Raw genomic sequence first — 134,021 nt, 5'->3', positions numbered from 1 at the left:
CATACATATGTTTTGAAAAAACGGGAAGCTTATGCTAAAGGAAGAGAACACTAATTTTCGTTGACTGTAGAGATGCAAAGAGCACTTAAAATAGCTTCGATTGAATGAGTACATCAAAAGAATTCTCATAAAAATTATTTATAGCAAAACTTATACAATTTTACTGATTTTTCAATACATAATTCCAAGTTAACATTATTATTTTTTAACTAATATTAATCTGACTAACTATTGAGTCAGAGACTTTTTTATAATTCATTTATTCATGCAAGTGTTTTATTTTTGTGATTTAATCAGCAATTTTAATAGATGTGGTGGTTATTTTTAATATGTTCCGTATCCTAAGACTCAGATATAAATTTCAAGTCGCATATCTCGTTAACAGTATTCAATTGTCCTTTGAATTCGATTTTTACTCTACAAATCGTATAATTTTGGAAAAATATTAGTATCATATAAAATACGAAAAAATTTCACTTTCAATGTCTATATACAAAAAGCATTGAAATTTTGGACATTTTTACGGGCTTTAGTCATTCATTATACAACGAGAAAAAAAATGAAGTGTAGAGAGAATTTATATGGAATACAAGATGAAAAAGTTTCCAGCGGTTGCGAGTTAGAATTGAGCAGCCACAAATATAGTTCTAGAAGGCACAGGAATTATAATGAGTTGTAGGTTGATAACGGAATGAAGTACGCGGTAAAATTTATATCTATGCTGGACTGTGTAAATAAAAATACATACCAGTAATACAAAAATAATTTTAAAAAATATGACCTGCAAAAATGATTTTATCTATGAAATAGTATGAAGTTGAAGTTTTAAGTTCATGTCAATAGTTATATAATGGCAAAGTATGCCATCTAGTGCTTTTTCATAAAACCATTTACAGAAAGATTAGTGACATCTAGCGTTGAATAGAAGTATTACTTTGTTTAAGTTTTGGATACTAGAGTGCGCTTTTTGGTCTGGTTTGGACTCTCAATCGCCTGTATCGAAGTTCCACCTTCGGTTTACTATAACTAATGCTTGTATAAAAAAGGTATAATTTTATATAATAAATAATAATTTGTAGTATCAAGATGTCCATTGGATAATTAAAAAAAATTTAGATATATATGAAAAATGTATAGTAACTAGTTTTAACTTTTAATTTAATGTACTTTTTTTAAATGTTGTTTATGTTTATATTAATGAAGTCATTAATTTACTGTGATAGGAAATTTTCGATATCCTTTTGTGGTTCCTATATTCTTTTTTTACAATATCCATTCCATTTTCTTGTTATACACATAAATAAGTTACTCTATAATATACCGTATTTCATGAGAAGTAAGTCTAAAATTAATCATATTTTATTTAATAGTCAAACTAAACTTTTCTTAATAATTTGAGACCTTAAAAGCATATAAATAAAACACAATATGAGTAATTAGCTGAAAAGTATATACGTATTCCAAAAGTCATAAAAATACATACCATTAGAGTCTCAAATAAATGTAATATTAATATCAAGTTATTATAGGCTTTATTGTGTCTTCCATAAGATCTAAAATGATTGATTAGCGTAAAAGTAATTTGTGCTTCATCTATCATTGGAAACAAGCGTCATTATGGACAAGGTGTAGTTATCATAACATTTACGTCATTACAGAAGGTAATACGCCTATTAGAGTTAAGGGCGACGGAATATGGAATCAATTTGAGATTGGAACATGTTTGAATTATTTTTTCAGTACAGCTTATAATGACGTACTTGTATGTTGCCATTGTTATAATAATTTTATAATAGATTAACTTTATTTAATATAAAAAATAAATTAACCTTAGAATGTGTCATCTTTAAATACAACAAAGTTAATGAAACTGTTCCAATTATCTTTCGGACGGTAAAGAGGCAGCCTTAATCTAAACTAGCGGCGGTCTCAATACCGTTCAGTAAACTTTACGCGGTCTGTCTCAATTACATTGAACTAGTGCTTGATCTTAGTCGATATTTATTGAATAAATGTTATATCTGTTCTTGTTACAATTATTATCTTTTGTTACATACATTTTACTTGAATTTAACGAAAATATATGTGTAACTATTTTAATATTTTCGTACAAAACTTTTCGCGAATGTGATTTTTATATTAAAAAATAATAAAAAGTGTATGAAATTTTGTACATAAATAGTACGTAAGTGCACAAAATATTATTTAGATAAAAAGATTCTTTTTTTTCGTCACATTAAAATAAAATTACGTTACGATCAAGGTCTGGCTTTATTATACTCAATCTTATATTTGTATTCATTTTAACGATATCCATCGACAAAGCATTTTCACCTCTAGCACCGCAAGAATGAGATGCCCTAAACTTAAATCCGTTTCCCGCCATCGCACAATCTGTTCCACAATTTGGACCAATCAGAGGGCCGGAGGGCGTTTTGGACTCGTGAACGCGGAACGCGATTGGTAGAAATTATTAAAACGCGTCGGTACAAAAAAATAAAGCTTAACAATTGAGTGCTTTTCCATTCCTGTTAAATTGATGAAAAAGGACTTACATCGCGATGAGATGAAATAATAATAAAAAAATATGATTTATTATAGACGTTGTTTAATTTTTTAACTTATTGGACATTAATGACTTTTGATATTGTTTTAAAAAATTTCTCGTTTATTTCAAATTGTCCAAACGAAAATAACAACTGACAGCTGACGTCACTTTGACTTTAACAAGTTTTTGCCCAAATATAATTTTAAGTGATTTCCTTCGTGAAGTTTAATTGTAGTGTATATACTTCAAATATTTTAAATAGAATTTGTCATTGCAATTGATATAAAAGAATGAATGGATATAGCATACGGATGATGAATTTTTCTTCTTTGAAACATTTGTTTACTTTGTGGTTATTTTTTGTTTTATAGATTGTTAGTGATTTTTTTAAATAAATATAAAATTATCATCTATCCGTAAAGCCTATCTATAAGTTATAAATAGGGACATCAATTTTATGAAGGTTGTTAAATTATGTAAAGATTATCTTACAGAAATTTCAATTCAAATCAGTTACAAGGAAACAAACGTGAGAGTGAGGACGAAATGAGCGTATTCAGTTGCGATAACAGTTTAATTTCAGATTGACTTACGCTTCCGTGTCGGAATTAGATACGAAATGAAAGGTAAAATTGAAATTATCTTATAATTATGAAAGCTATGTCAAATTGTAATTTTTATTTTAATATATAAATGTAGTTGTGTATATAATATAATAGTACCTAATAGAAAATAGATTGAAATTTTTGCGTAAAGAAATAAAACTTCATTTTTACAGAAATATTTTTATTAATCTAAATACATAAATTTTGTAAGTCTTCACAATACGTTCCATTAGGTACATAATTATTAAATTATTATAATTGTGAATGTAAAATAAATAAAATAAACTAGTATTCGAATTTCGAATGTTGCCCTGTTTTCGAATTTGAATAATTTTGATCTAGATACACCTTTATTACTGGTTTACAGCGTCACACTTCTTACTGAACGTTAGGTATTATTTTTTCTTAATCTTCGTACGCGGTACGTGATAGTATCAAAAGGTTTAATAAAAAAAAACTCACAACGCTCCGTATGTGACGTTCCAAACTCGTAGTAAGGCACAGATATTGCTTTTAAAGGTTCAAACACAGTGACGATATCAGAAGTCAGGACTCTATTTGATAATAAATTCACGTTCAAGATAACTTCACTAGTTTCTGTGAGACACAAAGCGACGGATTGTCCGACAAACGAATTTATATATTTATCTACATATTTGCTTACTTTTATATATTATTATAAAAAAAAAGAAAATAATTCAAATAAAGAACAGGTAATATATTTAAAACGAACTAATATATAATGATATCAAAATAAATACAGAAAAAAATTATCAAAACAATAAGAAAGAAAGACAAATAAGTTATTTAGATATGTACGAAATCAAAATATTTATACGAATAATAAATAATTTAATTTAAACCTCATTTGAGTGTATCATCAGCTTTACATCTCACGGGGACGTGACGTGGGCGACACCGATACGATATCATGACGACTTTATATCGACCACACGATTTATTCATTACGATAGCGATGCTCCAATAGTTCCAATTGTAACTCGCGAATGTTGATACATAAATAATGCTTATACGATCCTGGTACTGGCGTTTTTTGTTATTTTATTTATCGAATGTGCTGTTTTAGGTTCATTTCATATTTTTATATGAAAATTACATTTAAAATTTCTATACGATACGATATGATAATTCATTTGTTAGTCAAAACGATGGCTTAACTGGTGACGCGATTGGCACTTCACATTCTGGAATACGCAGATTTGATGGAATTGTCATTTTAAATAATATATTAAAAATAGTATTAGTCAAAGTTAATTTAAACTAACTTTGTATCAACTATTCAATACGCTAGCAATGTTGTGTCTCAATAAAACGCGGTCCACACGACAGTAAATTGAAGCGCGTCAGTTACTTGATAAGTGAACAAGTAACTGTCTGATACGGTGTGGTGTAGAACCTGTTTAATTATAGGCTTCGAATAGTTAAAGTGAATGAGGTTTTATGTTACATGGCGTTATATTAGAATTTAGGAGGAATGTTATCTAAACAGACATGCAACGTTTTAGTTGCGTGACTAATATTAAAAAACGGAAAAGTGAGTATGCATGTTCGTTACACTTTGACCCGGAAACTACTGAACGAATTTAAATGAAACATTGTATTTGTATAGCTCATATTATTAACAAAGGATATAATTCCTCGCTATATTATCTACACGTGTTTCCGAAAGAAATACATCATACCATGCCTACCACAAGTGTTTTTATCACACTACATACGGAGCGTTTTAAGTTTTTCAATCATAAATATTCGTACATGGGAGTATATAGTAAGTTTATTTTTTCGTTTCACATTGAAAAAATCTACATCAATACTATAATGTGACTAAAATTGTAAATAAAAACTATTAACGCTCTGTGTGTAGTATTTGCAAACTTGGAGTTAGCATACAATATTCTGATATGTAAATAATGTATTTTATACAAAAGGAGATTTAAAAACATATTGTATGATCATATTTAGTTTTAATTATCACTTAATTATTTCGAAATATTTTTTGATTTTTAACCGACTTTAATACAATTTTCTTATATTCGGAGCTATGATCGAAGTTATACATTATACATGTATAATTCTCTGGTCTGGTCGAAAATACTGTTACAATTTAAAAAGAAAAAAATATGGCCTTTGAATTATATACGAGTGTTCATTGTATTTTCTTATTTTCGACCTAATATATAATATAATGTTTTGTGATATTACACTGGAGTCGGTGATGAAGAGAAGTTAATCGTGATGAATATATGGAGTAAAATATAATTTGTTAATTCTTCGATACGCTTTACCAGACTATTGATAGATACTATCAAACTTTCCTCGTTTGTGAGGAATTAGTTCTGGTCGTCAGCTTAGTGTTTGAAAAAACGGGTAGGTCCTCTTAATTAGAGCAGTAAGAGAAAGAATTATAAGAAATCCTGACCGAGCCAAAGATTTTCTCTCGGAAGAAAACCGCAGCTTCAAGAACACTGCCGTGTATTTTAATTTTTATTTAGGACTGGCCTCCAACAATAAGCCGACTAAATATTTCTTAAATTATAATTTAAAAAGAAATAACTTGGTCAAATAAAACAACTACGTCATAGGTACGGCTAAGACAAATCACAGAAAAATGTTATTTATGAATGAGAAAAATCTTAACTAATGAACTGTCATAATTTAGTTTGGAAGCTCTAAAAAAGGTTCATTAGGTAACAGAGTACAGCTTGGGTATAATCCGATTTCGGTAATGGTTTGATGGTGTTAGCTGTGATGAAGTGAGTGAACGATATATTTGTGAAAAGGTATAAAAACATTGGCAAGAGTTTATCAATAATCTATGTGAGACGTTCAAAAACCAATAAGCAATAATCAGCGTGCACTCCTGCATCTCGATTCACCCGATCTGGTTAGATGAGCACATTCAGGACTTCATCAGAGCTGAACACTGATTTTATTCTGGTCCTGATCTTTATCAATTGGATTCTGGTCTTGGTCCAAGGCTTGCTCTAAACTACATGATAATTTGGATTCCCAAAACAATCCATACGATTGACACAGAAGAATTTTCCCATAGAAATAGTTCGTGTGGTATAGACAACACTTCTCAATGTGTAACGGACTGTATTGCAATTGGAACAACTACGATTAGCTTCATATATTTTAATGGTTTTATGTTACCATATTAAACTACCGCACCTTAATATTATTTTCCCTTATTTATATTTATGGCAACACTATGCATCTATTTTTTTATCAGTCACGTAATGTTTATAACTGTTTTGAAATAGGACCTAAATATATTTTATATTAATTCTAAAACCGCAACAATATTTAAAAAAACAACATATTCGGATCGACTTCAAAAAAGTTAAAATTTTAAGGTCTTACGTAAGTTAGTCATTAACAGAATTGAATATGAATAAAATATTTTTTTCCATTAATATATAACAATCGGTGCTTCGGAATTACTAGTCAGTAATAAAGACCTTAGCATCAAGTGCGACCTTATTTACAAGGAACCTACTTTACATATCCCAGTATAAGTCACAATTGACATTGGTGGAAACGCAATGACTCATAGACGTAATATTTGTAATTATAAAAAGATTTCAAATAATAGTTAGGAACTAATTGTGTCCAAGCAAAGCGTTTACTTTGTAGTAGTTATATGTTATAACATTATATGCAACATTTATATATTATGATCTGGTTAAACGAACAAGACTCATTAATACCCGCTCTTATCCTGTTTAAGGTTAAATATCAACGACATTTCAGACGCAGCCGGGTAAGTATTTCAAAATATACGTTATTTTACATATATATCATATTAATATCTGATCTCATTATTGTTCGATTATTCTTATAGATATATAAATGTCAATTTATGTATCTATCAAGTTATAATTCAGATAAGTGCGATTATGCTAATATGAAATTTTTTGAATACGAATAAAGATAACCGATCTATTCATAGGTGTTATTGAAAATTATTATCTTTTTTCACATACATATATTTTTAATTAAGTGCAATAAATAATATAATAAGAGCCATGTTAATGGTGTCGGATATTAGAATTTATTTTAAATTAATAGTATTAAATATTTTTTTTTTTTTTATTAAAATATTAGGTAAATCCAAATATAGGTGTTAATATATAGATAAAAATAATAATATAAGTCACAGTATATTCCAAATCGAAAATTTATGTGATATTTATTGCCCATTGAGCTGGATTAAACTTTTATTGATGTGTGAATATGGGAGATATTTAAATATGTTTTAAATCTATTTTATATATCGATTTTGTTACATAATAATGTGAACTTGAAAACTCACGATAACCGAAGGACAACGCCATCTATCGTCTGTGTAACATTACTAACAACTAACAATTATTATCGCGATAGAAGTAGGTATACGTCTTTTATATATATATAATACCCTATATGCTATTATAATACAAGAACTATATTACTTTAAATTAATATTAAAATCCACTGTGAAATATTAATGTAATACAGTAACAAACGTCAATACTATAGTGTAGGTACCAAAAAGTTTTTATAATATGCAAAACTTTCCCGTTGGCATCGTGTTTTAGATTTTAACATTATATTAAATAGCTTTTAACATTCCAAACCTTATCTAAATGTCCGAGAGACATTTATATTTAGTGGTATACGTGTCCAATGTTTACCTTCTTGTTGTTTATCTCGTTATGTGTTGTCTGATGTCTGGGGTTCCGTGAAATATTTGTTTTATACTATAATATAATAATATGGAATAATATAGAATATAGATAGTTAATTGATTAACATTTATATTGAGGATTATATATTTAAATATTTTATATCGTATCATGTTTTTTAGATTTTATTATTATATATTCTATATATTGATTGAAATAGGTTTTTATTTAATTTTATATTTATGTATTAAGAAATTATTATTTAATCCACACGTGTTTCCACTTTAATAAGTAATTTATTTTGTTACATGAATTACCTGAAATAGACCATTAAAAAAAATTACACGTATTTAATCTATGGTACATCGATTGTATATTTATAAAGGAAGTTCCAGTATAAAAAATTATTTAAGAACTACCCTCAGATTGTAATGTATCGTAAAGCACTTTTCATATAGAGAAAATTATAAAAGTAATTAAAGAATACAATACAATTAATACCTAGTCAAGTTTTAACGGTATAATATTTTTAACTATATTTTATTTGCAAATAATCGTTTAAGTATAAGTATTTAAACTCGGCCTTTACATAAACTGTTTAAATAATAAGCATACAGTAGCCTTACAATATGAACAGACACACATATTTATGTTAGCGGAAAAAAAATTATACGGAACCATTATTTTATATCAACGACAAAGCAATCAAAAACGTCCTAAGTGATTTGTGCATACAGTTCGAGTATTGAATGCCTTAAAAACCTTTCAAGTTCGACTGCGAGATAACAGTTGTATAAAAATGTAATTAATTGGTGCTATTAAAATTTGCTTTTTATGCTTACAAATGCTAGTCTATATATGAATTAAATTGATATACATATTAATATTCGATTTATGGCTATCGTTATTAGAACTTGTTTTTTTTTTTTTTTATAGATGTTATAATATTTTTAACGTGGTGAAATTTACACTCCAAAATGACGACACGTAGTTATACGGGAAAAAAGATGAATTATATAAAAATGTATATATTTTTGTAATTTATTTACACTTTTAACAGCAGAAAATCTGAAAAAATATTTTTTTTACTACTTTTATATTTTATTATGCTTACTATCATTTGCATCGGAACACTACAAATGGATCGTTTAAATTTTTTTTTTTTTTTTATAAACTCACAGTGATACTTTACGTGCGAAGATTTATGTGGCCAGTAATGTTTTAGTTTAAATTGGAGTGTGAATACTGAAAAGTACAATAAACTAAGGTAACACGTAGTGACGAAAACAAAGCCCGTTTGTAAAAACAAAACTGTCACTTACAATTTGAAACACACAAAAAATGGTTTACACTAGTGAAAGGACAATTAAAGACAAAGTAATGTTTTCATCGAGAACTTCTATTGACTGGAGTTCCATCATGGGCTGGTCAACGAGTATGAGAGAGATATAGATGTATGGCTTCAGGAGAATGAGTGAGTGAGGGCGATTGGTATTTATTTTCTATAAAGAAAAAAAGAATATGTGGTTATTATTTATACAACCTATATAATTTGTCTCTAAAGCTTACGGCTCACATAATTATAATAATAGTTGAATTGAGATTTATAATAGGAACATTGTATTTAAGAAAATAACAGAATTCTTTGATAGCTTTTCAAAGTTTTTCATATTATCTTTGTAATGAGTATTGCTAACTGGAATCAGCGACCAAAGTCCCAAAACATTAGAGCAGAATAAACTCAAATTAGAATAAAATTCTGTAAGAATTCTCATGTATATTAAAATGCAAGTGATGATGATGAACCCAAACTGTTGTCACCATTGATTAAATAGCTTGATATTTACGCGACACATGCAAAATGGCTTTTAACTCCACTTGATAGTGATATTAAAGCAATATAATATTCATAAATTAATCCCTGTTCGTGTCTTCTTAGTATTGAAAGAGTAATATTTTTTTTTTATTGCCGATAAAAATTAAAAGCAAGAAATGCATTACCTCTATTCATAGATAATAAAGAGAAGGTATATTCTTTGTCACTTCGTCATATGATGAATAAGGAAATAGTATGGCTGGTTCAGTATGCTTAGCACAAGTTTCCATTATCATACTACACACGTAGCGTTTTCTGTTTCTATATACTATAAAACTATAATGTTAAATGATTTATAAATGAACATTTTCAATGCCATATAGGGTTAGAATTCAAGACTTGGTGTGAGCATGCGTAACTATTCAGTATTGATATAATTATACGAGTAATTATTACATTACTTATAAAACATTGTATAGTCCTTAATTATCAAAAATATTCGAATATACTTCTAAAGGTAAATCTATATATAAGTATATATGTATTCAATATTATTTTGGTAATAATTTTCCCCTAATATATATTACTTATATGAGTATTTCTCGAATACAGAACTAGTTTACCCGTGTCATAATTCAGATGTTTTATTATTATGTGTACATAATATGACACAGGTAAAACCATTGTCTTGAATATCACTTTTAGTAAATCTATTATACTATAGAAACGGTCTTGATACTTGTTCGGTCTTGATATAATATTTAATATTAAATATTCATGTGAGTTACGAAATTGATTATTGAAATTCGATCTTAAATTTTCGTAAGGACGTACACGTATAATAATTTTAGTAAAAAAAATTTAATTGTTTTCGTATATTGTTGAAGATTTTTAGATTACGATTTTACATTATTATTCCAACAGTCGTAATTTTATTTTAACCGATTTTGTACTGTTTATATATATATAAATATATTTGAATTATAATATTATACATATATTGATGTTAGTACTAAGTATCAAGATCGTATATCGCAGTATAACTACGTGGTCCGCTTGCAAACAGCGTTATTGCTCTTTACGATGTGGGGTGGATTCGTCTATGAGATTACAATACGGTGTAATAGTCGTTCATTGTACACGATTGAGTTATTAATATTACAATAGTAATTCACGGATTTACTGAAATGTGCTCTAGAAATATAGATGGTTTTAAATACTCACACAAACATATATATTTACATTGATGCCTGTAGTATGGTATAGATTTTTACATTTATAATATGATATAATATATTATTGTATGTTTTAAATCACTACAAATTAAAGGACGCATTTAATACGTTTTATTATATGTATATTACAATAAATATATATTTATAATAGCAAAAGCGACCACAGTATCAAATGTGTATGGTCAAAGTAAAGTTACAAAGACATGTTTATTGGTGAATATCTGTGAGAACATTTCTATTCCGTTCAGTATTCGCTCCGAGTGTTGCAGCATGAATGTTTGATGCCGCCGTGATTGACTCTGTATTGATGGTTACACAGATTTTATGATGACCTTACAGCTCACTACTGAGAGATACTTTTGTATTGAAAAAAATATTTTAGATCATAAATTTTGACTGAATTGTTATTTACGAGTTTATTTTATTATTCTTCTAGTTTCTTAGGCTTTGAACGATTAAATAATGATCGTTGGGTCGACTTTTTGTAGTATGATTTTAAATTAAATTAGTATACTCCGTGAAAGTTAAAACTAGAAAAAAACAAGATTGTTATTAAATAAAATAAACAGGAAAAAAATAAAAATGTAATTAAAGCGTACAATTTTTGTTTAATCACTTGTAAACTTTTTTTGCATCGCCATACATTTTTTGTCTATCTATTGCATGTCGCATTACAGTCTGACGTGGCATAGGAAAAGTAAGAGGTGCTAGCATAAAGCATTTATATTCTCACTGCATCATTAAGCGCTGAGATATGCTGTTAATGATTTTTGTGAGTAATATGAATAAAAACATTTTAAAAGCTTTTAAAATTTTGTATCATCTAAATAAAGGTATTTTATATTGTTAATTGCTATAATTTAATAATCATGTTAAAATTACAATGTATTTTATTACTATAGTATATAGTTTCCATTTATTCTCATTTCCATTTACTAAGTTAAAACTTTAATTCTATTCTAAAGTCCTTAATAAAACAATTAACAAATGACTGATTATCTTGTTTATTTCGGTGTCACAAAATCTCGGCATCTATTTATAAACGCAAGCACTTCAAGCTTGTTATTTAAACAGAATATACTTTTTGTTTTCGTTACATTGTAAATTTTATAATATCTAATGTCATTTGTTTTACAAAAATCAACTGAATGCATATGACCCATCACTGGCTAGAAGTGGAGACATGAAAAATGACACAATAAACACGCTAATGTGAAACAGCACTTATCGGGGGCACAATTACATCGTAACACTGACGCGTGCCGCGGAATTTGTTGATAAAATTAACTTCAAATAGCCACTGACCGAAATTCGTTAAAAATTTACGACCGCGATAAAATAATTTATATGTATATGATATGTGAAAAATATTTCAGAATATTATTTTTGGACTGAAACACGTCTTATCCGGATTATTTTAAGCGTAACCCGTCAATAGTAAGCACGAGACGGGTATAATTAAATTATACATTTTTGAAATACTTTTCCCTTATAGATTTATTTACAATACATACCTATGTATGCATATAATGCACTTAAATGTGAACTTTTTCCCAATGAGTAACTTAAATTTTATAAACGCACATTATAAGATAAAATATTATGATAACAATACTATACTATTACGCTATGATAAGCACAACATACAACTTATAATTTCTCTTCTATATCTCCAATATATATATTAAAAAAAAGAAACAAACGAACCCACGGTACAAAGCTAGTGTAAAATATGAATATACAAAACGAGCGAATATTTTAATAATTTGTCTATCGAGTAATTCAATTATCCGCTGAGTAATTAGTTTTAATTAAACTCACCAATGACGTGTTCAGCATTTAAATGATTACGCCACGTTCTCATTATTGATGCGTTCAAATTTAATTTATGAATATCGTTTATTAATCTGCCAATATGTTGTGTTTCAAAACTATTATTGTGACCTGTAGAAGTGTACTTGAGTTTTATTTAGACTTTATTGGTATAACTACAGTTGAACACTATATTTTGAAAGTTTATCGCTTCGGGATTTTGTATGTGAAGTTATTTGAATGACTTTTGTAGTTACATCGTGCATATAAAGAGCACCTTCATATAATATTATAAATTAAAAAAAAATCAGTATAACACAAAAAGGACGATTTTAAAGATGCTACGATGTGATTTTATGTTATGTATTTTGAAATCTACTTTTGTATAAAATACATTGAAAATTCTCTAAATCTTGCATGCGTACTCTAAGTTAACATAGTCACAATACTTAGTGTTAACAGTTACTTCATTTATAAGCATAGATTATTAGTAAACGTGAAACGCGTCGTATGTAGTGTCAATGCTAACTTATGTAAGGCATACAGGTAGTTGTTTTACCAAATTTAAATGAATGATATAAAATAATTTATACTACATATAGATAACATAAAAAAATATAATTATAAAATATAGAAACACATCTTATAGTGTTAATTGAAAAAAAAAATGTATATGCTATAAATACTTTTTTTTTAAATAAATTCCGAGTAACAAAATAATATTAAAACATTTGAAATAATTTAATTAAAATTTGTATAATATAAAGAAAATGAATATATCATTAACACGACATGAAGTCACTAACAGTAGACAATCAGGATTCATTTACTTTGCCACATGAACTGTATGTTTGTACGTTTCATCTGTCATATCAACAGAACATATTAAATATCTTCTATAGAAAACGTATAGTTTTTCATAATAATATACATTGCATATAGAAAAACGGGAGTTATTTCATTATATCGTAACTAGATAACGCAACAAGACCACATCCCCCATTTTAATTTGTCAAACGGCTCTGTGATAAACGCTCGCTCGTTCGTGTGCTAACTCAATTAACTCCCTCGACATCAAACTTGTTTTATTAAAATTGTTAATGCTGAAATATAAGTTGTCTATAGAAATTGCTGTATATAAGTAGATTTATACTTGTATAAATATAAATGTATATTTATAATGTTATCAAAGTATGAATTATACATTATTTCAAAGCTTCGAGTAATAGTTTGTAAATATAAGTATAATTTTTGAATTTAAAATAAATTTAATAAAACTATAGTTTAAGTATGTTATATAATATGGTTTTTTGTATTAACACTAGGATTGAATCAAATAAAAAAATATATCTTATAATTTATAGTAGCAAAAATATATAAACATCTTAGTTAAATTATTTCCAGAGGCCTTCCGAGTGATAATAATTAACTTGCGAGTATAATAGCTAAATTCATTAAGTAGTAACAATAAGTACTGCTAAAATAAAGTCTTATCTATAAAGCTGTATGGACCATTATCTGGCCCGCAAACAATTAACTTATTGCTCGGGTTATTGAAAGATAATGAAACAGAAGTGACAAATGATTTGAAAATTTTCAACATAATTTTTTAACAAAACCGACAGAGTTCTTGGATTTTTTATAGCACCTGTATTTTATTTTAAAAATATGCAAGCCTTAAAATGCTACTGAAATAGTCTTATTTTTATACAGTCACAATTTTTATATCATTATTATTTTTTTCTAAGTCATGACTTGTACAATATATTACTTATTACTATACATTTTTTTTTTTTTGTATACAAATAGCTACAATACAGAAAATTTCATAGTGTCGTATCTGTTAAATAATATAGGATCATAAAAGCAATTGGCCCCCGCTCTATTGAGTTTTAACGCGCTTTTGTGGGTTAAGAAACAGCCCCAATATATTATGACCCCCACAATCTCGTAATAATCTTTGATAATACAGAACTGTGGGAGGTATTGGTATGGTGGTTGTTATAAAATTTATTTGCTCCTGATCGAATTATTGAACCAGCCCTGTGATAGGAATCTATTATAATTAATGTAAGCGTATTGCTTTTATTTATATTACATTTTTGTTTATATTTAACATCAATGATATAATATTTTAGTATGAATAGAACTACTTATAACAATGAAGGCTTAAAGAAAAATAACAAAAAAATATACCAAGTTTAACATTTCATTGGCTTACGTTATTTCGTTAAAAAACATAGAAGATTACTTTGAAGTATTATATTATAAGGTAATTGAAGATAGAGAGATCTGATTATATCAATGAATTCCTTAAACAAAACACAACCTTTCACCCGCGACTATGTTCTGTTGTTTTATATCTGTAAAATAAAATTGTATACAAATAAAACTGAGAATATTTTAATTGAAATATATTCACAAATTTTATTCCTATTATTTTTACTCTACATATGTTATAATGACAATAAATCAATTAAATAATATGAATTAATGTCTGTATGTTTGTATTGTGTTTATTTAATATTCAAAAACATAATAGCGAGGGCCAGTCAGTTGTTTGTTGTTAGCAAATGAAACACACGACTTTTGGCTTCAGTGATTTAAAAACACCATAAGGTTTGATAGAGAATATATATTGAAAGCTTTAAGTAACTAATTAAATATTATATCATATATGATAAATTAATATATATTTAAATTAATTAAAAAATTATATACTTCATTATTTCTATCTCGAACCAGTCTCTTTCTACGCTAAATTTAAACAAAAAAAATATATATATTATAATAAAAGAAAATAATAGAAAATTACATTTGAATTATAAAATAATCTAATAATCATATTATTAATAAATAAATAATATATTTCACAACAATCGCGTTATTCTCCATCCCTAAACCAACAATACAAAGGCTATCTCCCCAAGCATTCATCTCTTAATACAATTCGCATGTGATCTGATGCTGAGGGCGTGCAATTTCATTATTTATCTATTTGTCGTCTAACCCTCCAGTTATAATTACTTGATATATTGCACTTTGATTATTTTAACTTAAATATTTATATTAATGGACTTTGTTACTCAAACGATGAAAATAGTAAATTTTTTCGTCTTACTGTCTGAGTTTTATTATTTCTGGCTTAAAACAAATCATCTTTTATTATAGTATACATAATTTACGACTAATGTCATACAATATTATTAACATTTTTTTTATTGATTAGTTTCCAATACTCTTATATTATATGTTACAGTCAAAATTTATTCTCGAAACATAAAAAAAATTACGATATTTTTATTTTACAACAAAACTTTAGAAGTCACATTTTTTTAAATATTATTATTAAGAATAATGTTGATGAAGAAATTTTTCGATTTACTTTGTTTAATTAAAACAAAAAACACTTTCTGTAAATATACGAACTTTTAATTTTATAAGATCATAATGAAATATATAACGTACGCTTTATCTATGAAAGAACGACAAACATACAATGAATTCAGTTCTAGAATTACAAAAATAATTATTGGAAATGTAATACAAAGTATTACGAATATGCCAAGCCATCCGAGAAAGTGTTGATAAGCAACAACACAGCACTAACAGTATCAGGAATAAACTAACATTTGGCAAATGAAAGCTGTTCTGTTTTTTTTTCCTTCTGATTTCTGTACTTAAATGGTTCGGGCGATTGTCAAAGCCATAGTTCCATGGCATGGCGAGTCAATGTTCCGTGAGAACAATATCAACCCCATAAGTTATGTCTATTTTAAACAAGATGTTATCCATACAAACGAAGGACAAGTGGAAAATTCCCTGCAACGCAGATTATGGGAATCACGCCTTGTGTTCCATTCGAAAAGGCTTTAATTAGCTCTCAAGTATAATCGACATTGTATCCTATTGTCTATTACATAGAGTTTAATTTCCCTTTTCAAGGAAATGTTTCACTACAAACATGATATAAAAGAAAAAGAGCATAAGTATTCAGATAAATATTAATTATTTTCTACTCTATATCCATATAATTATGGCTTATTTCGGTGTGTATTAAAGAATCAATATCCAGTTAGTGTAATCTCCGGGGGTTAGTCGCGTAGCTTCATGGGGTTGGGATGTTTATGAGGCACTTGTTCCAAGGGAATTACAAAAAATGCTGTTATTGTATAGAGTGCCCATGGGTTATAATGCGAAAATTGGCGTGCGGATCCCGATTCAATTGTATAATCGCTTTTGTTAAATACATTGACTTCCATTTGAATGTGTCAGTGTTTTAAACATCTGTTTTATATTTTGATAGTTTCACGATAAAATTCTTTATATTCATAGCAATTGGTTTATTAGCTTTTATATAGAAAATATTATAGTCTGTAAACGGATTCTCATATAAAGATATACTTTTTTTATATAAATTATGAAACTTTCAATGAAAATTAAATTGATTTTTAAATAAAATACATATGTATATTAAATAGACTGTGTATTGTCAGACTTTCTCATAATTACGTGACGAGTTAGTGGAGCTTATAATTTATCTCTAGAGTATAAAATTATTAAGGGGTCCATAATACCAGTCAACTTGACCCCTCTAGCTTCCAACAATATGGATTATTCAAACGAAAATATTAACGCTATACAAATCAAGGGTCTCTGTTGTTTTGTTGGGCGTTTGTTACTTTAATGTTAATTCACACGAATATCAGATATAGAGATCTGAGATATAATTTGTATCAAAATCTATTGTAATAACAATATAATTGGTGTGAGATATTTAGGAACAGAACAAATATTTTAATACCATAGATTTATAATACAGCAACTAGATTAGTTAATACTAGAACTTAGTTTAGTAACAATTAGTACGTATTCTATCAAAGAACAGACTCCAATAAAGACATAAACATTCCACCCACATAATTTTGTATGGAAATTTCTAGAATGATAGTAGAATAGTTGGGGAAAATGATTTATTTCTAAAAGACGCAGTCAAAGCCGCAAGTGACGACATTAAATATTTCACCAGAAGACGTTAAGGGTCAGCTTCTGTCATCCGTCAAAGTCAATTTTAACTTAAAAATTTTGCTCTTTTCATATTTTTTTTTTCATCCCAAACGGGGCACATAAAAGCATTATCCAGTAGGGGCGTTGAAAATAATAGGGAGGGAATTTTTAACGTCGAACAATTGACAATTAAATATTAAAGCTTCCCTATTTGATCGTACTGTAGGAATTTAGGTTCGTTAAGGGCTGGCTGGGTAGCCTGGGTATTGAACGCTGGGCTTGTACTCACGCTGTATAACTCTAGAATGAGTTCAAGGTAATAAAACACTGACGATTAAAAGAAATTTTATTAATGTGTATAATAGCTTTTACGAAGATTTCTACAAGAAAAATGGTTAACCGACAAGTGAATTGATCAATGACATTACCATGACTGCATCGTCGAATTAAACAGAGACTAGGTATTCAGTTTCGGACTCATACAAGTTCAAAAATAATAGTATTAAGTTAAATTATAATACAGGTAAATGCCATTGTATTGTACAGAACATCTTAAATTTCTATCAGTAACGTATATTTTAATTATCGCTATTAATATAAGTTTGAAATCGCCAATTCTCGTCGAGCAAGCGTGGTGATTAATGCTATAACCTTTTTCATGTAAGAAGAGGCTCTTCCTCATCAGTGGGCTTCGATAGGCTGATGATGATGATTCAAGTAAACTGTAAGAAAAACTTCTATAGAAAAATAAAAATCTACCTCCATTTTGATTTACGACACGAGAACCTTTCAGAAGTGGTACCAATACTTGTTATTCCTGGTTATATATATAAATATATTATATATGTGTAATCTAAAAAAAACTTAATTAATTTCTAATATGTCAATGCTATATAGTATTAAAAAAGTCATAAAACTATTAACGTTACTGAGCAATAATTTAAATACTTCATACTAAAATCTTACTCAAAATCAAACGACAGAGTTTGAATTTGGAATATCCTTCCACAAAGCAACGACTTATAAAACTAACCATCGATTTTCGTATAAAAGATGTCAGAATTCTGACATAAATAAATCAAAACCTATACATTTTTAGTCATCTTTTATTTTATTATGATATAAGTTTAAATATTTATATTAATAAAAACCTAATATGATATAAATATTACTATAATGATAATAATATATTTATAACAGCACACCGTATTAAACATGGGTTAAGTGCTATATGCTGTGGTCTCTAATGAGTCACTTCAACGCCGAACGTAGGATATACGTAGGACTATAAATGTGTCAGAATGGATATATTTAATTTATTAAAAAGTATTTACAACTGATTTAAATTAAATAAATTATATTAATTTTATTAGTGAAGTCTAATTATTGAATTGTAATCTTGGATTGATTAAGGTTCTTTGATTATATTTCATCTTAATTACATATAAACATATAATTAATGTTCTTGTATATGGATGAAATGAAAAAAAAATATCAGCCAATTTTAATGACAAATTTATCATGACAACAATTCTAAGTGATATAATTTCGTTATAATATAATATGTTTTATGAACCACATAATATATAATGCCAATTCTATATGTTACAAAGTGCATGTATACCTCAAATTACTTGGCAACACGGGATTATATTTGATATGGCGCTAATCAGTCTCACTTACCTACCAGCTAATTGCTTTCCACACCTCTGTTATATTTAAAGGTCTACGTTCTGAAATTTACATCACACTGTTTAAAACGGATGCTGTTGTATTAATTTGTTATATATTATTTAATTATCACTAATTAACTATAACATGTGATTTTTTTAAGGTTTTTTTTTTCATTTTTTGTCAGTACGGAAATAAAGAAATTAAATTACTTACTTTCTAGTAATAAATTAATCACGTCATGTACCATTTTTCGTTTTTTTTTTTTTTTTAATTTATTGACGTAAATATTTTATAATAATATCAATGATAACAATTTGATAGACCATAAAGAAAAAACATTTTTTTAGTCTTCCTTTGTTTTTCAGTCGTGGTTTAGAAGTAATGATAAAATTTTTGACAGTATCATAATAAAAATTTTTGTCTGTGGTTTGGTCGAATCATTCGTTTTTCATGACGCGTACTTTTTTATGCTCAAGATTTTAGAGACAGGTTTTTATTTTTAATTTAGCAATAGTACATAATATTTTAATACAAACATGAGTGGAAAACAATCTATTCATAATTGAAATAGTGTGATAATTTTACATTCTTATGTATTTTTTTACGATTTACGGATTTAACCTTCACTGGATAAAGGTGTAAAGTTTAAGTTGTTTTTAATCTAGAGACTTTCAGCTTATATTCTACAATAAATGAATATTTATTTAGCGTTGTTCAAGATGAACATTTTAAATAATCACGGACAATCAACAATAATGTAACCTTATTTGAATTTAAATATTTCAATCGCATTAGAGTTGAAAGAGCAATTTTATTACATATACAATTAGTCATTAAAATAGATTAAAACGATTCTATCTACTCTTTATATATATATATATTTTTAAATAATTCCATCAACGGAAAGAAAATCATTTTTTTTGTGACTGTCACATAATTATGACAGGTATTTGTTATTAAGATTATACCGCCAAATTAAAATGACACATCGCGTGTGTCACGCATTTATTATGTTAACAATAAGTTGCTCGCATTCCTGTCACGAATGGGTTTCAAAGTGATCTTGTCAACTTGTTATAAATTATAGTCAGTTATCAGTGGAATGACCAATCAATAAAGCGACGCGATAGCTCGTTTACAAAAGCGGCTCAAACACGACAATATTGACCCGCAGGTTACAATCCCGATCGTGTAAGTTAGTGTATTCAGTATATTAAACTGCATATAAAGAAATATACAACATACTATTAAATAGCATTTTTGTTATATAATGAACAAATACATATAATTTACTTATATAGCGTCTGTAGGACATATTTTGTGGCATACAAACTTCTTTTACCAATTTTATCTGTCCTGACTGTACCCAGACTGGATTCAAATCACACCAATTATTTAAGACAACTTCGATTCCACGTTTGACAGTTGAAGACGAAATGACACGCGATTTTATAAAATAAAAACTACTTTGACTAGTTCTGATTTGGTAATTATTATTGTCTATTACAATACATTATAATTTACTCGGAATTTACTCGGCTTGTGAGATTTTACTCAGTATAAGGAAAAGTGCTTAATGTTATATACATATGCATATTATATATCTGATATACATAAAGACTTAATTATAAGGAATACTTCTAAAGAATAATAACTTCTAATATTATTTTCTATTTGATAACCGGATATAGTAACTCTATATTTTATCTATAAATATTTAGAACATAGATTTATTAAATTTTATTTTCATTTCATAAATTACCTGGATTTTAAAGAGTTCTAACCTCGATTATTAGGTAGATATAATCAGTTTTTTACCTAAACATGAGTAAATGGTTTTTCATATTGGAACTTTAATGTATAATTAGTCGTAATTAAATTAATGAATTTACATTCAATATTATCATATATATATATATAGTTGGATTTAAAATCATGTTTAATAGACACATTAGCCTTTTTTTATAAATAATAGACATACTATTTGGTAAAAAGAAAACGTAAGATTTGTAAAAATTGTAACTAAATATAACATCTTTAAAATGTATAGAAACATTCTTCGATATGTAGCGAGATTTATCTACGATTGTCCATTACTTTAAAACTATCAGTCTTTTGTATCAATTGGAACTCATCTTAAGGATACAAATAAGTTTTTATAAAATATTCCTCTATAAGTTTTACTTAGATAAAAGAATTTAAACCACAAACACGTTATGAACAATTCGAGAATATTCCACCCATGTTTCGAACTCCTTCAAATCTCCAGTCGCCAGTTATAAAACGATCTCGACGTTTAATGGATTCCATTTTTTTTCTAAATCCATTTCCATTTCCAGATCCTAATAACACGTAAACAGTCACGTAGTATTGTAATGTATGCAATTATGAACTTGCACCGCGTATTAAAACTATATTACCTTGTGATTGTTACAAATTGTCGCTAAACCCACCGTTTTGGGCGGAAATAACATTTTTTCTACCTCAAATCGATTCTGTTAAATGTTTTAAGACGATTGCTTTTTTTTTTTTTTTTTTGGTAATATAATTTGTGGTTTTGGATACTGTAATATCGGCTTGGAGAATTTTGTTTTAATCATACTTTACGTACGTATTTGTGACGTCATTTTATTCCTTTTAAATCATATATATCGGATTTTATTACAAATTCATTATTTTAAAGAGAGGACGCCAGCCTCGCTGACGTCACTAATGTCACTTGTTTCAGTACGTTCCAGATATTTTAAAATGAAACTTCAATTCTTCTAAATGTTCTTGTATTCCTCGAAGGTTCTTCATAATCACATTCTTTATGCTCCGCACTCGCTGAACTCTGCAGTCCGCCGTCGTGCGTCCAGACGTCATATTTATACCAGAATTCAAACATAGTTCTATTCTCTTTGATCTCGTTTTACTTTTAACAATAGTAACGACGACCAATAAGTTGTTATAATAATTGATCACAGCTTTGAGTTATTTTCATGTTGCATCTGTTATTGAAGCTGCTTGCGCCGATATATATATTTATTTTATATGAAAAAAATAAAATAGATCTTTAAGATCCACATTAAAGTTTCAGTTTCAAAGTGTATAAAATGCTTTTAATTCCATTATTGAAGATAGTTAAGTTGTGTCCAAAGATGAAAACGGTATCTTTAGTAGACTAGTATTATCATCAGAAAAATGGAATTAACATCCCATTCAGCGGAATTTCGATAACTTTCCTTTTCAATTTAATTGGTCTTACAAATATAAACGTAGTTTTGTTTCAATAATGTTATCTATAATGGAAGTTTACAGACCCGTATTTAAATGAAGGTATCTATTCAATCATTAGCGGATTTTTTGATATATTTAAAAGCTTCACTGAACAAACAAACACTTTACCCAACACGTACTAGTTATTATTAAAATATGTTGTTTCGTAAAATTCAAGTAATTTCATATTAAATGTCGCTATATATATAATAAGAATACATCAAAATCTCTTCGAATGTTTATCGTCAAAATGTCTTCACAAACAAAACTCAAATATTATTGAAATTTCAAATCGTGATCATTCTTATGAATCGTTGACTTTGATCAAAAATCATTTGAAAAAAGTTTTTCAATTTCACGACACTTCACAAAGTTGATTGCTAGACTTATCTTTATTTTTTCCTAAATATGTGTTTCCTTTCCATATTTGAAGCAGTAATCCTAATGAAATTAACATATATATATATATATATATATATGTGTGTGTGTGTGTGTGTGTGTGTTAAGATTGTTTGTGTGTGCTGCACCGATTCAGCTGAAATTTTGACACGATATACAACACGCTTCAATGATTGTTACTCCTAAATGCTTCATTAACCAGCCAAAACTCTGCATCAGCGCACGAATCGCAGTTAAAAAATTCATGAACAACATAGTGGAAGAGACTATTTTAACTGGGTCTTTCAAAGGTGGAGATGTCCTCATTCCTCGAATTCCCATGGTCCCGAGCGCTACACCGTTTCAATTTAAAAGATTGCAATTTCCAATTCGATCGGCGTTCGCAGTCACACTTATAAAGCTCCAGGTCAATCTTAAGAAACGTGCGGCCTAGATTTGGATGTGGATAGCTTTTCACATGGACTATTGTATGTCGCGTGTACAAGTGTTGGAAAACCAGATAGCCTCTATATCTACACAAACAATGGGAAAACAAAAAATATTGTATACCCATAAGTATTGAAAAATTTAACTTCAATAAAACATACGCTGTCTTTTGTTGTTCACGGTTATGCATGGCAGGGCACAGATGGTATATACACATTATTCGAAAAATCATACGTAAGACAATTTTACTGCACAAACCAGTATAAGTGAAACAAATTAGTATTAATCTTGTTTCTTAAAGCGTACTAATCTCAGAACGTACTTTGAAGGCAGCCCTAGTAGGTTCGTTTCAAATCTGATCAGGTAGAGAGCGGAGCTTGGACGGACGGAAAAGAATATGAAAATATTATAAATGTTAAATAAAAATTGCTTTTCGTATCCGACTATATATATGTAGGTGGTTCAATGTAATGCGTACTCGGGAAAATATTATTATACTTACTTATTGTGTTATCAACTTCGTCTTGATCTTGTTGAAAATAATATATTTTTTATATTATATAAAAATATTATATTTATATATTATATAAGTATAAACAATATTTTTTAAATAAAAGCAGCTTGTGTTATTGAATCTGCTTTCTGCCAGTTCAAGTGTTCTCAAAATCGGCCCAGACGTTTTACAGGCTAGCCGTAACGCACAGACTGACAACGAGATAAAAAGTGTAAAATATATATATCGGTACCTACATCCAAAGGAAATGAATTAAAAAGAGATTATTTGAGTGGAACAAACAAACAAACAAACAAACAAACCAATTTTATATATTTGTATACATAAATTCAAACCAGTTTGATTAAAATGTAACAAATCCTAAAGTATAAATGTAAGGTAATGAATAAAAACATCATTTTATTTTGTGACTCCGTATAATTCATGTTAAATTTCGGTTCACTCTGAAAACTTGATTACAATTTACAAGATACATACCTCGGATCTTCTTTTCTACTTCATTTATTATATAATTTATTATTTACACAAAAAAAAAAAATAACTAAATCAAAACAAGCGAGGGCTAACGATATATTTATCTACACTACGTTAAGACTACGACGTAATTATTACTATTAAAGCGGCTTTAGAGCTTTTTATGAATCAATAAAATTTTAAGTACAAGAAATTTTAAACTATTAAATATGATTTTTCAGAGTTTTTTTTAAAATATTTTTACATATATATATAACACAAATCAAACATTACAAAATCACATATTTTTTATCTATGCCAGTTATTTTTCTATAAAAATAAAATGTCAAAAGTTGATGACCTTTCACATTGACAGTTGCACATCTGTCCGTTATTTTAATTTGGTCGAAACAGAAACGCTAACGTCAGTGTGAAGAGCTTTAACTGGTAAGGAATATAAATTCTTACTCATTAAGGAATTGATTGATTGAATACAGATACAATAATTTTCAGTTATTTTTTTTTTATATCAAAAACTCCTTCAACTTTCATCCGACGGCTCATGATATGTCATGAAGTATTTAATGTACAAAATGTATAAATGAATGGATCTGAAGCCTACAAATAGCGTTAAGTACAAATTACAAAATTCCTATTGATATTTATATTATATAATACTGGTGTAATTTATTTACAGCCATAACATTAATATTAAAGAATTATTAAGTACAGAAGTTTGGTAGAAATAAATACGGTGCGGTAGAAAAGCATTTAATATGTTTCATTTCTAGACTAGATCATGCAATAATCAGATTTCTGTTTTACTATCATTAGATTTTTTAAGGATTTATTTATTATTTTAATATAAAATAAGTATATTTACAATGTTATTTTTTTTTTTTTGATATACATTTATATATTGAGCATACATTCGTTTCAATAATTGTTCAACATATCGGTGAGGCGACGGGGGGCGGTTGGGGCGCGGGGGGAGCGGGGCCGTTCATGAAGGTAGCCTGGTTACCTGCCCAGGGCTGAAGATTTTGTAGAGCGCTTAAAGCGGTGTTACTCTGCTGTTGCGTATTTGGGTTTTGGTAATGCAGCGCCGACAGCGGCGCACCGGGCGGCGGTTCTGGCATATAGCCCTTGCTTAGAGCTTCTGCTTGAAGGGATAACATCAGTCGATTAGCGGCTTGTCGCTCAGCTTCCCTCTCTTCAGCTGTCTGACGCCTGTAACAAATAAATACATTATAATAAACAACCTCACAAGCTTCAGATTGAGTTAGAATGACTACCTATATATTTTGTATCTGTGTTATTGTATAGCATCTGTAGCTGCGAGCAAATGTCAGAAAATTACCGCGAAAGTTTGCAAATTAAAACAATTGTATTCTATTTTAAATGTCTAAATTAGATATTGTGATTAGTTAAAGTAACGATCAAATAATACAATTACAGTAACAGACATCGAATTATATCGGTCATTGGTTAAAACAAATTGTTATACATTTGTAGTTTTGAGACAATTACGTAGGAATACATTTCGACCAATCAGTGTTAATAATAGATTGCGTCCATTAGTGTAGACAAATCAATGACCGCGTAACGAGAACGAAACATAGAAGCTGATTGGCGTAATTAAATAAACAACTATTGTTGTTTTTAATTTGTAACAGCTTATTATGATTTACGTTAACTACTGTCAAAAATAAGTCGCATATTTTTTTAAGTCATAGGCTATTAACAAAATAACTTTGTTATACCCTAAATAGACTATTAATATTTGGTTAAATAAATCTTTGCTATCATATTTAATAAAAATATATATTTTCAAGAGGTTAAGTTCACATTTAAAACTAAAGGTGAAAGAAATTCAAAACATAAATAACCTTATTGGTTGTCACTACGTTCATGTTGTCTTCGATCGTTATTTCGATCATTAGAAGAAATATTTAAAAAAAAAATTCAATTCGTTCAATAAATAAAAAAAATATTTTAAATGCAAATTTCCCATACTCATATATAATTCTACATAGAGGTTTTATTGTATCTCGCATGAGGCAGAATAGAAATAGCCCAAGCACTAGCCACTGCATTACACAGAAATGTACTATAATAATTATTTAAATGTGTAAAACAAAAATGCATACATAACGTTAAACTATTCAAACTTTAAACGACTGTATCCACTCCGACGTTTGAATAATGCATGAGTTTTAGAAATGTTCGAAATTCAAATTGATTTACGTCAATTATACGTATCTAACGACGACAGATGAATTAGTCGGCGACTAGCGACTTGATGGTTCTGCTATTTAACTTACATTATATATCTATCTCATTCTATATGGTTGTTTTGCATACGAGTGAAAGAGAAGGAGATGACATTATAATATGACATTAGACTTTTTAATGTACACTATAACGCTTTGTTAAATTCATCTAATTGTAAGTCGTCTATTATTCTATAACATTTAGAGGTCAGTCCTCTTAAACAAAATTTTTAATAAATATAAGACTTTATAAATATACGAAAATATTTTAAAATTTCCCCGAAGCTCTCTATCATAGATAACCTTCATGGCGCATATTTTAACAGGGATGAATGTTATGATACCAGTTTGAACTGGAGTCAAGCGGGCGCTGGCGGCATAAACTGTCAAGTTGAGCTTTTAGCAAAATGGCGACTGCATTATTTATTACAAAGAGGTTTCACTTTAAATATAAAAATATGTAAATCCTTGGCTTTCTAATTTTAAAAGCGTTGTATATAAAGTGTTTATTATTTACAGCCAATAAGTCAGCTTCATAGATTAAACTAGTATTCGTAAATTAAATTGACATTCAAATTTGAATTATAAATGTAATTCATAGTTCAAGAATGTATTATTACATAAATTGTAATCCAAATAAAGACTTAATGACAAAGGATTCTCAGCCTTGAATTATTCCATAATGACTGAATACCGCAAAACCGTAATTGCTTCAAACTTGGATCCATTTTGCAACTAATCGCGTTTGTAATTTGGAATCGTGATAAAATCTCCGATTAGCCTAGCTCGGATAGACAAAGGACTTTGATATACATATTCAAATTGTTTTATTTGTGTTCATAGATTATAGTAATGTATAATATATTGGCATTTTTTATTTTCCTATTGAGTCATGTAGCCATTTTAAAAAATCAAACTTATAATATTTTTACAGAAAATTAAATATTTTTTATATTTATTTAAAAATGAAAAAAATATGTCATTACAGCGAGTGGCATATTTTTTAAGTGTAAAAGTGAAAGTAAGTGTTAGCCTTTTAAAAGGGGGTGAATGCTTTTTACTTTGAGAATTCGTATGAAATATTAAATAATGAAAATCCTTCAACGGTGCGCTTACCTTAAGTTTACATCGTTAAAACTAAATACGGACCGTTAATAGTTTATCACTGATGGTTATAATGACACTGCCATAGTATATTGACATAATTTTCATTTAATATCTAGATTCCGTTAGCTATGGTCCCATACAGCCAACTGATGTTAAAATTCAATTTAAAAAAAACATATTTGAAAGAAGGCCTTATTTAATATTGGCTGTTTGTAAAGATTTTAAAAAGCGTTTTTTTTTTAATTTATTAACTTTTAGAAACGTTATTATAAATGGTTAAGTTTTTGCTTCGCGAGTTATGCTATAGCTGTTGTTTAGAAATTCGTATGAAGTTGAGTTTTGATTAGCTTACATAATTTAATGGATTTCAAGATAATCTCATCTAAATGCGGAAGAAGATTATAATATGTTCTAGAATTTAATTTAAATGAAATATATTTGAAGTTTATTTAGTGAAAAAAATAAATAAAATGAATATAATGTTAACAGTGCTAAGACCAGCGGAAACAGACGAACGCACACACGCTTCACGGATTATATATTTGTTTTCAAAAAACCTCTTCAAACCAAGCAGCATCAGAACCAACTGCTAATAATTTACGTTCCTGGCTTTGTTTATTATAAATAGTTGCTATTAAATAGCTCAGTAACATGTTATTTTCAAGTGATGCCTTATCGTACCAAGCGCCTACATTAGTAATTTCGTAAAGGCACACACATAAAACCTTGATCATGCTAATTAAGATAGTAACTTACTGAGTGGTCCAAGCAATTTATTAAAATAAACATAACCCTTATTACATACACATAAGGTTCACAATGTCGTTTTAATTCGATGTTGATTTAATATGCAATTTTTAATGCAAAGCATATTGTATTCTATTCCAATGCTATAAGGTGTAGGATCGCATGATTTGGGTTATTTGTATTATAAATAAAGCTTTTAGGCTTGCAAAGATATCGTATTGTGAACTAAGGAGACTCAATTAAAATGAAAAGGCTTTATCGTAATCAAAATTATAAAGGCTTTTGCGGCTGATTAAGGTGTTCAATTTTAATAGTCATTAAGACTAGCCCACATTATACAAATAACGCAATTAATATTTGTTTATATGCAATTTTCTTATAAAAATAATTAAAAAAAAGAGTAAATAAATTAATATTTTTTTAAACATATAAATATGTATGATATATATATATATCATTTCCAACCATACAAATATTAAGGCACCCTTCGTTTACTTAATTTTATTACTCGTCTTGCATCTGTTTTTCATCTAAATATTAAGCTCTGCCCGCTGCTTTACTCGCTGAAATTGCAATCTTTTCAATACATTAACATTACTTGTATTAACAATTGTCATATATATTGAATAACTAAGTTCAGAAGTTACGCTTCATTGACTGACGAACATAAAATATATTAAGGCTTCATAAGATTTGACAGCGTAGTAAATAATAGTATAAATATACCATTTTCTAAAGCATTTGGCGTTGATTAAAGTTAAGTTCAACAGAAACTTTGGTCTTTTGGTATTTTTTATTAAATCTTAAAGACAGTCGTGTTAGTTTAAAAAAATATAACACAAGGATGTCTTTACGGATTTAGCAGAAATTTGGTGAAGAGCTTCTTAAAACCAGGAATCGGATATAACATACATTTCATCTCGCTCGATCGATAAAAATACTTAATAAAATCCAAAATCTGCTCATTTACTGCCACAAAGACGGAACAGTGTTCAAGTCAGCTATACAATACTAAAGTTCGGACGAAATCGGGAGCAAAAACTAGTCTTTTATATAAAAAGACCGCAACAACCAAATCTAATCCAGCACGGTCTATCCTAACATTAAACCGAAAAGGCATGCTCGTGGGGTGTAATTAAAATGGGCGGCGCAACTTATAAATGATTCAACAATGCTAATTGTATTATAGCAGTCGACGATTACATTGTGGGATGCAAGTTTTAATATATTTATATATAACATATATACGGAAAATTAAATAAAATATGTCATCGTTTATTTACGTATTACGTAATTTAATATAAATTGAAACAATTATTTTTGTTGTTGTTAATGTACTGTTAACTGAATATCATAATAATGATATATACAAAGAAGTTTATAATTTCAGTAAAACCCTTTCCCTCTTATAATGTAATTAGATAACACCGACGTGGAAATTTATCGATACTTCCCATCCCTATAATTAGATAAGTGCGGTGCAATTAAACTTCCGTTAAATAAGCCAAACGTTGGAATTAGTAATTTCTGCCTGATTATTTCAAAACTTCCCAACGAACAGTTTACTTCTGGATGAGTCATTGAGATTGATTGCCTGTTTTATGACACAGTTAATAATGTTACCAGTTTAGTTGTTTCGGTAATGCAATTAACTTTGTAAACTTCGATAAGTCATGGGATAATATTGTTCTTATTTAATAAAAATCTAATCTAAATATATTGCTTTTATCTGTAATTTTACTGTGTTAGTATTGTTGCAATGGAAATATTCTTCGAATGAAAATTTTAATTGCTATTGCCATTATAGTTCTAAGAATAATTTCTCAAACACATGAGCAATTAAATTGTATTATATGCAATGTGTAATAACAGGAAGCCTTGTAAAGACGACAAAACAATTAAAAAAATTATAATGTCATTACTGACATTGACAGATACGAACTGTAAATCGACGACTTAAATAGGAATGAAAGTTAATTAAGAAGTAATATTAATTAAATTTAAAGTATTTTTTATTAACGACTAGCAAAGATACATCTAGTTGTGTATATCTTTGAAACAACGTCCCAGTGGTTAGCTCGCTTAATTCAAACAAATTTATGGAAGCCAATTAAAACTGTCTTATTAATTTATAATCTGTTGTAATTTTTTATCATGATGAAAACATTTTTCCACAAGTATCCCTTGAATTATTGTGACAACGGAAATACTGAATGTTATTCTCATTTCCTTTTTTATTTTCACTTTAAAATGTGACGTTGGTTTTGTCTTATTGCTTTTCAAGATTTCAACATCACAGATTCTAATTTGATTTTCCACAAGAAGATTATAATTTTTTTTTATATTTAATCTCCAATCATAATAGTGTTTTCTTAAATATAATCATAATATAATATTATAATTATGAAGTATATAAGTAAAAATCGTTGTTATACAAAAAACTAGCTGGTATATATTATTAATTCTAACAAGGCGCTATAAAAATGTATGGGTGAATGTTACACTCACTTCCCCACTTCAACGTCAATCAGTAAAAGTATTTGTATCGTAATACCAGAGGCTACAAGTAACAATTATCCAAAAGACAACAGGAGTGATACAAAACTCACAAGCGATAATAAACTTTAACACCTTCTCATAGGATATAAAACAACTAAAGCTAATACAGATCTCACTAAAGAAATTCAAAGTCCAAATGAATTTCGACTCTATGTAAGTATACATAAAGATTAATTTAAAACAAACATCACATCCCCTAATTCGAGTTTAATATTCACTTACAAAGCAAAGAATTACAGTAAGAAATGAAGCAGGGATGTAGTAAATAAATAAACCGCCCTCGATTGGTTTGTACGTGACGGTTGGCATTCGATTTGCGAAGTCGTTTTACGTCTTATGTAGAGACAAACTGAGTGTAAATTGATTGTACAAGCTTACCCTCGAAGTTAGCTTTATATTTGAATAAACATTTAAGCTATGTAATATATAAATAGTTATGAATTGCGAACAATACGAAGGACTATACATAAGTAATTCATTTTTATATAATGATGTAATTTTCACTGACTTAAAAGTAAACAAAGGAGAATTATGTTTTTATGATGATAGTGATATATGAATGTCTTTTAAACGGACTTACTTGTTTTAAAATATTTTATTTTGTTATTTATATTATATAAATAATGGTCTTGTAATATGAGTAAAAATGTTTTAATTTTATTCTTTATCTTATTTAATTACGGACATACGATTTAAGATCACAATAAACAGATAAGTTTAGCTCGCAGATGCTTTTTTAATACTCTGCTATTATTCTAAGAGGGTTTAACAACCTATATAGTTTTTAACAAAAATTGTATTGAACTCATAACTTGATCTACTTCATTTCATATATTTCGATCTTAAATACCTATAAGTATTAAAATATGAATAAAACTAATATTTTAATACTGCAACCGTGATCCCGTCTGTGGGATTTGTCTCGTCTGCCCGTGATCCCGGTTGCTGCAAAGTAACCGAAACGTCGGGAGTATGTAGTTTTAACCAAAAATAAAGCACGCGTAGTATAATACGAAAAATGTTAGTTTCATTTAAATAAATACTCGCGAAAGTAATAGATCTCATTATGAAAATATAGTATCGTGTACAAAAATGTCTTTTAAAATTTATTTTAAATAAAATGTTAATCTTAATTGTAAATATAATGATACAATAACAAACCAGCATAAGGCTGAGTCTACATATTCACGTAGAAACATAAAATAAGCTGAAGAGCCAGTAAAAGAAACGAGCAATAAAACAGCGAACAATACGTGTAAAGCGTGGGTTCTATCTTGTTAATAATTGATGTACCAAACTGCCGAGTTGTGTTCCTCATACAATATTTATCTCCCCACCTTCCCTGTTACCGCCTATATATAAATAGAAATTTGACTTTGCCTTCATTTTTTTCTCCCTTCATTTGCATTATGGTTTAAAGATGTTCAACTTAAAGTGCGATTGTCATTTATTTTATATATACTAATATTATGGAGCTAAAGAGTTTGTTTGTTTGTGCACGCTTATCTCAGGAACTACTGAATGGAAATTAAATAATGGTTAAATTAATGGCAAATAAATTTAGGCTATACAATTTTTATGCCATTACGTTCAGATATTTAAGTATTGTTTTTCTTAAGTTATTCCATTAAAATATAAACATTATTTTTAATAGGAACGTGTTATTGTATAAAGTCCAATGTTGATTAATGAGTGTCGTTTAACGGAAAACGGTATCCCATAGATAAATTATTTGTATAAAATTTTAAAAAGTTTTATCACAAACGGTTGTTTTTACTACGTTTGTTTTGTTTTATGTGTGCATCATATATAAGAGTTTTATCGATGTTGGTACATTGCCGCACAAGAATCTTTTGAGTTAGCTTAAAAATAGGTAAAAATTTAAAAGGTTGATTGATTGAAATTTTATTTACACATCGATGGCGAAAAATTTTTGGACGTATCTATTTTAATTGCGACTTTGTAATTATAGATTTAATTTAGAGTCGAATCTCGACCAACATCTGGACATATATTCCGCCATATTGGATCCCGCATGACGTCATATATTAAATAATCGTAATTCAACGACCGATAGCTCTAAAACTGAGATACAAAATTCCAATCATATAACAATGTTTAATACCAACATTCTAAATAAACTAAACAAAAATATATATATATATTTAAATTTAAAAAATAATTACTATCAAAGACAATTAATATATCACATATACACAATAACAAACTATGTTAAAAAAATCCTAATAATCCGAACGTTATTATAATAAGGTAAAATATAAATCATAAAAAAAAAAACAAAAGAATCTTTTCAAACATAAACTTTACATGTATGCGATTTCTAATTTGTTTCCATGAATATTTATGTTCTGGTTCAACAGCCTGAAGGATCACTCAGCTGGCGTAATGGACATCACTATGTTAATGACAACCGACCCGTTTAGATAATATCATGAAATGGCGACAATTTATCTTCATTGACGTATCAAGAAATGATTTAAGATGTTTTTATATTGAATCTATTAAACGATCCCATTATATTAATACGTGAAGCCGAAATTTATATATTTTTAAGATAATTGCGATAATGGCGTGATTAACAAAATCAGTTTGGAATATGAGCGCGTATTTTTTTTTTGTTTATATGAGAAGTACATTGTAAATATATCGAATTATGAGATCTGAGACTTTCGCGAGTATTCATTTGTATAAAATTAAAATTTTCGTATTACCACGTGTCTTGTATTGGTTTAACTACACACTACCGACGTTTCGGTTACTTTGCAGCAACCGTGATCACGGTCTAGTTTATAAATAATAGAATGACGCGTAGCAATCCGAAAATATTAGTTTTATTTATATCAAATAAATTTAAATAAATACAACAGTCTACAAACACTTTAACATATATGTATATAGTATGTAAAAAAATTTCAATGTATGTCTTACAATTCACTATATACTAAATTGATTTGTATATGTATTTTTCGTTTTAGACACTGGTGAAAATATCAATGGAGTCTTCCAAAAAAAAAACTTTTATTCTATAATACAAACTCTTTGTTATTTAGAGTATTCAAAATTATAACAAAATGCTGACATTGGCACAATATTCAACTCCAATGTTAATTAAGGCATGGCATAAAAAAACTGTATTGTCATTAAATGTCAAACATAATGACATTTCTATTGTACTGTTATACTTGATACAATCATTTAATTAGACCGTTCAGATTCATGCACCTAGTTTTATATCGATTACATAAGTCAGTCATTGAAAATTTTCATTTATTGCTTAATATCTATTTATGTTCTTGTATGAATATAAAAAATGCATACCATGAGTGTTCCGCTAACTGCGATTGCAATCGAGCGTTAGATCAGACGCCTTAATACAAGTGCATCAACGATTTAGCGATGGGTATAGCGTTTTTATTAACTAAAACATAGTAATGATGTTTACATCGATTGTGAATAAAAAAAAGTAGTTGATTTAGAATTTCTATTCGATCAACGTAATTAATGAAGGTTTACGGAATCTTTCTACCTAATTACGTGGATTGAACTATTTCTAATTCGTATAAGGATAAAAGACTTGAAGCTCTGAGATATAAATCTCGATATATTCTTACTTAATATACCCTAACCCTTTTCGGAAAGAGGTTTTTAATATGATAGATTTTGTTTACCTTGAAGATCAAGTGTCGCAAGTATTAATAATAAAAATTTTAAACTAAAATATTATGTATATATATATACATATATATACTCACGACATAAAAAATATATGTTTATTTTTTTTGTCCTGTTAAGGTAAAATAGTATTACCTCTATCCTCTATGATTAGAATTTATATTGAATTAAATTCAAGCAAAGAAACCTCGTGATATTATATCAGACGTCAGCTAAAATTAACTCAAATATCATCAAGATTGGAAATAAAATTCAGAAAACAACTGAAAAATATTAATATAAAAGCCATAGATATAATTTAAATGATTAAACATTTATTTAAACATTTCAAGTATCATTGAAATTTGTTTATATTGACTATGTTAGAAATAGATTCGTATCTGAACAAGATACTGTTTATACATTCAGATTTTATGGAAATTAATGCGAGATACAAGTATAGATTAAATACTATTGACGTCTTTGTGATTCTTTATCGTAAACATCTTAAATTTCTTTATACGACTCAATTTTATTCTTTTTTTAGATTATAAGTTCGTTTATTGCCAGTTGTCGAATTTGTACCAAAAAGGTTTTATTAAAAACAGCTGATTACAGTTTTCATATAGCTTTGTATGTCACTTTGAACATTTACACCTTGACTTGACTTGACTCAAAACCTTAGTATAAAATAAGTTACAACCAGTGACACCATTATCAAATCTCATTATAATCATTATTAATAGTGGATTCTAATATTTTAAAAAACAATAACATTGTGCATTAATCAAAAAGTTTTATCTTTACTTTTAATAAGTAACAACAGAACAAGCAGCGATAAACCACCATTAACACGGCTGGTTAATATAAAAAGACTTCTGATATATAGCTGCGTTATCAGAAGCTTTCAAACCTTTTTTTATACACAGCCGACGGTTTTCACTTTCTATTCCAGCTGTGATTTTAATAATTCATATTATTTTATATAAATCCTTAGTCCGGTTTTGATAGTTCCTTTTTTTTGTCTATTCTGAATTTTATTTATTTATGGCCAGTACTTAGCATTTTAGTGTGAAATAAAGAGAAAAAATGTAACATAGAGCATAAATCAATAGATCGTGTTCTAATAACAACCACAGAGTATAAATGTATAGAGTGCGCTCAAACAAAAATATTCCATCGGACAATATATCACGTTAGTTTTTTGTTGGCAACGGTGGCATGGCGCCGTGCGTATCGCGTGTTATCGGCCCCGAACACAAACACCGCTTGTCCATTAGACGGTAATCGGTGATGCCACCACCATCGAGACTTGCATTGTCTCACAGGGTTACGGAATTTTGTATTGAAATTGCGTTCTATATTTAATTTTTTTCATTTGTTCACGTGTAAGCACCAAAAAGTTTGGTATGTTTAAAGTATTTATACTTAAAAGTTAAGTATATTGATATACAAAGTTAAGGTTTTTTATTTGGTTTAAGGGGGGGAGATTATAATTTTATATGTATTAACATTTCCACTACATTCTAAATATATATAATAATTAGGTGTCTATCAAAAGTGATCAAAGCAGATTATTAGATTTTATGTACGCTAACAATAATTAGTGTATTACATGGTTAACATTCCTGAACTTTTTTTTTTATAATAAGCAAATAGGTCACATATTTGTTTATCATTCATGTTGGTTTAAAATAAGTATTTTCGTGCTTAAAACAATCGTAACCGGATAATCTCCGTCTACTGATCTCTCATTCAGATAAACACGACATGTTAATAATTTAACCCAAGTATTCAAAATGAGGTGTTCAGGTTAAAAATATAATATATCACACTGATTGAATTTCTTAGATTAATTCAAATTATAGAACAATTATAGGTGTATAAGAACGTTATTAGAATCATAATACTTTGAGTGATTATAGTATATGTTTACTCAATCAAAAGTACCTACTGAAACGATTTTAATGTAATTTCCTTAATTTTACTAGCAGAAGCTGGATGTTATGGTCTTTTAGCTTCACGTTTTAAATATATTGACTATCAAAAAATGTTTAAATGCATTTGTGGATATTTTTAATGTTATTACAACAAATTATCGTCTAATATAGTTTTGCTGAGATTTTGATTTTGAATGTTAATGTAATTAATATTATTCGAAAAGGGCACATATCAGTTAGGGCTGGTGGCGTAATCTATATACTTATACCAAGTTCGTATCGTCGCATATGCAGCGTTAACAGTATCAAACTCATCTTCTCATATTAAAGTATTTCCTTACTTTAAGTGTGAAACATGAAACATTGAACATTTGGTATGTAGTGTGTTGAAACTTGTGCTAAGCATACAGAGATAATTTTTCATAATATATCATTCATAAATCTTTATATACAATATTTTAAAATGAAATACTATGAAACGATCAGCTGTTATGTAAGATATGAACCCGTTGTAAGGTTTGTCAGTTCAAAAAACTGCTAACCCTTCGTTATATTCCATTATATACAACTATGCGATGAATAAATTTTATAAAGATCTTTATTAAAACATTAATTACATATAATGTCCTGACATTTGATTATTGAAAATTTAATATATTAAAATTAATAATTAATTAATTAATAATTAATTAATTTAATCTGTTGCAAATTATTTATTTGTCCTCTTAATATTTGTGACTCGTATCATCTTATCTTATCTATTATCTATTATCTTAATGGATCTCTAGTTTAGGTAAAAATATCATTGTTTTTATTATTTTTAAATAAAAAATAATAATCGAGATATATAACAATGCTATGTGTCTATCACGTAAGTATTTTTTTTAATAATTTAAATTAAATGTAATTTTATATTTCTGTACAAATAAATTTGAATTTATTTAAAAACGATTTCATTTATCAAATGCAAAAAATGTATTCCTTAATATTTTATTATAATTGTTTTCAAACATAAATTGATTTTTATAATTGGCGAACTAAAAATATTTCCGTGTCAATATTACAATTTTAATTCAAGCGGAAGTCAATTTTATCTTATATATAAGAAAAATATAAATAGAATTTTTTTTTGAGATATGGAAAAAGATGTCACGTATATAGGATTCTTTCGCCGTTTTTGTTCTTTTCTAAATATTATAGCTCTGACTTATATACAAAACTAAGTACTGGTTGTAGTATTAGATTTTTAAGGTATAAAAGGCAACATGTTAATCATCAAGTTAAAGTTACTATTTACTAATGTTTGATGTTTAATTTAATGTTCTCTTCTAATTAGATCCAATCCCATCATCCACTACTTTGTAAAATGAGTATAAACTAAGCTGGCAATACAATAAAGGTAGGTATATATATATATATATATATACATTAACGTCTGCTTCTATGTCAAAATGTACATAATATTTATCTTCGTTTACATATATTTGGATCATATAAATGTATTTTGCACATATGAATCCAGAGTTCCTAATAATAGAAAACTAAAAATAAAAACTCTCTTTAAAAACCTTCAGTTGTCTAACCGACTTCAGAAAAGTGAGACGTCGTCAAGTCATCTGTATTTTATAGCATCACATACCTCCATTTCGTTCGTCGGTTCTGGAACCATGTTTTCACTTGGGCGTCCGTCATTTTCAAGGTTTTGGCTAGCGAGGCGCGTTCAGCTGATGCGAGGTATTTCTGTTTGTGGAATCTCTTCTCCAGTTCAGCTATCTGCATCCGAGTGAATGATGTTCGAGGTTTCTTTCTCTTAGGAGGTGTTCTGTTCTGATACGGGTGACCAATTCGTCTCGTTATAGGAAATGATGCTGGAAGGACATAAAAAACTATATATATATAATGTGAAAAATTTATTTGACTTTTATCAGTTTTAGATATTCTGATAAATTTTTAATATGCCTATATATATTTTTTTCTCACACCGCTTTCGTAAAATTCATATGAAATAACATCTGAAAACAATGGGATAGTGTGAAATTCGATTAAAATCATTCATTCATTTTTTATGTAAATTCTTATTGTAATTTTTAAATTCAGTAAAATAACATTAACATTAAGATCAAGATTTATCAGAAAATTCCATCAGCGCCATTACAGATATAACAATCGGTGTATATTAAATCTTATCTTTGTAATTGAAATCACGACATAATAGCTTTGAATAATCTTACAAAAGCTATGAATAAATAAAGTCATCATTAAAACGTAAATAACATGAACAACAATCAAATCCTTAATAAAACTGAAATTGTTATTGGCAGATAACCGCAAAAAATAACGTTTTTAAAATACGAGGTAATTGTCAGTTGGCCATATTGAAATTACAGCAAAGATGGCGGAATGATTACGCTTTTAAAATTTGAAATTCAATAAATTGAAATGGCCGAGTGTGATTGGCTCGTAATAGCTAGTGTTTTCTGTATCGATTTGCATTAAATGGCCCGTGAGATGAGATCATTATATTAAATATATTGCAACAACAATACATGCTGACAATCTGTGCCATATTATATTACTGTCTTTATAGCTATTAAATATATATAAATTAAATTTTGTTTTTCTATAACCATTACGTTATAATATTCAGTATTTTCATCACATAATAAGGAAGTTATGAAACATATTGTGTACCTATAACAAATTATGGTATAATTTAAACAAAAAAATGTAATACGTCAAATACGTATTCAATAATTGGTATATTTACATACAGCCATTAATGTATCATGCCAGTATTTTATTTGTTTTTTTTTTTTCAAATGAAACATTATTAAGTGGCGTGCTCTCATTGGTTGAACATCATGTAATGGTTGGTTCACGTGACCGCAAATTGTCCACCATTTGCGAGGGAAACTAAACGTACAAACGAATTATATGTACACATTTGTATGTATTATTCATTGTAGACATGATATCATTACTCAAACTGATATATATTTATATTGCTCGCTTCAAATTTAATTTATAAACTCTTTCTGAATTATACCGCCTACATAAAAACTTATATACATGTGAGTAGGGTCCCCTAACAAGATTGTGGCCCTAATCCACTTACGGCGTATGATTCATGCGTGTACATTACGTTTCAGAACGTTAAATATTGCTTACATTGTAATAGTAGATTATTTAATAAGTGACATTAATTATAAAAAAAATATAAACAACAATGGTAAATTAGAATCTGTGATAAATCTTAACCAATTATCAAATAAACCATTTCTTATGAAGGATTAGTTAAAATGTAGATGAGTTTATGAGAAAAATTAAGAAACAAATTAGCAATGAAAGGTTTAACCATCGCGAAGGGAGACCTTTATAATATTATCCCTAACCCAAATCCTTTACCCTCAAGTCAAAACGAATTTGAAATATCATTTAAATAAGCTTCATCCCCATCTTAATATCTTAAAAAGTTATAAAAAAATTATATTATAAAGCAATTTTTCTCCAGCACACAAGATTTTTGAACGCATATAAATGTTAAAAGAAAAATTTTCATCAGAAACTGTAATCAAATTTATTTACTACTATCACATTTTTATTCAATAGCTTTTTTACGAAAACAGATTAAATAAAAATAAAAACACAATATTTTAGTATGATAACAGATTATAAATAACGATATATAAAAAATATTCCAGCCTTCCCATATTTCAAAATTTTAACGTAAATTTCTCTCATATTTATCGTGAGGGGGAAGACGGATGCCTGACGTCTAATTGGGCGCGTCGCTTGGGATTACAGGAAGACATTCCATCATTCCAATAGTCTTATTTGTCCGCGCCTGAACACTCATATGATTTAACACCTGGCAACACTACCGGATTACGTTTTTATTACAACATATAAAACCTTTTTTGAGAACTAACGTATCATATTCCACGTACCTATTCCTAATTCAAAATGCGTCTCGAAATCGGCCCGATTGGTTATAAATATTGTAACGAACATCGAAAACGAAAATACGATGGCGCGACGCAACAATTTTCAATTACAACGGACAATGGTCGGTGGAAAAAATGACCGGACAAAAATCTCATACATATTACACGAAACAGAGATACCAATCCCCGCTAGTAACTGAGTTCCAATAAAAAATTCAGCGGTTGAAAGCGGGATGCAATCGGAGCTTAGCTTGCATTCAGAATGCATTCGGACAAAGGCGGGCTTTATGATCTACATTTAGTGCTACCATTTAGAATTGCGATGAAATTTAAGTTGAATTTTATTATACACTCAAATTTCTGTTTTAAAATCTATAAACTTTTCTATAAGAAGGATATTTTGTTTCTAATAAGGAAATAAGGAATTAAAGATGAAATGGTACTAGGCAGTGCTTTGCGTGACGAAAATATGCTGTCAAATAGAGTATGTCATAGAAACGTCAAATCTAAAAAAGATATTTGACATTCCAAACAACAGTTTAAAAATCCGAATTATAATGAATTTTTATGTAGATTCACATAAAAATTACGTCACTGCTTTATTTTTTGTTTCTCCCGTAATACAAGTGATATTCTGGAAGCCAAATTACTAAATGTGTTCTGTGAGATAATATTATCTGCACGCATGTTATTAAAATGGTCACCGGTCACACGAATTAACCTAAATGGATATCTCGTCTTATGAAAATTAAACTTAAACGTCGTCGTAATAAGACTTCTTTAATGTATGTAACAATTATTTAAATTATTCTTAAGTTTCAAGTTTCGATGTTGTCTGAATCGAGGTTGTGTAATATAATGATTTTACATTAAAATATAAAGCTGTGTTAGATTTAGAGAATTCTTGCTAGCTTCAAGATTTTTTTAAACGAAATAAAAATTGAATATTATAAACTATTTTAGGTACTTATTAATATTAATTTAATATATTTCGGTATAAAAAAAAAAATGTTTTCATTACCTACTCTTTGGGTCACAAGAATGGAAACGGTATTACTAAAATTTATTTTAGATTATAATTAAAATTTATTCTATTTTTTTTTTATTTTCTCCTTACCTACAATAATCTTACTTATCCTAGAATTATTTATAATAATACATTGCCCCATATATATACATATATTATATAATATCTAATTCAAATTGTAATATCTATAAAGCACATAAATCTATATATAGATATAGTTAATATTTTACGTTGGTATCCCACGTCTTCTCGTATATTTACACGTTTGAAATATGGCGGCTTTTATAACCTCTCACATTATGGATTGGTCGTAAAATATATCAGCATACACTTTATGGGGCATAACAGCATTGACATTGGAATTGAAATATCAGAAATATATTATTTCTAAGTAAAATTACTTATTAGAACTACCTATAGTACCTACCTAATATAAAGTATATCAGAATGTTTATGAACTAATACTTTATTGTAGTTAATGTCATATATATTTTTTATTAAATTTTGGTAATATTACAAGTCTATTTAACATCTTTTTTACCTTATAATAAAGTAAACAAAAGTCAAGTCGAAAGAATTTACGTATACATCCAAATTGAGCACAAAAAAGGTTGCATGGTACGTTACATAATCTCCTTGGTTGTTCACACGTGAAGCCGATATCATCGGATATATCCGCGCGTCAAATTTTCATAACAGCCTCCCGGGAAATGTGAGGAGAGGCATATTAAAGTCGTGTTTTAGTGTGCCGATGATTTTGCGGGATTGCCATCTTTATTTCACATATAGATACATATAATATATAACATACAAGTTATTTCAAATTATATGTACTATGTTTGTTTATGGTGAATCGAAATGTGTCTGTAAGTTAATAAATATAATGATTAAAGTTACGGACTTTGCTATTGGCTTGAATGAATTTTCGAGTCCATCATATAAACCCAGTAATGCATTTAAGTAATTCCTATTGATTAACATATATACCGATTTATTTATATATTTGTATTTCGATGTACAGATATAGATATGTATTTCAAAACGTTACCGTCGGAGTCGAGATTGTTGCTTTTTAAACATTGTACCCTACACATTAATATAACGAATACAATGTAATATAAAATTCTTCGTATATTTTAATAGAAACATAATAAGCGTTTCTTTCATTAGATTTTTTTTTTTATTAAGTTTATATATGAACGTAGGTTCAAACTGTTGTTCGTTTTCAAGTGGATTAAATAAAGCCCAGGGTTCACTGATGAGTATATGATATGATTAATTTAAATTGGTTTAATCTAATATATATTTTAAGGCAATAACATTTAATTTTGTAATAAAAATTATTCACTGAAGTGATATTTTTTTTATTTAAAATCTTAGATTGAATAATATTTTTTTTTTCAATATATAAATATGTATATGAAATGAATTGTTTTGTATTAGTATTAGTTAATAATAATATAATTTAAATAGGTCGAACACTTTAGATTTACTTAATAAAGTAAGTATTTACAAGTGTACCTATATCATATATATTATTCTTATGGCAACATTTACAATGCTTGATAAAAAAACGAATACTTCTTACTTCTTGAGCAATTATTAGGATTTGTTTTTCCGTACAATTAACGTTTCTATCTGCAAAGGCTGATTCGAAAGTTTGTTCGTGGTTACCGAATAATTTTCTTTGTAATGTTATAATTGACCATTATGCCGGAACCTGTGCCATATAGATCATTTTTTTTTAAATTAAATACCTTGAACGTTAGAAATGAATTTTACGAAAAAGGTTGTATAGGTTATTATAATATCATACTGTATGGATTGTCATCATTTTAGTGGAAAATAACTAAATTCTTATTTAATTTGTTTTTTTTTTTGCTCTTAAATATTTTATATATGCGGAAATATATAGATTTATTATAATTACCTTCCCAACAAAGATTATACAGATAAAAATATTAATATGAGACTCATTCGAAATAAAAAAAATTATCGAAGTTATCACTACATCTCAGCTATTAACGTAATTTGATACGTTACTATTAAACTTTTTATAAAACGACCAAAGATACAAGTTTTTTTTTAACAGATGCTGTCATTGATTGATACGGCAATAAAATGTTTATCTCTATAGATAATAATCTCTGGTACCAGGTTCTGGTTGCAGAATACGAAGATAAGTCATAAAAATAATATGCCTTAATTAATAATTTAAATCTATAGAACTTAATTTAATAAAAGAAAAAATCGTATATTTTTATAATCATTATACTAGTTTTTATAGGATATTTTAGTCTTCATCATTGTTTTACATTCGATATAAAAATATTCGCAAATTATTATAAATTATGTGTTATTTTGTTTTATTAAAAAATCTATTTAATAAATATTTACCTCGCACCGTAGTTACCAAAGCTGTAATATAACATCTATCTGTATGACAGTGCCCTTATTATTCCTACAGTAATATATTGTATTGGAAAAACTATTACTTTAATTAAAAATCTTAAAGGAAGTATCAATACCAATGCAAACTAGATATAAATAAATTAAAATATTCAAAAAACGAACGTCACTCGTTATGTTAAGATCGCTTACTAGATAAGAGATGTGAAAAAATTTAATTCTTTCAACTCAATCGTTATCTATAAAGAATAATTTACATTTTTATAAAAGCAATAAAATCCTTATATTGCTAAATTTCACACATTATTATTACATATATATTATATATGAGGAAATAGCTTTATTTACTGTGTTTAAGAATAATACCTCAGTTTTTATTACTGAAGATAGCGATTATATGAAAAAAGACATTTTATTGACCAGTATTATTATATATACCAGTATTTATTATACCAGTATAATTATATATATATATACATATATATAATTCTAGAGTTCGTGTGTATGTCATTGAACTCCATATCGGCTGGACCGAATTGAATGATTTTTTTTCATATGTTTAGATTCACAAATCAGCCCGAAAGGTTGCGCCGCAGTCTAGGTTATTTAAAATGTGTAAAATAAAAAATTCTCCAATATAGGCTGCTATGGGTGTTGTTTTAAAACATTATGCTCCAGCGGATCTTGTCTAATATATACGTTTGCAGCATTGGATTGTTACTTTTATAGTGTTATCAGGAAGTGGTCACGTCATCGGTTTATTCAATGTTCGTGAAATTGATCGTACCATCCACAATATTCTGAAATATTCAAGACTATTTATAAAAAACGTATAATAAACTACTTAATATTATTAATTTTTTTTTTAATATTATTGTATAATTGTATACAAGTAATTCTTTTGACGTTACTTATAACATTATAAACACCTCTTAACATTTATATAACATTACATCAATATTTATGACAGCATTTTTTTTTTTTTTGTAAACTCAAACGTGAGAACAATTTTAACACATATAAATTTTAAAAAATGTATAAAAGATTAGTTATATTTTTTTTTATGATTTCTGTATAGCTTGCGACTCTCTAAGAAGGTTGCATAACCAACAACTTTCTGCTTAAAAGCCACTAAGTGACAATAGAAACCACAATTCGACGGAAACGCAGCCATTTAGATACGCTCTGGATCATTTTTATAAAAATTATCGTTCACACTGCTCTCTAGAGCACAATAATGCGTAAAATTAATAATTTTTTATACAATTCAAATATCTCGTCCATACATATTGATTATTACGTAAAACAAAAAAAAAAAAAATCATCCCAAGACTGTCACTCAAAATGACAGAATTTATTTTTTATTTGCTCGTTCTTATTTGTATTCCGTTTCATATAAAACCTCTTATATTCACCGGAGCAGTTATTTAAATGAAGCAACGAAATTTAACACAAGCATTTAATTTGAATAACCATTAATTATTGTAATTTGTCTCATAATCTCAGTTTATTTTAGCGCTGAATATTCGAAGACCAAATTTATTCGAATATTAATATTTGTGAAATCAATAAAATATATATTTTTGAACCTAGAATATTAATTGACCTTTTTATTGACAGATATGTAAGCGGAAAAAATAAATGTATAAACCGAGTTTTATTTAATATTTTCACTATGTTACATAACGTATTTTTTATGAATATGGCATAATAGATATCCATTACTTATTCTTCTTATAATTAATAATTACATATTACAAAATTACATTACAGTCGAATTATTGGCGTTAAAAGATTAAGTCCATTCGCGTTCTGCCTCATCTCATCACTGTTTCGACTTACACATCTACCTACTGGGAATTCTGAGACCCAAACTATTTACCTACTCATTAGCTGTGACCTACATTCATCTTATTTTTGTAAGCAATAGTTCAAATATTTCAACCGTAACAAAGACATAATAACAACTTTAGTAAAAAATAAATAAATGAAATTTAACTGACAATGTCTAAAAAGACGGTTCTTAATTTTTCAGCCATTCGACAAGTTCATAGCATTATAATTCAATAATCGCGCTCCTATACTATGTTTTAATATCTTAATATATTATACAACGTACATATATACTATATTTGACACTATTAATTTAAAATTTTAGTTACAAAAATCAAATATATTGAATAAAAAAAACAGAATACAATAAACATGATTGCTCAATAAAAAATAATATCTGTCAAATTATTGGCGCTGAAATGACAAAGGTGTTTTTTTTTCATCACGACATCAGTATTTCCGACGCTTCTGTCTCAATTACAGAGTGGACTTCCTCAGTGCGGGGGGTCGCAAAAAATACACAATTTCACCCACACGGCCAATTTAACAGGTTTGATTTTTTTTTGCAACAAAAAATGTTGTTTGTGTACACTGAGTATTATATATTGTGAAAAGAGGTTTATATCAAAGGAGATCCTAATGACAACAGCGTTCATGTTATTTTCATAGCTCTGGGATTTTCATTACTTTCATTCGAATATTATTTATATAAAGTTAAGTATATTCTAAATAAAAAAAAATATTATTTATAATGTGCGGAATACGTATGTTATCATAAGTTAATAAATTATAACTCGTTTAATTGTAGATGTTAGGTAGCTAATTATTATTTATTTTATATTTTATGCAAACTTCAATTCATATATCAAACATATGATATTATAATAAAATAAAAATATCATAACAACTTTCGGAAGTCGATAACTACTAGTTTAAAGCAGGTTTTTTTATAAGATCAAATAAATTAGTCCCAAATAAGGCGACGAGCGGCGCGACAAATTACAGGCGCCTCCAATATCACCTCCACAAAGAATCCAAAAAAAAAAACCATAGACATTTCACCCGACACCGCTTCTTTACGATGATGACTACATAAAACGGACCTTATTTTTTCTTATTTATATTCCGTTCCGAGTGAGATAGGATTTACTTGGTACTTAAACAGATTTATCGTTTCGAGATTAATTTCAAACCTAAAATGGTATTCGGTAAAATATTTTATTGACTGTGTAATACATGAAAGTTGAAGTCAATCACATATCGGAATTCAGAGGTTTTGTATTAGGGCGAATTAAAATAATAAGTATGCATGAATAAAATATAATTAACTGACCGTTTAATCTGTCTTTCACAACTTGATGGGCGAAGGCTGCAGCAGCCGCTTGTCTCATCGGATCGAGGGCTACGCCCCACGCTCCCAAAGCCCCCAGAGCTCTATGTGCTGGCACCCTGACAACTCCCGGATTACCCGGGAATCCATAACCAGCCCCCAGATTTAAACCGGGCCGCAACAACAAACTCGAGTTAGGATATAATCCCGGGTTATGGCTGAAGTTCAACGCTAGACCGGCTTCCTTAGAATCGTCCTTCGCTCCTTCAGACTCCGTATCTTGGTCGCTTCTATCATCACTCTCTCCTGAATTCCTCTTATCAATATCCTCGAACTGTTTACCCAACAAACGTGATATGCTGAAAGGTAAATTTACCCTCTGCTGGGTATCAGTCAGATGGTCGGGGGGTGATTCTCTGTATCTCTCGTTGTAACTATGTATCGAATCTCTATCTGAAGCGATGCTTCTCTCGTATTGACCTGATAGTCTACTGTCAGAGTCAACATTTATCTCCTCCTGATCATCATCAGAATGCACAGACGACATCTTTATAATACACTCAAGTTCACATACAATACATGTTAAACACTAACTAATATGATAGGAACAAAAAACAAAATATATAAAACGAATATTATAAGTCGCGATATACGAAATGTTCCAATCACCGTCGACGTTATAGTTAGAACACAAACGGCTCAACTATGCCCGCTGAGTTCAACACTTACCGACAAAAGCTTAATGCGATTTCCAAACATAAAAACTCGTTTGGACTCAGTAACTTTAACAGAACGGTTGGCTCTACTCTGTCCCGCTCAGACGAATCCCCCCATATAATACAAGAACATACAAATTTTGACTTTGAAGTGCTCGAAATAGAGTCCATTATTCCAAATTAAATGGATTCAGTTATAACTTTATATGGCAACACACAAGGATGTGAACACTTGAAAGCGGAACGGCCAAAGCGAGACCTCAATATGCTCTCCATCATATAATAATGAGAGAGACAACAGAATTTCCATGAGAGGGCGTGTTCTTGAAACTCTTAGTCCATTTAAATCGAGTTACCTGACAAATGGTGTTTATATTAGGGGGGGTGATGTTAGGAAACTATTTTTGAATCTTTTAAGACAGTTAAATTATTTACGTGAGTCCGACCGAGCTCCCATAGACAATGCACTTTATAATAAAATAGATCCCAAGCATTATGGTCATAGATAAGTAGGAATAATGTATCGCTGAAGATAGCTTGTTTATTGTATTGCTTTGGACATTCGGAGTGCCAAAGGCTGTTATGGTATGATAAAGCGAATATGGAGTTGCTTTACCTTATAGATATTTGAATTTGGAATGAATTCGTGTTCCGAATTCAAATTAATTATTCGTTCTTCAAGATAAAAGGTCCTTTATAATGTCATTGAGGTTTAACGTATCTGACGTATGACGTATTGGTTTTCATCATATAGACTATTTATATTATTAATAACGGGTTATGCTGGATTTTGTTTTTATATAAAAAGAATATTGTCATGTTTATTATTGAAATATATAGTTATATAATGATTTCTTCGAGAAAGTGGTATAATATTTGTAGTTTTGGAGATAATTTGCATTATTAAACTTTGTTATAAACTTATTCCTTTAACGATGTAATAAAAATACAAACAGAAAAACAACAATATACAAAATGTTTAAAACCTTTTTTTAATAAGTAATTCATCACATTTTATACTTATACAATATACTATTTTGTATAACAAGAAAATAAATTTAATATATGCACCTACAATATCTACTAATATACAAACATTATATAAAGGTTTTATTTATTCTCATATATATAATTGTAAGAGCTCATTAACAGTTATTCGAACTTAAGAGGTGGAAACATTACTTGGTTACAGAAATGAGGTTAAATTACTGAAGATCGGCTCCAAATTACACGTCTTCATGTGGAATGAACGCGAGGCGATTTAAAAAAAAAACACAAATGTCAAACGTAGATGTTTATATGGTCATTTTTAATTGATTGACTGTGTATAAAATGAGCTACTTCGAATTTATTACATAAACTAAGCATATTTTTTATCATTAAAAAGTTTAAATGAAACTATTATTTTTCGGATATACTACGCGTGCTTTATTTTTGTGAAAAAAAAGAACTGCATACTCCCGACGTTTCGGTTACTTTTCAGCAACCGTGATCACTTAAAAAGTTGTCTTTATCTCTTTGTCATCACTATCTTTATAAATAATCTTTTCTATGTTTTTACTCAATATAAAAAATTTGATATGTAATAGCTCTAGCTATTTATGTTTAGCTTATGTGATGAAAGCAAAACGAAGTAATGAAAACGTGTATTAAGAATTTTGAACTTAATTAAGTGGTATCTGATATAAGATTATTATTTTGGAATTTTTATACCGAAGCTTGACTATAGTATTGAATTCGTATGTGTAAAGAATATAATATTTTTTATATAAACTGCATAGGGCTTGACTGCCGTTCAACCTTTTGGTGACTAAAAATAAAGCCGAAAATTTAAAAAAAAATCACTATAATAATATTAAGTGAGGGAGTAGGTTAAATCGCAAAATTTTCATCTATTCCGCAAAGAAATGCGTTTTTAACCAACATTTAAAGTAAGTTTTTTAATTCAGTTATCAATCTGTTTGATATTAGAGATTGCTTGGGAAACTATTTATTTAGGTTAAATAATGAAAGTTATTATGTCATTTAGAGGTCGTGGCGGCCTGGAGGTTACAGCCCGTCTCTTATACATGAGGGCGCGGGCTGTAACCTGGCATGGAAACCTGGCATGTACCAATGTCATCTTTTCTGAGTCATATGTACTTTCTAAGCGTATTTAGACACCAATGACGGACGGTGAAGGAAAACATCGTGAGAAAACCTGGTCTTATAGTTTCAAATTATAAGATTGAAATCGCCAAACCGTCTCGAGCAAGCGTGGGGATTAATGCTCTAACCTTCTCCATGTGAGAAGAGGCCTTTGCTCAGCAGTGGGCTCCGATAGGCTGATGATGATGATGATGATGTTATTTAAGTTAAATTTTAGTGTTTTTTATCTTTAACATTATCAGTCTGTGTACGAAAAAATGTAGGTAAGAAAGGTTATCAATCAATTTAATTATTTTTTTAACTATTACTATGCAAATGAAAGCTATATATAGGTATATATATATTTCTTTGGGATTTGTTGTGTATAAAAATCAATTCGATTAAATACTCCTTAATCTTGATCCTGACAAATATAGCCCGCGTTAGAGTACTCCGTATTTATTTATTTATTAATATATTATATGTAATTGAAACTAAATTTAAGAGATTCCAAACAAAAGAATAAAAAAAGACAAAGTTTATGTTTTGATATTAAAATATACTAAATCAAATCAACAGTTTTATTCCTGCAAGCCTTTGAATATAATCAGTCTATCAGTTGATTAGTATACCGATTTCAGTACATTCTGAAAATCATTTAACAAATACAACAAAATGTATTAGAAATTAAATAAAAGTTAAAAATTAAAGAAGTAGTTTAAAAGGTTTCAGTAATAAATCAATTATTTTTATTTTTGATACAAATTTCGGTTATTAGAATACTTTTATTCTTGTGCATATATAACAAATGCTTTGGTAAAAAAAAAAACTATGAAAGTTATGAGAATCAAATTCTCAGCGCCATCTATTATTCAATAGATGGTAACTGTATAAAGTATCAGATGCTGCCATCTATGAGCAAATAGCATAGACCACATCCAGATAAATTGTCGACGTGTATGATTTGTTCTACAAACACATTAATTCAAGTTAATAGTGAAAAAAACGCTTTTATTAAATTTTAAAGTATATTAACATTTTTAAAAAATGTTCTTTATTAAGTAAAGAATTATATAAATCGTGTATTTTGTTTTTAATGGAATTCTGTTATTATTTAATTTAGACGAGACGAAAAATAACATTAAAATTAATGGTAGACCAAGTGGTATGTTTCTATTAACATCAATAATGAAGTGAATTCAGGCGTGAAATACAATTTTTATTCGTCAACTCTTGCTGAGAATAAAAAGTATGAAGCAATCAATTGTTCTCATCGCGCTTTACTTTTGCACAGGAGAAGGTAGATAAAATATAAATTATCATTGATAGATAATTATCATACAATAAAAAATTTTCACAATCAGCTCAGATAAGAACATTAGGGAGGAACAAATTATTGAATGAAACACGAAGAATTTTAAGAGGAAATGAAGTAGATGACACGAGACCTTACATGGTGTGTTGCGTATTTTGCAAGATTATAACCGAAAGAATGCTTTAAAACTGTTCGCTACGTCGTTTTATTACTAACGTTCTTAGAATGAGTTCGGACGAACTAAACGCTTAGAGTGTTTGTGTATCGCTTATAAGCCTTGTATTAATATATGTATGGAGATATTTTTAAAGAAAACTTTGAAAGACGCTCTGTCATATATATATTTAAATGTAAATAGAAACACAATATTCTTGTAGATTAAAGGGTAAATACTTTATAGTTGATATATTTAAGGCATTTTCCTAATCTATTTGTAACTCATTCTCATTTATTTCAACTCCTTTGGTCAGTAACTTCTTTATTTAGTTGGTTCCTGTGATTCATACCTGACACGTACTAAGGAAATGATGGCTAATATTAACTGTAGGTCTACCTTCGACCTGCTGGAACAGCCGCTAAACAACTTATGATCTCCAATTGGTTATGTGGTGGTGTCATCATCAGCGCTCAGTACGTCCTCACATCAGCAGCTTGTATTGAGGATGTACAGCATTTTTACGTAATATCAGGAACACACAGGTAATGTGATACAAGGAAGTGAGATTTTGATTTGGTATGTTCCATATGTAATCATTCATTCGTTCATTCAATCAATCATTGGTCTTATTTTATAATTATTCTTATACGTATTCTATTTTTTCCTTTCGTCGTTTATTTAATTATCATAGAAATTATTTAATGTTTAGATGGATACCTTCAGACATGTCAAATGATTGTATTAAATATGGCGCGAAAAAAGCTGTATGGAAATGTGTACCAAAAGGTAATATTTACTACAGTGCTTCAAATACATCTGTCCGTATTCGAGAAATTTCTATAAATAGGCCAGTACTTTATTTAAAAATACGCCAAACGGAACTAACTTGTTATTTATACATACTTTTCATTTACAAAACATTTGTATTTTACATTTTATTAGCGAATTCATTTAAATGAAGTCATATCATATTTTGCAGATAAATTTAAAATCTGTAACACATTATTGGTATTTTCGTAATAATAATAACATTTTTTCTTGTATTAAAATCAGATTACGTGTTCGACGGTAAAGAGTTCGAGAACATTCGTTGGATGGTCAATGACGTGGCGGTCGTTAAGGTTGAAGAGGACTTTAATTTCAATAGACGGATACGTGGTTGTGATTTTATACCGAAATTAATAGCGTTCAATAACCAGTCCGAGGATCTAGAGTCGCCGGGGACGGTAGCGTCCATAGCTGGGTGGGGATCCGTCGAGAGGTTCGGGGATGTAAGGATATTTAACCATTAATATAGATAGTTATATTTTTTATGAAATCAATATGATTCAGTATCGAGTTTGAGAATTATCGACGTATATAAAGTGTATAGAATTATTCAATGGCCTTGAAATCGTTTGTATAAGAAAATATTATATATGAATATATATACTATTATATATTTTAACTATTTATTATAGAATTCGGCGATTAAATCTTAAGTAAGGATCATAATTAATATATATATATTTCTATATATATATATATATATATATATATATATATATATAGAAACTCATTTTTACCTCGACAATTCGATTAAGTATAAATTTAGCAACGGAGTTCTATGACCAAATAAGACGAAATAAATGTTTTAATTCTCTCGTTAATTATATTAATTGTATCATGAATCCGTAAGACTTTTGGAAGATCGACCATGAACTCGCCGGAGCTACTCGAAACTGACGTTGTATTGATATCGAAGCAAAAGTGTAAAGCGGGTTGGCCCGAGAGATACCATTACATCATAGATGGAAACATGGTCTGCGCCAAGGACGGGGCGGAGACAGACGCCATGAACACTAGGTGTAAGGTAGGCAGTATGTATACACGAAGTAGGGTCTTATGGGGTCTGAATAAAAGAAGTAGTTTTGTTCCGCTTAAGTTATTTGAATAAAATCCAAAGCGGAAAATATAGACGTAGATTCAAATCCAGCTCTTGTGTACCTATTTTTTATTCATAAACAAAAAGCTTTGGTCATTGCTTACTCAATAAACGACTATACGATGAAATTATTTACGTATGAAAATAGTTTCATTGTACTACCTATAGTTAATGTAAAAATTCCAGTGAACCAGTTTTGTACTAATTGTATGTAAGAAATAAATAAGTAATTTAAATTTGTATAGGAACACGAAATTAATTGCAAGGAACTGGTTTACTCTAAGGAGAGCGATCCAGACACAAGAAGATACGTCTTGAAGCCCGAGAATTTGAGAGTACATTCAGCCAAACACTTGGACACGAGACGATCTCAGATAATATCTGGTGGATTCTGTGAGGTGATGTAATATATATATAACCTTCTTAGGTTTGAGACTTTGTCTGAGGGATTCCGGTTAAAAACTTACACTCGTTTCTAGTGTTGTAAATATAAAAAAATTACCCAATTACCTGGTTATTTAGAGCATAAGTGATTATTAGACTAGAAAATAGAAGAATTATACTTAATTAATAAATAAAAAAATGTTGAAAAGAGCATAGAAATTTTTAAAGGGAATGAATGGAAACAGTCCGACTTAGCTTTCATGTTAACTGATATAGCTTTTAAAACATTATCTTTCAAAATATAGTATAGATTCCTTACACAGTCCATTTTTTCAGCTAAGTTTTTCAACTGATCCTAATACCAAATTAAAGTGATTAAACTAACGTCTCACTGAAATTGATTACGTCAAATATTTTAAAGCAATATAGCTACAAAAACTTACCAAAAATACGAAAACATTAGTATATACAGTGTTATCAATTAATTCATAGAAAAATAGTCCATCAAATACTTTATGAGAATCATACGTAAGATGTATTAGCTTAAAAATATTGGACTATATGTCTAATAAGTGTTCCGATTCTATTGGATATAGACTATAGTCCATGTACAGAAGTTGTTGAAGATATTATTGTATATTATAGAATGACCACGGAGGGCCTCTCGTTGTCGGTCACGGTAAGGGCTCTGTTGTGATTGGTGTCATATCAGCTTGTATGTCCGCTAACATCACACAGAAGTGTTACGGACCATTCCTCTACACCAGCGTGTTTAAAAACAGACACGTCATCAGCTGCGCCATTGATAAGGAGCAAGGGTGATTGATAACAAAGATTATCTTATTTAATTTAAGGTCAAAATTCTTTTTTGATTTTCGAATCATGACACAGAAATATTTTACATGTTATAAAAGGTACACAAAGACAGTAATTATATCTACAGTGAATTAATGATAAGAATTTAGTGCCTTGTATATGACCACATAACATACAAAAACTTCACTATTCGCACAAAGTATATCCCTGTGGAAAAAGTCTTATAGATTCTGATACAAAACAGCTAACTGGGTATCAGAATTCATCAGTTAAAAGAATATTTATAATATTGAAAATTTTTTTTGATACAGATTTCTATAAGATTCTATCAGTTATGAGAATTTATGAGACCGTTTCCTCAGGGATGTTACAGATGCACTTCATACGATGAGTTATAATACTGGAAGCCTTCATTTCCCTTTCAGTCAAGTGTTGTAATCACTAAGACAGTAACACAGCTGAAAAAAAAAACATAAGGTGTCCTTAGACAGAAAACACTATTAAAAATATTTTATAATATTTTACGATTTTTCACATAATTTCTAAAGAAAAATGATATGTTACATATTCAATTAAAAATTTGTTTAATTTTATATAAAGGTCGGGCTGCCGGAGATTGTTGAAATCATTGAAGACAACATTGTTAGAAACAAAGCTTAGCTGGAGAAGTCACCCCGATGGGTAAAAAATATAATGAGATTATTTTTTTAAATTATTTCGGAATATTCATAAGTGTTACTAATCTTTTCAGACCAGCGAAGGATGAGCTTCCATCTGTTCGTAGCAGTACCCAGAAACAAAAGAACATCAAACCATCAAAATCAAGATCGACAACGATTAAAACACAAGCAAGGACATTTCGTTGAAACAATGTATAAATAAAATAAATTTTTAAAAGTAGTAAAAAAAAAATCTTTTCATTTAAAATATACCAAAAATATATTTGAGTAATAACTATAAAATGTTGGATTCCCGCAAATCCAAGATCTTTACGATTTTTAAGATCTTTTCCGCATTAACAAATGTGTATCTTGAATTTTAAAATATAAACTTCTTCGAAACAAAACTACCCTCGAAAAATAATAACAACTGTCTGGATGAATAATAAAATATGACATACAAAATATTTTCTATGTAATGTGTACTGAGAAATATATAGAAACAAATATTTAAAATTAATTAATACTTTAAAATTAATTAATTAAACAAAATCACGATTTAAATATACACGTGCTATATAATGCAAAATAAATTACCGTTCACAAACCGTGACTTATAATTAAAAGTTACCTTTACAATATGACTCCGGTCTCTTTCAGTGCAAATAGTCATGAAGTTGCACAGTTATTGTACATTTTTTTATTCAATATGTATTTTGTTATATTCAGCCGTTGGTATGTATTGATCCAACCAACTTTCTAAGTCTGCGTTAGATAATTTTCTGGAAGAGAATTTCGTTGTATTGTAATACAATATGTAAATGTTTGTCAAAATAGTTTGTCCCTAAACCTAGCATTTACAGCAGTTTTTCCTGCACTCAATTTAAAATAACGTCTATAATTTATATAATGCCTTGCCCTAGTTTATTTCCAACGATTCTGTTTTATAGGTACTTCGTTCTCATTTACTTTATTCATTTTAATTCATCCCAGTGTTTTTTGTTGTAGTAGTTAATTCAATAGATGTAGTAACAACAATTCCTTTGGATGTCCAGAGAGTTTTACACAAAACTAATATTAGTGAAATAAGAGCTCATCTAAACGGATCTAGAAGAATCATATCAGGACTAGAAGCTCATAATAACAGACCATATATGGTATGACTTAAATTAATTTAACTCTACCAACAGGAAACTTTGATGCATAAATTTTAGTATAGTCCAAAAAGACTGCAACGCGATAAACCTCTGAAAATCATAATCATTCTAGGTTTATTTAAAACTACCGTCAAACAATCCCAAATACAAGAACTACCGTCACTGGTTATGTGGTGGCGTGATTATACATGACCAATACGTCCTAACATCCGCCGCTTGTATAGAAGACGCGAAACATTTCTATGTCGTTTCTGGCACATATAGGTAATTCAAATAATTTTATTGAGCCTGGTATGAGTAAGGAATCAAATATTAATTTATTTGTCAGGCACAACGATGAAGACGATCGTTTTAATAATATCTGTCTCAAAAATGGCGCCAAGAAGGCCATTTGGAAATGTATTCCAAGAAGTAAGTAAAAATCACGAAGATTAACAATAAAACACTTTATCGTCTTGAAAATTAACATGATAATACTTTAACGGTAATATATGGGTCCTAATTTGTCTAGGTAAGAAAAAATCATCTGTATAGTCCTTAAAATTAATCTCCGTCCAATTTAACTATGAGTAACAATATATGTTCTATATAAAAAATGTTGTCATGATACAGACTACGTGTTCGATGGCCACGAGAACGACAATATACGTTGGATGAACAATGACATAGCGATAGTTAAAGTTGAAGACGAGTTCGACTTTAACCGTCGTGTGAGAGGATGTGACTTCGTCCCTCGACCGATATGTTACAACAACCAAACCAGTCGCTACGAGGATCCAGGGAACGTGGCCTCAATCGCCGGATGGGGCAGCACTGATAAATACAATGATGTACATCTTTCATTTCCATATAAGTTTTTGTTTTTGCTTTGCGTTTTGTTCGCAAAAACTTTAAGTTTCTGTAATAATTAAAATATTCTACTTTTTTTTGGTTATAATGTTTACTCAGATAACTTGGACATGTAATTCCAGTGGGTAAACAAAGGAGGTTCGTCGACATCACAGGATTTATTAGAGGCAGATGTTGTTATCATCACTAAGAACAACTGCAAGCGTCAATGGGGTCCTCGATACCACAGTATCATAGATAATTATATGATCTGCTCTAGAGACACCATACCAGAGCTGAGCGAAGTCTGTAATGTAAGCCGTAATGCTAGTTTTTACTTCCATCAAAGAAAGAGACTTGTCCTAAAGTTAATGAAATGTACTTGATAAATGGTAATGGGTTCATCTCTACTAGACATATATGAACAATACAAAGTAATATTTATGAATTTAAACCATATTTAATATAGTTCACATTTAAGTCTGTTTACACAACTGTTAGCAATAAATTTTAATCTCACATTTTTGTACACGATAAGGAGAAATATGTTGAGTGTACAGATATAATGTACTCTATGGAAGAATCACGGAGAGTTAACCCGAGTGAGTTGAGACTTCACTCCGCCTTTCATAACGATTCGGGGAGACGACAGGAGGCCGGCAGTGGAGGATTTTGTGAGGTAAGGGACATATTATCTGAATATTATTAGCAAATACCTAAGCACATGTAAATTAATATTATATTTTTGGTACGGTATGAAATTATAAAATTTAGTAGAGGAATAAAAATAAATCTAATAAAAAAGTATGAAGTTGAAGTTCTTAATAAGTTTAAATGCTAATGTGACAAAAATTTTTATTTTTCTTCCTTTCACTCTATTAAATTAATTAAAACTACATAACCATCATAAACAGAACGACCACGGCGGCCCATTAATTTATGGGCAGGGTTCTAGCGCAATAGTCATAGGTATCATATCGGCTTGCCTCGTTAAAGAACGCACCAACAAATGCTATGGACCTTATCTGTACACGAGCGTCTACAAGAACCGCATGCTCATCAACTGTGCCATCTACAAGGATATCGCGTACGTATTTTGAATTTTTTGACAATCCCTTAAGATTTCTTTGAAATACTCTGTTTTTGCTTTTTATTAAAGTCTGCTTGTATAATGTTTTTGTATTTATTTCAGAGGCGATTGCACAAAACTATTTAGAGCTAGCGACACCCACATCGAAGAGCACATAAGTTGGGCTGATCATCCTGATGGGTAGTTACTTATTTATATTATGTGTCAGCCAAACTTATAGATATTTAAATATTCATATTCATTTACATATTTCCAGCCCAGCCAAAAACGAAATATCAAAAATGAGGCGAACGGAAGAAGAGAAAATCAAAAATAATACGTTGAGGTCGAATAGAACAGAACACAAACCGCCGTTAGACAAAGTTATCAAGCACGGCGGTGTCGTGTTAAGAGCGTTTGACGATCGTGAAGACTTCAATGAAAGTATGGATAATACTAATTCCACTAGAAGTGGCTGAAATACATTTTTTTAATTTAATGTTTTTATTTTCATTTAAAAAAAAACGACCAAATAGTCATATTACACCTTATATAATAATAGATTTTAATTTAATTTTTAAAACCCACAACGAATTTATTGTTATTTAACGATTATACTTTTACTCGTGAAGTATTTAAACGAGTAATCTTACGCTTAATGTAGACATCATTGAGGAAAAGACTGATCCTCTTTCACTGCTTGAGCAAAAACTAAAAATAATACCGCGAGAAGGTTGGCCTTAAAATACAAAAACTGATTTGAAATCGGTCGATTGGTTTGAGAGCTATTGTCCTACAGACTACACATACAGAGACATCGACATAAACCGCCCTTTTCTTTACGTCGCGCCGTGGTTAAAAATAACCGTATAATAAAAGTGTTGACGAAATAATTTTGAAAAGCAAACTTTTCTTGTTTGTTAACTATTATAAAACATGAAACTTTAGAAGAAAATTTATAATGCTCAAAAAACAGTTTACATTTTTGTACATATATAATTTATATTTACAATAATAAGCCCTGGGTTACTAGAAAACGCATTAACTGAAGTAAGTTTCTTCCGAAACTGTGTTGCTATAGCTACAAATACTTTTTAGGGCAGGCTATTTTATTTGGAGCAATAATCTACTTTCAGCTTTATACTTTATTGGAACTATTCATCACGAACGGCCATATTGTCTGAATCGGAATTATCACATGCTTGGAATATTATTAAAACTGATTGAATCAAAAAACAATTTATTTCCTTCAATTCTATTTTAAATCTGGGAACATTCAGTATATTTTTTAATAGAAAACGCCAGGAAAGAGAATTTAATCATGCTCGTGTAAACATATTTTTGTAACAGAGTATATCATCTCGTAACGATTCAATCAGTGATTGTAAAAACGTGCCGGATGAGAAAATAATTGAAATTCATTCATAAAATTCATTCGTACGTAATTTTTTTTTTAATTATCATTATTATTGAGAAGTCAAATAGTAAACAAATGCCAACCAAAAAGCGTATAATTAAAATTTCTTTCTTTACCACGTTGTCCGCGTCATAAAAGGTGTCATAGAAATGAAGCTATTTTACTTCACAGTTTTTAAAATTTTATCAGTCCTCGGTAAGATATTTTATAATTTGATAAATAAAAGATGCACTAATTACTAATATTCCTTACGTCATTTTTGGCAATGTAATATGTTAGTGTACTTTTTATTGGCAAACATTTCAAGCCGGAATAACTACTGATAACACTAAAAGTATCATATTTTATTCATGTTGAAGACTCAACAAACCAACGAACTTTAAACCTTTAAAAAATCTGAAAATATAACTTTGATTGACATATAAATTTAAAATGTTCTATGAAATATCTGTGTGCTGCAGTAAGCTATGGGGAAACTAGATTGAAACTTCATAATTTTCCTAGTTCTAGATACAGATGCAGTCGAAATCGCAACTCACATACCACGAGTTGTTGAAAATTTACTCAAAGACAATGAAACTCGGAGAATTATCAACGGAGACGAAGTCACAGACGGTAGACCGTACATGGTAATAGAAGATATTTTTATTATTAACTTAGAGCATATCGCTTTGTTCACAAATCTGTGATGTATGTGATTTGAACTAAAACGAGAAATATTGTGCCGTAATACCTATACATTACACTAGAATTTAGTATTATAAGCTTGGCTGGCCAATGACTGGCCAATTAAAAAATCAAGTCAAACGTCCTTCTAAGTTAAAAGTCCTTCTCATCAGGTATATCTAAAATTACCACGGAATAGCAAGAAAACACAAAATTATAGATCTTGGTTGTGTGGAGGTGTGATTATTCATGAAGAGTACATCTTAACATCAGCCGCGTGCATTGAAGATGCTGAACATTTTTATGTTGTATCTGGAACGTATAAGTGAGTCCGGATAAGTTATAAGTGTTAAAAATTGCCCATCATATAATATTTAATAAAGAATTAACTATTATGTTGTTTGACGTTTCAGATATTCAGATGAAGATGACAGATATAATAATCCCTGCATCAAAAACGGTGCAAAGAAAGCGATTTGGAAATGCGTCCCGAAAAGTACGTTCGTTTCATATCAGAATTGTCATTAGAATATTTTTACATGAATAGGGTTTTTTTAGATTATGTCTTCGATGGTCACGAAAACGACAATATTAGGTGGATGAACAATGACATCGCTGTTGTCAAAATCGAAGATGGATTCGATTTCAGCCGACGGGTCAGGGGATGTGACTTTGTACCCAAACCTATCTGTTATAATAATCAGAGTCAAACGTTAGAAAATCCTGGTACTGTAGTGTCTATCGCCGGATGGGGAACCACATCGAGATATAACGATGTAAGTTAAAGTATAGACATAAATAAATAAAAAAAAGTCATATCGACACTTCAAGTAAAGTAATGAATTCATTTTATTCGCTATTACTTTATGCTTATGTGACTTTTAATAACAGTGGGTAAATAGAAGGAAGGACAATCAGCAGAATCTTTTAGAAACTCACGTTGAAATAATACCTAAGAACAGATGCAAACGAAGATGGGGAGCCAGATATCATAATATCATTGAGAATTACATGATCTGTACCAAAGACATAGGACAGACGATGTCTGAAATTTGTAATGTATGACATTGTGACCTTAAGTTTTAAAAATAATTTTAAGCAAGGATTTATAATATATATATATATTTTTTTAAGGAAAAGTACGTAGACTGTCAAGACATAAGCTACTCCGACGAAGATGACGCAAGGCGAGACACAAGAATCCAGAAAAAAGACAAAGTTCCTACAAATCTTTCGATGCACTCAGCATATCATAATGATAGCAGACGATTTACATCGCAAGCTGATGGTGGATTCTGTGAGGTAAAATGCTCAGATTTGATGAACGTTACCTGATACCAAAAAATATTTTTGTCATTTCCATCTCATTATATCCATATTTCATGCTTTGTCAACAGAACGACCATGGTGGCCCATTGGTTTATGGTACAGGGGTGAACTCTGTGGTTATCGGAATAATTTCGGCATGCCTCGTGAAAGAGAGAACAAATAAATGCTATGGTCCATTCCTTTACACAAGCATTTATAAAAACAGACAATTTATTTCATGTGCTATATACAAGGATGTTGAGTTAGTTAAATGAATTAATTCTTTAAAGATAATTGTTTGGTTAAAAATTTTGAAATATTATCAAAATATATTATTATTTCAGACCAAAATGTAGGCGCCAGTTTAGATCTGGTGTGACTCACGTCGAGAAAGTACTAACATGGAAAAATCATCCTGACGGGTAAACCTTGCACTAAACTTACAAAAAATATTGATTTAATAAATAATGTTTTCGATTTGTTTTTGTTTAGACCAGCCAAGAATGAGCTCGGACCTGGTCCAGTGAAAGCACAAAAAATAGTTCAGAGAGCGAACGAGAATCCTGAGGGGGACAAGGTCTTCGCTGGTAGTGGGTTCATATTACGACCAGAAAATGACGGGAAACCAGCTTCAGTAGTGAACGCTACCCTCACAGCTTGATCACTTATCGTTCCTAATAAAAATACATATTCAATGAATCACATTCTCTTATTTTCCTAAACATTATAAATCAAATATTAAAAAATGGTTAAAATATTCAAGAATGTAATATAAAATTATTTAGATATCAGTATTATAAAAAAATATTTTCAATTTTAGCTGCATAATAGAACCTATGAAATTCAACTTTTCTCTCTTTAAAATTTTACTTAAAACATGTAATAATTTTTATTAATAATTACATAATCTTTATTTGTATTGTCAAAAAAATTACTTATTTTTTATATGAATTTAATATGAAATAAAGGCATATTTGATAATAAGATTGTTTAAAGTAAATTCCAATTACATTTAGATTTCGATATCGGATACATTAATTGTGATTGTACTAAGAATTAATAAATTAAATCAAGCAAAATTGAAATCAGTGAGGCGAATCTAGTAATAAATTGACCAAATTATTTGTGTTCTTTATTTAAAAAATTAACGAAGCCAGTCTTTCCAGATCGGTTTGAAACAATCAAAATGACGACCATAAAGATTATGCTCGTCTCAATTTTAATAGTTATAGGTAAATACTGTTTACAATATTTTAAAAATATCTCCATGTAAATTATTAATAACATTATTTTCTAAACAGATATAGCTTTAGCAAATCCAACAACTTTGAAAACAAATGTGTCGGATAAAGTTGAAAGTAGTAACATCACGAACGAACTAAAAGAAGAAATTCCTGATGAAGGCTGGGAATATGAAAACTCAACTTATGTCGATACTAGAAGAATATTATACAGTAAAAGGGTTGTTGCTGGGAAAAGACCTTATATGGTAAGAGTTAAATAAAAGATAATATAGATGTTGTATAAAAGAATGACGATAACAGATTTAAATATAAATCTATACAAATAAAGAATAAAAAGATAACAAGTCTGCACAAATAATGGAATTCTAGAACCAAATAGAAAACCATCTATATGGTCAGAACACTTCCATACATTACCAAAATACTTAAATATAATGTTATACATTTATAATATTAGCTAGCAGTTCATTAAAGACACGAACATCGGATTTTTGTTATAAACTTTCCTATAATTGAGCTAACATTACAGAAAAATTGATCCAATACTTCAATCCAAATCCAATAGATAAAGCAAAATCAAAAATTCATCGATACATTACATACATACAGTACATTTGAATTTAGACGTAATGAGTATAAAACATCAACCAGGTCTATCTTCAACTAACGAAAGAATCAGCGAAAGCTCATAAATATCGCGGCTGGTTATGTGGTGGGGTCATATTACATCAGTACTATGTGCTAACATCGGCGGCGTGTGTTGAAGATGCTGACCATTTCTATATTGTCTCTGGAACAACTAAATACGTTGACAGCTTTGATTATAAAAATGACGATTGCGTTTGCAAACACAGACGGAAAGTTGTGTGGAAATGTATTCCTAAAAGTAAGTGTCTTAGATTTATATTTTATGAAATTATTTCTATACCTAATTTGCAGTTTTTATTTTTGGACCATATCTTAATAGTATATATATATTTTACTTTAATCATTAAGATTTAATAATGATAGGTTTTTTAATATACACAAAACTTGTATTAATGCAGACCTAGTAAAATTCAAGATTTTTCTCGTAGCTTAGATGTAAAACCGAAATAAGATTTGGTTTTTTACGTTTGTTTATTACTAACCCTCTTTCAGATTATAAATTTGATTTCCAAGATAGCATAAAATGGTCATCCAACGATATTGCGATCGTAAAAGTAGATAGGCCATTTAAGCTCGGAATCACAGAGAAGGATTGCGAGTTTGCCACTGATCTTGTTTGTTATAATAATATAAGTAGGGAACTTGAAAAGGCTGGAACTAAAGGCTATATTGCTGGCTGGGGAAGCGGCAACAACTTTAGGGAGGTAATTTAAAAACATTTTATATATGCATATTTTAAAACAGAGATTTGTATTGTCTAAGGTTGTTAACGTAATTTTTGTTAGGGTGTGTATCGTCGTCAAAACGGCCACATACCAACAAATTCGAAATACCTTCAAGAGGCTAAAGTTTGCGTCATGGACAATGAGCAGTGCGCTAAAAAGTGGGCGCAGCGTTTTAGGAGCATCATCACACAATACATGATCTGCACCAAGGATGTGATGAAACGTCTCAGCGAGATTTGCGATGTTAGTATTATATGACGTTTTATCAGACATTTTATGCTTAAAGTTAGATAACAGGAATAGATATTGATTTTCTAATAAGAAATTGCCTTATAAAGTAAAATACTATTCTAAAACCTATTGGTTACGGGTTATTAGTTCGATCTCTATTTTATAGTATGTAACATTTTTTCTTTAAATGATTATTGCGAGAGGGTTTAAGATCCAAAAAACTCGTTTGCAGAAAAAATACGCGAATTGTACCGACGTAGAGTCAAGACGCATAGGCATAGATGACGATTTGAACGATGATCAAACAAACTACCGTCTAGACCTTGGACGCCACCTCCGAGATCCCGATGACTATACAGCAAGGCGTACTACCAAACAGGGAGGGTTTTGTGAGGTGATATGAATGATGAATTTCAATTATTCTATGTATACTACGATTATATAATGTTCTTTGTCCACACTAGAACGACCATGGAGGTCCTCTAGTAGTGAAATATCAAGGAAAAGAAAGAGTCATCGGTGTGATATCAGCCTGCAAGATAGATCCAAAAACCCACAGCTGCCACGGACCCTTCCTGTACACCAGCGTCTTCATGAACAGACAGTTTATATCTTGTGCTATCAACAAGGATGTGGAGTAAGTCGTTAAGTTGATATATTTTTACTTTTTCTTGATTTTTCTTTTCTTATATTTGATACTTCGAAAAAGATCAAATATTACGATTGGAGTTATACTTACCAAATTAATTTTATTGCATTCGTCTTCAGAGAGGAAAGAAATAAAAAAATTAAATATTGTATAAAGAGCAATCTCATTTCTTTTTGCTTTCAAGTTAAGTTCTAGCTAGTTCTTGTCATTGTATAATATATATTCATTACGTAGTTTCTTAAACATGTGAAAACTTTGCAGAGAAAATTGCCGAAGAGTGTTCCGTACTGGTATAACACACGAAGAATGGTCTGTCAATTGGGATGACAAAGCCGAGTAATAGTTTATTCAATAATTTTAATAAATCCCATATCTTGATGCGAACTAAAAACCTTTGTCAAATATTCACAGCGACGATGAGATTCAGGATAGAGCAAGGTCAGATTAATATTTTTTATTGTAATTTGCTATTTTACTTACATTAATAACGAATGATTTCATTTTAGCGAAGAGAAACGAAGCAAGCCTGATAATAATAGGTATGATCTATAGAAAAAGATAGAAATATATTATAAGGAAGATAACACAATAATTTTCAATTTAACTTATGTTACAGTGATGAAGAAAATGCCGAAGTTTTAAGGTAAGTTAATTTTAATATAAAATTTTAAACATAGACCACATTATACTGTTCTCCTACAGCAAAAAAGACAAAGGGGAGAAAAAAGGTTCTGATTCCTCATCGAGTAGTGAGAGTAAAGAAGATGTAGCAAAATCAAGTACGAAAAAAACCGAAAAGGCACATAAGAAAAAACATACCAAGCATTCGAAGTCAAAAAGAAATACGAGGGAGTCGAAACGGGAGGGAGTTTTAAGGGGACACGAGGAAGTTTTCTATGAGTCCAGCAGAGATGATAACGTCAACGAACCTGATGAATGAAGTGTAATAAAAAATATCTGATAAGAATTAACTCATGTTTTATTTTCATTTAATATATTAACTTTGTTATTCATAATTAACAACAGTGTTTTGAAAATTAGATAGTAAACTTACTTAATTTCCACTGCTAATAAACATTTTTTTTAAAATTAAAATATATATTTAAAAACTCCTAGTGCAAGTGCCTATTGGCTAAAACATAAAAAAAAATGTTTTGTTTTCCAAACTACTGCCGTAAATAAAGCCGTGAGGACTAAAACAATATTTAAGAAAAAATTTTTGCAAAAAATATTATGTCCTAGCCATCAATGGCTTCTATGATCACGTCTAATTTTAAACAAGCAATGAAAATCCTGTCAAATTGACATTCTCCGCTAGAATCCTTGAAGACATTCAAAGTAACTTGGTAACGGCCCTCGTTTTGTTTGTTTATCGGCAGGTCTTTAGCGTTTGCTATAAAATCTTTCACATGATAAGTGTCCTGAAAAAAAATATTAGAATGGACAACATAAATAGTTTTTAATATACCACTCGGCATTTAATACTAACGGTCTTCCGCAAATTCGGAAACTGTTCTGTACTTGACTTTTAGTTTCGACTTGTCTATGCCAGTTAGCCCTATTGGCTTTTACAGCGTCACGTGTGATGTAAATTGATACAAAATAGTTTACCCTATAATTGATACAAATACTCTAACACACTTTATATGGAAAGCCTCCAGTTTTTATTCCAAAATAATTATACGTAATATAACCAACGTAGCTAAAGATATGAATGAAAAAGTGAAAACAATCTAAGTTTAGTATCTTCTATCTTACAACGTAAATTTTAGTTAAGGTAATATACAAATATGTTATGCATGTAAGTATAGACACTATTAACATCGCCACAACATACGACACGTTTTCCACATCTCATTCCAAGGAAAAACTCTTCTCGGAAACTATAGGAATTTTATGTTTTTTATTATTATTGTAAATTGTCATTTTATCTATTCAGTTTTAAATATATTCTTAATCTATTAATTAAGAATTTATGTATGTTGTTTTTGGATGAAAGAGTAGGTACCTAACATCAATACTTATATTAATTAATCTGCCATGGAAACTTTTATATTTAAAGTATTATTTAGGTATAGCATAGGTATACCTAAATAATACTTTACATAGGTATAATAAGACTACCAAGTATGGTATTAATAAAACAAACATAATTTTCATTCAAAAAACTACTTACACGTAGTACAAATTAACAACTACCTTACTTATAACTTACCGGTTCGATGGGACATTCATCAGGAAAACCGAAAATTCCCAAATAATGGTAGTAAAAACTTTCCGAATCCTTCATCTCTTCGCATAAATCGCAAATCTCTTTCGTCAATACAATATCAAATCTGTCCCCAACTTCTTTTTCAACAACAAACTCCACCTATTAAAAGTATTGGCGGGAAGGTATTAAAAAGCTATAACAAATCTAACTGGTTCAATTATAGTTTGTAAAGATATACAAATTGTGAGATTAGTAATGAAATAATCATAACAAAATAAGTTTTGAAATAGAGGTACATAGAAAAAATAAAAAGAATGTGGGTACTTAGACATATTTTAGGTAGGTAGAAACCATTTATTTTATCAAAGCGTTTTCTTAAACTGATTATCACATACCTACAATCAAGTAATATATTAATATTTCTCTTGAAAGACAAGTTGCTGTCATATAAATACCTACCATAGTTTTCTCACTAATTTCTTTCATAAATGTAATATCTCCTGTCAGGATAGCCGTCGTTTCATTAAATCGTTTGATCTCCATTTCTGAAGTGTCAACGAACGACTGGCTATCTTCATCCGCGCAAACATATATAGCAGAATCGAAATTAAGCACGTATTCTTCTGATGCCTGAAATTAATTTATATTTTTCATTAACCGACTTATACCTCAATCAAATAAGCCAGTCTGGAAGCAGAAAAGTATTTATCAATCAACAACATTTAATACTTACCGCTAAATATTTCGCGCATATGAGAAAATATGTTGCAAAAGTAAACATGGTGGATTTTTTCAAATAAATCAAATTGTCAATCATTTTGAGCTTATAACTAGTATGAGATAGCATGTTAACTCTGATACCATCAGATCCGGCATATATTAGTGTAGATAATAATACAACAATTGTACAGTTGTTCGTAATAAACACGACTTGATTTATTACACTTTGTCACGCCATCATTGAACAATATGCATGACTGTGTGTTTGGAATACTTACATATTTCTTCAGATTCATTACTATAAAAGGATATAAATAAAGTTTTAAGGATTGTATTTGAATTACTTTGGACCATTCGTTTGATACATAAATACGGATATAGTAAAAAAATATAAATTTTAATCTTGAGGAGCGACTCTAGCAAACGACAATTTTTTTTGATTTATTTATTTTTATACACATTCGTGATGATAGATGCGACTAAGGTTATTTTAATCCACAATGACTGCATTCGAAATGATTTTTGACATTGCCATACTCAGAATATTTATAACAAAAGGGGTAAAATATTCACAATTGAAACGATGTGTGGGTAGGAAACGCGGGTGTTCTTGATAAATCTTGACAAAATATGTTCAACGGAGAAGTATTACTTTTCTATTGGATTTTAAAACCAGTGAAAATTGTTCCGATTCTTCAAAGTTTCAGATAATTCAGTAAATCGCAACAGATAAGGTTTGGTCGCTTAAGTGTTTTCTAGTTATGTTTCCTATAAACGTCTTTACACTTAAAGTAGTTATTGAAGATATATGAACTATGTATCTGTTGCTGACGTGTTGACTACTAATATATAAGTACCTATTGTCAAACAAATAAAAACGGAAGATATATGAACTATGTATCTGTTGCTGACGTGTTGACTACTAATATATAAGTACCTATTGTCAAACAAATAAAAACGGAAGATATATGAACTATGTATCTGTTGCTGACGTGTTGACTACTAATATATAAGTACCTATTGTCAAACAAATAAAAACGGAAGATATATGAACTATGTATCTGTTGCTGACGTGTTGACTACTAATATATAAGTACCTATTGTCAAACAAATAAAAACGGAAGATATATGAACTATGTATCTGTTGCTGACGTGTTGACTACTAATATATAAGTACCTATTGTCAAACAAATAAAAACGGAAGATATATGAACTATGTATCTGTTGCTGACGTGTTGACTACTAATATATAAGTACCTATTGTCAAACAAATAAAAACGGAAGATATATGAACTATGTATCTGTTGCTGACGTGTTGACTACTAATATATAAGTACCTATTGTCAAACAAATAAAAGCGGAAGATATATGAACTATGTATCTGTTGCTGACGTGTTGACTACTAATATATAAGTACCTATTGTCAAACAAATAAAAACGGAAGATATATGAACTATGTATCTGTTGCTGACGTGTTGACTACTAATATATAAGTATCGTCCAACAAAAAAAAACGTTGACATTGGCAAAACATTCCACGATTCGAGTGCGAATGAAGCCATAGCTTTAAAAAAAATACCCGCTATTCAGTCACATGCTTTAAACTCAAGGTTGTTTACTTGTTTACTTAATATCATGTCTTTCGAAAATATAGCGTCCCGACTTTTTTCCCTTTCACAGTAAAAAGTATTTTTAATGTCTATCGTTTTATTCTCTTCCTGGTAAATTTTTCTTTAATCGTGATGCCAAAACTTCAGCAGATAGTTTACACTTTAGATAGATCACATTTCTTAAATTTTTTTGATTACCTGCTAGTTTTGACTAGTCATTTTTGCTCATCTTAACAGTCTAATAAGATCTAAAATATATTTTAGATACTAAGTCACGTCATTGTTGTACGTCATCTCTGACTTTGTGGTTTATGGCTTTTAACTTTAAATTTAATTATAGTTATAAGTTCTAGCTGCTTATTTTACTTTTAACCACAAAATTTCAACACAAGGCTTTAAAACACAATCTGAAGGCCTTATCTGGAAACTATTTCGAAGATATCTCTAAATAACGTTTATTCATGTTCTACTTATATGTACGAAATGTTATTACGAATACCAATTCAACTTTTGCTTAAAGGACTTTTGAACTTATAAAAAGTAGCGTAAGTCGTAGTAAAACCCCCTTAAATGAAAAAACATTAACATTTCAACAACAAAAATGATTTTGACAAGTACGGAAACCCTTAAAAAGATTTATTAAGGACGTGTCATAACAGAACAGTGGAGCCCACAAAATTTGGACAGCAAGTTTGCTTTGGGCACCAATGTTATAAGTTGCGCCATCCGTGCCGTACTAATTATAACATACTATAGTCCTTAGAACCATTTTTATGACTACTATAAACTAATAATTTTGTAATGGCAACATTTAAGTATCAATCTGTAGTTCAAAACTATAAACACTGTCTTCAGCCATTTTGTAGGACATTACTGGAAGTAACGCTGAACATTAATAATCAAGACAAACTTTAACCTCGAACAAGTGTTCTCCATCCGAAGGAACATAAATAAAACACAAATACACTAGAAAAATAGAATCTGACTTTTTAATTTTAAAATATGAAAATTCACAACATTCTGTTACCGATACCAAAAACAGTATAAAACTAAACGAGAAGCTAGAAAACGAACAAAACAAACAAAAAAAAAAAAAGAAAAATAAACTGTGTTTAATACATTTATTAAAAAAAAGAAAATACAAAACAAGGACTATGCTCGCTACCCGGGAACCAAATTTTATTCATATACACGTACCAAAATGTCTAACGGTCGCAAATCAACAAATACCAAAGAAATATATATATATATATTTATATATATGGAAAAATTCTAATTTACACTGCTCTATAATTGAATACAATGATATATCTTGTGCGTTTCTTCTTTATTCAGTGAATATACATTGCTAACTTCACTTCTATGACGTAATATCAAACAGCTCGTGACGTCATAACCGCATTGAACTGCCCGTAGTGTTTCCGGCAAAAACGCACAAGCAGAATAGATCAATTCTAACCAAAATTTTCAAAAAATACATTGAATACAAATACCAATCTTTATTTTAAATTCCATATAAAATACATCTCTGCCTCATCTTCTAGGATATGCGAACATGGCCGCGGTAAACAAAGTTAACAATCAAATATATTATTCCACAGCGTATATATTAATTTCCTCGAGTCCTAAACAACTCATAACCTAATACTGAAACAGAAAGTAAACCATTATTAAAAAATATATATATACCTATATAGATAACCAACGTTCCAAGCAACGATATGTTATATTCAGCCAAGACGACTGGCTACCACAGATTATAAAAAAATATGATTCGAAGTTGGCACAAATATACTAGGTAGAACGGAAATCCAAATATATTTCTCTCTTTAAAATAAATATTCTTAAAACTAATCAAATCCTCTCAAAACTAATTTCTAAATATATCCTTTGGAGTCCCGTCCGTTCAAGCACCTTGAGGTTTTATTTTTTCAAAACGAGAATCTAATCTACACTATAATATATCTCTTTAAAATTACAGTAGAATGCTTAAAGTATTTTGCATTGAAAACAAGTATCTAATTTTAAGACTAGAGAAACAACTAAAACATTCATAAAGATATACATATATATTTTTGTAAATATAGCTCTCTCTCTCTCTCTCTAACAAATGGTGCCGCTCCGCGTGCGAATGAAACAAAAAAACGGTGAACTAAAATAGCCTCCAAATAAAAAGCAGCTTTATTAGTGTGCGATAAAAATCAAATCGTCCCAAACTGGAGGGTCATACCGGTCAGACCGGCGCGGCACTGACGAAAATAAAACCTAACGCTAAAAGTTACAAGCGCCGCACGTCGCGCAACCACACACCGGCCTCTATAATGTAATTTTAGAATTTCCATATACTTGTATCCGGCGACGGTAAGGTTTGACTAAAAAACGACTTGGCAGTACAAAAAATGCAAATATATATACTCAGTGGTGTGACGTACGGCGTTTGGTTAATCGGAATGCGGCTCCCCGTCAGTCCGTGTGCTGAGATATAAAGCGACGTTATGCGTGTTGGAGAGCGGGCGGACCTTCAGCCCGGCGGTGTTAATGTACCTGAAATATTTAATTATATTCATTATTATATAATGTATACTATCACACACGCATTCGTATATACAAAGTAAACGTTTGTTTGCCCTTTCTTTGCGATTACTGCCTATCTCTTTCTTTCGCATCCTCAATCTGTCTCTCTCATTCATGTACATAAACAGTCTCTCTCTCTCACTCTGTGTAGTAAACAAATGTTTTCTCTCTGTTTAACACACATATGATAACTATCCATCCCTTTCCCTCAATGATATACAAGCCGTCACACCGCGGGCGGCGCCTCAGCCGCGGCTGGTGCGGCGGCGGGTGCGGCCGCGTGCCTCGGCGGCGCCGGCTCCACTGTCAGCAGGCGGGGCTTCTCCTCGCGCTCGTCAGGTGCTCCCCCTGAACCACCCACAGACATCTGAGCCAGAGCCGCTAGCACACTGTCCATGTTCGCTGCTGGGATGTCCCCTTCACCCTGAATACGTTTTTAGTTATCATTTTTGTTTCGTTACGTATTTATTTTTAAATTAATTTCTATGTATTTAAAGTATGAAATGAATCAATTTATTCCACTATAGTATGCATCATCGTCTCTTCTCTACATATACCCAAATTGGGTCATAGAATTATGAATATATTAGAATAACATAATCAATATTACCTTTTGAGGTCCGGGCTTGAAGAAATGCAAATAGCAGAAACCGCGGAATCCCTACAACAAAATTTTGTTTTAGTTAAATAATTCCTATATTATTATTCCAATACATTATATAACCCGATACCTTCCAAATCATAACGTGCGGTTTAACACCGCGTTCGAAGAGAGCTGATTTGATGTCACGCACACGAGTGTTGGGACTGATGTTTGAAATCTGAAACATTTATTTATAACTATTAATTCATTGAGACGCCGAGTACAATTCAACATTACCAATTTACTGTAAAAAAAAAATATTTACTAATATTTTTTATATCGCATTTTTATGTATTTAAGTGTTTAATTTACATTGCATACATATATTCTGTCAAATCTATCATTTAAATTACACGTAAGTTTTCACTTATACATATACATATATAACATAACAATACCTTAACAGTGAAGTCAATGACCGGTCTCGGACGTCGTGGTCGTTTGGGTTTCCCCTCCCTCCCCTCCTTCCCCTCCCTCCCCTCGCCGTCCTTACTCAGAGACTTGGTGCTGCGGCGCCGCGGACGCCGAGGCTTATTATTTTTACCGTCCTCGCCCTCCGTCGTGTTGCCCTGAGGAAATACATGTCGTTCATACATTGAAATTCAGTTGCGTAGTACATTAAAACTTTTTGATTTCGATTCAAACTCTTCCCTTGCACTGTCATAACTCATCGTATAAATCTATGCACCTATACGTATATATATATACATATATATATTAATGTATAATATATATTTGTGCGCGTGTTTATATTTCGTATATTAAATGATGCTCTCTCTCTCTCTCTCACCTCTCCCTCGCTATGACTCTTATGGCTCCTGGTCCTCCTCCTCTGTCGGCGCGGCCTCGCTCGTTCCTCCTCGCCAGCGCTGTCCTCCTCACGAAGAGTACACGAACGCCCAGCACTATGTAAAAAATGAACAAACATGTGAAAAATTACGAAAACTAAGATTTTTCCGAGTAAACAGTATAATAAAACTCATTTTTACATTTCGTTTCTCATCTCGTGTGCCCGTGACCACTATCACGCGTCCCATTAAGTTAATTCCGTTCATATAAGGTATAAATGTACTTATAATTTTTTCATATACTTAAATAATAGCTACAATTAAATAGCTATCAAAAATCGTTTACACCTATCTCAAATACACGACAATAATCTATCAAAGCATCATTAGGACATCAAATAGCTCGTTTAGAAGTAAATCTAGGAGAAATTCTCTATACTATTATATATTTTAATATATATATATATATAATGTAATATAATATCTTACAGCATCTCAATGTCTCGGAGTTGCCCCAGCACTGGCATCATCTCCAGGCGTCGCTGTGACAGCAGATGCCACAATATACCGACTGGGCGTTGGCTCATACGCTGGGTCTCTATCACCTGGAAGATTAATTCCATATATACATACTACTCTCTCCCGACTTTGTCCGAATCAATTTTCTGATTGAGCCGCAAAGAGAAATTTACAAATATGTGTAAAAACTATAGGTATGGTAATCAGCTATCAGCGACATCTATAGTGTCACGTGACTTCCTACACAAACTGTTGTTGCTACCCCGATGCTTAAGCTACGTTATTTTGTAAAGTTTCATCCAAATCCGTTTAGTAGTTTTCGCGGTTAAGAGGAACAAACATATATATATTTTTTATAAACTGCAATAAAATCTATCAATAAATCTCTCCATGTGCTAGGTTTTTAGGAGCGGAGTTTTTATAACTATTCTATCAACAAATATATTACTCTACGTAGTATGTGCCACGGAATAACAGCTGTATGTGTGTTTGTTGGTGTAACGTCTGTCCTACCTGTGTTGGTGTGACGATGATGTCTATGGGCACATCGTGTGGACCGAACAGTGCAGCTGGAAGTGTATCAAACACCTGGAAGAAAAGAATTAAATACAATATATTTCTTAAGCTTATTAATAAAGTTGTCTTCCCACAGACTGCACACAAATGTTGAATAGTGTAGGGTTCGAGTATTCTAAATTTAAATTATGTACCTAATAAAACACCAAAACCATTTGAATAAAGAACTTTGCCAAGACAACACTGGGATGGTCGAAACAAATCATATGTACATCTGAAGGCAAATAATGAGCATCCTAACAGAATATAATATATACGGTTCAAGAAAACGTAGACCCTTTTAGCTTATATTAGATTTCTAGGCAGATATAAACATAACAGATGCCTTAGCTATAGAAAAAAAAAACAAATATATAATATTTTATTCACCTGACAGTCGTGTACAGTTGTCACAACCAGCGTGTTAGGTTTGATAGCCTTCATGTGCATCATCAGGCCAAACTCTAGATCCCCGTACCCTGCAAGTATTAAATACATATTCAAAATTTCAATTGTTAACACACAAGGATCTAACAACAAGTGTATTTCTACCAATATACGATATGATAGATTTGTCTTTTCGTGTGTAGATGGCGTTTATATAAAATTACTTTATTACTTAAAGTATAAACTTATTATATGTAAAAAATTCTATTAAATGAAAGTATCATACCTTTTCCTTTTCCAATGCGATATCCCTCCTTGGAGACAGCAACGGATCCCATCACGACCAAGTCCAAGGAGACCGAATCTTCTATGGCTGAAAGTATATTATACTTTTAATGTTGTAACTCATGATAGGGTAGAATTAAAAAATATATTAATTTATTTCTTCATATTATAAGCTATTAAATATTTTTTTATTATGTTTTAAGAGCAAGTCGCTATTATACAGATACAGAAACAGAAATAGTGGTAAATGTTGAACATAATTCTGAGATATATTTGTATAAATGATAAATAAATTACATACATAATTAAAATGTACATACAACAAATATTATATGAAATTTAAGCCACTTACTGTGTCAATATAATGTGATAAATCATTTATTAAATAATTCATTAATCTATTATACTCTTGTGGCGATAGAAATTATTCCAATTGATTTTTACAGAAAGACAGAAACAAAGATCATATTGCTTCTCAAACACTATCTGTACGCTCACAATAGAAAAGAATTAGCAAGAGAACAACTGATATTGAAATATAAATTTTTTTTTCATAGAAAAATCACATAAGGTTTAATTTAACAAAAATATAAATTTATCTCATTACTGAACTGTATAATATTAAAGACTACTATTGTTGGTGTCTTTTATCAGTCCAGTGAAAGTATTACGGTCAATTTACTGAATTGATTCTGATGCAACCACTATGGTCCAAGGGCAGGCAACACCGGTGACTCAACATGCATTTGTCCGATATAGTTAGTTTTAAAATATTTTAGATAATTTCATAGTTATAAGGTGGAATCTCTGCTAAGTGATAAATTCAATATGTCTCACTTATCTTGGATGACCCAATTATATAGATAAACAAAAAAATGTATGAAAATCATACATTGGTTTTAAGACGCTATATGTAAATGTTGGTACAAAATTGAATAATTCTATAAATTTAAAACGTATGTACGTCTGTTTGTTACCATCCATCATATGAAATATATTTTCATTCACTAATACAACACTACTAGTAATATCGACGGATGTATGCCCACATGTTGTGATATATCTAGCTGGCAGTCATTGATAGCCAAACGAACTGTTGTCTTTAATGGAGCATCATTGAAATATAAATTAAAAATTCTATCAAAAACCCACCTGTTTTTATATATATATATCATACTAAAGACGAAACTTCTCAGCATTCGATCGATTCACGTGTGGGTGCCGGCTCCAACGCGTTGCAGGGAGAGGAGCTTCAACAGTGCCTGGGACTTGTGACCCAGGTGTGAACGTTCACCTCCACCTTCTAAGCTCCTCTCTCTGCCTAATCAAATTTGAAAAGAACCTACCTGGGCTGCCTTCAAAGTACGTTCTAAGAATGAATTAATGTTAATTCTGGATAGGCCCAAGTCTTTCAGTAGGTAGTAGAGAAATCTAGATGTTATACCTCTCGCTCCCACTTCTACCGCGTATAAATTTACAACGAACATGTCATGTTATAACAGTATGTGTGTATACGTACTCAGTGGTTGTCCGAACGATTCCATTCCGTTCCTTGAGACGGCCTTCCTCAGTGTGCCCGGCTTAGCTTCACCCTCCGGGAGGACGATTCGGTTCAGGAAGCCCGACTGAAGACGAGGAACCGGCACGTATAGAGTCTTGTGCTTCTCCAGGCATAGCACCCTGTATAAACGCAGAACATATGTAGCTATATTACTTTCCGGACACCCTGTATATACAGACCATATGTAACCCTACATTACTTAGCAGTTTCAATTGTACAACGAAACTACCAGTATCCTATAGAAGTAGTTCGATGTATTCTAAATGTATATATGAAACTGAAAATTTTAAACGTTCAGTTTTCAGTTATATTACCGACATGTATTAGGCGTAGTAAATCGATATGTCATTTTGGTTATTATAAATAACAAATATGGAAATTCGTTATATCTTCGACCAATCTTGTAAGTCCTTAGATATAATACCTTTATGCATAATAAGTTATTCCTGTATAACTAGTACGGTTTTTCTTATGTATGACAATATTTAATAATGATCACATATAGGGAAAATTGAATCTCAAATTGTTTTTTTTACTGTTACGTTTCTTGTTTTAAAGTATTAAGTAACATTATATCGAGAATTCAAAGGGTACAATTTTTATTTTAAGTGAAATTGAAGAAAATTTAATAGTAAAACTATTAAATGTACCTATATATTATATTATTGGTCGTGCGGTATTTAAAGGGTGGGTGTAAATGTCGACTTTATATTAATATGCAGAGATCAAATATGAAAGCTACATTCATTAAAGACATTTAGATTTAAAATTCCTTTAATACGTTTCATTTCGAAATATATCGATGTTGTAAAAAGGTTTTATTACGTTTATCTCCGAAAAGTCAAGTTGAATTTTAAATGCATATATGTACATACAAAGATTGATTATTATCATCGTGCTTGCTAAAGGATTTGAGTCACTTAATCAATTTAAAATTAATATACTAAACACTAAAGAACAACCGCGATCTTTATCCAAACTGGACATCCCACGCATATATTTTATCAAAATCACGATAAAGAAACCGAATTAAAAAATAATATAAAAATCTATACAGATAATTAATATTATTTTAAAAAATAAACGGCTACGTTTCCAAAAGCAACTTAATAATATTGGAAATCCTATGTAAATATCAATAGTGCAAAAATCCTTCATAAATTATGTTTGTTTTGTTTGTGCAACATATTATACTATATGTTTAATATGTAAACTTCTCGGTTAGGAGGTTATCTGTGTGAATGGCGGGTCATTGTCGCCGAGACGAATAATCCAATCTGTGCATTTACATCATAAATCGCTTCTCATATTCAAACAGTGAGTAATCGATTTACTCATTTTTAACTTTGATGACGTAATTGGTTATTAGTATTTTTTTTTATAGCGATTTCATTCTTGTCTTCGGCAAAGTTTTTGTATAAAACTTTCGTTTGATTAATAAGGCCCTGTGATATTATCTGGCAAACAACAGAGTAGTTTAACTATAGTATAATGAAAACTTAAAAAAATACTTTTGATATAGAGTTGCCTTGCTCGAACGAATTGAAAAAAAAAATTGAAAAAAAAACTAACGCCGATAGTTCTGACAGTTCTAAACAAAATAAGTGGGCTTAGTAATTTGTTGGTAAAATGTCATACAGGGCCTTTACATTTTTACACTGAATCGAATAGATTTTACGGTTTAAGTCACAACACTGTTACCAAAGAGAATGTTCGACATTATTATGCAATATGCACCTAAAATGTTCGGTTTATTTTACAATCATTTTCTTTACCGCCGATGACCTAGGAATCGGATCGTACTAAAAAGGCGTGTAGTTTTATTTCTATATATATATCTATATACATATACATATACATATTTCGTAGAGGTCAATGTACTGTAATAATTCCGCTGAAAACCAAGACGCACTTTCACGTGTAAATTATATTGTTAGAATGCGTTTGAGCGTGTATTATATAAACGGACGAATAAACAGGATATTAAACTAGTTGCTCAATTAAGTTTAGTTTTACGCAACCGTCTTACTTGACTGATGAATGTGGTCGCTTTATTATTTCTTATTTAAACAAAGAAAAACAATTAAAACCTCATTGTTGATTACAAAAAAAACAAAAAACATTTTTTTTTATTTAAAGGACTTCGAATCGTTAATTTAAATTTAAAAAAAATCTAAGTTTTTTTCCAACGACAAAGTTAAAATTAATTTCATAATATTTTTTCCTATATTAAAACAATCCGAATGACTTGTGCGAGTCAGAGCCATGACGACACACCTTCAAAAGGCGTCCTCGAATTATTGCAACGCTCATGACTTCATACAGCAAATGTATGCATAACAGATGCCAAGTTTGTAAAGCACTACCTACGATATTAAAATTATGAAATTCAATCAGCAACATAAAAAAATTTTTATATATTAATATTACGTTAAAAAATAAAAACAATAATTTTATAGTAATAAAAAAAAAACAATATTAATTAATTAAATTATTTAAAAAGCGTATGTGCTATAATGTATTTGGTCCTAATATCATTAGGACACAGGACGCTATTATACATTCAACGTTCTTATTCTTCATCAACTATACTAGATCTATTTCGAAACGTCGGTGTTGCCCACACGTTTGCCAAACCCCCCGAATTTAAACATTATCGACACCAAAAATATGTTGTCAATGGTCAATGACCTTTTATTTCGATACATCTGAGTAAACTCACACAAGAATTTGATAATGCCCGTACTATGTATAACGTTTTTATAATTCAATATGCTTGTTTCGTTTCCATCATCAATGGATTGGGTCTTGGATTAAGTGTGATAACAAAGCGTATTATTCACTTTGATGGTGAAATTATTAATATTAAAATCAACAAATATCAAAAAGATCCATATTTTAAACTTATAATTTATTATGAGGGTATTCAAAATATTTTCCTGATATAATTTTGATGTTTCAAGTGAGAGTAAAAAACCCTTTGTTGAAAAACCTCTTTAATTTCAGAATAACTTTATCACATCTAAGTTGTAATAGAAAATTAAAATATATATTTATAAATATATTTATATAAATATGTTATTTTTGTTTGTAGATATCCTATATATAATTTTTTTTATATAATTTAATACATTCTAAGATTCACTAGTAACACTAAGTATCTGAGAATTTGATCAGAATAATTATCTTACCTGACTGGTTCTTGAGGCTTATCAGGATTGACCTTCACCGTGTTGGCATTCTTGAACACATCCAATTCTGCCAACTTAGCCGCTGCTTCCAGAGCCCCCTTGAAGTTCGGTATCCTGTTGTACACCGGTCGTGGGAACATTGCCAGTCCGTTGGTCTCCAAATGACGCCATATCTTCTGCCTGAACGATTGTTTCGTTACCTCCTCTGGTAGTGGCTTCTTTGCTGTAAAACAATATAGTATAATAATTTCTCCAATAAATCACAAACTTATTTCCAAAACAAAATTATTGCTTCACACAATAATCTATTGAAAGTAATATTTAACACACAGCCAATGAGAGAATACGAAATTAATTTTATCTACCACCTGTGTACATATTATATGAATCCATTTGTAATGTTCGCACATTTTAAATATTTTTTTTAAAACAATAGGTATAGTGATTAGAATAGGATGGAATTTTCATGGATGTAATTTGAAACAGAGTATATATATAATACAATATTATATAAAATATTGATCTTTGTAACAAATATATAAGCACACAACCATCATACTGCTAGCATTATCAAATCAAAACATGGACTAAAACCATCAGTCTATTTAACAGCCTTTGAATAAAGAATCTCTTTGTTCTCTTCCACAGCTTCCTTTAATATCCAAGGACCACCATAATATTATTATATACAAACTTTTTGTTTTAAAATGGATATTTGTACCTTGAAAAATTTGAAATATTTTTTTATTTTCATATAGCATGGAACCACGCTACATAATGTCAACCATTTAATAGAATAAATGTCTATTAACATATGCATATACTTTTGTAAATGTTTTTAATTAAAATTATTACCAATTTTATAAATTTTATTCCCATTGTATTCTATAACTGTTCTAAGTTCCACAGAATACAGTATTATGTTACTTTAAACTAGATATCATAAACAAATCATTGTAATTAATGACTTTATTAATATATTAATTATTTTTAATACTCTAGAGTCTAGACCATTTATTCAAACAAGGTATCTTTTTGGGGTTAAATTAGGATGAGATAGACCACAATCTCCCTTTCAGGTTTAATTGTATAGAGTTATAGCTCTTTTGATGAAATCTGTATAAGAGAATAATAATATATGCATTATCAACAGAAAGCAACATATTTATATATGTATATATATATATAAACAGGCGACATACAATTTATTTATCTTTAAATTGTAACCTTTATCTTTAATTACTAATAAACAAACAGTGTCAGATGTATTAACTTTTCTTTTTTTATTTCATTTTATTATCTTCTTATCATCCAGCGCATGTGTTTGGCTAGGAACTTTTGATTAACTTTGAGATGAAAATTAATAAAAAACAACTATTAACATTTATTACCTTTAACCTCTTAAAACGTTTGAATTCATTGTAAGAGATGGATTTGTTGCCCGCTAAATAGATATTGAAATACCCTCGTTTAAATTACAATTTTCCTAAATTGTAACTTACATTAAATCTTTCGAATTCTAATAAGGAATGTCAAAGGTAATATTATAATCAAATGAATAAATTAATGGAAATACTATAAATAACTTTAATTATACAAGGGTTAAGAGATTTTTTACAATGGAGGTAGCTATAAAATTATTCCATGCTGCTCCTACCAAATCTAATTAATGTAATTAATAATTATTGCAACAGAACGCCAAAGAAATACAGAACTCGGCGTTCAACAGGTTAATAAATCAGACAGATTTTTACAATAAGTGGGCAGAAACATAAGAATGTGAATCATATTTCACACTCTAATTAATCCACCAACAGTACCAATTATAACAAGCGTAGAACAGCCCAAATAGTGGTAAAACTATTCATAAAACTAAGTGAAACTTTAACCGCGCAATTAAATGCGCTAAACAAAAAAAGGAATTTTCGTATAACATATATTGTGGACAATAACAAATGAGGGTATTATAAAAAACATGCTGTTAGGCTGAAAATGATTAGTCAAGCATTTTTAGTCATCTGCTACGCATATTTCCTGATTTATTAAAAAAATATGCAGTTCATTTCATTATTATATGATTATTTACAATAACAAACCAAAATTTTACCTGTTTCGGTAGCTGCCGGAGTTTCGTCTCCGTTCTGCATCTTAAAAAATATCGCAATCGGGAGGAAAAACTAAAAATATCAATGATCTAGAGAAAAATCATCAATTTTTTTGCAAAATTAAATCCTTTTTATACGGCAGAACCGTCACACACAAAAATAGAACGCGAATAAAAACAAATGCCACCAACTTCGAAGAACATAAATGGATACCAACTTAAAGGAAATTAGTACGTTTCGTTTCACAGCAAATTTTATAAAAAGCATATTTATAATAGAGTTGAGATTAGATTTATTAAAAATTATTTATATTCTTATAATAGCATATTTCCTATAATGATTATTTATGATTGTAAATTATCTCTTTTTTTATTTTGTTTCTTCAGATCTGACTATTATTTATAAAAATATTTTAAATAATATCTAGTGTGTGAATATTATGTGCCTGACAGCTTTTCATATTCACACCGATTTTAATTTAGGCTTGTTTTATTAAATTTTTATTTTTGTTTACAGAGTTGATACACCATTGTTACTAGATAAATGGACTTTTTCTTTTTAGATAAATCAGTTGTGAATTTTTCAATTCTTACAATCAGAAAAGCGAAAGAATCAAATACAATAAGTAACAGAAATCTTTTTCATTGTGTTTATATATATAAAAACAAATAAAATAAAAACAATATTTTTTCAACATTGTTTTAACACAATTTTATTTCGTTTTATCAGGGGATGTATGTTTCCCGTTATGATTTTTGGAATTTAATAACAGTAGTAAAGTTTTTGATTACTGTTCATGTATTTTTAGAAATAATAAAACTATTTGTTCATCAGCGCGTAATCTTTATAATTTAGGGAAGAATAGATGTTTTTTTCTTTTACATTCGAGAATCATTCAACGGAGTTTTATCATTGTTATAAAAAAAAAAACAAAAACTCGCATGTTTTTAAAATGGTCGTACCATTAGAGTTTGTTGGGGAAGGTTGATAAAATTTACTATAAGATTTTTAAATTTTAGTTTGTTCTATAATATTTTTTTTATATCTAAATATCATATTGTATATCAGGAAATAAAATTGGCGTATTACAAACATAATTTTTAAAAACAAACCAATAAAAGAAATTAAATTAAAAAAAACTTTATTCTTAAATTTATTAATTAATAACATAAATAAAATAAAGATTACAATAATATTCTCTACAGATAAATAATAACAATCTAACGTATTGTCTGTGACATATGTAGGGGTGTCAACATTAGTTCAAATGCCGCATCCTTTAAATTGGCGCCCCTTAGATTCGCCTCGTGGAGATCACTACCAGATAAATCACAGCACTGGAAACAAAACAATATTTTTAGTATAACAACAGTTTCTTTGCAATAAAATAACATTTAAATTTAAAGTTTAATCCACATCATATTAAATTTTGAGTATTTACATATATGTTTTTCAAACATTTTGGATATTTTTTTTTTCAATTGGGAAAGAATGGGTTACTCTCTTCACAACTCGTGCTCAACAGTCTATTGCTTTAAGCTTTCATAACTAAATCTTTCTTTAAAAAGAATGTTTGATTTAAAAAATGACTGATAAATATTTATTTATGCATAACAGGTATAAAAGAAACACTTAATGGAGTTTACAATGGGTGAAGTTATCTCTTCAAAATGTCTTCCAGCTACCTATACTATTAATCTAAGAAAGACGAATTTAAAAGATAAAAATAATATTACAAATATGTATATATAATCACACAATGATAAACTACATTCTTACTAATAAAAAACATTATATTATACTCAGTAATATACCTTATATAATAAATAAAATTGCTAACAAACCATAGTAAAAATATAATCACATTTGAGACATAGTACAGCTTCAAACTCAATTTGAAAATGAAGTAGAAGGGTTATGTGGGTAAGGCATCCCATAATAAATTAACTTTTCATATAATATTGTGTGTAAAAAGAAAAAAAAAATCATTTACCTCTAAATCCGCTCCAGCCAAAACAGCCATTCTTAGATCACAGTTTTGTAGATTAGCATTTTTTAATGTTGCCACTCTTAAATTCACACCAGCCATATTGCTACCTTCCAAATTTGCACCTTGTAATTAATCACAAATACAATATGATATATTTTGATTGCATCATTAAAAAAACCCTTGAATTCATTGACAAACTATAATATGAAATCTATGACTGTCAGTTTATATATTTTTTTTAAATAAAAACTACCATTTACTACTAAATATGAAAATTATGTCTGATATTATATGAATACAACTGAATTTTATAATTATTTTTTAGGACCTGATAGGTAAAAGACTTTTCAAAGCTCAGTTAATTAAGATTATGATAAAAACCTTTTAGATTAACACCTTCCATTACAGCTCTAGAACCGACAGGATCTTCCATATTACATCCTTTGAGATTAGCACCTAGAAATAATAACAAGATATTATAAATTGACTACATAAATATATTACGCAACCAGCACAATTAAGACAAAATGCTCAAAAAGAATTGAATACTTCCTACTAATGTTACTCATACAAAAATTTGGGAACATGTAATAATGTTTGTAGCTCTTTCACACAAAAACTACTTAAAAGATTTTGATTAAACTTTGTGGTAATAGAGCTTAGACGTGATGATAAGACATGGGTTATAATTTAAACCGGAACACCAAAAAAGGATGTTGTTCAAAAGAGGTCACAAATTGTGGTTCATGTGACTTGTAACAAATTGTGACTCACAATATTACAGTTGTATTATATATGAAAAAACATGTCACAGATTAAAAAGTTAGAATTTTTAAAATAATTCCATTTAGTTCTTTAAGGTCCATGGCATAAAGTTGATTTTGTACAATCTTACATTAGACAGTGTTGCTAGTTGGTTACTATATGTATTTTATTTAGGTATTCCATATCAATTTCTCTCTGAAAATAATACTTAAGTCCATTCCAACAAGGTTGAAGTTGAGTTGAAAATGTAATAATTTTATTTTCTCATTCAACTCACCTTCCATATTAGCACATAATGCTTTCACACCTAGTAATTGGGCTCCTTCTAAGTTAGCGTGTGACAAGTCTGCTCTCTCAAGACAACAGTGCGATAAATTTGCACCACTCAGATTGCATTTTGACAGACAGGCATACTGAAAAACAGATAAGAAGTTTTTATGTGAATAAGAATTATTAAAAAAAGATGCATAGTGCTCTAAATGACAGTAAAACTATTTTTAGTCTGTGATCTCTTATATCTTGACAAGAATACTATTTCTATGAAATACTACATGAGATCATACCATAGCATTATTAGAAATTTTATGATTTGATATATGGAAATAAATAAACTGAATATACTTCAATAGAAATACCTTAAAATTTATATATCTCAAGTCCAGTCTATTAAGATCTGCACCAGCTAAGTTCACCCCTTGGAACCGCAGCTCAGATGTGGTTGGTGTCATTATGACAAGCCTTATTACATCCATACGAGTCAAAGATTGATTGTTCCCACTACTGCTCATTGATTTGTCAACTAAATGATTTAATTGAGGTATCATCGAGTCTAAACCTGGTAAATTAATATGATTTCAGTTTTTTATTTCAATTTTTAAATTAGATAAACGAAATATTATTTATCTGTTACTATATTATTTAAACAAATATTAAAGTTTGAAATAGAGAAGTCAAAGTAACGTGACCATAATTTATGGTATTCTGATATTGAAATTATATTAACTTAGTTTTATACAAATATATTTAGAGGTTGTCTTTAAAGAGATGCCAAGTATTTGTCCTAACAGATATAAGCAGGAAATGAAATATTCATATCATACTTATTACCTTACCATAAAACACTGCTTCTTCCAAGACCCCTCTAGGATTAACATTCTTGTCTAAAATAACATCACCATGTCTTAAATAGTTTAATATAGGTTCGAAATATTCTGGACTTCTGTCAATTAAGTACGCCCCAGTAGAATCTTTTGCGCTGGGATTCATTAAGTAGACGTTATTATCATCAGCAAACATTCTGGCTAGCATTGACAAGGGTTCTTTTGCTAGAAGTGTAGACCTTGAGGTCATGAAGTGTTTTCCACCGACATTTAATTTGATCCAGTCTGATACCTTGTTTTTTTCATCGTATACATGCATGTTCCCCTCCCTTTTTGCAAAATCACAATTGTCTGAAGACAAATACAGTTTTTCGTCGTCCCTTATCACTCGTATATCGTTAATTTCACAGCCATAGGATGAATACAGTTTGATATCATCTTCGGTTAAATTGAATTCCAATGATATTGCTTTTTTGAAATCTTTAATCGTGTCTTCCACGGCCATAAGTTTTCCATCTTTTTCCTCTTTGTTTCTGTATATAGACGCACGTTTCATAATTCGTACGAAATAAAACGATGTTTGTTATTGTTGCTCTTTATTATTTCTTGTTAATCAATTGGCGGATTAGGTTACTTATATACTTAATCTGACTATATAAATATTATGCTTTAGTAGTTATGAAGTAGTAAAACTAAAAATATTTGAGCTGTCACTTGTCAGATGTCAACTGTGATATTGAAGTTTTCGGTATCTATAATAAATGATTAGGATTTTAAACGTCTAATCTTTTGTTTTACCATTATTTATTCTTCATATATAATCAATTTTTTAAGTTTTTCTAGCCAATTTTGAGTAACACAGTATGAGTTTTAAAAGAATATCAATTAATAACTTTCACGAGATCCTATAATGTATAGTAGGTATCTAATATTATTTATTAGATTCAGAAGTCAAACTTATCAGGTAAAATTTATTTTTAATTTGGAACCATACCTTTTGTTGAAATTGAGAAGAAATGATCAAATACTCATATTTTATCGTACTTTTATAATTATTAAATATTTAAAAATATTTTTATTTTTTCAGCCCGTTTACAACTTATAGATGAGTATGAAATAGTTAGAGCAAAATTTAAAGGTTTCTCTACTTTCATGGGCAAGACAGAGTTATTTTTATTATTAAGTTTCAATATCCATTTCTAATATCCATTTGCCAATCCTTAAAGCCGACAAAAGTTCAAAGCTTGTACCTAGATTGGATTTTTCCACGGCTTACGAGTTGCTAGCACACTTGCTTTAGCAACATATCTTCAGGATTAGGTTGTTAATACAAAATAAAGTCTCAACTCTCGAAATAAATGTGCAAGAGCTGTTGGAGAACAATTCCTTTGCGAAGCTAACAATTACTTACCTTACTGTCGGGAAATCATTACGTAACGAAAGAGCGTCAAGCATACTCTAAGCCACTTTAATTCTTGCAATGTAATTTTGATTGCTTCTCTATTTTTTGTGGTTGCAAGAGTTTGTAAGTGTAAGGGTAAGTTTTGTGATTTAATGGTATTACTGTCAAAAATAGCAAGTATGATGACTGTCGTCAAAAATATGCTTGAGCATAAAATCTTAGCCGGCTATTGCCTCGTTTTGGAGTTCGATAATGTTGTCAATATGATTGGACAGTGATTCTGTCTGCTGCTGCAATGTCTCCATGACCTCACAAGACTGATTAGTTAAGGATAGATAAAGCGAATATACTCCTGAAGAAACTCCTTATTTCCATTCTGTATCAATTAATCCAGAAAGAGTATCCATAGATCATCCATAATCCAGATTCAGAGTATAGTTTTTACAAAGCAAAGAGCTCACTCAAATTATAAGAGCTTTTTCAATATAAGCTGCAGTCATGAACACAAAGCTTCTTTAAAAACAGTATTGTATATAAAGGCTACCTTTAAATTACATTGGTTATTGGTTAAAATTTTTGTCTTAGGTGTGCAAATTACATTTTAGGAAATATCTCACTACAGACCAGACACTATCCTCAAAAAATCAAAAAGTGTATATATGATATGTATGTAATTAGGTTAAATCTCAGGCTACAATGAATGTTCTCCACATTCAGTTTTCATTATATTGTTGCCAATACTGTTCGTGGTAACTTCTAAATACGAATGCTTTTTATTCCTGACATTTTGATTAATATGTGCTTTAGTTGTAGTGACTCAGTCGTTTTATTTTCGACCGGCGACTTCACAGTGGCGCCCAAATATTGTGTCTAATAATATATTGACGCTGTAAATATAACAATTTGAAATAACCTTTGGTAAAATTATTATAAATTATTTTATGGTGTCTCAACAGTTCTAACAGCTGTTGTGAAATAAATCTGAGATCATAGTTAATTAAATAAAACTACATTTAAGCTGCGGCTTCATTTGAGTATTATGAAAGTTACACTGGACTCAAAAATGTTTTACTGTATGTCTCATTTCTAACGAGAAATATTACTAAGTGTCTACGTGATGTACCTATGCAGAGGCTTATAAACATTCCCTATTTAAATCCTTACCCGGAAAGAGTTTTTGATACAAAAATTGTTGTCATTAAATTAGATTTTTACACATAAGTAGCGATTTAGTCGAGTAAATAGAACAAATTTCTAATGCAGAAAGACAGGTCAAAGTGCTAGAAATATATCTTTTTTTAATTTAATAATTATATTTGTGTTATTCTAATCTGTGTAAATAATACTTTTTTTTTACTACAAATAAGATATCTAGAATTTTTTAAATAAAACGGGAATATTTAACCATAGACATTATTTATTTTATCCTACTCAAGAAAATTAGTAGTAGCAATGCAAGTAAGTAAGAAATAAACAACAAAGTAAAAGGAAGTCTATAAAAGTGAAGTTATTATATATTTTATACGGAAACTTGTGGTGAGTCTTTTAAATGTAAGTACTGTTAAAAAAATTATAGTGTGTGGAGCCCCTTGTGCGGAAGATGAGAAACTTCGCCATGTTGAAATGAAAACAGGAAGGGGTAGAAATAAATTTATAGTGAACTCATATTGTTTCTTTAAGACAAACTTTATAAGCATTGCTTACAATTCACAGTCGACCCACCCGTTGATTCTTGTTCCGTCTCTTTCTATCCCCCCCCCCCCCCCCGGGAACGTTGAACGTTTAACGCAACCTTGTTGGAAGTCGCATTAGAAGTTTCAGTTCAAAAATTAACGTTACATTTGTCACGATCAAAGATATTAATATACATAAGTATTTCACAAAACCGTTTATTATTTTAAATATACAATTTACCTGAGTTATTCTGTCGAAGCACTAAAGAGGTTTTGTAAGTTTATCACGAGAAATAAACTACAAAATATATGTTGGATATTGTATTTGGACTTCATTATCTATTCAATACCATCCGATTCTCAACGTCACTGAAAAAGGAATCGTAACGAGTAAAATGAAACTGTTTTATATAACAATAAAAAGTTTACAACCGGAAATATAGTGTGTCGTATAGAAACTGGAACTTACTAGTACGCTTATTTTTAGTTTGCGTCATGGCACTATAAACGGAGAGGTAACAGTTTTTATTCGTAAATCTTTGTACGCTATAGTATTAACGCGTGTTAGATAGGGGCCCCTTAAACTTACACCTCGGTCGCAAGTCCCAGGCATTGTTGAAGCTCCTCTTCCTGCAACGCGATGGACCCGGCATCGTCACGGTGATTCCTTGGAATGCTGAGAGGTTTAGTCTCATTTAACATTGGTTATTGAATGCAAACATGGAACGCTTCGTATGTAGTGTGACGATGGAAACTTAGGGTAAGCGTTATAGTTATATCATCGTAAACACGTTGTTTTGTGCATCTGCATTTAGATCGATCGATTGGCAGATGGCTGTCGTAAAATTTGTCGCCTGTGATGTTCACATAAACTATTATTTACGTCTTTGACACCGAAATATAATATCCATACATAAAACGATTCCTTCTCTTCCAAATGTAGAAATAAATTAAAAAAAACTATTGATCGTTAATAAATAAGTTTGTATCGTATACTTTTGTATCAATTTAGTTTAATTGACTCGTGGAAGTATAATATTCCGCTAACCTACGTCTCAAGAGTACTTAGCTTGTTTTAGCTGACTGCACTAAGATCAGGTAGTCATATAAGATTACTTGTTATATAAATGTTTAACCATGCTCAGGTATGTTATAAGTATCAATAGTTTTTTAGTGCTATAAATATAAAATTGATTTTTTAAGTTGAAAGCAACCAAAAAATTTATAAATGCTAACCTAAATACCACTAACGATATTTTTAACCGACTTTATGAAACGTAAGTTCTGTCTACATTCCATTTTAATTTACAGGTGTCCGTTGTGCAATTAACGAATTTATATATTTTTTATATTTAACAAAGATAACCCGTCTCAAATTACTTTTTGTTTACGGATTTTTTTTGATTTCAAATCAATAATGAATTACAAATTATAATATTATATATAGGTATGTATTTTGTTTTTATATACCTACATCTTCAAATATATAAATGTTGAATAAAATATTTTTGACATTTTATTAACTCAATAGTTACCAACGTTACGAATGAAGATTGTTCAGATTTGAAAACTGACTTACGCATAATATTGGGAAGATTTCAGTTTTTGAAGTTGTTCTACGTTCTTAATCAGGTTTAGAGACCTCATTCCAACAAAATACTCTCTCGAAGACAAAAGAATTGTTGGCAATATAAAATAAATATGTATACATGTTTTTTATTGAAATCTATAAAAAAGAGAATCGTACCCCGAAAAGTTTCATATTGTTCGTGGTCCTGAAACAAAGTGCGCTTATGGCAAAATTTTATACTAAGCAGCGAATGTGGCCGTGGAAGTTTCTAAACAACATTTGTTAGTACTTAGTAGGAAGGGTCTTGAGAGTTATCACAAACAACCCCTTTTAGTGTGAACTCCGTTAACTGACTTAAATTCACTTATAGTATGGGACATGCGGGACCCATAAAAGCTATCTATACCTAAAATCTAAATGAAGCTATTTATATTTGTGTGTGTGTGTGGCTGCGTCTGTCTGTGTGTGTGTGTTTCATTCATAGGTCATGAAGTAGGTATATTAGTAACAGATTATTCTTTGTTCAAAATTTAAAGTCATAGATAATGGAATTATTTTAATGGTTTTCCCTTTGTACCAATGAATAAAAAAAAAATATTTCTATCAAACGTTTTCAGTACACGGAACATCTATATTTTCACGTGATTCATTTAAGTGTCTTGATACTTATTCAATTTGATGACAACATTTTTCTCTGGAAACTCGTCTGTAACCGGTCACGATCTGAATTTATGTCAAAGTGTAATTTCCTTGAAGTGTAAAAATATTAACATACGTAAAGATATAGATTAAAAAATATGATTCAGATGATTTTGAAACCTTTATTATTTATAATATTATTTATTTGTGACCATTGAGTGTAATATTGGCATGCAAAGTTATTATAACAGTAAGTATGACAATAAATAAAATTTATTATTAATATTTTGTATGGAATTGTATTTTTTTTGTATACGAAAGAATACCTTTTAATATCTCTTTTATTGCAATGAAATATCTGAAACAGGTGTCGTGTATGTATACAGTGTAATTAATGTCATCAAAGTCTAGCTAAATCGTCCGTTGGGAGGGAATTAAGATTAATTTTTAAATATGATATAAAACCGAAAATAACATAGTCTAATAGTTTTATGAATAGATCATTTACGTTGTTGTAGTAAAATTAAAAAAAAAATACACACTAGCATTTTTTCCATAAAATAAGTATATAGCGATTTTTTTTAAAAAAGCTAATTTGTCGAAAATATCCCTTCTCATTTTGTGTACAATGTATTTTGAAAGGAATTTGTGGTTCCGTAAATGAAATATATAATAATTTTATCATGGTCACCTCTTCTATAAAGCTCACTAAACCGAGTCGTATTTATAATCACAGTGTCCATTCACAACGTTAAGTCTCGGACGTACGGATAAGCAATCGTTACAGAAAAAACTCATCTGTGCGATAGTGTGTTTCTTCTCAGATAAAATTTAATATTAATTTAAGGGTTGAAATGGATTCTCTTGACGTGCCACCGAGCCATCCGCCACCTCCTCCACCTAAGAAGATAGACAAACCGAAGATTACGCTTCAAATACCTACACCGAATCAGGCGAGGGGACCAAATTCAGCATCATCGGTGTACTGGGGTGCCACTAAATATTATGGCGGTGCCAAACTACCTCAAACCCCGGCTTCGCATATATCAGATCCTCACGGAAACCCATACTTCAACCCCTTCTTACACATGTATCACAACAAAGCTTCAGATTTTATGTTCAAACAGTTCGAAGGTTTTAAAGATTTTACTATGAATACAGCGAAGAGCGGTTTAAGTGCTGGCGAGAAAAGTGCGTTCTGGTTCTATAATAAATTGAAACTATGGTCAAAGAAATGGTTTACGCATTTCTTTTTGACCCTGTGCTTAGTGTTGTATAGTATTATAGGTGCTACAATTTTCATGGCTTTGGAAGGTAAGTTTTTTAATTGAAAACTAGATAATATTTTAAAATTACTACCTTCTTTGCAAAATATATTTTTAACAAGATTAAAAAATATTGTTTATTAAAAACGGAATGCAATTTAAATATCAATAGACATACAATATCAAGATTATTTAAACTATAACTATATATATTTTTTATTAATAATTTTACTGTTGGTGTAGTTTATTTTTTTTTTAATTGAAAATATTAGTAAAAAATACCTTTCGTACAATATTATTAACCTATACAAAATAATCGTAAAAAAATTTTAATTAAGAAATTACATAAAAATGCGTAGATAAAATAAATATCTTATAAAAATAAAATTTTATACCAAAAGTATCTTGCACTCAAAACCGGTATTTTTTTTTAATTAGTAAAACCATATTGACTCACAGGAAAAAAAGATAAATTAAAATTAACGTATATAATAATTATTGCAGAGTAAGCGAATTAAATCAATTACAAAACGCTTCATATTTTGGATTACGCTAAAAGTAATAATATCTCAAATACTCATTTGAATTGAAGGAGTTTCTATTTATATTTCTGAACATTGCAAACAGAGTATTTAAAACGATCGATAATTATTTTTTATATTGTTTATTTTTTAATTAATGCAAATTGTTTACTTAAAATAAATGTTGTTTAAAACTCTTAACCCTAAGGTTTCTGGAATGATTCACTTTCATACGATAAGACCGCTTTTATTCAACCATTTTTATTTTTTTATAAAAAATGCAATAAATTTTTATTCTCCATTACATAACTGTAAAGTTTTAAGAAATTCGGCTATGGAATAGTTGGAAACAATCATTCAAACTGTACTATGAATTAAATATAATCTCTTGCAATAAAAATTTATGCGTCCAGTAACTTATAAACAAAGGTTAGTGACATGAAATAAGTGACTGGAATTCTAAAACTGATAAGCAATCACTCGTACGAATATTATAATGGGGGGAGATTTTCGATGAAGTACTTACCTATTGGAATATTTTTTTCAAATAAATCCCATGATCTTAATACGTAGAAAACTTTTTATTAAAAAAACATATATCAAGAAAGCTATAAACATATGAAAAGGAATAATTCAAACACAATATTACTTTACTGTAATATGACTAAGTAAATGTCTTTTATTTAGAATATATTTTTTCAAATGGGCGGCTTCTTCAGAATATAATAAAATAGCTTTTTTATTATTGCCGCAAACGGCTACTAGGCATAAATTATCGTCAAGTGAAGTGTATTCAACCTTAGTTGTATATAAATAAGATATAATTTGATATGATGAACTCTGATGGGTATAGAATACAGGCGTCGCGGAGGTTAAATTCAAGAACAGAGGCGTAGACAAATACTTTTTTCGGTACGACCGAGAGATACAATGGCAGTTTTACGTTTATAGGTTTCGCTATCAAACCTCGTTTGCGGAATTGTTGGACTTATAAAAATGTAAATAAATGTCAGTATTTTAACGTGCATCGTAAAGACCTTTAATGGATATTTTTTATCTTATAGTTATTTTTGCGACTAATTGTTACGTGAGTTTGTTCAGGTTGTAAAAAATTTAAAATAAATTAAAATTTAATATTAATGAATTAATTGCATTTATCTAAAGTTAGATATTGATTATATTTCTTATAAAACCAATGTGGCAGCAGAAAAAAAAAAAACGCTTTGTAGTCCGATTCCAGTTTCTAGATTTATTCCACAAAAAAAAAAAAACAACTCAAGTAAACTCGTAAATGGTTCATTTACGAGTTTCTTCACTCTTTTCCAGTTTTGATTTTGATTAAGTAATAGCCTAACCTAACGAAAATTATATTCCAAATTAAGATCCCTAAGGCTTTATTCTGATGGCACTTAAGATATAAGTTGTCTGAGATAGTCCAATAAGAAATAATATTATATACAAAAGTTGTATAATATATCGTGCCCTTCAAGACCTAAGTGTATTAGTATATTATGGTTGGCTGAAAGATCGCTTGCGAGTTTTAGCCGAACATCGTAAGACAATAGTTTATTCAATATATATTTGTCTTGTGTTATAAAAAGTAACGTATTTATGCTCTTTGAAATATTTTTTGATCATAGGAGTTAGTATTGTGACTATATGATCGTATAATATTTTAAGATTTTGCATATTCTATACTAGAATGTTGGCAATAAATTAAAAAATAAATAATTATATTTATTTAATATATAAAACATGTTTTTCATATTGAGGTTAAAATATTATAATCTATATAACACAGTCATTGAAAAATGTTTATAAATAGATTTTTTTTAGTTCTCAGAAGGTTTTAGTTACATAAAATGTATGACGCGAAAGACGCCATTGACTTGATTGACGATTGAGTCAACCTTTTATATGTATAAGTTTTAGATAAAAGTATTTTTTTAATATTAAAATAAATTTAATTCATGCAAAAAATAATATGCAGGAAAAGATAATTTTTAAAACCTTTTGCTTCAAATACGTTTTAAAATAGCGAAGTAATATTTCTAGACAGATAAATCGAAAAATTGAGTTATAAAGAGTTGAAAGTCCAATTTGTAAGAATCCAGATCGTGTGATTAATTTGCTTTCTACATTTTCAATTCGAATTTTAATTCAAGTATCACGTCTGTTATAAATTTGACATTAGAAGTATTAAGAGAATTTTCTAGTGAATAAAAACTATTTAGGGTGATACCCTTCGCCACCTACAATTTTATTTCCACCAACTATTGAAATGACAGTCAAGGACTAGCCAGTCAAAAAAGATACATTTATTTTATAATTCAAATGGAAAAATTGTGTAGTACCTTGTGTAGTAAATTGGTTTTACGTAATTACTGAAAATAAAAATTGTAACAATGGTTTTTTCACCTAAATATATACCTACTTGAATTGATCAAAAATCTAGGACCATAGGTTAATTATATTCGATATTTTGTTTTCTACTAGTATGGTTTTTAAGGTATCATATATATATATAAGGATTATAGAATACTCCTTGTACGCCGGAAATGTGACATTTTTAAATTTTCAGCGAGTTAGGTTTATGTAAATATATAAATTGAAGAGATGATCAAAGCTTGACACGGTGACAATTCTATGAAGCTGATATAATTACGTGGTCTAGCCAAATCGGAAGTCTAAGAATTGGCTAAGGAAATACATTATTAGCAGCCAAGTGTCTCTAAAATACAGCGTAAATAAACTTTTTTTATTTTTAAATATTATGAGAAATTAACGGTTTACTTTGGACTCAAAAAAAAAATGTAAATAATTAATTTGATTTTACGATGGTTAAAACATTTTTGTGGTTAGTCAAATCAAATACTTTTTTGATCTTATTTAAATGCTACTATTACCATTAATCCAAGACTTTATTGGATTCTGGATGTAAAACTATCGAACTGTTTGTGACAAAAACATAGCTTGTAATTGTATACAGCTTAATTTTCACTATAATGATAGTATGACGTAGGAGAATCTCAACAAAAATATTGCGAAAGAAACTCACATAATCTTGAAATAAACATTACAAATATGTTATAAATATTCAGTGAATGTATCATCATATTAGAATTTCAGGAAAAATGACTCACGATTCCGGAGTATAGGTGGCAATAATGATATTTTTATATAAGTATTTTACGATTCAATTAATTTATCTCTCAGGGGATCAATTGCGTGAAAACGTAATCGGACATTTATGTCCGTTGTACAGTTTCATCAATTATATTAAACGAAAACCACTTTACAGTATCTGATTAATGAAATGATGTGTATCAGAAAATTAATAATTTATGTTTATTTTATTTTTTTGATCATTTCAGATAATTAATAGATACATTAATGACAGAAATTTTTGAACCAATCTAAATCGTTAATTTGGAATTATGCTGTCAAAATGAATTGTCACATTGACAGTTGTTCGATCTTTGGAATGATTATTTAAAGCAGATCGAAGATTTAAGTCGAAAATGTAATTAAATTCCGATATTTTATTGGAAAACATTATCAGTGGGTTGTTTATTGTGTATAAAGGAGATGCTTTTCTAATGCAACTATACTGTTTTATCGAATAGAGTCACAAATTTAATTTGTGTGAAAAAAGCACGATACAAAGCATATTTTTTCATTCTTAACAGAATTAAATATTTGTTTTGTCACTTAGGAATCTGAATAATGTTATTTTTATATATCAATTTCTAGTACTGGTTATTACCTCACTATTAAATATAAGGATAGCATAAATTTGACTCCCAACTAACCTAAAGTTACACAATATTTTCGAACTGAGACATCGTAACCAAATGTCAACACGGTTTGGACGGGTGACCGGTTATTTTTGAACGTACCGAATATGCAGTAAAAATAGACCCAACTTTCGCCTACATTCCAAACATCGCATCGTTATAAAAACATTTATTTTGTCTGGAATACATTCAAGGCTGTATCGTTGAGTTTTGCTTTGTCACATGTGATTGCTGCCACAGCCATTTGTCATGTGATACAGAGTTTTATCTAAGTGTTACACAAACACTTTTTAATGAATGTTCATTTGCATTTAACTTTATTTGCTGTTATGTCGTTGACAGATAATATTATAAATATTTATACAATATAATAGTTGAATTTGTTTTACGAAGTGATAATATCTTTTAACTCAGTTCACTTTAAAAAATAAATGCCATCTAATCCAACTATTTTTCATAGACCTATTTTTTCAAGCAAGGCCTGTTATATGTGCCGATTTTTATGTACTTTTAAGGATATCTGTTGTAATGATTACCATATGAAATTTGACAAGATGGGAGGAAGTAATTAAATTCTCTCGAACGACCACTTAAACGACGTTACTCCTCGTAAAACCTCGCCATATTTTTACAGATCATATTGCGATTTAAAGTTATTGTCGGTGTCTTAGGATGTAGGCATATTTTTGCTTAATGCTTATTGTCTTGAATATAATCATATTTGCATAATCTATATTATAACATAATCTATTGATAGTCATCTATCATGACAATTCCGCCTTATTGTATTAATTCATTGATAAGTTCTAAAGCTCCCAACATTAATATCACTGGACAATGTACTATAATTATTGACACCATAACTCACATATATGTCATATGTTTTAGTCCAGAAAATTTTAGTAAATCATAAAGTATTAATCGGAATTTGGCTCCATTGTGTTATTTGTTTGCCAGAGTATGTTCCACTGAAATATTTTACATATTTCGTGGTTTCAGAACTAACTAGATATAAATCTTTATAAAAAAAAGTCGTTATTACTTTGTTATTTAGACGCTATTGTTATATCCTGAACATGTTCTGTTGTATGTGATGGATATGACGGGGTTTTATGATATTAATACATTACAATATTGATACATTATTAGGATTCGTGGACCTTAATTAGGCTTTTGAGCTCTGAATTTCTGAAGCTTTTAATGTATACTTTGTTTTTTTTTTAATATGAATACTAAAAAAAACATAATTGGATCACCAAGGGAAGTATTAGTTGATAAATATTTTTATTGCGTTTTCTTTACATTTATTTGATTTACGAAAAATTTCTCCCTCTCGTGGTATGCTCAGATGAAGAAGTTTCGCGTTATTGAGCAAAGTTCACACCTCGTAGAACCATTTACGTTCGTAGTATTAGTGGATAATGGTTCAAGACAGTAAGACTATTAGGTACGGTACGTTAAGGCTATCTAATTATAATGTTAAAATAAAAGGCTCTAATCATCTACTTTATTAGGGCCTTCAGTCCTTCAATTGCAAGTTGAGAAGTAAATTAAATTCATGTAACAATTAAGGGCAACAACTTGTAATTTTCACATTAAATTAAACACAAGTTCGCGGTATAACGAAAAAAAAAGTCGTGCTGGCCTGGAGGTTTAATAGACCCGTATCTCATACGTGAGGGCGCGGGTTCGATAACTGGCAAGTACCAATGTGATCTTTTCCGAGTGATATGTACTTTCTAAGAGTATTTAGACACCACTGACGGACGGCGAAGGAAAACATCGTGACGAAACCCGTCTTATAATTTCAAATTATAAGATTGAAATCGCCAACCCGTCTTGAGCAAGCGTGGTGATTAATGCTCTAACCTTCTCCATGTGAGAAGAGGCCTTTGCTCAGCAGTGGGCTTCGATAGGCTGATGATGATGATGATGATCGCGGTATTAAATTAGGAATGAAACGTATGGTTACGGTAAACACTTTTAAAACAATAAAATACTTATAAACGACAGTTCACTATAATAATAGTAATGAACATAAAGAGTGAAAAATATCTTTTTTTTTATTACAAATTCAGCGACTGAAACGAAGTAAAGTTTAATAAACTGTTTTATTTCCCTTATTTTTAATTTTAATGTCTACGTACAAATTATTCCCTTCATAAATAATACGTGTTAAACACGCAGCTTTGACTAATAGTCTGAGGATGAGTTTAAGTGTTATTTTAGTATATGACAGTGGAATGTTTACGTGAATCTGGAAGATGCTTCCATTTTCCTACGATCCAGTTTCTTTATGAGAATTTATAAACATCTTAAAATTTTACATTTATTATCAAAATATATGGGTATTTGTTGGATGGATCTTAGGAATTCTTGAAATAAATTTTATATTCCTGACGTATTTTCATTTTCCGGAGATAATTGATCATACACATGAATCATGATACACATTCCGCGATCCTGACAAACTGAAATCATACATGTTATGTCATATAAACAATAAGGTGTTTGATATATGATTTATTGTTTATTAAGTGCATAAAATGATTTATCCATCTTCCTATATTTGGGGTCCGAACGTCTATTCAAGAAATCAAGTAACATAATTTCTTGAGAGATGTATTTCCATCCGTTTATTATTAAGTTAGTATTGTTCGTTGTACGTGAATTTAAAAAGTATTTTCATTAGGTGTTTCTTCTACAGAAAACAGCGTTGTATTAAAATAGTTTGTTTTTATTAAAGTCATCCATAGTTTCGCGTACTTTATTTAGTATTCAGCGTTCGTAATGAATGATCCTTGTAACGAGATGAAAAAAACGTGGCCCAATTTCGTGAATTTTTGTTTGACTCTTGAAATGCTTTTTAGTGTTTTGTGAAGGTGATGGTCATTATCTTAAAGTTGTAACATTTTTTCTGAGTATTTGTTTTATGTTTTCATGAAGTAATGTTTGTAAATACAAGATACTTTGGTGTAGGCAAGGTGAATATTGATTGAGACATTCTTAAACATATACTTCGGGTCAAATAGTTAATGTTATGTGATATAATATTTTTAATATATATTAATTTAAGAAAATTTTAATTTATATGTAAAGAATTGTCGGGAAACTTGTTTTTTTTTTATCATATACTCTAAGTTCACCAAATCTCATAAAAAATGCTGGTTGATTTGATACTTACACCGTTAAAATAAATTATAAACGCTTTACAAATTATAAGATTCGTTACATAGAAAGGTTTCTATTATATTATTTACCTGCATCTATAATTGTATCAGAGTAAAAACTTTTTGTCTCCTGAAATTCATTAAGTCATAACTTCAAAGGAAAGAAAGAATAAAATTTTAATCAAGTGTCATAAATCATAACGTTCTTACTGTCACTACAAACGCAATAACCATAGCATAATTTAATAATGATACACAAATAAATAAAAACAGAAGAATAATAAAAGAAAAAAAAAGGAAAATAAGAAAAATATAAATCGTAAACATGCCGTGTAAGGAAATGTTATATTTTATTTCATCTTTTTTTGTCAGAGTTTTATGAGGTGGTTATAACAGAAGGTATCAATTTAAAAATAAAACCTCGGTCAAAAAAGCAAGTCTTTTAAGCAATTATATTAGTTTCTCAATGAGACACGTAACGTTCAATAAGATTTGATTTCGATAAACCCTTCCAATGCTATTTGATATCTGTTAACACGATTTTCTTTATTTCGTTACCATATTTTATATCAATGAACTATTAATCAACAAAATTTTCAAAATTTCAGCCTATAAAAAAGCTGATCCATGCACTGGCGAACGATCGAAAAAAGTATTCTCATGGTGTGAGATCATACAACATGGTATTATGTATTTATTCTTCTGTGTCATGAGAATCATACCACTGCTCTGCTATCTCTGTCTTGGAGTCAGTTACATAATCTGCCAGAGCGTCTGTTGTTTTGTATTCTGTTCATGACTGGTAAAATATTTTTTCGAATGAATAAAATGTATTGAAATTTATTAGTAAATCATTCACTCATTTAATCGTTCACTCAAAATTTAAATATAACATGATTTTTATTTGACCGTCAAGTGATGATTTAAGGATGACAGTAATCAGATTTAAGCTTGCTGTACAGTCAATGTAAAACAAATCGAGTATCATTAAGAAATTTACTGTTAATTTAATAAATGTTTAATTTTATCAATACTCAAAGGAATATACTGACATTATAACGACCAATAAATGTTGGAATACTATAAAACGGTCGTCAATAGCTCGTTAATATAATTTAAAGGCTTTTGCTATATTTTATTGACTTTATTTACTCGAGTTTACATTGTAGTTGGACGTATAGTGTAAACTATAAAGATGTTATAAAAAAAATATTATTTTACGAAGTTGGATTAATGTTTAATGATTAAACCATGAATTGACTAGAAGATAATAATAATAAAGTAGATATACATATAATTAAATGTTCAAAAGTAAGTAACCTGTTCATGTAAATAATAACTTATAATGGAATAAAATGGAATATCATAATCATATGTTATAAAATGAAATAAAAATTTAATTTTAAAGTAGGGAAAAACAGGAAAACAATTCTGAGATTTCATGACTCGTAACATAAAATATGAAGGATTTAAGCAATATTTGTTAAGAACTATTCATAAATTTCTAGCTCTAAGATAATTATGAACCTAATTTTTTATAACCCGCGATGCAAAAAATGGTACCATGACTTCGACGTCGATGCCTATGTGTGTGTGAGCTTGTGGGTATGTGTGTGTGAGCTTGTGGGTATGTGTGTGTGAAAAAGTTATAAAACTTTAACGCCATCTAGTGCCCATTAGACCCAATCTCAATAACCAGGTCTCTATGTTTTATTTTATCAATGTGTTTAAATTACATTTTTAGTTTAAATTAAAAACACGAAACTGTCTGTGTTCTGTTTTAAAATACGAATTTATTGTAAGTCTATTAATATTGGACAAATTCCAGCACCTTCACCCGGGGTAATCAAATTCGTTTCCAAAGTTCTCGTAATATGGAAACATCGGTCTTCGTTACTTCGTTATCGTTTTATTTGATTGTTTAGAACTAGAAGCTGTTTCAAAAAGATTTAATACTGTAAGTATGTTAATGTTCTTTCACCATATATTATTTGTGAAATATAGCAAAAGATACATCGTTAACCCGTAACGGTTTCAAGGTTACGTTTGGCTTTATTTTTATTTAATCTGTACCGAAGTTGTTACATGCGATACGTCTAAACATTTGGTTTGTTAAATTCAAATATAAAGCATATAAACTGTAAAGCTTGAAAACTGTAAAATTACACGAGTATCGTTTTATTTTGATAGTTTACGAAAATTACGATGCAATTCATAAAAATATTCAATTTGTGATGAAATTGAAACAATCGTGTAACAAAACGTCTGTTGTTCAATTGTTGTAAATGTTGTTTTTTATGATTGAAATTTATATAATGAACAATAACACCCTGAATATAAACTGTCAACTGTCAACGGTTTAACGAGTTTGATTAGTTCTTTTGTGAAGTGTTTATTTTAGAAGTGTTAACGAAGCTATTACAGCGGAGTTGGGTAAAAAGTTAATTAGTTAGCAACTTATTGAACTTCTTAAGACATCAAAAGCAGATGGTAATTGATGGCTGATTTTATTAAATTATAGGCTTTCTGGGGCTGTGAATGTTCATTTATTTTTCTCATTTTAAATGTCACAATGATCGTTTCGGATTCATGTCACGTCAGATTATGGCATATTTAAATGGCGGGAAGCGTTCTGTTATTTCATTTTATTGTTCTGATTGACTGTTTTGCTTAAATTTCACCGAACAGATCTGTAAGAATCAAGCATTTCTTATTCTTAAAAAAAATAAAACAATTGATTGCTACTTGGATAATCACATTATTTTCAACAAAATCAGTTGGGTTTAGGATTTTGGACAGTAATTTTAAACATTATAATAAATTCTACTTATTTTTCACACTCAATTTAGTGTGTTAATACTTCCTAATTAATTAAAAATATCTTTTCCTTAAATGGACATAAATTCAGTTTCTATTCAACTACTGATGCTTCAAAACATAAAAAAAAAAACTGTCGGCATATAGAAATAGGAGGAGTAAGCGTCAATTTCAACATAAAGCTGTATTTTTGTAGTTTTCCAGATAAACTCCTTAATCGTTTGCGATATGTTTTAATTATGATATATTCGATCGGTTCGTAAGAGACGAAACCTCTTAGCATTCAATGGATTCACCGTGCGGGTGCCGGGTCCATTGCGTTGCTATATTCGTAAACTTTGGTCGTATAATAAAACCTATATCATATTTTTTCTATTAAAACTTTGAACTGATAAAAAACACTTCTTTATTGATTAAATACATTAAAAAAATGTTTTAGAACTAGTTGTAAGTACGAATGAAAAATTTATGGAAAATGTATAACACTTCTTTATAAAAGACCTCGATCGTGTTTTCTCATAAAACATTGTAGTTATTTGCGTTCCGTTTCACCTCCCTAATCCCTTATCCAATTCAAATCTCTTATTATTTAATTTTCTTAGCATCCATAATCAAATTTCGTTCTAATTTGTTCTTAATATTCGAGACTCAAAGTTAAACAGTGGGGCACCATCAATCATGAGGGATTTTAATTTCACTTGGCTGTTATTAAAATACTTTTGTGTAGCATTAAAATAATTTACCTTTGAGTTCATTAACATTAATTAAAATAATTAATTATTTTAACATTTTTCGTCTTTTTTAAAGTAGGTGATTATTTGATTAAAACAGACTTATAGGGAGTAAGCGTAAAAAACACAATTGATATGTATGTATACTTATATATGTATGATAATATAATGTGATTTAGTCATTTTTTTTAGTTTTTCCTCCTGTATCAAGTCCGCCTTTTGTTCATCTTATTGACATTGGAAAATTATATCCAACATATACAATAATATATAGAAACGTGTCAAAACGTGTCAATTTTTGTCCACATATTCCATAATATAAAAAAGTAGAGACGTAACCGCTCAGCATTCAATGGCGCCGGTTCCATCGCGTTGAAGTGCAGGGGGTGGAGCTTCCTACCTCCTTTCTTAGCTGGGAGACATCACAAATATGACCAACTTATTGTATGATAAAACTATGAACACTTCGAACACTTGATACTATTTCAAAGTAAATACGTTATGGTTTTAATTCCTTGTCCGGAACTTAGCGGGTTTAACTTTATGATTATGATGTTGTTATTAACTAATATAATTTGATACTGTTTTATCATACTCGGTAGTTGTTAACCATGAAACTTGAACTGAAGTTGGGATTTCAGTTTGAATTAGCGGTTAACCTTACATAATGCTTCCGAAGCAATTGTTCCTTGTAGTAGAATGCAACAATTGTAAATAGATTCGTGGTTAGCTAAGGAATGTTAAGTATTTGTGGTCTAATGCGATTAGTATGTGACCTACCAACTTTGATGATGAAATGGCATCCAATATGCATCAGGTTTTCCTTCGAACCCGTGGTGTACTGAACCATGTAAAATAGGTCACTAGTATCCGCTGACATGAACAGAATATTTAACAGGCAAAAACTTATATTGTTAGTTTAATTTGTATCTTTATTACAATTTAAAGTTAAAAAATAAATTGATTTATTCTTTTGAATATTTTTTTTATATAAACTTAAAGTGACGATTGAAAGTAGAAGAAATGAAGTCCGTAGGGAAGAGGGAATATGGTAATTGGTTGGCAGTTTAAAGTGCAAAAGTTACAAAATTTGCCAAACACAATTTGAAATGTTGTAATGGTTAGGATGTATAGGACTCTGTGGGATTCGACTTTGCCTACTAACTAGGACGATCTAGTGGTTATAAACTTTTGAATTCTGAATGAAATGAAGAATCTTGAAATTACTTCTGGCCTGAAACTGTTTTCGGGTAGGCGTAATACGTGTTAGGATGATTGGTTGTTTTGTGTAATTTTATTTAAAGACTAAGATTTTTAGTTATTAAAAATAATGCAATAGCTTTAGCTTCTTTTATTTTACTGGTTTTCAATCTTGACTCTTAATACATATTTTGTGTCTCTCAGCACACCTTTAAAACGAAACTAAAACGTAATAAATGAAACCAAAACAAAAATAAAAAATACTGTAATTGTAATTTCAAAAAATGTTACATTAACGCGTTTTAAACGCTTACTTAGAACGATGAGTTCGCAACATATTTAGTACAAATAAATCATGTCAAATTTAAAACGTGATCAATCTTCCTTGTACGAGAGGAAATCCAAAAAGTCTTTGTATGCCCACACGAAAATAAATCGCTTAATTTCTACGTTTATCTCATTGTAACATAGTATTGAACTGACAGTACTAAAATATTAATATACTATAACAAGTCTGGCTATACGCAACTTTTTTTAATCACAAGTCATGCCATCAGTTTTGTAATAAAAGAAATTTTTTTTTTTACTTTTTGAAGTAGGTATCTCTTTTAAAATGTGATAATTACCATTGTTTTAATATTTTTTTTATGTTAAACTGAATTCGTTATTGTGATGAATAAATGCGTGATTAAAATTATTTATCGTGGTGACATGCAAGTCAATACTATTGTGATGAAATAAAATGTCGGCTAAGTGTATGTAACATAACATAAAGGAACCGTAAATTTGTTGCCTGAAATATAAAAGGTCAACATTCAAATCTTAGAAAATCATAGATTAATTTGTAATGTAACATCAAAAATCAAAACAATTTTAGGGCTGAGTAAATTAAAAACGGCAATTTTGTTATTTTATCTATTTCGTTAATGAAATAAAAAAATTCAAAAATCCCGCTTTTGGAATCAGTAAGTAGTTTAGTAAGAGCTTTTATTTTACATTTAAATGTACTCGATAACGATGTATTGCACTGAATTACGTTTACCTTAAAAACGGGATATTAATCATTATAAATACAGTTATTTTCTTTTTCATATAAATGTCGTACCTTTTGTCATAACTCATCAACACACAAACAAAATAAATATAAAACGACAACTAACATTTACTCTCGTCGCTTATAACCGTAACAACGGAATGTAGATAATTTTGTAAGTTTCACATGTGTCTCAGGAAACCTTGGATTCAACCAGAGACCTCTGTCTCCAACGTCCGTAATAGTAAACCTTATATAATGCTTTCCTAGCATTTAAAACTAAATAAAATAACGAAAAATTTTGTCTTAAAAAAATAGATTAAAATTAATTTTATAGAAAAAATAGCATCAAATTTACTTGAAGCTTAAGAGCTTTTCTGTATCTCGGGGTGATCACATCTGACACTGTAAAAACATCCCGATATTTTAGCAAATAATAATATAGTATCTATTTCATAAATTGTCACTATTTTGATCTCTTTACATTTATGCCTAAGAATGTATTGAAACGTTCCGGTCTTTGTGTCGAAAATGTACGAAATTTATCAGCGTTGCTTACTCATTCAAGGTAAAGACTAAATATTTCACTAACAATACATCTTAAATAATTAGATAAATTAACATACTCCTACAAAATAATGTTTAAAATAATTTTCTAAATGTAAATTATATTTATCTGGTAATCACAAAAGTAAAGCCAATGAGACGTTTCATTTATTATCCTTGACTAAGCAAGGCTTTTAAAATCCCAACCTGCGAAGGCTTTGCGGGATTCTTCGTAGAAATATAACCGTCACGTGAGACGAATAAAGGTACTGGGAAAATAGAGCGTTCCCATTGACATATGTTTTAATTTGTAACTGACTTTTTGAATTATTTACTATTTTTAAAGTAACATTAGCTTGTTATGAATTAATTAAATTTTTCAACCAGATAATAAATAAAATATTTTTTTCAACAATAAGTTAGTAAAAATAGGCAATAGATTTTCTTTGATTAAAATCATTCATGATTCTTCATGGTATTTATTAGATATATATCAAAAAGTCGAAATCTTAAATAGTGTAATGGAAACATACTCCGTTGTTGAAATAAATACCGATATCTTATTTAAGGCTTTGTAGAAACCAAAGCGTTGAATTATACTTTGTATAATAATTCAAAGGAGCTTTAACTACGTCCAAAAAAAAATTAATTTCATTCGTTTCGTGTTTTTATATTCATTTATTAACTTTCATATAAAAGATTTGACAACATTCAGCATTATTAAGTTAATTTTTATCTGTGCATGTGATTTTAACGGTAATATTTTTACTGGTCATGAAAATCCGCAGGCATGTGTCAAGGAATATACGATAAGACTATCTACACTTAAATGTATTGATCGTGGAAACTATTATCTATTTAAAAGGTTGTCTGAATAATAATTCATATGTATTATATACTCGTATATAATATAGGTGGCGTATTTTTTTCTTTTAAAAAAATAATTTATTTCCATTAATCAACATTCTGAAAATTGAAATTTGGTTTGAAATTTCTTATAACATATAAAAAAAAATTAATTAAAATTGAAATCAATTATTATCTTTTTTAAACTCGAATGCAATTAAATTTGCATATTCCACTTCTAACGACTTAATTTTTTTTTATTCAAACCTATTTATACGATTAATTATTTTTCAACAGGGAGTATTAATGTTTTAATGTTTTAGTTAAGTATTTAAATATTCGTTACAATGGATGTATGTATGCATGTTTGTGGCTCGTTAGATGAAAAACTGTTGCTACGTTTTATATTGCACGTATACAATTCAATGGAGACAGTTTTGTGTATTGCAAATATCATACTGATATATATTGCAAAATTTAAACCGATTATTGTAATTTTTTGAGAAACATGAATCGATATTGAGACTAATCATTCATATTATTTGTTATATGTAGAATATTGGGTTATTTTATAGAGAAAATATATTTTTAGTGACTATTTCAATGTAATATTGCATCTGAGCATATTGAGCGCCAGTTTAAGAAATACTTGGATAAATGTAATTTTAAAACAATTGAGTCTATCTCTGTTTATTTGATCCTGACTTAATTAAATCGTATTTTAAATACAGCGAGGGAAAATAAGATAAGCTAAAACAAAAAATCCTGCATAACGCTTTAAACAGGTGGCCCTAAATTCAATCTTCCTTAAACAATACGCTCTAAAGTAAGTCGAGTTCTAAGAAAATTCGACCTAGTATTGAATACCTAGAAGTTTATCGTTACTTATCTTACGAAACATCAGGTTGAAGAAATAAAAACTATCCTATAATATTGTTTTAAGACACGTATGGAAGTATTTTTCTTATTTTAAAACTATAAAATTATATACACAATAGTAATATAGAAATTGACTTTTTTAAAAGTTACAACCTCTTATATATGTGATTTTAAATAAAATGTGGAATAAATAGTATGAAATATTAATAAAATATTATTTCAGGTCCAAATGAAGAGAAGTATGACAAGAATTTAACAGACGTAAGAAGAGAAATAGCGACGAGAATACAAAGCGTCGTAATGAATAATCAAAGTCTAGTAAAGGTTTGTATATAATAAAGTCAATTATTTCATACATCATTTTTTTGCCGAGTAATATAAAAAGATAGCAAAGACCAGTATAAAATAAAGAATAAGTAGAATAAGAATACCGGTAATATGACCCTTACTAGGTCATTATAAAAGGTATTGGAATAACTAAGATTGAAGCAGAACTAAATAAACGTAGAAAAATTATAAAATAAAAGCATGTATTTTAAAAGTATATAATTTTTCGATAATATAACAAACATATATATAGATTCTTCAATATTTGATACTCTCACTTGAACCGAACAAATATATCAGTTATTATTCGCATACAGAACTCTACACACAGCGAGTAATACCTTTTTTTTTTTTTTTTTTTTTTTTTGATGACGCAGTGAAACTCTTTTTACGAGCCGTATCACCGGCCTTGTTGGGGCCGGAGAGGATGTGTGAGACTCGACCTGGGCAGGTCCCTAAGCGAGTAATACCTACATATGTACGGGTTTACAACAATTAATTGCTATTGTTGCAGCATAACCAAGATTTTCTGTCGTTCATCGAAGAAGACCTGGTTGCTTACGAGGAGAGCTTCAAAGAGTATCTCAAACACGTCAACAATAACGACACGAAAAAGAAGACTTGGGGCTTTTGGAACGCTATGTTCTACGCGGGGACAATTTATACGACAATCGGTAAATAAATTTCATCTTCTTATTTAAATTGTAAGCCAATTTTAATCTTTTTATAAAGAAACATTATAATCTTAAACGATTTTCGTAACATAATTCCATTAAATAAAGAAATTATTGTTCGAATTACCGCCGAAACTTTTTAATTAGTATAATACTAACCGTAAACATAACGTTATAACAAAATTACACATTTTCTTTGTCCGTAAACTTTGTAACAAGACATTTAATTAATATGAACAACAAACCCAAAGCAAGACTACACGCGTTATCGAAATAAGAAAACATTTTTTGGGAGACATGATTTGGTTAATTAAAGTATTAATTATTTTTACGAAGGAGATTTCTTTCTTGTTTCATTCGACCAATAATACAAATTTATAATTTAAGCAAGCTACATAAATATAGTTATTACGTATAGTTTTTATTATATAAACGTATTTGTACTTCAAACTTTCGTTATAGTTCCTTCCTATATGGGTGTATGTGTGCATGGTTTTGCATTTCATATAGAAATATTTTATTTTTATATTTGATTTCTATACATTATATTAATAAAGATAAGCACTTAATATTAAGAGTTGACTTCCTTAAATGCTAATTAAAAATAATACATTTTATATATGTAATTTATGAGATCATTTATATAAAGAAATAAGCTTTTATGGATCAGAGAATATTTAGAACGAATTCTACAAAATCTTATACAAAAAATGAATTTAAAAACTCTCAAGCCATTGGATCTTATCGAATTGATTTTTCAAGATAGTCTTCAAGATATTTTCACTTCGCAATCAGAGTTTGAAAGAAAGTCCACAGATTAAATAACTTTTATTACCTTGATGAAAAAAAATATATGAATATTTATTACTTGGTGATTTTTTATCGTAATTTTAATATAACATAACCGTTGGAAAGATATTTAAATTTGTGTCTTTATGTACCATAGTAGGTTTTTGTAAATGTAACAATATTAACATATACATTCGTACAGAGAGACATTTAAATTTATCTATAATGCTATACAAATTTTAATTTTAAACGTAATTGATTAATTTATCTTGACAAAACCGCAATTGTAAAGTTTTGAAGTTAAGAAGAGATGATGAAAATGGTTGTTTTATTGAAATAATAACTTTAAAAATATACTCAATAACTTCTATGACATTTGTTAATTATCTCCACTTTTATAGAAGCTATAAATAAAAGAGGTCAAGAAAAATAGTACAATTGTAACAAGAATAAAATAAATGATCAATAAGAAGGTCAAAATCCGTTTTTTTTTTTGGATTTTATTATTAGAAAAACACTTAAATAACCTCGAAAAGCAAAATTAATAAGAAATGGATTCGTTGATGATTTTTATATATAAATTATGTGTTGCCGGCGGTTTTGCTTGCATAGTAAATACTCTTCAAGACACGTATTATAATGTATGAGGTTTCATGTGATTTCCCGAAGATCTCTTCAGCAGATTCTGACTTGTTGGAAAATGGGACTACCAACTTAAGGCAATGCCCATTTAAGCATTCATTTGTTATTATTGAAAAAGTAACAGCCTAACAAATATATTGAGAACTTCATCCTTAGATGTCGGTAATAAAGTAGTCTTCTTTAGACTTTACTCAACTTTGAATGAGAAAGCGATCAAAGTTAGCCTAGCCGTTACAGATATTGGCGATAACAAATAGACACACAGGGTATTTTTTTAAATTTATTTTTGGTGTAGGCATCTTGATACTGCGTGTAGTGAAAATCTGTTTATTTGAATTTACAAACAGACAATTCAATTTTATTTGTTAGTGTTATAGTAATATTATAATATTTTATATTTTTTTATAAATTTTAATATTTTACGCCTGACAGAAAAACAAAGCAATAATATTGAAAATGAGTTGTGCTTTAAATAGTTTTAGGAGTCTTGTCAATTGGTATCGTTTCTTACAATATGGATATATTCATATCAAGTATTTAGTGGAGGATTTTTTTCTCATAGTCTCATAAAATTTTCAAACACAAAGAATTCTTTTGTCTTCAAAGTAATGACAGCTCAATAATCCTTTAATGTGTCTGAAAAGATTTTTAAATCCCGTATCTCTTATTTTTCAAATATTTTGTTTGCTTTTAAAGTTTGCAACATTGTTTTTATCTTTTTAAGAAAAATAACCAAGTGATTTTATAATCCATTTTTAGGAAAAAGGTGTTTCAAGAATTTTATTGTGTTGTCTTTACATAAATGAAAAATATTGTTTACTAAAATAGCAATGTTTTAAAACTACTATATTTTAAAAATATCATTCAAAAATATTATTACGTCTTTTTGATATTTATGGTATCAAATGTCAATATCAATAATGTAATCTGATAAAATATTTTTCGGAACATAATTTTACAATATTTATAGTTTGATTTCTTCTTAACTAATCTTAACTAAAATTTTATATTTTTAACCAGCACACATGCATACTGAATGTTGATATAGTTGTTTTATTTCTGGAACATTGCCCGGCAAACATTGGCGCACTTGAGCACAGTCTTCACGCAATCTAAACGCAAATAGGTGAAATTCTGTCTTTAACACATCTGTATTAAAGATTTTGAGACGTGTTATATTTAAAGGTAAAAGTGTTATTGGGGGAAATGAGATAAAAATAACGTCAGATTATATCTGAAGTGTGTTTGTGATTCAAGAAGTGAAAGGCTAAAAATAGAATCTCTCAATAGGAATCCCGCGACACCAATATGAAAAAGACATTTTCCTGCGGCCATTGAAGATGGTGAGTTTTTGTCATATTCATTAAATTTATGTTCTCAGCCTAGATTGTCATCAGAAAATATTGGCAACACAAAAATGAAATATTGCCAAGTGTTTAATAAGAATATAAGATTATAATATCGACACTAGTAGTAAGATCAGTTTCCTATAAATATTCTTTGAACATAGTGCTTCTTCTTTTTTCAGATCAGCTTTACTTTGTTGTGGGATGAGTGAGAAAGATTTGAATTCTGATGATACTATAAGGAAAGGTATACCTGTTATAAAAGCTGAAAGTGAAACACAAACAAGTTGCAAAGTTCGTTTGAAATCTTCAGTCCAGTATAAAATGGAAGGTGACCTCAATTCTTCATCAATACGGAAAAGACGAAATTTGTCCAAAAACAGAGGACAGATTATGCGGCAAAGGGAAAAGACTCCTGAACCTTCTCGAACTGCAGTTCCTCATGAAGATACTACATCTGAAGATGAAGATATACAGCCGCAACGGACGTCAAGAGAAATAGAAGCTGACAATACGTATGAAGAAATGAAACGCTTGGTTCAAGAGCAATCTAATGCCAAAGATCCTGTATACGATATAGACACAGATGAAATCTTAGAAGCTCGTTCTATCGCAGCAAATGAAAGAAGACGCAGAAGTATTTCACCATTTGCTCTTCCTGACAAAGAGGAATCAAGTTCATTAGAACGAAAAGGAAGTTTTATCGATCCTGGGAACAAATTATTGAGTACAACGTACTGTTTGAGCCCGAAAGACGATGGTCCTAATAGAAGAAACTCATTAACTTTGGAGTCGCTAGACGCCAACCCTTCAAGGAACTCTTTATCACCACCGACTTCTCCAAAAGATAACCAGAATACTCAAGTATTTCCTTCACCGACAAAACAATTAGAAGAGATAGTTTATCCTGACGAAATTAAAGAGACAACAGAAAAAAATAAAAGTCCTTCCAAGAAAAAGGACTCAGCAATTGAAGAAAAAAAACCTAAGTCTACTCCAAAGTCTATCAAAAATAATGAACAACCATCCGCACCTGGAGAACTCGTTACGAAAGTAATACAAGTTGAAAGAACTCCAAGTAAAAAACTTGCACAAGAACAAAAACCTGTAGTTGAAGTAAGGGAAAGAGTTGTCAGGACTCCTAGTAGGAAAATATCTACTGATTCGAAACCAAGCGTAACGAAACAAGTGCCTGTTAAAGTTACAAGTGAAACCCAGAGTAAAGTTCCACCCGTAAAACCAGCTCGAAGTAAATCAACTTCCAGATTTGCGGTCAGTTTACGTTTGACATTGCTAATCACATTTCTTATTTTATTAAATATAGGACTATATTTTTATTTCTTTTAAGAACATACATTATCGTGAAGAATCATATTGGCATAATGTCATGTCATATCTAATTAATTAAGATTCGTTGCGTCAGAAGAGAATACTAATTAGTTATTAATAATAATATTTGCAGAGTAAAACTAGTGAAAGTGAAATGAGTGAAGACCAAACGCAACAAAATAGCGAATACTCCAGTGGAGTTAAACGAAAGGTAGTACCGACTCCACGACGTTTTATGAAAAATCGATCTCCTAGAGCAAATCGTTCGCAGTCTGTTACTAGAATAGAAAATACGAACATATTTGACAAAACCGCAACCGGTGTAAGTCAAACTAGTCAAGAAATAATGGAGCTAATGCAAAAAGCCAGAGCTCGTAGTTTGTCTATTCCCAAAGATGATCCAAAATTACCAATTGAGTATAAAAAATATAGCAAAATTTTACAAACTCCTAATAAAACCCCTGTTAATCTTAGACAGACAAGAGGTATATCGTGTCCAAAAACTATACAAATTATTAGTGATCGTGAAATTTTATCTGGATTGACAGATAAACCAAAACAAAGTCGTACAATTGAAAAACACAGCAGACAAAGTTCAGGATATGTCGATGCAAGTCAGTCAGAATATACTTCTAGTTGTTATTCTTCGTCTCCGAGCGAAAATGAATATGATTTTGATTTACTTGAACGATCTGCAGAATTGACTCGTAAACTTAAACTTTTAAGTAAGGAAACAGACGTTGAAGACCATAAAAATAATTTTAAATTAATCCACGATGTAAAAGAAGACGCAGATATCGGTGTAAAGTCTTCATTACGTAAACGATCTTTAGCTGATCAAATTGTAAAACAGGCTAAGGCTACAGATAAAATAGAGAATCATAAAAAAGAATTAAATAAACCGAAATCTACAACAACCGTTAAGGATAAGAAAGTTAAGTATTCTCGATGGAAATTATTAGCAAATTGGCAAGAATTTAAACAAGAATGTGAAAAGGAATATAAGCAAATTATTCTATTAAGAAATAAATGCATTTGTAATCTAATTCTATTAATAATGATGTGTGGTTTGGGCGGAATTATGTTTAAAACTTTAGAAGGATCTTTTGAAAATGCGTACAAATGCAGCTCCAGAAATGTTAAACGTGACTTCATTGAAAGTCTATGGAAAGGTAGTCATTATTTACGAGAGGAAGATTGGAAGTCATTGGCAAGAAAAAAGTTATATGAATTCGAGGATCAGTTGCATACAGCCCACGAAGCTGGCGTGACATCTTACAGTGGTCAAAGATCTTGGAACTTTATGAACTCATTTGTCTATTGTTTGACCCTCGTAACTACTATAGGTAAGATTCAAATGAAAGTTTGTAACAAAATAAAAAGGTGCTGATGAAGAATAGAATTTTTATTTATTCTCCTTATAGTTTATGACTATTAATATTACAAAACCTAATATTAATTGAAGTTTGTTTTTTAGGTTATGGCCATATTGCTCCAAAAACAACAAACGGTCGTGTGGCAACGATAGTCTACGCTATTATAGGCATACCACTGTTCTTGATAGTATTGGCTGATTTTGGAAAGCTATTTACAAGAATAATAAAATTTTTCTGGTCCTTTATTCGTCGATTTTACTACACAAGAAGTTGTAGACGCGTTAGAAGAACAATTCCTGTACAGGTATTTAATTTATTTTGTATATTTTTAAGTATGATTGAAAAGGTTTATTTTATTCAATTGAAACTTCATCTATGCAGGAAATATTATTAATTATAATTTTCATCAACTTTAATATATATTTTTAAATATAATCTAATATCAGAATGTCGTAGATTCTTTTTTTCTAATTGCAAATCGATTTCAAAGAATTTTGCATATTCTTGTTATCATAAGGAAATACGATTCAAATAACTGTTTTGCGAAAGGAAACAAAGCCCGCGTTTCCTTTTACACCGGATATTGATAATGATGTCGCTAGGGGCCGTATGTTTCCTTATATTCCAGAATATAATCTGCTACTAGTTTCTAGGTTTGCTTAAAGACTTTAAAATTCTATTCCAGGAAGTGATGAAAGGCCTAAATATTGTATATGATGTTGTACGAAGACCTTCACAAATATTTTCTGAAGAAGATGTGAATGGAGTTTCCGAGAGTCATCATCCACCACCAGTTGTAAGAAAAGCTAGTGATGTGCCACCGCCCTTACCACCAAAACCTGGTAGCAAGAATGACTTTGAAATTGAAACCGAGCCAGATACGCCAGCCCCATCTGTGTTTGAAATAGATGACGAATTTAATCTTCCTATATCAGTAGCTATATTTATTTTGGTAGTTTATATTATAATCGGTGCTGTAGGGTACAATTTTTGGGAAAGTTGGAGCTTTTTTGAATCATTTTACTTCGTTTTCATATCAATGTCGACTATTGGTTTAGGAGACCTGGTACCGGATCATCCAATGTTTATGATGGCGTCAATTTTATACCTTGTCTTTGGTTTAGCGTTGACCTCTATGTGTATCAATGTTGTTCAAGTGAAACTATCTGATACCTTCAAACAGGCGAGTGCTAAACTTGGAGCTACTATAGGACTTAAAGTAGCTGAAGAAGATGGCAGTTTAGTGCCAATAACGCCACCTCCAGTTGAAAATGTACCGGTTCATAAACCAAAAATTGACGAAGAATCAAAAAGAAACGAAACCAAAGACGATGAAGCCAAAACCAGGTGAAGTTGTGAAGAATGGTTGTTATGTGATGTGTGATTAATGTTTATAAAAGATTTCGATTCTTTTTACAATGTAGATGATAGATGCTCTATACAAAACTTTATATAGATGTTTGTTAACTTGTGTGTAAATAAAGATTTTTATGGTTTTATCTTATTTATTACATTAAATGTATTATTTATTAACATTCCTATTTATTACGTAAGTATTGAAGTCTTTCTTAAATCTATTTGTACGCTGCATAAAGCTGTGAAATAGAATGTTCTGAATAGATCAGCATTACTCAATTCAATTGACTTAGAACTAGAGATTTGATATTTGCAGAACAAGCAAAGGTGTTGCTGGAAGTTAAATAATGCAAAAACACAATTATACTTTTAAATATTTTTTAATTTTCTACAGCTTTCTTAGAAGAAAACATTTAAAATATATAATATTACTCAAATATTAGAGAAAATATTTTTTTAAATAACAGTAAAGTCTCCTTACAAGCTTGTGTTGAGAGAATAAGTTTCAAGTAAAGATTTGAGCTTTTTCCCGAACTGTTTACCCGATTTGCGTTGCAGTTTACTCAATCCCATAATCTTGATAAAATTGCAGTGGTTTTCTTTAAACATCCATACCAATCAAGACTTAAAGTTTAAAACAAAAGTAACCAAAACTAACTTTGACCAATGGCTCGTTTTATTTATAGAAAAAAAAATATTTGGACTTATTTATAAATTGTCTGTTTTTATAAATTATTAACACGGAAAAAACTGGTCTTTTAGAAGTTTATTTAGAATTCCTTATTCAATGGACCCAAGGCCAATATTATATTTAAAAATTAAATTGAAAATTAAAAGGTGTCGAAAAAATAATCTAATCCAGACGTGGCTTTACTGTTGTTTGTCTTACTAAGCTCATTTTATATAAGGCTACTTACATATCGAGAATCTTGCCGTTTCTTTTTTTAATTATTAGTAACACCTTACTAATATGACAAATTTTCTACAGAAATAAAATCACTTTCTTTTAAAGTTGTATTAACTTCTGCTTATATAGAATTTTTATGTTATTTTGATATATTTTTAAATATTTTGCTGATAAATGGATCGTTTGTGAGGCACCTAAGTGGGGAAAATACTTTCCCCTGTTTAAAGTATCCTTTTTATTCTGGTCGTTGTCACGTTTCATCATTTTAGGTATTAAAAATGATCGATTATTTCCTTATTTCTTTTTCAAAATGCTTTATTAAATAGACCATTTTTTACTAAGTTTAAAATTACTTAAAGATGTCTCAAACGAAGTAAACTTTATTTTTAACTAAAAATTTTATTAGTTGAGTCTAAAAATATAGTTTTATCGTCAGTTCCCTTGAATTGTATAAAGTTCCATGTTTTGAAACTTTTTACAACACTGACGAACTCGCGTGGAAAACTTTGATTGAGGGTTAATATTCCCAATACATTGGTTTTATAATAGTTCGTTTTTGTTATATATCTCAAATCTTTAAAAGAATCTTCTGTAACGTATTCCCCAGGAGCAAAATTGTTGTCAAAGCATTTCTTTTTTGTGTGTAAACTGCAATTGCTTCGACAAGATCCATTTTTCTTTAAAATTACTTATACTTTTCCAAATAATAATAATAACTATAAAACTTAGTTTACTGAAATATCTGTATGTTTTGGTTAATATTTTTTTAATCTTTAGTAGGATTGAATTTCTCAGATAAAAATTTCATATATCTTAGTGGAAAATCTTTTACTTAACATTGGTGATCTTTTAATTAAAATTGGCGATATGAAATATAATCGAAACAAGAATAATATTTATTTGTTTGTACTTTTCCAATATAGATTTCTATATTTTCTAATATTACTATTATATCGGTTAACATCAAAACTCTTACATAAAAACCATTTGTAAATTTTTATCTTAATATTTGGTTTAAAAACTTTTACTATATTGTGGGACGTGGTAATTGAATTGTTAATTATACAGGTGGAATATTATTAAGCCCAGTTGAGAAGGAGGCGGCGGTGTTTTAAATATTTATGACTGAAAATCTTTTGCAATTTTTATTGCAAAGGATTTTTACTGGGAACGGTGAGAATTTAAGTAATTTATTTCTTATATTATTTATGTTCAAGTATAACTCAGATGTAGTATACTTATTTATTAAAGTTAGTCCAAATTTCTAACACTTGAATCCATCATATATTTCTAATTGATTAGGGCAGAGGATGGGGCATCCTTAAGGATGTTGTGGATTTTTCTTACATATTTTTTCCATGTAACCAATGTTTGTACAAAGATCATCGATCCTAGAGGCTTATACATTAGAGATCAACTCTTCGCATCGCAGGTGAAGGCACAGTTTGTTTGGCATACGTGTTTAAATATTTTGTTTTTGAAGAAGGACGAGACATTTTTATTAAGCCGGCAATCTTATGTATTCACTATAGTATAACAATAGCTCTGTTCTAGTTACAGATCACATTAATTCTTTTATGATTTTATTCACTTAAACTAACGAGATTTCTTGATAAGACAACTTGTCAACATATTATCTCAGTTGAAGGTCAGAGACACTCAAAGTCTTTTAACAGAAACCTTCATATAATTTATCTCATGACGGCAACATCTTAATGAAATATTTTTTATTGAATCGTAGTTTTCTTGCACATTATAAAAACATAAAAGGACAAAATAATTATAGTAATCGGGAAACATTAAGTTCACAGAACGTTCTTCTAAAAAGTAGCATTTACAGTTCACACTTGAAATGCCGAAATTGACTCTCTGATGACGTATATACTTATAATGGTATGTGCCCAGATGAAATTAAGAGAATAGCTTACCTGTAAAAACAAAAACAACATTTAAAGCTGTTACTTCTAGTTTAAATAATATTATATATCTTTTAAAATAAAGCACGAGAATATTTTCTAAATTTTCTCAAGATCACAAAAACTAACCTCATCCTTCGTCACGTCACACTGATCGCAAAGCGTTCCATAGATCATATAATACCTATGTCAGAATTAGAATGTCACTAACGTAGATAGTGATATCCTTTACATACTTTTCTATATTGAGCAACTAAACGCCTGTCCTGAACTAATATCAATTCATTCTTGGCACGTACTTCGAAGGCAACCCTAGTAGGTTCTTTTCAAATTTGGTTAGGTAGAGAGAGGAGCTTGGATGGTGGAGTTGAGCGTTAAACGCGCGTTGATAGAGGCCCCTTAAACCTACACCTTGGTTGCAAGTCCCAGACACTGTTGAAGTTCCTCTTCTGGTAACGCGATGGACCCAGCAATTTATTGAATGCTAAGAGGTTTCGTCTACACATATACGTACAGCATGAGGTCTTTACGCAAAAAAGCCATATCTTTTAGTTTTTTAAAAGTTTGCGATAATGCGAACGGGTCCACTTCATTCAAAATTCATTGTTAATCCTATGTTAATTATATAGATTCAAATCTATGGATACTAAAGGCTTACCTGTATGTCAAATTTGCTTTCTTCGGTAATATCTTTTTCTCTGTTTTACGACTACGACTGTTATAAATTAATATTACAGCTGACGGTTAATGAGAAATATTATAATAAAACATTTTAATTTTAACATTCATCGTGTTCTTCTTCAGTTTTTTCAGTTGTTAGTTTTTGTTATGATTTTTTGTGATAGTAATCTATAAATTAATACATCTTAGCAACAAAGATTGAGGTACATCCTATACAATAAAAAAAATACAATTTAAAATAGAGTATTAGATAGATAGTTATGTGTGGCAAAACTTAACCATCATTAAGTAAACAATAAATCATCTATTTATAGCTGTTTGTTTTGTTGTTATACCTATATCATTAATAAAAGATATCATAATTAGGTCACTTCGTAAGATTGACGCGAAGTCAAACATAAAAAATACACTACATGTTAAGTCAAATTATAGCGCTTTCGAGCGACGAAATTGCTTAAAGATATTATTAAAATTACTTGGTGTAACAGAATTATGAGTGTGGCAAGTAATGCTATAATAACTTACTATTATATAGACTTGAGTTTAGAAATGAAGCTAACTGAATCTTTGAGAGTGAATTTATTATTACAAACAGATGAAATATTTTTTTTAAATGTACATAAATCCTATGAAATGTCTACCTAAATGTATAAATTATCTATATTGTTTTTTGTCGCTCAGGCGTTGACGATCTTGATTTATTATAACAGAATATTATTCATATTTACCTTTTATAAAACTGAATAATATCACTAACAAGTTAACAAAATGTTTAATCTGTTAAATCTACTTTGCCCTTATTGGAATAATTTTACAATATTAATCTTAATTTCATCTCTGGATTGTGCTCTAAAAATTTAACGACAACCAACTCGAACAATTTGAGAATATCAGACAATGGCCATGATACATTTTATTTATTTTTTAATAAATAAAAAATATACAATACAACATAGTACCTAGAATTATCATTAAAATTTGTGCTAAATTCTTTCCATTATAATGAGATTTAAGACTTTCGCGAGTTTTATTCATTTAAATGAAACTAATATTTTTCAGACGATATGTGCCCGTGATCACGGTTGCTGAAAAGTAACCGAAACCTCGGGAGTATGTAGTTTTAACAAAAAAATAAAACACGCGTGGTACATCCGAAAAATATTAGTTTCATTCTTGCCATTATATTGTAAAATAGGTCATATTATGTCACTTAATTAATTTGAGTCTTCCAGTAGAGTGTGTTATTATCTTTAACTATATTTGTAACAGAAATTGTATATTCATATTTTACGAAATAAATATTTAATGAGTAAAGAAGCTATGTTCTAATAAGTGTATGTATAGAGATGTGGTTCCAATGTTTTAACCGACATGAAAAAAGATGTTTTGAGTTTGAGACGTCAATCATTTTGATTGTGTTTGTAAATAATATTGAACACAGAATTCAACGTACAAATGCAAGCCTGAAAAGATAAAGTGTACTAAAACATCAAGTTAGTCCTATTAATAACATGACAATCCTTTTTCTATAATAACAAGAGTATTTAATAATAAAATAATGATATTTTTACATTTCAAAGTTATGTGACGTCACTTCTCTGAACTGTGACGTCACGGGTAAACTTTTAAAAATACTCTAAAAAATTTAAACTAATATTTTTTTTTAATTACTTGTAATTTACTGTAACATTTTTTGGGTGAGAGATATTTATTTCATTGAAATTTTTATTTTACCTTCTTTGATATACTTTGTTACACTGCTTGTGTTTCATTAGTATTTGAATTAAATTTATCATTTGACGATTGTAAGTTATTTAATGACCCCAAGTTTTAGAACGACTTCAGTTGAAATTTATGACATTTCATACAATATCAATATGTACTAGAATTCATGTAATTCTGATTTGCTAAAGTAATATTTACCAACCGCCTATTGCCAGGGAACAATTAAATGTAAAACAAATTAATATGAAATTAGTACAATTGTCCTGGTTCGCAAAATTACTTAACATTATACATTTACTACGAATAGAATACTATTTAAATATGAAGTGCCTTTATTCCAATCTTGTGAATTGTTTTACAGAATAAAAATTAAAAGTAAAATATATTTTAAGGAGATATATATATATATATATTGAGTTACTAAATTAAAAAAAAATGTTTTCATTACTTAAACTGATACTATAGCGACATATTAAATGATAAAATTTGTTAAAAAATATTCCGGAATTTTTCCTAGGATGCGTAATTTAGTAGTTTGTCGTTGATGAAGTTTTAGTATTGTACTATATTTTTTATATTTGTACAAGTTTTGTTGCACAGTTTTAATGCCTATGTTGGATATGAAAATACATCACTTGTACAGAAGCATGGAAAAAAAGTCTTCGTTTAAATAAAAAGGTTTTAATTGTTATTAGTGTTGCCAAATGCAAGAACAAGACGAGACTTAGCCAGTCTTGCAACAATACACCTGGTCTTGGTCTTGGTTTTGGTATTGCACTCCCAGTCTTGGTCCTGGTCTTGTTCTTGCAGCAAGAGTCTTGCAAGTCTTGCAATTACCAATTAGCCTGTCGTTATTTATTAAACGTTACTTTAGATATTAGAACAACGCAATAGAGTAGGTACATTTTGAGCTTGAATTAATATAGCCGTGATAAAGACCACCCAAATTAATAAATGTCTAAATATTTCATGAGATATTCAAAAAATCAACTGACACCGGTTGGGGTTTTCGATCAGTGCCGATGCTCTAACTAACCAACTGAGCTATCAACCGTGTCCTTCGGGAGTCAGTCTGTTTCTTAATAAACGTTTACATTTAATAATTTTCAATATACTAAAACATGGTTTAAAGATGTAGAAAACAAATTAATAACATTAACTTGACTGTATTTTACATGTAAATTAATATTTGCAAAAATATATTGTTATGCAACAGTCAATATATCAATTTATTTATTTAAACAGTTCTCTCATATATTATTATATTCCTGCTGCTAAACTGCGGCGACGATTGTTTGTTTGCGCAATAGAAGCCGCCGCACATGTATCTTGACCTTTTACTTCCGAATAGCTGCAAAATTTCTATGAGAGTTCAGTACCTGACCTTTGATGATGCCGATACGGCACTGCTCACTATCACACATAATGCCGAAGGGCTAAACTAGGGATGCACTCTTATTTCTTTTAACGGATATTTTTATTCGCTATGTACTTTTTGTTTGTGGTACCTAGTGTTCGTAATTCGCATAAGTCCAATTTTCCAAAAAAAATCATATACTTTTTGCGTCTCATAGAGTCCTTAAGCATATACCCCGAACTCCTGTACTCACTCCCTGAAACGACCCGCAGTCTTAACTGCAAGAGTCTTGCAGGCTTGGTCTTGTTCTTGCTTAAATCTTGCACAGCCAGTATTGGTATTGGACTTGCTAAAAGTATGCGGTCTCGGTCTTGTTATTGCATTTTTGCAATAACAAGACGCAGAGTGCAAGACCAAGACCGATTTTGGGCAACACTATTTGTTATCTTAGAATTTAGTGCTGGAATAATGAAAACGAAAAATATACTCATCTTTACTTTTTATTAAAAATACCGGACTTACAAAAAAATATCTATTGGTATTTTTCAACAATACAATATACTATAATTTTCATCTCGTCTGCTTGTGATCAAGGTTGCTACAAAGTAACCGAAACGTCGGGAGAATGCTATTAAAAATAATTAAAACGCATAGTAATTCCGAATAATATTATTTTTAGTTCAATACTATATACTTCTTCATATTATGTATAAACAAGAGAGCAAGAATTTTTCATCCAATTAGTCTATTTTTCTTGTGTCTTGCTTTCAAAAGGACAGTTTCATAAATAACGCAAGCGTTATATCATCTTGTACAGTAGGTGCTATAAAGATGACAAACTTCTTCTTTCTCAAATAATTATAACATTGTACATTAATCATAGAGGGTTGCTTTAGTATATAAATGTGTAAATAAATATTAAGACGTTTTATTCCATATTCTTCAATAAAATCGTGTGCAATTTTTTTTTAATATATTAATTATGAGATAATTCTCATACCAAATATATGTTTTAATGTTTAAAAACTAATGGTCTAAATATATCTGTTTTTAATAGCCATCAATATTTGTATTTGTTGGAATAAAATTGTAAACAATAAATAGGATAAATTTTGTATATGAATAAAAACTAATAATATAATGTTTAAATTTAAAAAAATCACTAGTCTATAACGATTTTCAAACTAGTAAAAGCCAATAAAAAATTACTTGTCTACTTTAAAATATATACTATTTCTATAAACAAGATCAGAATTTACTTTTTAAAAAATATTATTCTTAAAAACAAACAGTAAATTAATAACTTTCAACTATATCCACTTAAACTTATCGTGAAATCAAATCTGAATATAACACAAACGAAAGATCACACACACGCACACTCCAAAAATCTACGATCTTCTGATCTCCTCCGACAACTGCTTATTTGTGGCTCTTTCCTCTCCTACCCTCTAATATTTCTACAATATAACAATTAGCTACAAATCAATATCAAATCATATATCTGAATAAAACTCACAATACAAATTTTACTGGGTAACTGGTTTCTTACAAGCAATGTTTATGGTTTTAGTCCAAACGTGTTTTTTTTATTAAATATAGTACATCTGTTATCTATTTGAGATAATGGTACAATGCCATTGTGAAAAAAATATCTCACATCTATTTCAAATAAAATTCTTACATAAAGGACGGCTTTTTTTATTTTGTAATTACATTTTATTAAACGTATATTTATTTTTATAGGTCAGATAGCCGCAGTTTTTCCGAAGAGAATTTTATTTTTATTACAGAAACATTCTCGGTTGTGATAATATTAGATAAATATTTGTATATTTTATTAACAAAAACACAAGTCAACTACAAATGGACGTAGAAAAAATAACATTTTTATATAATGTTGAACAAACAGAACACGTTTTGACGATAAAATTGATGTTAATACAAGTAAGTTTAGATCGGACATTCTTAAATGTAGGTAAAGTTAAATGACTTGTCATACATATTGGTAAGGCCATTAAATTATTTATTACTGTGAGTTAATTTAATATTTTTTTTGTATCGTATATTATGTTTAGCATGTTTCGTCGAGTTTATTGAGTGACCATTGAGTGGTGGGTGTGCCAATAAATCTTTACGAGACTACCGAATATATTTATAATCAATTTTATTTTATCAACCAATATATATTTTATTGTCGTATGTATGTGATTACCAGGAAAATGACATTTAGTCTAAAATTAAACTTCGAAAGACTGATCGGTTAATAGTAACTGATATTTAGTAAACGGTAGGAAAATTGTTATCATTTAATTTTTGTTCGAAGACTTTTTATGTTAACAATACAAACATAAAGTATAAATGGAAAAAATAAAGGAAACACTTACGAGTTTTACGAATTTGGAAAAGAGGTAAAAGTTAGCTAAAAAACCTTCGGTTCGGTTATTTAGTAGCATAATATTTAAATTTTATTTTATGGCCCTAGTAGTTTTGCTATTGTTTCTTGTGTCTATTACAATCTCTATCGTGGTAGTACAACTCTTAAATGAAACTAGTATTATTCGGATTTACTACGCGGATTTTATTATTTAAAAACTACATAATCCCGACGTTTCGTGATCCCGGGCACACCTCGTTTGCCCGTGATCACGGTTGCTGCAAAGTAACCGAAACGTCGGGATTATGTAGTTTTTAAATAATAAAATCCGCGTAGTAAATCCGAATTATACTAGTTTCATTTAAATGAATACTCGCGAAAATCTTAGATCTCAGTACAACTCTTAATTACTCATTTAAACTGGGTTTAATCGTTCTGACCGTCTTTTTCGTTTCAGTCGAGTCTTTCTTTTTTTGAATACATTTTTCTGATCCTATATTAAAAAAATACAAACAAAAAAATGTATGTCGTAAAACAATTAATACGTATATCAAACTGGTAAATGTGGATGGTATCTAATTTAAATAAGATTATACCAATAACATTTATATTTTAAAGTTAATTTTACTATAATATATTTATCTATGCCAATATCTGGAACTAGGTACTTGTTTATTTTGGTAAAATTTTAATTAATAAAACAAGTATATAAAACTCAAACTTGTTAGAATCCGTGGACCTATAGAACACTGAGAGTGATTACTAGCTCGTTCAATCCATCATCTGTCCGAGGCGTACATTAGCTAAACTAAGTATGTTAGGTATTGTCTATTATTTTTGTTAAAAATATTGTTTTATAAATTGAGGCAGAAGTAACTGTTGCAAAAGGTTTAATACTAAACACTATTGATGGCTTTCAAATTTATAGCTAAATTGATCTATATATATATAACGTTTGCATAATTTAGAAAGGCAAAGTATTAATGAAGAGTTTTAAAAATACGTATCGTATTCATAATAATTTATAAATTATAGATTAAAGTGATTGTAATATAAAATAATAAATCTTGAGATCTATCCAGAAAAAATATTATAAACCATTTAGTAAATCAATATACGATAATTGTTTACAAAACTATTTTAAATACATTATTTTTCTTTTAAATAATAAAGATACATCAGAAACTTAATGGAATTCAGCATATTTTTTATCCTCTTTATATTTTATACCATGTAAATATAGGGAAATCGAGTAATGAAAAAATTCGTTTTGTACAAAATTTTTGGTGTCAGTACTTAGAGTAATAAAAATTATATAGAAAAAACGAAGTCATTATCTATGGATTAGATTTAGGCACAGGTCAATATATTCTAAGTTCGAATAATGGATCCGATTCAAGCTATAGAAAATTTATTTTATGTATTAACTATTAATACATGCTTACTTTCAATTTAAAGCAGCTACGATCTTTTAACAACAAGCTTTAACGAAAGGAATAAATTAATTAACAAACCATTACAATTATTAGAAAAAATTAAGAATACAAATTTCATAAATAAATAAAAACACACAAAGATTTCTAAAGGAAATCTTTTGAAATGTTTAAAATGGAATTGAATTTCGGAGGCAATTACCTTTAGATTTCTTTTTATTCCCCCCGAATTGTAAATAACAGGAAAAACCTTAACATTAAAGGAGTTTGTTTCGTCTGCACTCCAAATAATATTCGACGAACCTTTTGAATAGTAGTTAAGTAAATTAATAAATTTATATCGTCAATTATATTACAGTGTAAATAATTTATTCAGAACAAATATCAAAACCGAAATATTTGAATTTGGTGGGCACTAGAATCTAGAATCGAAGGGGAAACTAGAATCGGTAACTCCTATTGTTTGCCTTAACAGCGTAGTGTTAAATAAACCACCTTTGATAATATCATCATTATATATATATATATATATCATGAGCTGAACACTAATACACTTACTTAAATAGCATATAAGGTCAATTTTATGTATATAAAATGTTTTACACAAAACTTTTATTTTACATACTTCTTAAAACTCATGTATTTTCATAATTTATTATTAAACTTCCATACTATAACCAAAATATAAACGGCAAATTACCCTTATTATAAGAGTAATTTCTTATTTTGAGGTTCAACGTAGTGTTTCACATAGAAAATTAAGGATTGATTCAACAAAAGCTTCTTGAAATTAGTATTTCACGAGGTAGTTTAGAGGTAGATAAAACTTTAAGATAACAATGAATCTTGATTGTGAATATTATAAAATGCGGATTATAATAATAGCAAATAAGTCTATTTGTTTGAGATTAATATTTCCTTTATTTTATTTGTAAACACAAACAACGTCATTTCTATATATCATGAATTTGTTAAAATGATAGTTTTCTTAATAAATAAAAATTATGTACCCTTTTTTTTGTATAATTAAAAGTCATTTAAATTGTAACATTTTCTAATAAAACGGACAAAATATATTGACTCTAAAGAAATTACAGTTAAAAAAAATAGGTATTTGAAATAAAAAAGGACATTATATATTGCAATGTATTATTTATAACTACTTTTACTAAGAGAGTCTCTACTTTGTTATAAATTCCCCTTACCTCACCTAACCAGAACAGGAGTGATCATTGCTTGAAACGAAAAGTTTGGAGATGATGCCACTGACTGCTAAAACACCGTCTGTCATAATATTTCCTTTCGTTTTCTGTCTTTAATTAATAATTATTAAACATACGATAAATTAATTATACATAAAACACAATTATAAGTGGCTCATACAACGTATCCAAACCTCAATATTGGATCATGGTTCAGAATAAATTCTATGAAATGTATAAAGTTGTCGGTTCGAAACATAATGTAGAGCTTAAACTAAAGTTTTGAAATAAATCATGGATAAGTAAAACATATTGGGGTATAAAATTTAAATGGTTACAAAGCTTCAGAACTTATTGAGAAACTTTTATAATATTCAAATAGAATACAGAACGAGAATGTAAGAAAAGTCTAAGGAAGCGCAAAGGTGTCAGACTGAGGATTGTGTTATGGAATAAACGGTGCATTTAGCACTCTGGGGCTTTTTGAGTTAGTCAAATAGACAAATAAAAGAATTGTATATATCGAGCTTTTTAAGCATATTTATATTCTGTAAAATATATTTACAATAAATATTTTAAATAGGGTAATGGTGGTTATAGATGAAATAAGATTAAGTTGAAAAAGAGAGAGTATACAAGTATTCCTTGTTATAAGAATTAAATAAATGTCATTTAAGTCGATGTTTAAATGCAAGTGCACTTGGACTCTTTTTGTACACTGAAGGTGGGAGTGAGTTCCAAAGTTGTGCACTTTGTACAGAGAAGGATTTACGGAAAAATTGTATTAAAGGAGCGAACATCAAGAGGATTTTTCATAACACAAGAGCGATTAGGTAGGATTAGTAGCAAACATCACAGTAATCGAGTAAGGAAAGAAGAAGAGATTGTACAAGAATAATTTTAGTTTTAAAAGGAAGGAAGTTTGGCAAACATTTAAGAGAATGTAGAGTAAGGTGAATTCTTCGACTTACTTCATTCACTTGAGCTGTCCACGACAAATGACAATCCATTAATATTCCTAAGTTTTTTATCCGATCTAGAAATGGGATTGTAACCCCGTCGTACACTATCCTCGTGACCGTCTGAGTACTTCACATAGAACATATAATTAAAAAAATCGACTTGTTTTATATGAGGTTTTTTGTAAAAGTAACATGTAACGACATCTTTTGGATTGTTAAGAAAGTAAACATGAATCAACTCACACGATGATAGTTGATTATTTTTTGCAATTTGGCATCAAAGAACAAAAGTGTCAACATGCACTCGAGCAGAAGTAAGTTCAATCGTATTCAATTTACGTAATTATTATCTAATTTGTTTTTTTTTTGCACTAATTGCTACCTGAAGTCAATTAAATACACATTGACCTTTTATTTTTTGAAATAAAGAAATATCTTGCATGTTTTATCTCATATTTTTTCTATGTCCTCTGCTTAAGACATATTCAGAGTATTGAAACAAAATCAGACATTTAATGTCCTATATATAGGACATTGGCAGATATCAATGTTATAATTTTTTTTTTTTTCAGAATTAAATGATGAAAATATATTAGATGCTCAGATATTGACTGTGATTCTGATGTGTCTGATAATTATCCAAATTATCAGTCTCAGGGTGACAATCGCAACATATTACTTCACAGTGAAAGTAGTTCAGACGTCTCATCCGATAACGATCTTCCTTCGTCTAAAGTTGTTCCTTCTCATGTTTTGTCAGCGAGCTCTATGGGAGCTATACCGCGTATCCGAAGAGGTTGAGCTGGCAGGGGTGTTCGACGTGGATCACGGATACGAGCAAGCTCGACAAAGTCCCGCGTTTGAATACAGAATCAATGGGCAGGAACTACCTTTGATTCAGAAATAAGGGAGCTTCAACAGCCAAGTTACATACCCAAAAATTGCGAAGAGTGACAGTATTTGATGTATATCGAACAGTATATTGATGACCATATTTTAGACATAATTGTTGTCTCTACAAATAGAACAGAAGCTGGACGCACCGGAAAAACATAGGGTCTTATTAGGAAGGAACTGAAGGTATATTTGGGAATTTACAAGCAAATAGAAATTAACTAAAATTTCTAAATATTCGTGGTCTAAGCACGTAAACTTTATGAATATATTTCAAGGCCTGAAGTTATTCGGTTTTACAACAAAAATATGAGTGGCGTTGACCTCGCGGATCGAATGATGTCGGTATGCCCACCTAGAAACCGAACAAAAAAGTGGACTGTTTGTGTTGTTTCACATTTATTTGATTTAGTAATGGTTACAAAATAGGAAGCAAAAGTTGACAGAAGGGACAAAGATGACAGACATTGAGCAGTGGAGAGAGTTCAAGCTTGATTTGGGTTTCACCTACATTGAGGAAAATCAAGGAGGTAGTGACATTGAAAGCGATCCTGTTGAAGCAGAAGAATTTATGCTAAAACAAAAAGAACGCGAGATTGCGATTGTCCCCTTTTTCTTTTATTTTGTTAATAAACTAATTAAAATGTTTTATTTTGCCATTTAAAATAAATAAGTCTTAATTTAATTTGGTACATACAAGGTCATATCCTTTTATGTTCTTTGAGTAGTACAAACCTATTACAATCAATTTGTCCTATACAAAGAACGTAGAGGAAATCGAAATTTTCACGACATAATTTTTTTTATACAATTTTCCATGTATTCTTGGAATCTTAGTAGCAGACAATAAAAAAAAATTAAAGAAATTCCATAAATCCAACTTTTTGTAGTCAGGAGGGTATACAGGGCAAGATGTCAAAATTAATTTGATTATAAATTAGCCTACTTCCAATTATAATTGTCTGAGATTTGTTTGGATTCACGAGCAAACCAAAATAATTTGCCCATTTATGTATGGATATCAACTCCTCATTAATAGCCTCAATAGCTACCTTAAGAGTAGATGAAGTGGCATGCCTGTAGACCGGCAAGTTGCATAGAGATGGTAGGGAGAAGAAAAAGTTTTGGAAATATTATGTATATAAAACACTATGTAATATGCATTTTATTTTTGGTTACCTATTATTAATCAAATCAAACATTTCAGCCCCTATTTTAAATAAAAATCATAAACACCACCAACAATTATTTGGTATTATGCAAAAAGCAATGAAAAATGAAAATTGTAATATGAGAATTTAAAAACAATACGATATTCTTCAATATCTTAAGTATAGCATTAATGAGCAATTATCGTTAAAAGCTACAAGCTGGAGCTCAGAACTCTCGGGAAATTAAATATTAAGACTCTAAGCTACCTGATTTTTAAATTACCATTTGGATATTATAATTAAGATAAACCATTTTAGATTTTATTATGTGTAAAAGTTGTTTCACGACTGTGTCTAAGTATTCGATTTCGTCAGCATTGTGTACGATATCAAGATTCAACACTGCAAATAGAGTAAGTATTACATAGTACTTACCGACGGTATTACGAACTAAAAATTTGATAAATAATATTAATAACTCCTTTCATAATCTTTGTTAACTAATTTAATTTCTTTGAGTTTGTTAAATAGAAGCATTTTTTTGTGATAAATCTTTAAAAAAATTAAATTTAATGGATATTGTGATACGTACATGTATTTTGCCACAGTGTTTTAAACAATATATCGGATTTAATACAAAATCATTATTTTAAAGACAGGACGCCAGCCTCGCTGACGTCACTAATGTCACTTGTTTCAGTACGTTCCAGATATTTCAAAATGAAACTTCAATTCTTCTAAATGTTCTTGTATTTCTCTAAGGTTCTTCATAATCACATTCTTTATGATCCGCACTCGCTGAACTCTGCCGTCCGCTGTCGTACGTCCAGACGTCATATTTATACCAGAATTCAAACATAGTAATATTCTCTTTGATTTCGTTTTACTTTTAACAATAGTAACGACGACCAATAAGTTGTTATAGTAATTGAGGCCAGCCTTGAGTTATTTTCATGTTGCATCCGTCATTGAAGCTGCTCGCGCCGATATACATATATATTAACACAAATAGCACTGTCGCTACAAAATAAATAAGTTGATGTCAGTATATCTCTATGAATAATGATAAATGAAATAAAAAATAATAATTTTCTCAATAATATTGTCTCGATTTTATTGTTTTATAACAATTTTAATGTCTTTGGTCATTACTTTTGTACCCATTTATACAAAAGTGCCCTAAAGATAAGTTTTTGTTCATGTTCATAGATAATATTTACTGAATAAACATTTACATCTAACATACTATATATCGACTTACATTCATTACGATGATTATTTATAATGCATTACAATTTAAACAGAAAATATAATATGAAAAATTAATAAAGACGAGCTGAACTTAAGCCAGCAATCTCTGGAACGTCACAAAACATATGTCAGCTTTTATGCACAAACAAGCATTTTATTTATAAATGAATTTTTACAAGTTTAATTATTACCAGGTCCAGTCCAAATAATTATTAAACGGTGTATTGACTAATTTTCTGTGTACAAAATACTTCAATACATCATTGCTGAATTAACGTTCCTCGGGTTATGTGAATACGGGCTACTTTAATTCTTTATTGTTGCAACGAATTCTTAACATACACGAATAGGGTTCAATTTTGTGACTTTGACGATATATTAGCTTAACATTCTTTAAATATTTTAAAACAATTATTCCAATTCCTCATAATTTCCCTTAGTAATATGTTAATAATAATTTATAACATATTGTTACAAGTTATAATTTTTAATAAGACATTTCCACAAAAACCCTAATTTGTTATTAATAAAAAAAAATGCTTGAAAATATCTATATTTCAAAATTATGAAGTCAACAAAAGATTATATTACTGTTCAAAAAAATTTCTTTGTGCACTCGAACTCAATAAATCCGGGTTCATATTAGCTTCGGCCAATAAAAGGCTCTGGATGTTATGGGAAATAAAGTTTACTCGACTTCAAAACCAGCCTCTGGCACTTTATTGAGTGAACTTTTATATGTTTTGCTAAGGAAATGATTTGTCAGGGCGTCAATAAGCAATTAGATATATACTTTTTAAATAATACTTTCTTATTTTAGTGTCTCCTGCCATGAATTATATCGATAATCGATTAGGCATTAACTATTTCTAAAGTGGACCGGTTTGTATGGTTTATTTATACGGATAGTGTTTGGATAACCTTTCATACGCCAGTGCAGGTTTTTGCATGGATGAACGCCACATTTAAAACAAACATTGCCTTGATATACATTTAGTGACATTGTTGAATTATAGAAAAATGACAATGAACGTGAAAACAAGAGCGAAGTTTGGACAAAATGTAATATACCATGATTGTTCATATAAGAATTCTTTGTTTCGAGATTACATATAAATATTGCGGTAAATTAAAAAAAAATTAATAATAGCATATTTGTAATCAAACAGATTATTTTGATCACAGACAAATTAATCCTAGCGATAGATTCCTAATTATACCTAAATACTTAAGAAACTAGGAATTGATGGGAAGTTTTTTTTAAAATCACTCCTGTCCTATCAGTGAAACAGCTTCTGCAATTTTAGAAATTACTATTTATTGTCACATCTACGTGTGATATTTGAATATAAGCCACGTTTTTATCAACTAAACCAAACATCTACAAATTTCAACTCTCTACCTATTACATTTTCTTTTATATGTTTACAATGACTTATTGTCTATTAATAGGTATGACTGTTTTATGCGATATCATATATCTATTATATATAAATTTAAGTAACTTGGTCTCATCGAGGCGTGATGCTAGTCCAAAATTACTAGTTTTCAATATTGCTTCAAAAAACAACCACAAGCAAAGAAATATAGGATTTTTTTTTAATGTTGCGTTATTTTCAAATGCTGATAACTTTATTTATGCACTTTATTTACAAGTGATATTAAATATTTTTCGTGGTTATAAAGTAAGTGATTATGATAGAACCTATAGATATTGGGTGTCCCAAAATTAACGCAACATTATCTTTAATTAAAATTAACGCAATCTTGCGTTAATTTTGGGACACCCTATATAATCAGCATTGCCACAAACGATATCAATAAAGATTGAATATTTTATATTCAAACATAATATGATTTTATTTGCTGTAATAGTTATTGCAAATATATTCATTAATATTAAGTTTTCATGC

The 134,021-nt window shown here is 29.4% G+C and overlaps 9 protein-coding genes and 1 long non-coding RNA gene across 12 annotated transcripts; 6 read left to right on the top strand and 4 right to left on the bottom strand.

The window, feature by feature from the left end:
- Nucleotides 1-24,382: 24,382 nt before the first annotated feature.
- On the bottom strand, nucleotides 24,383-47,996 carry LOC116774979 (T-cell leukemia homeobox protein 2). Its single transcript, XM_032667768.2, has 3 exons — nucleotides 47,283-47,996; nucleotides 38,376-38,604; nucleotides 24,383-25,668 (listed from the first exon to the last, which is right to left on the bottom strand). Exons 1-3 carry the CDS (start codon nucleotides 47,824-47,826, stop codon nucleotides 25,386-25,388), a joined length of 1,056 nt encoding a protein of 351 aa, XP_032523659.2. The 5' UTR covers nucleotides 47,827-47,996; the 3' UTR covers nucleotides 24,383-25,385.
- Nucleotides 47,997-51,310: 3,314 nt separating this feature from the next.
- Nucleotides 51,311-55,630, top strand: LOC116774941 (uncharacterized). Its single transcript, XM_032667730.2, has 10 exons — nucleotides 51,311-51,422; nucleotides 51,487-51,578; nucleotides 51,985-52,136; nucleotides 52,304-52,380; nucleotides 52,648-52,865; nucleotides 53,273-53,446; nucleotides 53,764-53,916; nucleotides 54,548-54,720; nucleotides 55,319-55,399; nucleotides 55,470-55,630. The coding sequence occupies exons 1-10, from the start codon at nucleotides 51,374-51,376 to the stop codon at nucleotides 55,582-55,584; spliced, it is 1,284 nt and encodes a 427-aa protein (XP_032523621.2). The 5' UTR covers nucleotides 51,311-51,373; the 3' UTR covers nucleotides 55,585-55,630.
- A 373-nt stretch (nucleotides 55,631-56,003) lies between these two features.
- Nucleotides 56,004-58,930, top strand: LOC116774738 (uncharacterized). 2 transcript variants are annotated; one of them, XM_032667478.2, is made up of 10 exons: nucleotides 56,004-56,112; nucleotides 56,386-56,534; nucleotides 56,647-56,798; nucleotides 56,863-56,945; nucleotides 57,147-57,364; nucleotides 57,506-57,676; nucleotides 57,901-58,041; nucleotides 58,277-58,449; nucleotides 58,555-58,632; nucleotides 58,709-58,930. In XM_032667478.2, exons 1-10 carry the CDS (start codon nucleotides 56,049-56,051, stop codon nucleotides 58,908-58,910), a joined length of 1,431 nt encoding a protein of 476 aa, XP_032523369.1. In that variant the 5' UTR covers nucleotides 56,004-56,048; the 3' UTR covers nucleotides 58,911-58,930. The 2 variants fall into 2 exon arrangements, with proteins under 2 accessions (XP_032523369.1, XP_032523370.1); XM_032667479.2 differs by having other exon boundaries at nucleotides 56,013-56,112; nucleotides 56,389-56,534.
- A 966-nt stretch (nucleotides 58,931-59,896) lies between these two features.
- LOC116774938 (uncharacterized) lies at nucleotides 59,897-62,521 on the top strand. Its single transcript, XM_032667725.2, has 10 exons — nucleotides 59,897-60,043; nucleotides 60,353-60,477; nucleotides 60,688-60,839; nucleotides 60,928-61,010; nucleotides 61,073-61,290; nucleotides 61,406-61,573; nucleotides 61,649-61,816; nucleotides 61,912-62,084; nucleotides 62,167-62,244; nucleotides 62,315-62,521. Exons 1-10 carry the CDS (start codon nucleotides 59,998-60,000, stop codon nucleotides 62,481-62,483), a joined length of 1,380 nt encoding a protein of 459 aa, XP_032523616.2. The 5' UTR covers nucleotides 59,897-59,997; the 3' UTR covers nucleotides 62,484-62,521.
- Nucleotides 62,522-62,943: 422 nt separating this feature from the next.
- Nucleotides 62,944-66,290, top strand: LOC116774741 (uncharacterized). The gene is made up of 12 exons (XM_061524133.1): nucleotides 62,944-63,054; nucleotides 63,124-63,311; nucleotides 63,718-63,952; nucleotides 64,207-64,418; nucleotides 64,500-64,682; nucleotides 64,903-65,064; nucleotides 65,135-65,307; nucleotides 65,581-65,655; nucleotides 65,731-65,757; nucleotides 65,826-65,858; nucleotides 65,936-65,962; nucleotides 66,022-66,290. The coding sequence occupies exons 1-12, from the start codon at nucleotides 63,009-63,011 to the stop codon at nucleotides 66,257-66,259; spliced, it is 1,599 nt and encodes a 532-aa protein (XP_061380117.1). The 5' UTR covers nucleotides 62,944-63,008; the 3' UTR covers nucleotides 66,260-66,290.
- Nucleotides 66,281-68,389, bottom strand: LOC116774977 (uncharacterized). Its single transcript, XM_061524134.1, has 4 exons — nucleotides 68,265-68,389; nucleotides 67,991-68,161; nucleotides 67,535-67,690; nucleotides 66,281-66,740 (listed from the first exon to the last, which is right to left on the bottom strand). The coding sequence occupies exons 1-4, from the start codon at nucleotides 68,376-68,378 to the stop codon at nucleotides 66,558-66,560; spliced, it is 624 nt and encodes a 207-aa protein (XP_061380118.1). The 5' UTR covers nucleotides 68,379-68,389; the 3' UTR covers nucleotides 66,281-66,557.
- A 2,436-nt stretch (nucleotides 68,390-70,825) lies between these two features.
- On the bottom strand, nucleotides 70,826-82,656 carry LOC116774687 (methenyltetrahydrofolate synthase domain-containing protein). The gene is made up of 13 exons (XM_061524061.1): nucleotides 82,472-82,656; nucleotides 80,365-80,587; nucleotides 77,132-77,292; nucleotides 75,614-75,700; nucleotides 75,331-75,419; nucleotides 74,899-74,973; nucleotides 74,356-74,471; nucleotides 73,869-73,983; nucleotides 73,477-73,647; nucleotides 73,167-73,256; nucleotides 73,046-73,096; nucleotides 72,668-72,859; nucleotides 70,826-72,405 (listed from the first exon to the last, which is right to left on the bottom strand). Exons 1-13 carry the CDS (start codon nucleotides 82,509-82,511, stop codon nucleotides 72,397-72,399), a joined length of 1,419 nt encoding a protein of 472 aa, XP_061380045.1. The 5' UTR covers nucleotides 82,512-82,656; the 3' UTR covers nucleotides 70,826-72,396.
- A 937-nt stretch (nucleotides 82,657-83,593) lies between these two features.
- LOC116774694 (BTB/POZ domain-containing protein KCTD9) lies at nucleotides 83,594-87,043 on the bottom strand. Of its 2 annotated transcripts, none has more exons than XM_032667419.2 (6): nucleotides 86,337-87,043; nucleotides 85,860-86,059; nucleotides 85,502-85,637; nucleotides 84,841-84,915; nucleotides 84,463-84,566; nucleotides 83,594-83,806 (listed from the first exon to the last, which is right to left on the bottom strand). In XM_032667419.2, the coding sequence occupies exons 1-6, from the start codon at nucleotides 86,878-86,880 to the stop codon at nucleotides 83,690-83,692; spliced, it is 1,176 nt and encodes a 391-aa protein (XP_032523310.2). In that variant the 5' UTR covers nucleotides 86,881-87,043; the 3' UTR covers nucleotides 83,594-83,689. The 2 variants fall into 2 exon arrangements, with proteins under 2 accessions (XP_032523310.2, XP_032523309.2); XM_032667418.2 differs by having other exon boundaries at nucleotides 84,463-84,581; nucleotides 86,337-87,039.
- Nucleotides 87,044-100,454: 13,411 nt separating this feature from the next.
- Nucleotides 100,455-101,204, top strand: LOC116774894 (uncharacterized). Its single transcript, XR_004353792.2, has 2 exons — nucleotides 100,455-100,693; nucleotides 100,970-101,204. It is a non-coding gene; the product is annotated as an uncharacterized LOC116774894 (long non-coding RNA).
- A 10,726-nt stretch (nucleotides 101,205-111,930) lies between these two features.
- Nucleotides 111,931-116,400, top strand: LOC116774693 (uncharacterized). Its single transcript, XM_032667417.2, has 5 exons — nucleotides 111,931-112,188; nucleotides 112,374-113,463; nucleotides 113,654-114,866; nucleotides 114,998-115,200; nucleotides 115,582-116,400. The coding sequence occupies exons 2-5, from the start codon at nucleotides 112,396-112,398 to the stop codon at nucleotides 116,245-116,247; spliced, it is 3,150 nt and encodes a 1,049-aa protein (XP_032523308.2). The 5' UTR covers nucleotides 111,931-112,188; nucleotides 112,374-112,395; the 3' UTR covers nucleotides 116,248-116,400.
- The last annotated feature ends 17,621 nt before the right edge of the window (nucleotides 116,401-134,021 follow it).

The sequence above is a fragment of the Danaus plexippus genome, chromosome 23 (assembly GCF_018135715.1).
Source record: "Danaus plexippus chromosome 23, MEX_DaPlex, whole genome shotgun sequence".
Classification (NCBI taxonomy): Eukaryota; Metazoa; Arthropoda; class Insecta; order Lepidoptera; family Nymphalidae; genus Danaus; species Danaus plexippus.
The sequence above is the reverse complement of the archived record's forward strand: the minus strand, read 5'-3'. Positions and strand labels throughout refer to the sequence as shown.

Bases quoted from the DNA above. Each gene is read 5' to 3' on its own strand.
- LOC116774979 (XM_032667768.2), bottom strand. From the start codon at position 47,826: ATGTCGTCTGTGCATTCTGATGATGATCAGGAGGAGATAAATGTTGAC. The intron at 38,605-47,282 runs GTCAGTTAATTA...ATGTCCTTCCAG, and splicing joins TGTGAAAGACAGATTAAACG to CATCATTTCCTATAACGAGA. The intron at 25,669-38,375 runs GTATGTGATGCT...TATTTGTTACAG, and splicing joins AACCGACGAACGAAATGGAG to GCGTCAGACAGCTGAAGAGA.
- LOC116774941 (XM_032667730.2), top strand. From the start codon at position 51,374: ATGAAGCAATCAATTGTTCTCATCGCGCTTTACTTTTGCACAGGAGAA. The intron at 51,579-51,984 runs GTGTGTTGCGTA...TATTAACTGTAG, and splicing joins ATGACACGAGACCTTACATG to GTCTACCTTCGACCTGCTGG. The intron at 52,137-52,303 runs GTAATGTGATAC...TTTAATGTTTAG, and splicing joins GTAATATCAGGAACACACAG to ATGGATACCTTCAGACATGT.
- LOC116774738 (XM_032667478.2), top strand. From the start codon at position 56,049: ATGAAGTTGCACAGTTATTGTACATTTTTTTATTCAATATGTATTTTG. The intron at 58,042-58,276 runs GTAAGGGACATA...CATCATAAACAG, and splicing joins GCAGTGGAGGATTTTGTGAG to AACGACCACGGCGGCCCATT. The intron at 58,633-58,708 runs GTAGTTACTTAT...ACATATTTCCAG, and splicing joins TGGGCTGATCATCCTGATGG to CCCAGCCAAAAACGAAATAT.
- LOC116774938 (XM_032667725.2), top strand. From the start codon at position 59,998: ATGAAGCTATTTTACTTCACAGTTTTTAAAATTTTATCAGTCCTCG. The intron at 61,574-61,648 runs GTATGACATTGT...TATTTTTTTAAG, and splicing joins CGATGTCTGAAATTTGTAAT to GAAAAGTACGTAGACTGTCA. The intron at 62,085-62,166 runs GTTAGTTAAATG...TTATTATTTCAG, and splicing joins GCTATATACAAGGATGTTGA to ACCAAAATGTAGGCGCCAGT.
- LOC116774741 (XM_061524133.1), top strand. From the start codon at position 63,009: ATGACGACCATAAAGATTATGCTCGTCTCAATTTTAATAGTTATAG. The intron at 63,953-64,206 runs GTAAGTGTCTTA...ACCCTCTTTCAG, and splicing joins GTGGAAATGTATTCCTAAAA to ATTATAAATTTGATTTCCAA. The intron at 65,758-65,825 runs GTCAGATTAATA...ATTTCATTTTAG, and splicing joins GAGATTCAGGATAGAGCAAG to CGAAGAGAAACGAAGCAAGC.
- LOC116774977 (XM_061524134.1), bottom strand. From the start codon at position 68,378: ATGCTATCTCATACTAGTTATAAGCTCAAAATGATTGACAATTTGATT. The intron at 68,162-68,264 runs GTAAGTATTAAA...AATTAATTTCAG, and splicing joins TATGCGCGAAATATTTAGCG to GCATCAGAAGAATACGTGCT. The intron at 66,741-67,534 runs GTAAGTTATAAG...ATTTTTTTTCAG, and splicing joins ATGAATGTCCCATCGAACCG to GACACTTATCATGTGAAAGA.
- LOC116774687 (XM_061524061.1), bottom strand. From the start codon at position 82,511: ATGCAGAACGGAGACGAAACTCCGGCAGCTACCGAAACAG. The intron at 73,257-73,476 runs GTATTGTTATGT...TAAATGTTTCAG, and splicing joins TCATTGACTTCACTGTTAAG to ATTTCAAACATCAGTCCCAA. The intron at 73,097-73,166 runs GTATCGGGTTAT...ATTTTGTTGTAG, and splicing joins CGCACGTTATGATTTGGAAG to GGATTCCGCGGTTTCTGCTA.
- LOC116774694 (XM_032667418.2), bottom strand. From the start codon at position 86,880: ATGAAACGTGCGTCTATATACAGAAACAAAGAGGAAAAAGATGGAAAA. The intron at 86,060-86,336 runs GTAAGGTAATAA...TTAATTTACCAG, and splicing joins GGAAGAAGCAGTGTTTTATG to GTTTAGACTCGATGATACCT. The intron at 84,582-84,840 runs GTTTTTATCATA...ATTAATTACAAG, and splicing joins GGAAGGTGTTAATCTAAAAG to GTGCAAATTTGGAAGGTAGC.
- LOC116774693 (XM_032667417.2), top strand. From the start codon at position 112,396: ATGAGTGAGAAAGATTTGAATTCTGATGATACTATAAGGAAAGGTATA. The intron at 113,464-113,653 runs GTCAGTTTACGT...TAATATTTGCAG, and splicing joins AATCAACTTCCAGATTTGCG to AGTAAAACTAGTGAAAGTGA. The intron at 115,201-115,581 runs GTATTTAATTTA...ATTCTATTCCAG, and splicing joins GAAGAACAATTCCTGTACAG to GAAGTGATGAAAGGCCTAAA.